Here is a 143,738-nt window from a genome sequence, read left to right as displayed (position 1 = left end):
AATGCATGTGCCTGGGTACGTTACACCATGTGGTTTTGCAGCTATCTAAAGGCTCAGCCGCAGCCTTAGTGCTCAGGTACTGTCAAAAGTCAAAATTCCTGCTTTCTTCCTCTAAGCAGAAGTGAATTATAGCTACTCTTCCTCCCATAGCTTTGACATAGAAAGTTCTGGAAATGGATGAATATGAATTTATAGCTCATTCATATGTAGAATTTTGGTAAATACATACCATATGCAATAATGATTTGCTGTGGGTGGTGTGCCAAGCACAATTCCTACAAGACTGTCTCAAACCACCAAGTGGGTAATTGGTGTAACAGATCCTCTTGGAGCACGCAGGTTTTGCACCTGGACAGTTTATGGTTTTGTGTCTTGGGGCCTTGCTCTATGTTAAGATGTCAGTGGATTGCTGAGTAATTGCATGAAAGGTGCCCTGGGTATGAGCAGTTGTGTGAGAAATACTAGTTTGATTTTTGCATGGCTTTGCAAAGTTTCCTGCAGACTCTTCAGCTGCAGCACAGGCTTCTGAAGTGTTCTGTTTATTTCATTTTTAAAAGGCGGTAGCTCCTTGTCTCTAGTACTGATCTAAAAGTTCAGCATCCCTGGCCAAAACAGTAGCCGAGGCATGTTATCCCTTTTACTTAGCCCCTTTCTCTTGCTTGGCCCATGGATCCAAGAGAGGGAGCCCACAGAAGAGGGCAGAGCAGGGCAGCAGTGGTTGGGGAGAGGAGAAGCGGGTGCAGGAGCTGCCCCATCTGCCCTGGAACTGCTGCTGCTGCAAGCTTCACCAGCCACAGAAACGGCAGGCCAGTGGGGAGGCCTGGGGAGGTGCTGTCACCTGGGAGTCCCTCTAACCTGCCTTATGCCGTAGGAGAACTTTTACTGAGGGCATTTCTTAAATGTCCTCAGTGCTTTGTGACTGGCTACCAAACGAAGAGGATAGGTGCTGCCTATGGAGCCCCTTAAAGACATTGGTGTTAAAGCATGCAATAAAAATACTCAAACAATCACCCAAGGAGGGAAAGGATGATTCTCTATTTGATTTTTTTAATTATTTTTTTTTAAGCGTGTGGGGGGCTTAATTTTTACCTTTTTGTGCGTGCCTTTACTCTGTGTATGGTATCTGTGCCCATCTGCTTCTCTCATTAAATCCGTGGTACAGCAAGCTCCGGGAGCCAGATATAGTGCCTAATTGCTTGCCATTTCTTCTCTCTGCTCCCCTGGCAGCTCCACCAGATTCTTTCTTCCAATAACTATAAACTCTGTGATTTTTCTTGATGAGGGAGAACAAGGCTTCAAGAAAATAAGAGTTAGAGCAGTTGCAGGAGGGGGAAGAGAACAATGGAGACAAAGAAATGAAATGATGATTAGTGGATGGCACAGGTCGTAGCGGTTAACAGGGGATGAAGAGGATGAGAGGGGACTAATGGGACCTATGAACAGAGTGGCTGCGGTGGGATTGGAAACTGGAATTATAGCTACACAATTAGCTTTTGATAATGGGTTATTTGACTGCTTTTTGTGGAAGTGCTGGTTGTTCTTAAGTCAGCTCAGGTCTGGAAGCAGTATTTTATCCATGGTATGGGAATCTGCTTGCACTACAATCGTCACAGAGAATATCGCTACCACCTGCTTCAATATTGCACTCTCGCTGATTTCTGTTAAATGCCTTCTTTACATATCCAGGATTATCTGTGGTTATGCTTTTTCTGTGTTTCACCACTTTCCATTAGGCTGGATAACAGGACGTGTATTGCATTTGTTCGCAAGTATATGCATCTTATCCATTCTGAGTTGCCACGTCGATTCTAGAGCGGGCATTTCTCTTAATTAGCACTAACCCTGTTGCAGGAAACTTTGTTTCCTGGTTACTGTGAGTTGACACATTATTTATATCAGAATTGGAAACTCTCCAAGGAGGTTTTAGGCAGTTCTTCATATGAAATGAATGAAGTGCAGATGCCAGAAGACAAGAGATTTTTATTTTCATGTCCCGAATCTTGGACCTCTGTCTCACATGCGGGCTCAGTTTTGGCCTCGGTCAGCACACCTCACATGCCTAGGAAATCCCCCAGGATCATCTAGAACTTGTCATGCGTATGATCTGTTTTTCAGGTGTCTGATACAGGCAATGGGGTGACAATAAGTACTGATTCATTTGCAGCTCTGGACAGGAAGAAGCTGTCACCTAGTACCATCCCATCAAGGGCCTAAAAGTCATCAGCTTTTATAACAGATACACGGTGTACAGGTTTGGGATCAGATTTACTACATCCGTTCTGTGTATGGTTTTATGAGAACAATGATATTGGTGCGGGCATAAATATGGACTAAGCTACTCTAGTAAAAACAGCTTTCCATATATGTACATTTACCAATTATAGATAAAAGTCACTGTGATACTACATAAGTTAGCACTGCTGAAGGAACACTAAAACTCCTACTTAAAAACATTAAAATCTGTCCTTTTTTAAGCCAGGCTGTTTTTTCACCTCAATTCATACAATTGACAAACACCATTCTTTCTCTATATACGTCTTGTTAGTAAAGGCACTATAGTCCAATCTTTATGTACTACAGTCCAATCCCTCGCCAAGAAAAAGAAGAGTCAGAGAGGAAAAAAGTGCTATTCCAAAGCCTGTGTAAAAACAGAGTTCTCAGTAGAGTTGCTTGTCCCTGATCAATTTCACATTCCTGTTATCCCTGTTTAATTCAACCAAAGGCAAAACATGAACTTCTAGCAAGACGTTTTCTTTGTTTCTTCAATACAACCCTAAATAAAAAAGGTAAAGTTATAGTGGGGATTACGGTAAATAAATGAACCAGAACGGTATAGGTATTCGTGTTTTAGGGAAAAATATACCCCACTCCTTGAGGTAAAGCTGGAATATTTCTTCTGGAAATTTTTCTTGCCTGTTAACCTGAAACTTTATTTTTACTCTCTGTGTTGGTCTAGGCACTGCTGCAGACCCTTACAATGAACCTCCTGAGCTAAGACTGGTACCAGCCCACAAGTACTGACCTGACCCTTTCCCAGTTAGTGAGGCAAGTAGCTTCTTCTCATGTAAAGGGCTGAACAAGCCTACTAGTGTCTCTGTCTTAAACATAGCTGTTAATTTGAAGGTGTTAACATGTACCACCTGGTCCTGTGAGGACAGGATTAGCCAAGGGTATCATTAACACTAATAACTTGTTGAATGAAAAGTAAAAATGAAAGCTGAGGAAGTCTGCAAGGGTGTAATTGCTCCAAAATTACCTTTCCAGTGTTTCTACCTTATGGAATGTCATATTTGCTAGGAAATGTGAAGAGCCAATGAACAGATGATATATTTTTTGACAAACTAGTGAAAAAAGTGTGGAGTTTATTTTCCTACTTTTGACATTGCACCTTGCACTTGTCTCAGCCCAAGCTGTAGGCCAGGGCCAGACTGTGTAGCTACAGAAACACGTTCTCCAGCTGACATGTGTCCACCTTGCTGTTTCTGCCACAATATCCCTGTCACTGTAGACCTCTGTAGATGAGTGACAAACACTCATCCCCATCAGTGCTGTCAGAGACGCTCCTTAAAAGTACGTCAAAACTTAATTCCTAGGTAAATAAGGACATCGAGAAATGGGTGGATGTCCCAGTGTAATCCTAATGCTCACCTTACAAACCATAGCAAAAGGTCTTGCGTGTTTTTATGCTGGGAAAATATGAAGGATAAGTATAGAAAATCACAGTTAAAGTCTTTTCGTGATGGCTTTCCTCGACACTGGTTGCCTTTTATGCCTGCAGGTGGAACAACTTTCAGGAAAGCGGCTTCAGCTCACCAGCACAAATGCCATACCAGTGATGTCAAAGGTACTGCATGTTCCTGCCATTGCCAAATTCCAGCTTCACTAATGGCACAGTTATGTATTGCATTCACCAGAAATATTTTTCCCACCCCTGAGCAAAGAGTTTATTAAATGAATGCTACAGCGAAACTTTATTCAGCAAGAATTTTACCCAGTTCTGGGGAGAAATATAGCAGTACTTGAGCAAACTGAACTATTTTTATTAAACTCTTTTTGAATTGGTGAAAATTCTCATACAAAACACTCTTGTCTTCATTGACAAAATCTGCACAGGCAAACCTAAACTAAAATAAAATATGTCGAGTCTCTGGGTCCACAAAAACCAGCTAGGTTTTCAAAAAAGCAAAAAAGTTGATGTTTGAGTTAGTATTTATTTATTTTACATGTGTGGACTATGCAATTTGTTTACTACTGCTTTCTAGTACATATGAAATTATTGAAACTTCTCTCTATATCTTGTTTTTACTTAGTTGCTAATGTATTTTGAATGACGGACATGATGGTGAGTTCAGCTGCTGCTAAATATGTTCATCTCCCCTTTCTGGGGTTAAGAGAAAAGGAAATTTAATTTTCTTTAAAAAAAAAGTTTAAAATGGTAGACGTGTTGTTATCTACTGTTTAAAGAATTAGGGCACTGTCAAGCACAGATTACTTCTGAAGAAACTGATGATTCTGTTTTTTCTGGCCTAAAAGTAGGGGTGCAGGGTGTTGTCCCTTGTTAGTGAGAACCAGAGGTGTCCAGAGCAATTGTAGGTTCTGCAGGAAGAAATTCATGTTCTGCTTCGTCGCTGGTATGATGTTATACATGCTATAGTCATTTTGCACGCGATGTAAGCACATGTATCTTTTGACTATGTTTATATCAAAATAAACGGGGATGACAAATGGTAACATCCACGCTGAGGAACAGCACAGGAAGGGCTCATGCTTTTCAGTCAGATTCTTTCTAGGTCATGAGTGACTTGAATGAAGATGTCAGTATCCTGCATGTGTTTTCCTATCTTGCCAGATGTCTTGAGGTGAGATAAGAGGATTCATGCAGCTGGCAAAAAACCCAGTTATCTGCATTGTGGTTTTTGCGTGTCAGCAAAAAAATATCAGGCATCCCTTGGCAAATCAAGTGCTACCAAAGAGTTTCACTTGGGTTAAACTTACGTATATTTAGTAAAGAATATAACGATATATTAGAAATAATATCATTTGTTTAACTTCTTTTAAACTTTCCCCCTTGATGAACTGAAAATATGACTGTGCTGCAACTATTGCCAAGATTATGATTCTCTTAAAAATCTTCTGAGAAGAACTGACAGCGACAACTAATACCCCCAGTAAAATGTTGTGGTTTGGCTTTGATTTGTGGTTAACTGTAGCTGGGGTGTCAGCTGGAGGTACAATTTGCAGAAGTACTTCCAAAATAATAATTCATTTTCAGTTGTATTTGGGCAGTTTGAACTGGGTTCAGATTTGGTTCAATTCTCTGTTTTAAAATAATACTTTTATCTTGTACTGTTTCTGCACTTCAAAGATTCTCTTGTTCTCTCCACCATAGTAGTTATGTGATTATAATTCTTTCATAAAGAATGGCTCTAGAAGGCCAATAAATAAATAATTCATGTTATAACCCCTAAAGATCTGTTTTCTGGATAGCTTGAAGACTGGATGTTAGCAGGGGGCTTGGGTTACATTTGGACACTTTTAAACTGACAGTCACACTTTCAACATGAATAATTGCTTTTGATCATAATAGCAGCCAGTCTGCAAGGACTAATAAATTCCACTGAGCTACCCAGAGATATAGCTTAGTCTCCTTGGAATCTATAATGCATTTTCAATCGGACTATTATGGCTGCGTGGTACCTGCATATTCCATTGAAAGCTTGAAAACCATTCAGTTATAACTCAGTAAAAATTGAGAGAGTCATATATCCTGCCTGCGTTTCTTAAACTTTTATTTTTGGCTTGTCATAATTCCCAGAGATTGGGGAGAAGGCCTCATTCTTTTCAACCTGCTTCTCTAATTATCGGCTTTCCGTTACTGAATTCTTCCTTATTGGTAAACTCTTTGTTCCCTTTCTTGACCTGTAACAGTTTGGGTGCTTATTGTTTTGAAAGTCTGTTTGGGGAAGTAACAGTCCAACCCCAGTGGTGGATGGCATATGGTGTTGTATCTGCATTAGTGAGTACTGTGTCCTGATTGCAGTGAATTTTTTAAAGGAGGATCAACGGACCTGGCATCCGTACTCTTTTCAGGGTTTTTCTCCTTAGGCAAGATCTAGTCTTGCCATCTAGACCATATGGCCTTTAGCAGCCAGAGTAGGTTTTAGCACAGATTTGTGTTTAGAGCACACACAGGGTGAGGGAGAACGTTTACGACAGGAGCATGTTCCTGGTCTGGACCAAAACGTTGACATAGGTGTTCTCTAGGTGAGCCTACCTGAGAGGAGAGCATGAACTAGACTGTTCCTCTGGCTTTCCTCCTTGCTTTTGAGAGAAGATGAAGTATACTTCTATTTTTTCTGCCCTTGTCATGGGACTGAAGACAAATTTGTGCCTTTTCTGTCTCCTGTCCATTGAGGATGGACTATGGCATTTCTCCCTCTTGTGTGGCTGTGGGTTTTTGATATTGGTTTTGGTTTTTTTCTCCCCAGTTACACAGCTTTTTATGCTTTCTCCTCTGTCGAGGTATGAAAGAAGGCTCTCCACTGAGCATTGCTGTTAGCAAGAGTTTCAAAATGGCAAGATGTCCCTCCTGTGTTTTTGAAGGGCACAGAATACTATATGAATGCTTGCCATACTGGCATGTCAGTAATTGCAAAATGTTTTCATGCTGTGATACTCTGAATAGTTTGTCTTCACTCATACTTCTATGGTTCTTCCATTATGTAGCCCATTTGTCTTTTCTGTGAGGCTTCCAGTAGGATCAATGCCACAAATAGTGGCCCAATGTAGTTCTGATGATCACTTATTTGCTTGAAATGGAATCAAAACTATGTATTATTTGTCATAGGACACTAAACAGTCATCAAGTCAGGATTTTATCAGTGGTGTGGGCCAAGTTTCAGCCGGCACGGGAAGAAGAAAATGTCCGTATATCATTCTCTTCAGGCTCTGAAAATAATGGTTTTCTTTAATGATCCTTAGCTGAATGGCACTCTAAAATTACTAAGTACTTTATCAGTATTACATAAGAGTGAATGCATCCGTTTGATAGGTGTTATTAAAATCAACTCTGTAGCTATATAAACTCGGACCAACTAAACGACTTGACTGTGGATAAATGTGGCCCCCCGGCAGGCAGAGCCGGCCAAAGCTGTGACCTCAAATTTCTTACTCCAACCGCTTACCCACAGAGCAGGGATTTGGTGTGTGTGCTTTAACAGTAGGTACTCTGGAAATACATCCCCTCCCTGGAAAAAAAGTTCTGAATTTGGGATGCAAAGTCCTGTCCTGCCTTTTCTTCTGAAACAAGACTGTTTTCAGCAAAAATAAATTAGAATAATCCTAGTCAGTTAGCCTGCTTCTGAAATTTATCTGTCCCACTGAATTTTGTTGTCTTTAAAGGGCTGACTAAAATCTGGACACATGAAGAGTGTTTCTCCTTTATTTCGTCGTCTTGCTTACCTTTGAGCTAGTTTCTGCCTTTTTCTAATGAGCTGCCTTGGCTGCTAAAGCTGCTGGCATCCCCTGGGGCCTGGGAGCAAGGCGGCTGTCTGAACCCTTCCCTTTACCCTGCTTTGCAACACGCATTTCAGGGGAATGGCTTCCACTGTTTATTGGAACTAGGATTAAGAGTGGCTGTGTTTTGAGTGACAGACACTACTGGGGAACTGTAAAAGCCTTCATTTCACTTATTCCTTTCTTTTCATACCACTCAGACAGCGTTGTAAAGTTGCACTTCTGTTAGGAGTGAGAAACAACAACCCTGCTGCAAAGCGGCGACTTTAAAGAACCTGGCTGCCACTTAGCACCTAGACATTCAGGCTGGGATAGGCTTAAAACCTTCTCCCCGCTCGCTGCCTGTGGGTTACTTGTGGAAAACAAAAATAACACTTTTCCTGTTCTTCCCAGCACCAGCTACGTCTGCTATAGTCACCTCGCTGCACAATGTTATCTAACGCTGACATCCCCTCAAGCTAAACTGATCACCAAGTGAAGGCAATGAAACCCCAGACTTTCAGGGGTGGCTTTGGATCTCTGCAGGAATATGGCTTTGTTTGGCCACGTGTGTGTTTGTGGCCTTTAAGTGTCTGCCCAGGCACTGAAGTTTCAAGCGTAACCTAGTAATTTATTACAAGCTTTGCGCTTTAAACATTTTATTTTTTTCACTTGATGTTCTGCTGTTACTGTCCAACTTCTGCTCTTGCAGCAATGTAGGTACAGGCTAAACTGGGATATTGGTATTTCTGGAGGATATTGTTTAGAATTAAAACAAAACAAAAACCAACAAAAACCCCTTGCTTGCGGCAAGTGCTTTGTTTGCAAACCATTTTTGCTACATCTTACCTGGAATAGCTCCAGCTCCCTTTTTTCCACTGGCTGGTCGTGACAGATTCCCAGAACTAATAAGCCACCCTTTCTTCTAACAAGACGAAGGCTCTGGTCTGCCATAATTGCTCCCAGCATCCTGGCTCTACCTGGAGTGCTTCCATCTCCTGGAAGGAGTCCAGCGTCTGCTCTGCAAGCCACAGCGCATAGCTTTGGTTGTTAAAAATACTACAGATTTACTTTCTCAAATCTACCTGTGTAAGAGTTCAAGACTTAGCAGTTCTTACTGGCATATAAAGCAGAGTTATTTGGTTTTGACTTTACACTTGATGCCCATTAATATTTTGATTAAGAAATTATATTTTACAATCACTTCTTTAATAACCCTAAGCTCTGTCTTTTTGTGTAATAACATTATAGGTATTTATAGCGTATTTCAATATAAGACAACACAGAATGTACTTTGCCTCTTGATCCCCTTTATTCTTCTACTTCTCTTTAGATGAGAGTTGCTTTGTGTATTTATTTACCCTGACAGATTTTGTATAAGCATTTCCAGATTTGTATTTGCAATTTTGTTTTGTTTTGATTTGTTTTTTTTAAGAGCGATAGCAACTTTGAAATCCCAGGCAAAAAGTGCTGTGTAGTCAAAAAGCTTGTTATAATTTTATAGCAGAGAAAAATTGCCAGCTTTTGTCTCAAACCAGGAGTTTGAAAGATGTGAATGTATAAGTTACAAAAGGTATGAGTTTTATTGCCTCCACAACCAACGTATCTCTGTGGGGCTGAAGAAGGTGCAGCAGTGTCTGGCTGCAGCCCTGAGGGGTCCCTGCTGACCTGGCTGCTCTCTTCTCCATCTCATCTCTGCTTATCCTCTGCACTTTTGGTAAACTCATTGGACTTCTGATAACGCTGTACATCCAAGCATGGGAAACACTTTCAGGCACTTTGTCTCAAAATTTCCTTCTCTGAAAGACAAGGGGTAGCTCTGAGAACATAATATATCACTACTAGTAGTTGCAGACTGGATGTGACCCAATAACCTGGCTCACAAGTTTAGAGACATTGTTGTGTTTTGCTTTGTGTTCTTCTTTTTTTTTTCAAATGGTACAGACCAAAATGAAACACAAAATTTAGTAAGTCAGAGCTTATATGCTGTTTCACTATAGCGTTGAATTTGTTTGATTTTTTTTTCATACTTGATCATTTTCATTTAATGTTGTCATCAGCACCTTCGTCGCGGTAGGAGACTTCTGTCCCCATGGCGTCGGCGCTCTGGCTGCCGGAGGACTGATCGCACAGGGCACTGCTGCCCTGTGAACCTCCCTGCCTGCACGGGCCACGCAGGACGCCTGGTATTTTTCTGTCAGTCATTCGCACGTATTTTCTGCTGAGGAGTCTTGGGAGGGAGAGAACGGAACTGAAATGCACTTTTCTGTCAATGCTCGGCATACTTGTATGAGCTCCTATACATCTGTGTACTCGGGAAAACACCCCACGGTTTATGTTGCCAACAAAGCCAGCTGTATATAATGAGTAGCCAATCCTTGTAATATACTGTTCCCAGTGTAAAAATTATTTGTAGGAAGGACTTGGCAAATAGTTTTTGAGAAATCAATGCATCTGCAAAAAACTATAACAAAACTTAACAAAAACTTAAGATTGGAGTAAATTACCAAGTTTTACTTTGGAAACCCTTTCCTTTGGAACACCTTCATTTCATGACTTCGTTGTGCTGCTTTCCAATATTTCATAAATGTACTAATAATATAATTCATAAAGAGAGGTTTGTTTATTTCGGTATTTGTTTTTTCATCTGTGGAAGAATAGATTTTGGGTTTATATTATTTCTCCCATATCAGGCATATGCATGTATGTCTCTGGTTACATGCGTGGGTGCTCACAGCTATTTATTTTCCTTGTTAGTATTTGTGAGACAGCTCTTCACAATGCCCTGTGAAAAAGCACATAAACAGTATTGTTGCCTATTCTGTTAACTTATTAGAGTAGTCAAACTGGGCAGGGAGGGAACAGATTTTCTTTAAAGAAACTACGCTGCTTTGAGCAGTTGATGCTTTTTAGCTCCATGTTGGACTATGCTGTGCTTAATAACTTTTCACTAGTTTCCCACTAAAATGTTCATGACTATTATAAAGGAATGATTTATTATAGACTACTAACTAGAATTTTTCAGGTATTGAATGCTATAAATCTTGGAATTGACTGAAGCTATATACTCTGACAAACTCTAAAAACTTAGAATGTATTTTCCTCTGCTTTGAAGCATACTGCTTTGAAGCAGTATGTTTTGAAATACCTGAACTTGCTGCCTCTTACTTCAGGTTATATCTAGCTTAAGGATAAAGTGAGAATCACTCGGACTTTATCCAGCAGCAATTATTATAAGTAGCAATTGCCAATTTCTTTGTTTTCAGCCTTAAGAAGTGGCTATTGGAATGGTGCCTCCCCGTTGTTTGCTTTGATCATTCGTTAATTAAGACCCAGTGATTCTGTTGCTTGCTCTACATGGATGGTAAGTTAGTTTCCTGGAAGGCTTTTGACTATTCCTTCTCAATTTTCACACAACACAAAATATGGTGTTACAGGCTGTGTTTTTTTTCATCTTTCAGTAACTTCTGATCAGGTCAGATTCTGTGGAAAAATTATTTACAAATATGACCAGGAAAAAACCCCCAGCTTCTAATTTTTAACAGAAAATAATATTTGACCACAGACAAATTTCTTTCTTCTTTGACTGTCTTGCCAAAAATCTAGTATGATGTGTCAGATATTGGACATTTAGCTCAAGTTAGATTGTCTTGCAGAATTTGTCCAAAACCCCTTGCTTTTACTGTTAAGTTGGGAATCTCTAGGGATACATAAGGGAATTCGTTATTTGTATGACTCTCTGCATGACCTAATTTTATTTCTTTTTTTTGCATGTCTTGCTCTACTGTCTTGAAAATAGACACTGCTTAAATCTCCTCAGTGCTACAAAAGCCTCCAACTTTACCTATAGATTTGAAACGCTGCTAAATTGCATAGCTGTTGAGATGAAGGGGCTTAGTTTAGTTTGGCCTCTTGAGCGTACATGTCAATGGAGGCTATGTATTGGTAGAATAGTAAACCATATATATTTATCCTTTGGCCAAGGACTGGCCACAATGCAGCTCATATAGGCAGCAACACAGCAGTTTTTTCCCAATCAGTAAACCACAGACCTTAGTCTTACTCCAATGTGAAGAGAAAAACATGTAATTCTAACAGTGTTTGGTACACAGCATCTGTACAGCCAAATGACTGTACCAAATGTATGCATGGGCACTTGTGTTTTGGAGATCTGACCCCTTGCTTTTCTTAAAACATCAATTCCTAACCTTCGGCATGGTAGTAAATAGCCAACGAATATCTACATTTAAATAGCCTGGCCAAAAATAACTGCATCTATTTCTGTACAACTGTTGAACACACACTGTAAAATATTTGCTAATGCAGTGTAATCCTCTTGTGATTACCTATTAGGACTTGCTGCTGTGTTCTTTCTTACTTTTTACTTTGCTGTAGAAATACCAATTCATTATGTTCATAAGAAAAACCAGTTATATGATGTGGAGAACTGAATTTTGGTGTCAGTGTTATGTACAATAAATGATTGACAGTGTTCCTATAGTGCCGCATTTAAAAAATCCCTTTGCTGCTCTGCAGCATGTTTAAAGCATTGTGTGTTAGTAAAGCCTGTTATTTTGAATGAGTTTCATATCAACACCAGAAAATATTTGACCTGACTTTGGTAGTTTTGCAGCAAAAGTTAGGCTTTTGAGAATGTTATCTTCTTTGCGCCTTGGAAAACTAATCTGCAGGGAAATGGTTATCTTTACCTATCTCAGAAGATTGTTATAACTGTAGATGTGTCACTGTCTGTAAAGAAATGTGAGATCTCGTAGGGAACACTCTCCAGAAGTCTGAGTTTTCAGAACTCATATTTTGGTCATTTTCCCATTTTCTAGTCAGTGCCCGAACTTCTCCCCTTCTTTGGGGAATTTGTTTTCACTGCTGCCCCTGCCAATCTTTTCTTTTTTCCCCCCAAAGAGCTTGATAAACTAAGAAATTTTAAGCCTTTTAGCTGCTGAAGTATCTTCTTGGAAATGAAACTTTGAAAAGTATGTTACTGCTTGGATTAAGAAGGGCTGCATTGTAGCCTAGAGAGCTCCCACAAATGCTGTGTTGAAGCATCTCATAATGAACAATGGGCACTGGGAAGGAAATTAACAGTGATCCATTGATTTCTTACTACACTTCTGAACTGTTTGTCTGTGTTCAGCTTCTAAATAGTGAATCAACACACAGTAAAGTCTTGATCTTGAAGAATAATTGCTGGTGTGTAGCAGCGCATCTTGTAGTTAGGGCAATAGATGAAACTTGGGAAGAGCTGTCTTCCTATTACTCATTCAGCCACTGAAATACTCCATGACCTTAGAAAAATCCCTTCACTTCTCTCTTTTCACTTCCTTTGTGCATTTTTTTTAATTAGATTGTCTGGCCTTTTTATCAAGGGACTATCCCTTATTCTCTGTTTTGCCGAGCTCAGCACAAGGCCTGGCTGGATTGTCTAGTCACACCTGTGTAGATCCGTCTACTGTGTCCATTACTGTAGTCCTGTAGGTTCTTTCCCAAGATCAGAAATGATCATATCATGTAGTTTGGTCTTGATAGGATATATAAGGTTCACCATTCTTCTTACCTTGAACTGTAACTATTTCACTCTCTTTGCTTTAGGATGAAGAGTAAAGTTAAGTGCCTATATTTATATTTATTCATATTGCTCCCTCTCTTGAGGCTGGACACAGGGGGTTCAAATAAGATTAGATGTTTGGGAAGACTAAGCATAAAACCCACCACTGAGAACGTTCCATTTTTAAATCAACTTCATATCTAGTGTGCCTAAAAGTCATGCAAAATGCTGTTATGTGTTATTTGGTACATTGATAACAGTCCAACTGGACAGGTTTGGGGTGAAATAGGGTGGCTTTGTGGTACTCTCCTTTGGATCAGAGTTGTCACTGGGCTCTAGCTATGATGTGTGAATTGCAAATACTTCTTTTTAAAAAAGAGCCAACTTAGCTGGGGCGTGTGTGGGGGGGTGTGTGTGTGTAGAGCACAAAAAAGTAAAAGGTGCTCCTTGCAAAAAAAAACCCAAAACCAAAAAAAGCCCCCAAAACAAACAAAAAACCCCCACAAACAAAAAACACCACCACCCAAAAAAACCCACCCCGAACAACAACAACAACAACAACAAAAAAACCTGAAAAGCCCTAAACTGATTAGTTTTCATCCCATTTCAAATTATTAAGAGCATGGAGTATAAATTTGCATCTAACCTGGAATGTGATTCTTGTGAAACAAATAAAAGAACTAAGGTCAGAAATAACGAACTGAAAAAACAATCAAAAGAAAAAAGGGAATTATATGTATTGTACACAGAAAATACCGACTGTTTGCCTTTCAGTAGTCAAATGTAGGTGTTCAGGATGTTGCCTTCACCCATATATTGCCATTCATTTCTCTCTTCAATTGCTTGGAAAAGAACTTTTAAACACATAAAGAGGTTTCATGATGGGATCCTGCATATTTCCAAGCTCAAATACCTTCTTCCCCTCCCCAGCCTCCTCAGTAATACATAGCTTTGTGCAGGCACAGAAGACCTGTTGATCAAGGATTTGATGGTGTGTTTTCTCATGAGTGTTTTCTGGTGTGTTTTATCGATGTGTGGGTTTATTCCCTTTCAGTGTACTCAGTATTTTTCTTGGGAAGGAATAGAAAAAAAAAAAATTCCCAGTTATATGACTCTGTCAGTTGTCTACAAAAAGACTTACCTAATTAGTTGACTGCTCAGCCCTGCAGACATGGCTGGAATATGGTTCAGTTCCCTTGGGCTTACATTTTAGCACTGGGTTTAACTGTTTCGTTGTGCGTGCTCATATTTCGTCCCTTCTACTGCCAGGAAGTAGCAACCTTATTAAAAATACACTTGATGTTACTGGGTACCTTAGTGGATAACAGGATTTTGTGTAGAAAAGTGAATCAAAAAATTTGCCTCAAAATGCTGTGAGGTGAACTCTTCACAGAATTCGAAGATGGCAGATACTATGGAAATGTTTATTCTGACCAACTCTAGTATACAAGCTATTGATTTTTGTCAAGGATTGTATAACCTTTCTAATATCTTTGGCTAAAATACCTTCATGATACGAAAAACACCCCTGCAACAAGTAGGGCATCAACTCCGGTGATTAATCATCCTCCACTTTAAAAGCAGCCTCAGCCACTAATTATCAGTTTGATTTTCTTTTCTTTTTTTCTTTACCCTCTCTCAGTTGTTTTTTTCTAATTACACAATGCTTTCTTTCTATGGAAGTTCTTTTGTCCTGTAATCACATTGCCTTTTCATTTTGTTAGATTAAATAGTTTGAGACCTTTATTACTAAGCAAAAAATTAATTCAAAAGCTTTTTTTATTTTAATTTCTTAAGCGTTTATTTTCTGCTACCCTGTTCTCCAGACTTCAGCCAGTCTTATTAAAAAGTGGATGTCAGCTGGACACGGTGTTCCAGTTCACCTCCCCAATACCATATATAAAGATAAATCCCCTTCCCACTAAAGATCAGCACATCTATTGTTGTGCACATAGACAAGAAATTGGATTGCCTGGAGCGCATGGAAGGATCATGCTGGTTCCAGATTCTTTTTAATTCTGATTTCCAGAATAGTGTCCTTTTGTCAGCCCAGCTGCATTCCCTGCTTTTGGGTATCAAAGCTTTCTATACCTTCTGGGACTTGCAGGAATGATTTAATTTTTTTTCAACAGGTAATTAAGTGGTTTGGGGAGACAGGGATTTTTATCATCTGCCTTCTCAAAAAAAAAATAATCTTAAAAGTAAAACTTGAAGTTAAAGTCTCTAGAATCTGAATCCTTTAACAACTTCTGTATTCTTCTCTTCCCTGGCTCTCTGTACCTGTCATGTCAAAGCTGAGGACAGACCTTCTCCACGTTACTGGTTTAAAGTCAGGTAATAATACGATGTGTTGCATACCACACTTGCAAGAAGTGCATGGAAAGATAGGAAGACGAATGACATACTTTAGTACATGCAGTTGTTAACTTTGACTTTGTTATGTTTATGTTAAATCAAGGCAACTCTTAAAGAATAAACTGATCAAACTAGCACATAGATGGGTAACCTTCCTCCACTCCTGGTTGAAGCCAACAGTTGGAAAGCAATAATGAAAGGCTTGCAGGGTAGAGGAGTGATACCCTACACCTTCTGGGAAGGTGCTATCAAACATGCTCTCACTTTTCAAGATGCCTCCCCCTCACCCTACCTACTCTATTCCTCTCTTCACGTTTGGTACATATTATGTTTCATGACAATTTAGCTTATGATCAATATGATTAGCTTGGTTCTTGCTCATATTTTGAGGTGGCTTCAGTTTCCATTCATGTCCAATAAGTCAACTCTTACAAACTTACATGTGAAAGAAGAAAATAGGCTATATTTTTCCAAGCCTCACTGTAGTGTTGTCTGTAGGTTCCCATTTGGAAGGTTCATCTATGCAATAATTATACTGCTAAAAACTATAAATGGAAAGAAGAACAAGACTGGAGATGCCAAGTGACTAATTTAGATATATTGTCTTAATCTCTTCAGGCTACAGGAAAGTGACAGAATAACGAAGACTGATTTTTTTGTTGTTGTTTTGTTTTTTTGTTTTAATCAGTTTACTTGCTCTAGAAATTCTGATTTATCAGCTGAAAAGGCAGAAAAATCTTCTCGAACAGTCAACAAAATAGAAATTGCTGGGTCATATTGCAGTGCTGGAATTTTGGCCTTTTTCATTGTACTCCCTTGATCTTGGTAAAAGAGAGATGTTTTAGTCAGAATAGCAGACTAGATACTACAAAGCTTTCCTTAATGAGAAATGAAGGTAAGTTATCAAGCTGCACTTAAGCTTTTTAAAGCATTTTTATTATTTTTGATATAATCTTTAATTCTTCTTACACACAGACTGCAACTATTTGAGGTATACAAAGAAAAATGTAAAGCAAAGCCTGTCTGGAAACATTCCCACTGCAACAGCATTCACTGCTGCTAGCTGCCGTAGGCGAGCTATGGAACTGTGTCCTGGGGTACTAGGCTGTGAGTTACTGGTGTCCATCCTAGCAGAGCTACTGGTGAGGTGGTTTGCGGGGAAGAGTCTCGGCAGGGACAGTAGTTCAAATTTCTCTGCGCTGTGTGAGTGCTTATTCATAGAAGCAGGGTTTTGTCTAGCTCTTCTAACTACTGTCTCTTAATAAATTATTGGAGGCAATTTGTTGATTTTGTTGAGTATTTAGCTGGTTGGGACAGGAATACTGGAAAACGTAATGCAAGGGGAAAAAATAACACCGCAGCTGTGCAAACAATGCAAAGATGTTCTTCATACCCTCTCCTCATTGATTTGCACGTACACACACACCCCCGGCCTCATGTGGTCAGAGAACACAGTCAGTTGTATATACTTGATGTGCAGAAAATAGATGCGCTTCTAATGTGGATTATTATGGGCATAACTTATTAATGGTCATTTAAAGAGCGCACTGAGACTCGTTCTGTTAAAGTCCCTAGGGCTTCAGCAGTAGTTTGAGGGTCCGAGAGGACTGTAAACTATGATCAGCATGACACATACCAGTAGGTGTATCTTCAACAGAGGAACTGCTACGGGGCTATTTTTAGTGTAGCTATCATATGTCTTAGGGTGGAAAATTGCAGAGCTCAGTTCCAAAAGATCCTACAAAGCCAGACAGGATGACCTCAAAAATATCAGTAGATTTTTAAGACTGTACCAAGCATGAATACATTCTCAGAAAGACGAAGGGCAGTTTTTGCTAGTCATGCAGGAGAGAGGGGACGTGCTTTCCCAAAATTGCGGTAAATCATAAATTCTTTACATTTGTTTCAGGGTTTGTTTCTTTTCCTCAAAGTTCATGGGACACAGTCTTAATACCTTCCTAATTTACACCTGCATCATGTAATCCCCTACCTATTTTAAGCCTTGGCTGTGCAGACTGAGCTGGTACATTACTGCCACGTAGAGTTCAGTGCCAGCTACTGTATGTTTTTTATAATAATTTATATAGTCAATGGTAATCAAGAGATCCTTACACAGGACTGCTTTCACTAATCATGCAAGTAAATGGATGCCATTCTTTCTTATTCTCTCATATGCAAATTCCAGCCAGTAAAACAGGATACTATTAGTCATGTGCAGCTAAGGCTAAAATAAAAACTCCAGTGGCAGGTATATAGGATAACTCCCACATTTATTTGAAATACAGATGTATATGCATATACAAATGCATAGACACATACTCCGTGTAACTACACCGAATTGCATACTCCTGAAGAAGCATATGCTGAAGATTGTAATGAGAGAAGTAACTATGCTGCAAAGCATGGCATGTGGCTCCACGTTCTTAATTTTAGTAGTATCTAATCTCTCTGTGGCAGTAACGCAGCAGCTCAGTTTCCACAGTCAGGTGTAACTTCAGTCAGTCCTGATTACATGAGAGTAGAAAAAAACTAAAGATATTTCTTTGAAATTCCTTCCTTAACCTCATATAAAAGCACATGTGAGAATGCTTGCTTGGAGTGAATAAAAATGACAATTTATTCGAGGACAGAGATTAATATTCTCTTGCTTCACCAGTACCATGTCATTGGTTATATTTTCTGGAAACTTTCTGGAATATACTGATGTTGGTTTTCTGAGGTTTTTCTACCTATCTTGGATATGGAAAAAAAAAAAAAAATCGGTTTTACTTTTGAAGTCATAGTCATAATAATCGAGTGGCTGCATAATTGTAATTCTGCATAGGAGTTTTAATAGCTAAGTCTTGTTGTTTTCATGCAATGATTGATACAAATTTTATTTTAATCCAGGAAATAACTGAACAAAGCCCAGATATTGGTGACTGGCAGCAAAACATTACCTGAAAGTGTCTGCAGTCTGATATGTGTGGATCACGCTTTCCTGAGTGAAATCTGGGACTTTTCCTGGAGTTTGCAGGAGGTAATCCATAAAGGGTGCTTGCAGGTAAGACTGTGGAGCATCTTAAGTCTAGTTCATATGTTACATTTTTTACTACTCGTAGTATTAAAAGGGGTTATAGGATTGTAACTGTTTGTTTTATTGTCTATCTGGGCCCTCTCTGAAAATCATGCATTTTGAACGATGGTAATGTGATCTCCCCATTTCCTGTTCAAAGTCTTCTACCGTGCTCCCCAGCTGGAATTTCTGGCTCTTTCCTGTTTCAGAGCGTTCTGTGTACGGTGACTGTCAGTATTTGTAAGTTTGCTGTTCCCTACCCTAAAGATGTTGTTGATAAAATGTTAGCGCTTTTCTGTTGCTTAATTTTCTTCCCTCTCCTTTGGCAGCTTTCCTTAGCTCTTGGCAGTTCCAGTTCTTTGTCCAAGCTGTCCAGCAGGAGATATTCTCATTCTGGGTACATTTCTCAGAAAGGACAACTTTTGTTGCCTCTCACAGAAGCCTCATAGAAATCCACACAATGTTTTCTTTTCAACTCACAGCCTATGTAGATCTGTAGGATCTAAAGGAGTCTTCCTGCCACCAAACTGTAGCAGAGGTGAAAGTCATCTCTTTCACCTTACCCTCAGCCTTTCATTACACATCATATTAAGCAGTTAATTATCAATTTATTGCAATTACACTGAGGACTGAGGTTTTCTTCTTTTTTCTTTCCTTTTTCTCCTGACAAAAGTGCTGTGTCCCAGTCCTGAACTGCAGACATCAGACGGCCTGTTGAATGGAAACCTCAATGTTTGTGGAATTATTACATGTATAAAGTGGCTTTTGTACTTAACCAGTAATAGGATCAGTAGCTATGTCAATTTAAATGATAATTTATTAAGGATAGGATTCGTAAGAGCTCACTTGACTTTGGGAGTGGAGTTAGAACCTTGCTCAAAATCCCACCTAAATCTCCTGTGACTTCTCTTTAGCTTGTCCTTATTTCATTGTGTTCAGCTGGTCATTTAGCAAAGCTTAAAATTACACACGCCAAATCAGGTCCCGAATTAGAGGTTTGGCTCGGGGGGTTTTTTTTTTGGGTTTAGGTGATTTTTTTTTTTAAAGTTAGTAGTGTTTACTGCTCCCTTGCAACTTTCAAGCTGTCTTACAAGCAGAAATGCATCGCAGTTATAGTAGCAGCTGCTCTTTTCTCTTGTTCTAAGCATGCATTCTCTGCCACTCTATTCCTATCCCTCTGCATATCCAGTTTCCGAGGGAGAGCTGTTAAAGGGTTATCTTGAGGGGAGATCTCCCCTACTTCACTGGGCCTTTCCTGACTAGAAATCCAAGTGGATTTTGAATGTAAACTTTCTTCAGAAACATCAGGAATTGTTTTGTGCAATATTCTGAAGGGAGTCCTCTTACCCACATAATTCAGCTTGGGTTTTGTGTGTTTTGGTCGTGTTAATCTGTTATTACCTATTAGACACTTGTATCTAATATGAATACTAGATTGCTTTAAAAATAGTGTCTTACTCCTTATATATCAATAAAGAAAGTACGTAATTCCTGTTAATAACTTGTATCTAGTAACCTGGCTGTGCTACTGAGGCCTTTCCGCGCCCCCTGCCCCAGATCCTGGAAAAAAGATTTTAATAATGAAGTTGCTCAACTCTTCTATTTCTGATCATATAGGTAGAAGTGAGAGTCTAATTTGACACAGATGGTAAGTAAACAGTTTCTTAAGCTTCCACTGCTAGGACTGTAGAGTTTCAATTGATAAGCTTCAAACAAATTTTAAAAGCCCAGAGTATAATAAATTTAGGGTTGAACTCAAGGTTAGAAGCAATAGATTGCAAATGTAAGGTATAGTGGGAGATAACACTGAACAAATGTTTATTCTGTTTTTTAATCTTGTGTACAGAGATGAACTACTGATTTTTAAAAACATGAACTGAAAGTACATCATGAGCCTACCGTAAAAGAAAACAGGAGCAGAATATTAGTAAAATATTCAGATAATACCAGATTGAAAGGAAACTGTAAATATTAGAATGGGCCAAGAAATAACTATGGAAAGAAGATGCTTGAGTGAGAAATGAATACATTTGATTTACCATGGATCATTGCAGCTTATATGCTGTCATTATTTTATGGAAGGATAGTTAGAAACTAAAAAATACAGGAGGGTGGCAATAATGTCATAGCTTAGATATGTTTATTCAATGTTCTGGCAATGAAATACAAATGATGCAAGTTTGGGGTTGTAGGTTAGAAGGTAGTGATCAAAACTGGTCATTGCATTGATATTCAGTAACTAGTTATTATATTTGGATAACATGGACAGGCTAGAAAATATATGCAGAGGAAAGATTAAGCACCCAATTAGGACTTCACATAGTACACAACTGGAGTCAAGAAAGTGGAATTTAGTTTTTTCAAACCCACAAAATGTTGAAGTCTCTCTGCAGAGAATTCAAGGTAAATGCCAGCAAATACAGGGTGTACACAAACATTGGTGAGTTAAGCGAGTAATTAAACGGTGGTATAATAGAGACTAACAGGTTGTAGACAGGAAAGGGAAACTTTTCTATACTCTGTGGGTGGTGAACTCAAAGACTGCAAAGGTGGAAGCAGTGGAACCACTTTTTCAGATACAACAGTAGTTTGGCTGGAGCATGAGTAAATGTACAGTTGGGATCAATATTGTTCTGGCATGGAATACAACTAGACGAATCAATGATATTTCTTCCCTGTTTCTAGCATTTATGATGTCACTCTTGTAAAAAGATTTTGTTATAGAAAAATAGATAAAAACCTCTCCTCTGACGCATTTCTTCAGTGTACTGCAGGGGTGGAAAGTCACCATGCTGAGCTGTCAAGAGTCCTGGAGAGTAAAACTTTCCTTTCCTGTGCATCATAGGCAATGGCAGGCCATGATGTGATGTGGGCTGGGATGGTAATTAGGTTTTATAGCATGTGTATCTGTGGTCTTTTTACAATCTATTGCCAGAATGTACTATTTTAAGAGGTGAGCATGTGCCTGTTGAGGCTTGATCTGAGCTCACCAGCTAGGGTCTTGCACGCTACCAAACAGCTGTTAGAACAGAGAATTCAGCTCCAGTCCTGTACTGAATTTCATGCAAGCAGCCCCTGCACCCTGCCTGTGGGTCTGCCTGCACAGAGCTCGCTGAGGGATTCAAGCAGGCATCAGATTGTGCCCTGTAGCTGTTTTTCATTGCTTGTGAAGTGAGATGGTCCATCTTTGAAGCTGGTTACAGGCTGGTGGCTTACCGATGAAATACTCTGTTGCCAGGATCTTTGGAAATGTCAGAAAGAAATTGTGATGTTTCTACATATTTTCTTAAATTCCTGCTTTGAATTAATTTCACAAATGTAGTGTTAAGAGAGCAATGTCCTGCAGGACGATGCGCTGTTTCTGGCTCCGCTTTGTCTATGTCCTCCTTTCCCGATGGCAGGAGCAGGCCAGCCAGGCTCCTCCAGTGCAGAGCTTCCTCCTGGGCGATGGTAACGCTGAAGAGCACCGGAGGGAGGAGGCAGCCGCCTCTGCCCCAGTCCCTGTACAGCTGGGACACCCCGCTGGCTGTGGGGGGCTGAAGGCTGCCTTCATCCCCTCCTGCTGTTCTGTCCTACGTTCTGCAGGTATTTTCTTGTAGGAAAGAGTTTTATAAATTATGCATAAAGATCCCAATTTGGGGGACTATCAGATTCTATCAGTTAGTCAAAAGTCCTGCTTTGTAATTCAGTTTCACATCCAGAGAACAGCTATATTTCAAGATCATGTCCCATGCCAAGACAAACCTGATGATTTCAGACAATTTCTTTGTTGTCTTTAAGCTGTTCCAAAGATGCTTTCTGAACAGACAGCAACAGAAATGTGCATAGGTAATGGAGCATCCTGGTTTGAACTGTGATTCCGGAAGTCTTGGAGACCTACGCCAAGTCTTCAGGTGTAATTTCAGTGATACTTGGCTGACATAAGCCATCTTAAAATTATAGCCCTCTCTGCACCAGTTTCATAGATCACCATCAGGCCTTTCAGATGGATGTCTAAATTGCATCTCCGCTTGAACTGATTTAAAAAAATCCCAAAATGATGTTTCTTGCTGGTCATTTCCTTTACACTTCTCTTTGTAATTTCCATGCTTTTGGTATTGCCCTCTCTTTAAAGAGATCCTTTTAAAATACAACATATTAACAGAAGACTCAAAGATGTTAGTTCCTTTGAAAACACTACTTTATCTGCAGTATAGCAAAGAAACAGACTTACAGTAAATCACTGGATATGTTCAACCTCTAAATAACTTTGAAATTTCAGAAAAATGTATGAGGTGAGAACCAGCCTGTCGTTTTGAGCATAGGTGAAGCAGTTTGTGGAAAAGGAATAGTGATAGCAGTTTTTAACAGCTGATTCAGGAACTGCTGCCTCAATACCTCTGGGCTGATTGGAAAGGATGTGTCTGTACTGAGTCTCTGGTAACTTCATATTACCAGACTTGACAAGTGCTAGTGGAGCTACTCTGACACAGTGAAACTTGCCTTGACTATGCAATGGACAAAAGACAAAACTAAAATGCTATATCCAATCATTTTACATTTAGGGGTTTGAAAACCCAGTTTAAATCCCAGGGTGGTCGCTCTTTGAATTCAGTTTGTTCCAGCTACAGGCCTGAGTTCAGTTCCTGAAGAACTAGATAGCGAGATGACAAATGTTTCAATCAAAAGTGGTTTCCTTTGGCTTTGTACTGTCTGACTCTGTTGCAATAGTGAAGTAGTAAATCAGCTCCAAAGGCTTACATATACAGCTTGTGTCTTCAAAAAAGCTTACTGTGCTGTCTTGTACAAAACAGGAAACGTGTAATGGTATGAACCCCAGAGGAGCCGATCCAGGGCAAACTCTCCTGACCTTGTGGAAAGCACATCCATCCCAACCTCGCAGTGAAATGGAAACATACAAGTTAACCACAGAAGTTAAGAAACATCCTTGTCTGCATTGTAATGCTTTAACGTGGAAAGTTTTTTACATGAGAAGCTGAGCCTGCAAGCTGATGCCACCATGCATCTCTCTTTGTGTTGTTTTTCCTCTTCTTAGAAGCAATATCGTACTCCAGTTTGTTTTCATTTTGCAAGCAAAGTGGTATTTTGGAGTGAATGACACACTTTCAGAATTACACACTATTAGATATTGTTGCTGTCCCCAAAGAGTAAGAAAAATGTAAATAGCAAGGAGGGAGAGGCATGATTCAAATTAACCTGAGCAGGCAAAAGCTAGATCATTAGTTAAAACTGAGAAGATATTTGATTGAGAACAGATATTTTGCTCCAGAAATGATCTCTTCTGGACCAGACCACTTCTCCACTACTCTGTGTAATTTTGCACCTGTCAGAATGTACACAAAGCATTCTTAAAACCAAGTGACATTTCACTCTTGACCTGCACACATGTAACAGTAGGATCCAAATCCTGTTCCTAGCAATATCTTAGGCCATGTTCCTTAAAATACAAGGCCAAGGTTTTATTTCATATCAAACTAGAATTAGGGGAGGAACACGCTATTTGAAACCCAGAAAGCTACATTCTAGCTTTCATGTAAGCTAATAGTTATAACTAATTCTCTTCAAAAGGCCTGGGAATTGATTTAAAGTTAGAAACCGCGTAAACTTTGGAAGCTTTATATATTCCAACTATAAAGCCTACTACATAGAGATGTGCTAAATATTTACAGACAGACTAGTATTAATATCTTCCTTTATAATTTTTTGGTTGTTTCAGTAGTGTGTGTCTTCACCTACTGATTGAAACAATATTACTTTAGCAGCCTTTCTGTTAAATACAATGATGAAGCTATTCAGTGCAACATAAACATTTAGCTCTCCAGTTTAGTCTGTAAACATTTAAAAGGCTGGAATGTTTATCTAAAATGGCCAGACATCCAAAACTTGCAAAGCTGATCTATTTGCAGTGTTAACAAGGAGTATAAAATGAAGAGTTTTACTCATCTGAAAGCAGAGAATAAAAAAACCCACCTTCATACTTGGCTTCTATCAACAATTAGGTTCAGTTTTGTTTCAGTTCTGAGTTTCCTTGGGACTGGTTAGCCCATCGTGAACTGATTTCAGAAGAGAATTGGTTGGGATTAGAACTGCTGCTGGAATCTCAGTGTAAACCCCGGTCCCAGTGAAAGGAGGGGAGGGCACTGATGCAGGTGATAACTGCTTTTCTTTTTTCTTTCTTTTTTTTTTTTTTTTTAAAGGCTGTGATATGTCAAGCTGGAGGGAAAAAAAAAAAAGCAGTGGGTTAGCAGCTGCTTTATGAGCGCGTAAGTCTTAACTGATGCAAAAATGGCAATTTCTGTGAGAGTGGAGGAGCTACTGTCACACAGATCTGACCGTAACCTTGTATTTTTGTTCATATGATACTGCTAGTAAGTGACCACACCTTTAGGCAAGTAAACATGATTACATGATTGCTCCTCGGTTCTTGGTTTTGTTACTTAATATTTCCACAGAACTCTGTTAGCCTGGCAATATATTGTAGTGGAAAAAATTTACTTTGGTGTGGTAAGTATAAATGTTATTTCTGTTTATTTTTTGTCTTCCTTTAATGCAGTAAGATGCTGAGTCCAAGCTAATCTGGAACATCATTTATATCATCATCAGATCAGCTGTTGAAATCCTCCCACCAAGTCAGAAGGGAACCGGCCACTTAACATAGTGTGTAAGCAGCAAAATCAGTAATATTCCAAACAATGGTTCCAATATACTAAATTAACATTTTCGTAGTTCAAAAGAAAATTTGGTTCATGTTGTGATGAAAGAGCAAGTGAAGTTGGGAAGGTCTTACTGTGTACAAGTTAATTTGGTTGTGATTAAAATTGCACAAAATTTTAAAGAAATTACAATGTAGAAGAAACATGACTATTATATTTTTTTTTCTAAACCGCAGCAGGGGTTAACTGAATAGCTGCTGTTTGACAAGCTCCGACTACAACATCAGGAAAGTACTCAAACGAGTTTTACAGTTAAACATTGATTTGTCAACAGAGAGCAACTATATAGTTATCTGACATAATTCTTCTCAATGTGTTTTAAAAGTAATTACTCTCATAGATGTTTCATAGCTGTACCCATAGATGTAATTGCTGTAATGACACAAACGGCCACTTGAATTCTCCAGTGCACTTCTAGTGATTGGATGGCTGATACTACCCCATGTTTTGATCTGCTAAATACCCTGAGGTGACTTTATTTTGCAAACCGTTTTCATTCTTGCTATTAGTGCAACGATAGTTGCACAGCAGGGACACAGTCATTATTTGAAACCTCCGTGAATAGTCACGTCGTCGATAAAGTTTTGGTAGACAGTAAAAGGACTCCCTCTATTGGCAAATCTATGTGTAACTGTAAGATAAAATAAGAATTATTGTGTGCATGTATCTTCCTGGGATACTTGAATTTTGTGAAATCTCAGCAATTTGATTAACGTAGTTGAGATTAAACGAACAAACAAAAACAACTAGCCACAATCTGCAACTGAACTGTAAACTTTGACACCTCCTTAATTCTGGTCTATTTACATATGAGCATCACATACAGTATTTTCTCTTAACATATTTTTCATTCCCTGCTGTAGGATTAAATTAAAATTGAAGGAAGCAGGAATGTCAGTGGCTCATATTTGTGGGTGTTAAGTATTTGTGGAGGTGATATAGCACAAGTATTTAAAGAAAAGACAAAAGGTCTTTCTCTGTTTCCAGGAGAGGGCTCTGACTCACCATGTAATGTATTTTAATAGACGGAAGGTCTGAATCTTACCTGTTAGCATTGAGCTCTCATTCCTCTGTGCTTTGAGCCACCTCAGGTAATAGATTTTGCTGATGGCAGATGCTTTGAAAAAAATACGAAGGTCGTTTGTTTGGGTTTCTTTTCATATTGCTACTAAATATGAAAATGCAAATCTAGTTCAGGATATCATGAGGCTCCCTCCCTTAAAACTTCAATCAAATAAGTTTTGCAGGGCTTAAAGTAAGGATGAGGGGGTGCAAAACAAACCAACCAAACAGAAAAAGCCTTTGAGGCCAACTGTAACCATGTAGGACTGGCTGAATTGGAGAGAGAAGGAGAGAGAGGAGAATTCCTTGGCAAGGGCAAATTACCGTCACACCTGAGCCTGTGTTTCGCAGATGTTCCCCTGGCTCCATGCGCAGAGCTGCAGCGAAAGGACACTGTTGGGATCCCGGGTGAAGCTGCAGAACAGATCTGTGGGATGCTGTACGGACGTGCTGCTCACTCGCCACCAGGAGACTCCCGCTCCCTGCAATTTAAAGGCAAGGAAAGAAGTATGTACGGATTCAAAGTATCAGCCAAGCACGCAATGTTTGTTGGAATAACTCTCTCACTTTAGATCTGAATTTACCTTCTTCCCTTTATACAATTACTACCTCATTGCTGTCAATACTGAGAACATAAAACTGGTTTTATTCAATTTCAGTTAAATATTGTGTCATCCCGCTCTCTCAGGATCTAGTCCGTGGTTAGGGTGCTTACCTGGGAGGCTGGGACACCTATGAAAGGCAGTCTTTCAGTGCTTGCTTTTCTTTATGGTTGCAGAATATTTTGAGGAATATTGGGTAAAAGACCATCTGTGCTAAAGACGGCTTGAATGACGCGGTTTTCCCTGAATGTGGGAAGGGCTCCTGAGTGAGTCAGGGCTGAGTCATGGGAAGATCATGCTACTTGTAGGTACGAGACGTAGTTTGTTATGTTCCCAGAGTTATGCCCAAAAGAAGTGTTTTGCCGCATTGGGATGCTGCTGCAGGGGTTTGAGGAGGTGCCAACCCGAATCATTACTGAGGTGAAGGAGTCCCTCAGAGCTTGCTGTGCACAGGTGACCCCAGCAGGCTTTGCATTCAATGGTTGGAAGGTATGACAAGTTACGAATTTAACTACAGTTTGAACTTCGTGTTTTGGTAGTCTTGGGATTTTTATTTTTATTAAGCCTTTCAATTTTGACTAATAATTACAAAGAATAATTGTATGCGTAGGATATTTATCCTTATTTAGTCCTCTTGGTTTTTATCCTCACCCTGAGGATAGAGAAGTGATATTTATTTCCAATTTTAGGGAAATCTGAAGCATGGGCAGGCTAAAGTCATCAACTAGGCCTATAGTGAGCCAAAATTACGCAGATCTTGATGTTCACTGAGTTGAAGTATTTTCAGCTCTAGGATTACTTTGACATACTTAATATATGAATAAGCTACAGGCACTCCTTTCCCCACAAAGTTACCACACAAATAAGAAAGAGGGGCGTATAGTAGATGAGGGAATAGAAGGATAGTTCAATATGGTGTATCCTAACACAGGATTTAAAAGTGAGGGGAGAGCAGAAGATACAGGAGAGGGTTCAGGTCTAGTGAATAGCACAGTAAAGGTGAAACGCTGTGGATGCATGGCCTGACAGGAGGAGCTGGAAGGTGGTCAGAACCAGGATCAAGGCTAAGCAGAGCTTTGTGAGTGAGTGACTCCAAATCCCATCTTCTTTTTCTATTGGCAGTGCAAAGCAATGGGAAATAAGGAGGAGGTAATCATAGAAACATTGCTGTAAGACAAGAGTATGGAATAGGAGGCAAGGGGATATAAGAATTGAGATATTTGTTTTCCAAAATTGTTTCCCAAATGGGTGCACCCGGTCTGAGTTAACGGTACTTTGGCATCACCAACAAATAGGCCTGGCAGAAGCCAGCCCTCCTCTGCAAACCTTGAGAAATTGTGCTAAGTCGTATCGTCTCAGGAACCTAAGGAATTTAAGTCATGTCTTGTCGGGAGCTAACAGTACCAGTCCAAGCCGGGACCAGAGGAAACTAAAACTGCTTCAGCTGCGCACCTGCACCTACACCAAAGGGGAGTTTGACTATGAGTTGATCACTTTACCCTACAAATATCTGTATCCCCTAGAGCCTGTTGAGCTCTCCTGCGCTGCAGTGGGCCGCATGGAGGTGATCTCCCCTTGAGCAGGGACGCCTCTCCAGGTCACTCCTCCAGGTCCAGAGATCTCTTATCTGGCATCTGATACCTACACTGAGGTAAGAGACGTTTTATGTTAGATCTAAAGCATATTGTATACAAGCTAACTTAATTATTTGAAGTGTAGTAAGTAGTAGAGTGTTTGACTGATGTTTAATTATCATTTAATAATTGTTTATTAGATGATGATTGAATGATGATTAAAACCTTTTGGAGTTACCTGCTGCCAGCTTAGTACAAACTCCCTGCCTTGTGCAGACTACAATGGAACGCAGGAAGTGCTAGAAAAACTGTTTTCACTCGTATTTGTTTTATATTTTCTCAGAAATTCTGCTGCAAGCCAAATATCCTTCAGTTGAAAATGCAAAGGTAACGTTTTGAAATGTGCTGTTGAAATACAGTATATGGTTGGGTAAGTCTTTTCAGCTTCCTGTGAATGTATCACAGAACCTTGCTTTTCTTCTGCCCAAGAGGAGGAAATCCTCTGCTCAACTTTTGACCGATTGGAAAACTCTCTGTGATACTGCTGAGTGTCAGATTGCCCGAGTTGCTTCACTCTCCATTTCCTGGAAGGGGGTGGAAGGTAGGTAGGTATCTATATGTCATATTAGGTTCCACCCAGAAACTTTGTGGGGCTGGGAAGTCATTTACAATGATGAAGCAAAGAGTTCAAAATTATACAACCCAAAGAAGATGATCTAAACAAACTGTGGAAAATCTGACCCGCAAAGGGCTGAACTGGTGACTTCTATGAGTGTGTGTTACAAGGTGTCAGCCCACCTAAGTAAGCTGAGTTATGTCCACCAAGCAGTAAAACACAGAGCCCATCCAATTGTAATGCTTTAAGAGTTTGATGAGTTTGTGTTAATACAAAATGGAAACTAAAGCACATCTGTTACTCCTTGATGAAACTGTTTATTTCAAGGCTCTATTCTGCTGCATGTGAAGGATTTACATACAAGTGCATGCTCAACACTGCATAACTTGTATAGCCTGGAGCATATAATTAGCTCTTATCTTAATTTGCATAAATTTAGTAACAGTGGAAGGTGTTCAGATAGACAGCCCCACAGATCAAAGCTCACAGTGTGATTGTTTTTGGAAAAATTCAAAATATGTGCACGAAAATTGTTTCAGCAAAAATCCTGTGTACTAAAGACCTACACAGGTCTAAGGTAGATGCCCTTTTATAACATAGTCTGTACAGTCCATTGCAAATTCTGGTTCAGTTTAGGAAATGGCTGTATTGCTCCATTCCTCAGCGTACATCAAGTCAAGCCATAGGCTGTATCACCTATATTCCAGATTAGGGACAATGCAGCATCATTACACATTGCCATCTCCGATTGCAACACGAATGCGCTGGAAAAATGAAGCTGGACTGCAGAAATCAGTTCAGCTAAGCTTGCCTTCGAGGAATGGATTTTAAGCAGTAAAATTTTCTCAGGAGTGTAACACAGATTGAGAGTAATGCTGCCTCTTAAATGTCATCAAGCTGGATACGCTAGGGGGTACAAAGCACCTGCAGAGAAACAAGCAGGGGAGAAGAATGCAAGTACATGATATTGTCTTGCAGGGACAACTGAAGGCCTAGTTATGAAGAAGGAAATCAGGTGCATAGAAGAGTTGCAAACTGCATCGTTTGGAAAGCACATGCAAAAAAAGGTAAGGATAAAACCTAAGCAGTGCTCAGGAGTTGTGACAAAACTGAGCTAGGAAAATTAATGCCTTTTGTTGGCTAAAAGAGAGTGAAAGCGTTTGGGAGACTGTCTTTCCAAAATCTCCGTCAACTAACAGGGCTGTAAAGAAGTGAACTATAACCCAGAATGACTGTGAGAGAACTCCCTTTCTCATAAGGGAGAGTTGGCAAAGGATGCATATCAGTTCCTCAAGGCTCAAAATCATCATATGCTGTATGTACGTGTATCTTCAGAGGATCTGAACCTGATGAAGTTCATGCAGGAAGCCTGTGGGGTAACCTGGGCTGCTCAGGTTCCAGGCTTAGCCCTCCCAAAAGCATACTGCAGGCTGGCTGGTAGTCTAGGTTCCTAGGCTGCCTGAAAGACAGTGTTATAATACTTGCAGAAGTCTTTTTTTTTTTTTTTTTTTTTTTTTTTTGTAGTTTCTGCTTGCTTTTAGTTTGTAAGCTCTCAGGTATTTTATCTTTGAATTTTCACCAATGGAATATTTTAGTGATGGAAATGAAATGCTGAAAAATGGATATGGAAAAAGGAAGAAGACAGCACCTGTGAAGTCAGGGGTGTGGATGTTGTATTGAATTAACACACCAGTTTCCATCACTCGGTTCTGGTTTGTGTATTGCTATGGCACAAATCCAATTGGAAAAGTATGATGTTGGAACTGAAGATTGGAAGAGCCACTAGGAAAATGCAGTGCTTGCAGGAAACGCTGCTGTGATTTTGTGGGTTCTCCCACAAAGGCTTCCCTGTTTGAATTGGTACTGAGTCAATACTGGCATAATGTCAAAAATGTTACGGGTATGACCATGCTTGAGATGATATGAAAGCCCTCACCTATCCCATGAAGGATTCCAGGCCTCATTTGCTGCTGTCTTATCCTGGCTGTGGCATTGCTGTCCGTACGCATTTGGTTTGAAAACCTAATACAGAATGACAGTTGTTAATATCAGTAAAAATAAACCCCTGTTCAAAGTGGTCTGGGGGTACAAGAGGTTTGGGGGTTTTATCCTGGCTAAATACCAGTTTAAATATTAAAACCCTAAAGACGGAAAAAAAAAATAGCTATTAAAACTTGCTGTAGTTTAAACTGGAGAAAATATCATTGTTTTGCCCTCTGTATCAGTAGCACAGCATGGATTCTGCGTTTACCTTAGGAACTGCATGCTAGAGTGGTTCCAGTCCCAGGCTGGGCTTATATCTCCTAAACTGATATGATTGAAAACCAGTCTTAAAAGTTAGGTATATAATATAACATACATATAATAAATATATGTAATATAGTATGCTATACTACATGTTTCTGCATGCTTTTCCTCTTGCAAACACTTAAGGAAAATGGCTGCAGTTCCGTGCTGCTCTAGAGAAGTAGTCAGTCAAATTGTGACATAATATTTACTTCACCATTTTAATGTACTTTTGAGATGAAATGTGTTACAAAGATACGGAGGAGAGTCCTAGTCAAAAATCTTAAGGTTCTTAGATCTACCCTCCTGGTAGGAATCCATGCTACAGCTAAGCCTATCTAACAAGGATGAAAGAAAGCCTGGCTGGAAGCGAAGGCTGGAGAGAGTGACCGTGTCCCCTTTTGGCAGCAACTATAGCATGAATGTCTCTGTGGGAGTATCAGATGTAACGCTGCTGAAGGTGAGCAGAAGTAGGCTTTATGTGGAGTTCCTGTTAACATCTCTTTTTATTTTAATAAACTCCGAGGGAAGCAATAATTTAAAGTGCAAATTACATCTAGCTCTGTAACTTAGAAATTCACATATCCTCCTTTTGAAAGTGCTTTCCATATTTTATGTAACTGTATATTTTTATACGTTTGGGGTGACAGAAATCGGCACTTTTCAGATTGCACTTTGTCACTTGTTTGCATCACCCACCTATGAGGTATTAAATAGAAGAAGGGAAGAAATAGTGGGTCAAGGAATTACATAAATCTTGCCGGAGCTAGATCTTAATCCTTGCATAAAATACAAGAGAATGACTTGTTAGTATTTAATGCCCTGAATATTCACTTGTGTGACTTATGTCTACATACCTACACGTATCAACAGAAAAAGGAACATAGTAATTTAAAAAAACAGTTGATCCATGTTTTGTTTGTTTTTTTTTTTAATCATGAGCCACTTTTTTATGAGGGACCTATCAAAAGCATGACTGATACTTCCTATTGCACGTGGGCGTCCTGTTCGATATTTCAGAAACTGTTATATCTGTGCCATGTAATTTCTTCATGCATGCGTCTAAAATATATGATCCACATTGAAACCATTATTATTTCTTCATGTACTTGTTCTCGTGATTCTCACTATTTCAGACTTTTACCAAGGAATGTTGTGAAATTCAGTAGGTTTAATGGTTTTTGTCAGGTTGAACAAAGCAGGGGACAATGTTGACTGCTCTACTCTTAACCAAGAAAATGTAAGGGCCTTGCTGGCATCTGCTTTCTTCTTCCAAGAATGAAGATGTCTCTCCCTGCAGGAGTGGAGACACAGCATCCCTCTCTCCAAGAGCATCAGGAATCCCTGTCTGCTGTGGAGGTGTGAGTGAAACAGAGCAGGTAAGAACCCCAACAGCCAGAGAACCTGGCGTTGAATGAACAGTGAAATCGTAGTCATAATATTCCTATTGCTGACAAAATTTCCTCCAGTGCTTATTTTTTGCCTCAGAGTCAGTCTGGGAACTCGGACTTCATCAAAGCGCCTATGGAAGTTCATTCTATTGCTTTGGGCTGCCTACATTTCCAAGCAGGCTATACTGTCTTGCTTATACTTAGATTGCTTTTCACAGGTTTTCATTTGTCTATTTTCATAACCAGAAAAACTATGTATAACTTGGGATTTTGATGCAACGGCTGAAATCCTTTAGTCAGAGGCACACACATGGGCAAATACTACAGGGGGTTGATTTCTTCTTTACTCACTTTCAGCAAAATCTCTTTTCCTGTTTTAAGGTCTGCAGTCTCCAAAATTCTACCCTTCTCTAACAAAATTATAAATATTCTCTCAGATACTTATGAAAATTTACAGCTTAAATCAAAACCAGTCTCTCTCATGAGAGACTTCATTTGTCTCAGGCTTTAATCCATCAGCTTCACCTGGCTGTCCTAAGCGTTCACCTTATTCCACTGAAAATGAAAGAAACTCACCTTAACCATTTACAAAGTGTTTCCAGTTAAAAAGTTATAATCTGGTGTTTCCAGTTAAAAAGTTATAATCTGTCACTTAATTATAAACATGTTTTTACAGAAAATTTTCCCTTAATGGTGGTGTTATGCCACTTGATGTATTTTGCTGATAAAACATGCTGCCATATGATATCTTTTTCTTTTGCTGACAAGAACGTTTGCTGCCCATAACAGCTTTTGCAGGAAGAGGGATTTGGTCCAGCCAAGGCTCCCGAAGGGCATGGGCTCGGAGGTTATCATTCCTGTGGAAAAATTTCCATAAGTGAAGTATGTTAAGCAAATGTCTCACTCCCTGACTGTCTGAAAATGGCAGCTGGTGAGGTTTCCATACAATGGTTTCCTTGTCAAAAAAAATATTCCATATGCTGCTGTAGCTAGCCCAGTTTTCTCTTTATGAATGCAGTGTCAAAGGTGTGGGACTTCTATGAATCCCTCTATTTATCCAGCCTCAGTGGCTAGAAGTGAGCCAAACCTGGACTTCAGTTAAATCCACAGAACATTGCAATTGACTTCAAAGTAAGCACAACCATGTCTGGAATAAATACGGGTCTGGTTGCAGCAGTACAAGCTTCCTCATACATTTCCAGCCTAAGCACGATACTCAAAGGGCTTTTCTACGTGAGAAAATAACAGTACTTAGGTTGCAAAAATACGTTATTTTCCAAATCCTTCTGGAAGAAGTAACCCTTTGTAGAGGTCACCGTGTCCTCATCGGATGGGAGTAGCAGCTCCTCTGAATGGCTTCTAACCTGTTTCGGTCAAAATTACTCTGGTTAACAAAACTGTCCTGTTAAAGCTAATGTGGCCCCTTTTAGCAGGCACAAGCCGGATAAGTTAGCTCTCAAGAGGAGCTCTACCAGTGTGCTGAGAGTACAGTGATCCCTGGACTTCTTGGCATGTGGGCACATCTTAATTTTTCCATCTGCCTGCATAGTGAACGTCGGACTACACTCTGCATCAAAACCTGTCTTGGTGTTCAGCTTTGCCTATTAACCAGAAATGTCTTTATGGGTGAGGCTTAAGATCAGCTGGGAATAAATTTGTAATTTATATTAAACCACAGGAAGCTGTTCTTAAATTGAAATATACGTGTTCACCTGCTTTGGACTACTTTAAGTTTAGCTGTCTCCCACAGGTGCAGCCTTACCCACTCTGGTGCCAGTTAAAATTTTGATGAGGGGGGAAAAAAAAAAAGGATTTATTTTATTTAGTTCCATCATAGATGTTGTATTTAAGTGATTGTCCATGATAGTATGTGGAAGAAAAAAAACAGCCCCTGCACTGAAAGGAGTTGGTGGGTGAACAGGGCATATGCTTTAAGACACATCCATCAAAATTTTTAGTTCTAAATGAAATTGCCTGTTACAAAGCCATAGGTGTGAGGGAAACAAGGGCTGAAAAGGAGGTTCTGAGACCCTGTTCACAAAAACAGGGTATTCCCCGCCCAAGTTGTATAATACTGTGATTCAGTCAGCAATGTTATTTTGATGAGTGTCTTGGCAAAAGAAATTTAACTGGAAAATGCTAGGCCTTTTTGGTTTTCATTTTTATTATTTTGTTTTCTCTCTCTAAATGCTTCCATGTGAGCAACTTCACTCATCTTTAAAGAATGCATGTGGTACAAAAAGATGTTCATTGAAGTGTTTAGCCCAGTACTGCTTGTACTAGAAAAGGTCAACGAGAAAAATCTCCTTCCTCTAACATTTTTGCAGAATTTTAGTGAAGGAAATGTACATTATATGCAGCAAAACGCGAGGGTTCTGTCCCACCTTGCCTGGAAAACATGTTTTCTGAATGTTTGATGAATTGCTGGTGAAAGCAATCAGTCTCTGGGTTTAAAAACCCTAAGTTACGCTCAACACTTATGACCTTGCCTGCGACGGTGACTCCCTTGGTGTGGTCCTGCTGCGCCCATGTCACCCGCTCCCTCGGGAGCTGATGTGTAGCGGGGCAAAGCCCAGCCCACTCATCTGACGGGTGGAGTCACCTTTTTTCCTGCTTGTTTTGGGTTTGTGTTTGGTTTTGGGGTTTGTTTGGGTTGTGTATTTTTTGTTGGTGTTTTTTTTTTTTTTTTTTTATGAAACGGACGTCTCGCTGGAAATCGCCCTTTTGTCCAAACCTGTTCTGTGGGACCCACCAACCTGTTTCCAGCCCGCAGCCGCCGAGGCTGCCCGGCCGCGGGCCTCCCCCGCCCGGCGCAGGCCGCAGGCCCCGGCCCCTCCCGGGGCGGCTCGCCGGGGAACGCCGCCCCCCTCACGGTGCCGGGGCTGGGCGCTCCCCGGCCGGCCGGCCCGCCCCGGGCCCCGCCGCACCCCTCACGTTTTCCATCAGCCGGGCGCTCCCCGGCCCCCCCTTCGCACCGCGGCGGGGCGGGCGGAAGGAGCCGCGGCCTCAGCGGCTCCTCCTCCTGCCGCTCCCCGCCAGCGACACCGAGCCGTCAGGAGGGGCGGCGGCCACAGCGGCTACGGGGGACCCGTGGTAAGAGCGACCGCCGCGGCGGGACGGGCCGGGGGGCGAGGGGCGAGTGCCGCGGGGCCGGGCCGGTGGGCCGGGCCGGTGTCCCTGGACTGACGGCGAGCTTGTGTCGCCTGGACGGGGCGGCAGGAGCCGTGGCGCCTCGGGGTGACAGCGGCCCGGGGCGACAGGCAGCGGCCCGGGGTCTGGGGGGTGTGTTTGGGGGGGGAGGTCGGAAAATACCCATTTTGCTGTCGTAGCTGCAGTTCGGTGCTGAGCCTGTGTCCGCAGTTTGTCTTGAACTTTTAATTTTGACGTGCCTGGTTATGAAGAGGAAGAAGCCTAAGATGGTAGTCTTGTCAGAGCCGTTACACAACGCTTTTTTTTAACCAAACATTCCTTTCTGCAAACTACTTGTAACGTACTTTACTTTTTCTTAGGCGTGCTTAAAGCGTCTTTAAACTCTTGCGATACTTTAGCTGTGTCGTAAGACAGAAAACAGCATAAAACTCTCAATACTCAGAAATGCGGGGTTCCTCCCTATCCCCATCCAGCTCCTGGATGCTGGGCCGTGGGCAGTATCTTCTTGGAGTAGTTTTCCCTTGTTTATCAGATCAGTGGTAGTTCCTGGAAGGCTCTTCCTGATAAGGAGGAGCCGTTGAGGGAAAAACCTTCTGAAGGGAGTGGCAGGAGCACGGAAAGCAGCTCGGCCAGAAATGGGGATGGATAGACCGAGGTGAAGGTGTGGAGGGAAAACAGGCTGATGAGAGGGAAAAATGCTGGTGCAGTGTGTTTTGATGAAGGAGCCAATTAGTATGTTTTTACGCATCGAAAAGCCTGGCTGCTGTCGGAGGTGGGGGCTCATTCCCTGACACCCCCAGCGTGCAGTGTTTTCTGTTGAGTGAGCGAGTTGGAGCACGTACAATAATGTCAGAAATGATACAAAACCAGTGCTAAGTGTATGGCTACTATGAAGCTTGAGTGTGTGAATGCTTTCCCCACAGCTTGGCTATTTCTATAATTTCCTGTTTTTGGTGCTGCTCTAAGAGTCATGCAGACCACTCTCCTCCCACTGATGCAGCAGATAACTAGTACTGGGCTTTGCTTCCAGTTTTGTCTGTGGCCCAGTCCCCGACGCGTTTCTGCTGAATTTTTTCTTCCTGAAAGTGCCTTTGTAGCTACTCCTGTGACTTCTTCCCCTCCCGCCCCCAAAGCACTCTATATAATATGGTATACCACATACAGTACAGATTCAGCAAGATTTTGAAGGGCTTAATGATTTTATGTCTGTGTCAGCAGTTACATTTCTCTTGCTTGACCTCAGTATGAGGTTAGGAACGAAAATTTGTCCGTGAATCTGGACTTAAAACTCCTGGAGTAGTCATGACCTTCACGTGTATGTTATGTTACTTATTTAGCTTGTTCTTTATAGTACCCAGAAGTTTTGAATCGTCAGACAGGAAATTCTGCGAAATATCAAAAGTCACTAAAAGATATAATCAAACCACAGTAGGATGGAGATACTTTGTGGAGGTATTTATGCAGTCAATACAGTATATTAAAGAAAAAACATTGTAAAGACTGTAGTGTTAGATAACAACTTAAAATACGTAATCCTGATATACTACAAAAAGTCAAGCCCAAGGTGCTGTTTCCTAGACCTCTAGCGAGTTTCAGAAGATGGAGCATCTAGGGGCTCTGTTCAATAACATTGCATTAATCAGAGCTAAGACAGACTATCTTAGTTCTGTGATAGCAATCTAGGCATAAAAAAAGGAAGCTGTAATTAAAGCAGAGATGTAATCAAAAAGAGCATGTGGTTTAATGGTGGCTACAGAAATAGCAGGGCTTTTGAACAAATCGAAAGTTTAATTTATTTTTAGCTAAGGCTCTGTGTAATCATCCACAGAAACTTCTCTGGCAGCTGCAAATGGCAGTTAGAGGCTTACCTTGAATTAAGTATACAACTAACAGTACCAATGTAGTTTCTTTTATTCCATGCATTTGTGTCTGCTACCTTAAAACGTATGTTTCTATTGGATATATTTTTAAATTGTGTTATATAAACTATCAGAAATAAGAACAGAGACTGGTCAGCTGTATGTTTTGTTTTGGGCTGCTTTTGAAGAAGGTAGGAAAAGCCTTTTTTAAAAAAGAAAAAGCAGAAGCTGTGGGTTTATGCTGCTGTGAGCAGCACTTTCACCCATTTGAAACTCGAGTTGTTGTCGTGCACCGAAGCTGAGGTGGTCTCTTTGCCTTTGCTGTTGCCAGTTTATTTGAAAGCAGGTGTGTTTGATATAAATGCCGAATTCCCTTCAGGCAGTTCCCCAAGCTGGGGAGAATGTAGTGCAGTACGGCAAGTGGTAGATAAGTAAGTCAAAGGGCAGCAGTAAGTATTTACAGTGTATTACTACTTTTGTTGCTCCATGTTTGTTCCAGATTTTATCAGAGCTCACTACAAAATGTTGATAGGAAGTTACATCCTGGCGGGGGCAAGCCTGGAGTCAGTTCTGGGTCACAGCGGGGACTTGCTGGTTGTCCTTCTAGAAGAATTTTGTTATGTGCTTGTGATGACCAGGCAGCCAGTCCTGCCTGTGCTTAAGCAGCTCATTTTTTTTGTGTGTGTGTGAAATTGTATCCGTACTGTTCAGCTCTCACAGATGCTGAGCGTGGACAAGTGCTCATCATTAAATTGTAAGAACTTAGACTGAATAGGGTTCGTGTTTTGTTGTTTTTGTTGTTTGGTTTTTTTTTTAAAACAAACACAACCCCTCACAGTGCCACTGTACAGGCTGCAGAGCATCACTGTGCTGTCCAGTTGGTAGCAATGATCTTTTTCCATGACATAAAAAGAAATGAGAAGAAGCCCTACCTACGCATTGCTTCCTTTTTTTTCTTATGCGTTGTCTATTTGAGAGAGAAGATACCAGTAATAGGGAAAATAGGCAAGGTCAAAAGCTTCCGCCCTCCTACTACAAAGCAGTTTGGGGTTTTTTCTTGAGGGCATTGGGAAAGCCTCACCATTAGGTCACTCTGTTCTAGCTTTAGCTCAGCTGTTGTGTTGAGGAAGCACTGGACTTCATAGTTTCCCTCCTTCTTTGGAGCCATTAATTAGTACTCATTTCATCATTAGGAGAGTTGGGCCTCAGATTTAGCCTTTTGGATCCCAACTTCTGGCAGGTTTAAGAACTGTCAACCAAATGACTCCCATATTAAAGATCCAAATGAGTTTTAAATCTTCACAAGGCCTCTGCGTGTGTTAAACCTTACTACAGCCGTTCAGTCAATATGCATGTGAAGTGATACTTGCTGTGATTAATATATGCATCTAATTCACATTCCCAAAAACCTCTTGCTTGGGGAAAAAAGCATGTTAGATTTCTAACTTTAGCCTAGAAAGTTGCTCTCAATTAGGTGTTTTAAGTTGCCTAAAGCAGACAGTGTGAGCATCCCTTTTATTGTTGCTAGAGAGAACAACTTTGACTTTGGAAAATTGTTCTCATTCTATAAACATTACACCTATCTATAGCCCGGGTAACTGGTAATTGGCTGCACTTGGCAGTGTTCTGAAAATACTCAGTTTTACATTAGCTAGGAGAATAAATGTATTTTACAAATATTAGGATTTAGGGGGAAAATATTTCTGTATCATAATAAGCTTTAAGGACTAAAGACTAGATTTGAAGGCCGTAGGCTTGCTTTTTTTAAACTTTGCTTGTTTATGGTTGTTGTGAAACACCTGGCCCTGTGATTTACTACACTAAATTGGTTCTTTCTTGAGTAAGTCCATTCCTGTAAAGAATTTATTGATCAGCTGAAAATGAGCATTGCGTTATAATCAGGAATAAACAGAGGATGTTCATTTGCTCATTGGCGAGTAATAATCTTCCTAGTGTTCCTGGACAGATGCGTGTGTAAGCCCATCATTGTCTAGGAAGCATGAAAGCCGTCACCTTTAAGAAAAAGTTGATGTATTTGCGCACTCATATTTACCCTCTTTTTCAGATGGGGGGGTGCCATGGCTGCCAGCCTGGTGCAGAGCACAGAGGGTTTGTGCGCAGCGTAGGGTACATCCATACAGCTTTTAACTAAGGTCCCGTAGGTGTGCCTTTCTCTGGGGAGTTGTCACTTGAACAGCTTGGCTTCTTCTGCAGCCTGAACAATCTAAATGTAGAGGACCCAGTGGAAAACTTCTGCCTGCATTCAGTTCCTGCTGTTCCCTGTCAGGGCTAGGGAAGGCTGGAGCACTCCACATTTGCAGCGGGGCTGCTCCCTGGCTCTGTGCTTCAGGCTCAGGCACAGCAGCTAATGAAACATTGGTGGTAGGAAATGAGCAATTAGGTATTTTTCTACTAACTGTTTTAGAGTACTGAACGTTATACTGTTGCTTTAGGTTCTGTAGGACTTGCCACACAGAGTGTACTTTGTGAAATGGAGTAATTAGTATTTACCTATTCTGACTTGCACTGATGATGTAGAAAGTTGTTCTTACATGGTAGAACTTAAAAAAAGATGAATATAAATCCCTGAGGCACCAGTCAGTTGAGAGCATAATTCAGACTATTTGTAGCATGATAGTTTTTTGCAACAAATTATTTTATATGACAAGTTGTGAGTTTGAAATAGAACAACTTCATTCTGTTATTTCTTCAAGCATCTCATAAACATATTTTGGTATTATTTCTTGCTTTTTGTGTTGTTAGGAAAGTATCCTTATCTGTGTTGTCATATATGTTTTGACTGTCTGTATTGTAAATATTCCAAAGAGAACATTGCAAGGGTGCGCTACAAAAGGAAACACTTGGATCAGAGCAGAGCAGGAAGCCAAGGTGAAGTTGGTCTCCTGGAATTAACTCATGTTTTTGCTACATGTGGATCTCAAGAGCCCGTGCAGCTATATGTAGGGACGTAGGGTTTAGTTTTTTATGATCTTTCTAATTGAATAACATCATGATTATTAATACAGAAATACTTTATTGGAAGATAATCTAGCATTTTTTGACCTGTGTAAAAGAGGTTTCCTGAGTTTTTGCTGGCATGAGCTCAGCTACATTAAGCCTCGTTGGAAGGGGAACCGATTCTACTAAATTAGTTTTTTCATAGTGGAAGGAAGGCCTGACAGGGAGTCACATACACAGAAGACTTAATGGAAAACCAAATTGCAGGGCTTTTTATCTGTCAGGATGAAGAATATTACACCTGGTGTAGGAGAGATCAACTTCTATGCTGCAGTATGTAAGTCAAAGATAAATCTTGCTCAGGCTGGTAAAATACCACTTAGCCAGTATGATGCTGACTTTGGCTTGTCCTTGGTCTTGCAAAAGCACAGTGGTGGATGCCTCAGTTCACCTCTGATGAGAATCCACAGCATGTTGTAAGGCGCTGAATTCTGCTCTGATGGTTTCATAATCAGGGATCAGTCTCAGAGCAGGTTCTGCTTTCTGCGCAGAGGAGTCCTGTAATTTATAGCTTTAGGCAGCCTTTTGTACTACATCCTGGTAGTTAACCTGGAGGAGGAGTAAAGGCCAAGGGTTTATCTTTACTTGGTGTACTGGGAAGCGAACATAATTAAATTATTTTGAACAAATATAGGTCATGATCTTTTCATCCTTTTTTGTTCTCAAATTATTGGACCTTGGCATAGGTGGATCCTGAACAGCAGCCACTAAATAAATTCCAGGAATGGGTGTGAATGCAGTTGGCTGAGCTTATTTCTATTGCACCTTGAAACACAAGGTTTCTAGCAGCCTTAAAATTGTATTCTTTTCTTTTGCCGCCATTGTGTAATTTGTATTATTGTTATAAATATTTCCAGTTGTAATCCTTTTCTGCTGTGCAGTGGCTTAGAGGGGAGTGTATTTTCAAGATGCCCATTGAAAAGTGTAACACAGATTTAATATCTTATGAAGAGGTCTGTTCACTCTTAGTTTTGCCAAAGCAGCAGTAAAATGCTCAATAGCCTGAGCGGTTCATGGCCTGCAATGTGAAGCGAGATAGCAATGTCCACCATGGGAGCAAAACCTCAGATCTTTACTTAGAGTTTTGAGGTGAGCCTCCAGGGTGAGCACTGGGAACAGGGAGAGGACCAGTAACAGTATTCGGTCTGTATTTTCTTCAGGGCACTCCCTCTTTCCGTGTGTGGTTGGTTTGTTTGGATTTTTTTCCTCCTCTTATGCAGTGCTGCTTTTATGGCTGTGCAAACACAGACCTTGCTGTTCCTGTATCCTCCCACACAGTATTTGTATAGCAGGGTGGACTTCAGCATCTCCCGTTCCCTGGCCTATGTCACCGCTTTCTTGTCAGCAGGCAAGTGCTGCTCATCACTGACAATTTCAGTAAGATGTCGTGGATGTAGCAGAAGAAATTTGGGAAGATGGGCTTAGAAGATGAAATGCAGACAACATTGTGGGGAAAGTCAACTTAGAGGGGTAAATATTTGCTAAGCTAGAGAAATGGCCAACAGAGACTCGATGAAGTACGGAAAAGGTGGTGATCAGGGAAGTTTTTGAACATGAGAAGTCGGTATGTTTGTGGGTCTAGTTTGCCTGGAATCAAACCAGTGTGGGAAAATTTCCCCTTGGAAAAGCCCTGGGTAAGTGCAGTGTTCGAAAGAAGCAAGTGGAACATTTTTATATATATAGTAACATTTTTTTTTCAGATTGCTAATGAAGTTAGCCATTATTTCTCAACCTTAGCTCTGATTGCCAAAGGCTCTTTTAACATTTTTTTTTCAATTTGAAAGGAAAGTTCTACATGGGATTAAAAGCAAGCAATCAAACCTGCTAAGAAAACCAATGCATATCCCAATGCTCCCCACCCTCTACCACAAAAAAAAAACCCAAACAAACCAAGCCTTTTTGCATTAAATTTGTACCTAAAGCTTTATTGAAAAGGCATCTTATCATTTTATGGGAGTGTCCTGTTGTTACTGTATTTACATGTGAAGCTAAAATTAAATAAATAAATAAATTATGGCTTCACACTAAGGGGACAAGATACTCATTTCAGTGCTGTAATAATTTGTATATAAAAAATGTATGTACTGACTAACAGGCATTATGCATGCTAAGAATCTGAGTTGTGGGGGTTTTTTTGTTTGTTTTTTGAGTGACTTGACTAAAAATTGTTCCTTTTTATTTTAGTACCATGACTATGCTTTATTATGTAAAGCCTATTACTGATGTAGTGAGGCTCTGAAGTGCTAGGCTGCCTTCTTTTGATTTATTTTTTCTATTTTTTTGTTTCCTGGCCTCTCTCCTCTCCCATGTGCCCATACCTATGCCCAGAGGCAGCAGTGGCTCCCCTGCCACTGCATACGTATGGCGTCCCAGCCCGGGGCTGGGGCCTGCCAGCTCCCTCCAGCAATCGAGCACGCCTGTGTGCAGGCTGTTAGGACCGTGGCAAAGCGCCAGGAGTGGGAAGCTGCCTGCTCTTTTTCCAGTGGAGGAGGAGAATACGTGTCTTGCTTTCAGCTCTAATCAGAAATGTTGAATTTTTGCTTTTTGGCCTCGTGAGCTTGGAGTCTTAACAGTCTTTGTAGGGGTAACAGCAGGCATTGCCTCCAGCAGTTATGATTCCCTTGGGATAGCCATATCTTGCAAGTGCTCTTTGGATGGGTTTTATAACCTGAATTTGCATCTACTTTGTTAAAGTGTTGTGCTTTATCAAGTTCTGTAAAGTTGCAGTGAAGTGTGGTGGCATTTTGAAGATGTTCAGGGTGGAACATTGTCTCTCTATAGCGTTTAAAAAGCCCCCACGCAGCTGCTGCCATACCTTTATGCTCTTTATTTAGCGTCAGTGAATATTCCAAAGTAAAAATCCATTGTTTGGGTGAACTGCAGGGATAATAATCATGAGAGACCTTTTTCCAAGATTTAGCTTCTAGCATTACAAGGGACACAGATAGGAACCAAATCTTAACATAGGATGTGCGTTGGGCACGCCTGGAAAAATAAACTTAATCTCCCTGATGACTGCTATGTGCAGAGTTTGTACTCCTTTGTGTATATTGCACAGTAGTTGTATGCTGGATTTGGTGCTGTAGGTCTTATGCACTGTGTTAGCATATGAAATGAAAAATTACTTAGAGCTTAGTCATGTAGGGAAGTGCTTGTATAATCAAAAGCTTGTTGTCATTTCAGCTGTAGCAGCCTTGATATTTAAGTGCTTCCAAAACTCCTAGGTGGCGTTGCAGTGAAAGATCTCTTTGGACACCAAGGCCAAAGGCACTGTGGAAAAAATGTTTATCAGGTTATGGAGAGCATCTTGTTAGCATCTCATATGGTGTAAAAATTTCTGTGAGCCTTTACCCTTCAGATGTAATCTGGTTATGAACAGTGTCACGTTAGCTAATCTATAGTCTGTTTTTACAATTGAATATGCAGAATTGGGCCATGATGGTTGTGGGTAGCTTTGACTTTCCTGGGCCTTTCTTGAGGTTTAAATGCAGCCATTTGTGATTGACAGTTTACCCATTTAAAGCCTGATTCTGTAAAATGTCAGCTGTGCGTCCTGCTTTGTCGCCTCATGTGTGGAGCTGGGTGAATTGTTACCTCTGCTACTCTCATCGAAAGAGGCAAGGGGGGTAATGGTGGGGTAATGGTTATACCCCTGGCTGACCCCTCCTCGCTCTTTTGTTTGTAGAAGGGATGGAGAATGAACAAATGGCACAAATGGAAGGGCAGTACTTAAATTTGCCTGCACAGAAACAGATTTTTTTTCCAGTTAAAGGCATCCCTTGTAGATTTACTGGTAAACAGGCTTTTTTCTAATGCTAAGAAACTGTGTTTGCTTATTTGTTGAGTCTGTTAGACACATTACACACTGGAATAGAGGTAAGGTAGGGTTATAACTTCTAGTCTGCTCCGTTCTTTGCAATTTCTGATCGTTCGTTTCTCTCTATTTAAATTTAGGTCAGTACATACAGCATGAATTCCAAACAGTTTTTAAATAAATTGAAGATTTCCTAATTGTATTTTCCTTTAAAAAAAAAAGAAAATGTTTTTCCATTCCACTGTTGCTATGCAAAAGAGCCCTGCAAATCAGAAAGGGAAGTTAACATGATTATGCAAAATGAAAACAAACCCACAAAACTAGCACATACACCCCCACCCAAAACAAACCCAAACCAAAACTCCACAGCTGAAATCCAAAACACAGCAAAACAAGCCAGGTGCAAAAGTTACACTTTAGGGGACACAGGGGAAAGAAAGGAAAGCAATACTGTTCACATGGCAGTTTAAAAATAGACTGGGAATTGTCACTAAAAATCACATTGAAAAAATTAAGACTGATGGTGGATGTTTTCTTCGTCTGGAACAAGCTCCTTGAGTTACTTTTACCATTCTTTTTGATAGTTGTTCCTTCTATAATAAGGCTTTCTGTATTCTGGAAAACAGTTTTCATTTTGTCCTTCATTTAGCTGTCCTTCCTGTTTGACCTCCACTTCTGTTTTGGACAGCTAATGACTTCGTGCACTTCTGTGCTGACAGAGGCACTATCAACTTTGAGAGATCCCATTTGTTCTAGTGATCTTATCCCTTCAGTAAACTCTTCATATTTTATGGCAGTGCTGTAGGCATGAAGCGTATCCCTTCCGCTTCTTACTCTGACCTTGCACTTTTGCAGACGTTTGCATTTAAATGCCTTCTAACACTTCTCGTACAATTATTCACTTGAAGACGTGGCTTCTCTGTCAGATGATTTTCTACTTCTGATTAGTAAGACTGTTCTGTATAGGTTACAAGCTTCTGGCGACTTTAATAGCGCAATAAAATAAGCATTTTCAAGTGATACATCCTTAACAACATAATAAACGAAGTGAGCAGTAAGTAGTAACCGAAACAAATAAGAAAAATAGTCTGAGGAGTGACTCTACAACTGCTTAGATATCTGAACATGTCTATCGGTCCAGCAAAAGGAAATGGGAAGAGGTTTCCCAGGGAAAAGCCTGTGCGTCTTGAGCAGTTTATGTTTAAATTTTGGTAACTGGCTACTGCAGACATGTTGCTTGTTAATTTTTTTGTGGTGTAATTAGTGAAGCGTTACAGAAAATAACTGTATCACACATACTTTTCAGATCTTTGCGATGAATTACCCTGGCTACCCCCCACCAGGTGGATATCCACCAGCAGCCCCAGGTAAGTTGTTTAGATGAAGTGAAAGTTAAATGGCAGTGGTGGTCCTATCTGGAGGTGAAAGGTGGCCCGGACAAAGAACAAGATCACAGAGGGTTTTCTTGACTCACTGAAGCTTTCTGTGCTCTCTTCTTAAGTCCTATTTTGTCTTGGTTGAAGATTCCAATTCATATAATATGGGTGCTCTACCATGTGCTCATATAAGGTCTGTTTTCATTCATCTCAAACGAAGCACACAGCACTAGGAGATGGTCATAATTTGACCAAAATCAATACGTGTCAAACAGTGTCCCGTCAGTACTGAGTCTCGAAGGCAGCTGGTGAGAAACATGAGTGCAGGGAAAAATCAGTCACACAATTTAAAACCATATCCCATAAAAATTAGGACTTTAATTATGACATTGTTCCTAATTCACTGTTCTTAGGCAGATGGTTGTATATGGAAGGGCTGTTAAAAAGGATATCAATTATAATAATATAAAGCTTATGAAATATGTAACTGCTGCTTGGTATCAGGATGAACTTTATAGTTGTTGGTAATGAACTTTACAGTTGTTAGTATTGTTGGTAGAAAGGACTGGAATCATGTGGGTATGGTGAAATGTGGAGTTAGTCAAGTTTAACTTGGGAAGGGGGAGCAGTGTACAGTGAGAAGCCAAACTAGCCTGGGAGGATAAATCCTACTTCTTAGCAGGATATTCTGGCTTAGTTATACTGCTGTGCGGGCAAGACTCTACTGCTGTGGGCAGCCAAGTTTTGTGACTTGGGTATCTGTGAATGTAGTGTGTCATTCTCTCTGCAAATTATCTCTCAAATTAGCAGCCTAAAAGGAATTAGTAAGGCCTTCTTACTGGAGTACCCAGACAACTTTCTAATTTAAGAGAAGCTACTCTCTAGTCAAAATAGGGTGTTTACAGTATTAACTCTTGAGTGTTAACCCTCAAATATGTTTAGAGTTGTTTTAAATGAGAACTTATAGATTCAACAATAACTAACGTCATTAGAAATAGCCAGTGAGGCTTCTCTTTATATCATAATTGCACTGCTACCCTGCACCTCTTCAATTGATTTTTCCTTCTCCCAAACCGCTAGCGTTGAACAGACATTACATTAGAAATGTAAGTAGTAAAGAATAAGTTTAAAAAGGTGTAGTTTCTCATTTGAACACAGCTGTGTTTGATTTCAGGTAGCAGTCCTTGGGGTGGTGCTGCTTATCCACCTTCAAATCCACCTCCAATTGGTCTAGAAAACGTGGCTGGCTATGCCAATCAGTTCAATCCCAACTACATGGCTGGAATGGTGAGTTTGCTTTCATTTAATGTGTTTTACTGTGACTTCCTTAAGTGCAAAAATGTCTTTCTGGCATTGCCACTGAGAAGTTTATCGCTTGAGTTCTGTGCCTTTATGTCTAGTCTGTTTTGGTGTTCACCATTCAATATCATCTATTGAAGAAAATGGTTAGGGCAAGCTATTCCTTATTTTAGGAAAGCAGACCACTAGTTATATGTTGATTTAAGAGCCTAACTTCAGAACTCATGGGCATAAAAGTAATATAATTTGGCTTTTGCTGTGCGGAGGAATAGGGGAACAGACTATTGACAGTGCATATCTACTGTTAATATATTCCCATTGGCAAACACAGGCCAGATTTTGCCTATTACCTGGATTTTGGCCAGTCTGAATAAGGAATGAGGCTATGCAATTTGAAGTATCAATGACTCATCCCTGAAAAGAATATGGGATCAGCTGTCTCTTATAAGCACTGATGTTTAACAGATGGCAGTAAGAACCTTTTACATCGATTGAAGAAAATGCAGACCTTTCTAATGTGACTTTTTTTTGTGCATAAAGTAGGAGTGAGTGACACTTCTGACAACTTAGTCTTCAGAAATCCATTATGCTGCATAACGAATGCACAGTTTGTAGGAAGACATTTGCATTATAGATGCCATTCTGAGGCATTGATTAAATGAAGTGATTTCACAGCCAGCAGTCAAAATGAGCAACAGACTATCTAGGGTGCACATAGCAATATCCACAGCAACTAGCTTCTAAGAACACTGCAATTATCAAATGTCAGTTCTTCTGGTCCCCCTGTAGAATAGGGTCCGAGCGTGGGAAGGTGATACTGCATGTGGAGTTCAGTATCTTTGTGGCAGTTTCTGATGATGTCTTTCCAAATATAGTCTCGGAACTCTTTGCTACTTGTAGACTACTAATGCGTCTAGTGCATCGTAAAGCAAACAGAGGTTGCTCATAGTAAATCCCTGCACTCAGATGATGCTGTGGTCGTGTAAGGCAGCCATGGACAGAGAAGGGATAAACATAGTTTTGTGTAGCTGGGATTAATTGGCATAAGTTCTTAGAATAAGAGATGTGTGGCTATTGGTGCTCTTGCTTCTGAGTGGTGTGTAATGCTGGATGCGGTGGCAGGTGTGTGTCTGTTGGTTCTGCTGCTTGATGTATGGCAGCTGATGATTACGGTAAAGCAAGAGTCAACTGAATACAGGTTTTTTTTCCATCTTGCTTGCTAGTAAGACATGATTATTGCAAAGTTCTTTGGTGGATGCAGAACTACTGATCTGTTTCGGTGGGGAGGGAGGTTGTATTCTATTAAGCACATTACTGAAACTCAACCATTTGTAAACCTTCCCATCTCTTGCTTTATTGACTGTCATTGCAGGCATCCAACCTGGCAGGGACCTTTGGAGGGGCAAATGTACCACAAGGCCCATATCCTTCAACGCCTGGGGGTTATCCTCCAGTCCCTCCGGGTGGCTTTGGGCAACCTCCATCAGGACAACAGCCCTCTTATGGAGGGTATCCTCCACCTGGAGGAAATCCACCATCAGGAATGCCAGCTTACCCAGGATACCCAGGCGGCCCTGTGCCAGGCCAGCCCACGCCACTGCCTGGTCAGCAGCCTATGAACTACCCAGGACAACCACCAGCAACTTACCCAGGGCAGCAGCCCATGCCAAATTATCCACCAGGCCCAGCTGTGAATCCGTCTATGCCCTCTTTCCCAGGAACTACAGGGCCTACGGTCTCTCCAGTAACAGTAAGAGCATTCAGTGCGTTTGTTTTGAGATGTGATGGTGTATGTGTTTCTCTACATTTTCTTTGTTTTTATAAGTGTAAACCTGGCCTAAAATTCAAAAGAAAGTCATGAGAAGAACTTTGACTAAAGAGAGAGATGGATCCTTTCCAAATGTGAGCAATATAGGCTCATATGACTTGAAACAAATGCTGTTTTACCACATTATCTGAGAAGAAATATTTGATGTGAATTCAAATTTAATGAAATTTGCCTTTCCCAACTCAACGAAGTATTGCCCGTTATATATACAGTTTCATCAAACCTTAATTAACTGGACAGAAGATTTAATAGCAGTGAACCTTCTTGGCTTTGCATTTTCTCGTGATTTGGGTGTAGAAACGAACAAATTGTTTAAGGTAGTGGTTTTTTGAGTTTTCTCTGTTACTTTTCTAACAAAAAGAAAAATGGTGACAGTGGTCATCTTTCCTAAGTAGTAGAACACAGTCTTTTACTGATTAACACTAATATGCAAATCAACTTGGTCTGATTTTAGCATGGATACCGAGGCACGATCACTGATGCACCAGGATTTGACCCTCTGAAGGATGCAGAAGTCTTAAGGAAGGCCATGAAGGGATTCGGTGAGCAGTCTATGGATTTACATTTCAATTAAAAGTAGAATTGCAGCTTTGATTCAGCAATGCCGTTCTCCCTTGTTACCTGTGTACTGAGTGGGCCAGTTCACACGTGGTTGTCCTTTGTTATCAGAAGAATTATTTGGGAGTGCATGTACGCGTTAACAACATTATGAGTTTGGTATTTGATTTTGGGTTTTTTTTCATATTCTTACTGTATTTGTGATTGACAGTAGAGGTTGAAGTTCTGTGGTCATACACAAGAGGAGATAGCATAGATGAATTAAAGGCATACATGGCCTTCAGTTGGTTTTAGAACAGATAGGATCAAATGGAAACAGAAAGCTGAGTCCTCACATGACGTGCATGCTCATTCTGTGGTGTCTGTGTGCGTGTACAGGAACCGATGAGCAGGCTATTATCGATTGTCTCGGAAGTCGTTCAAACAAGCAACGGCAGCAGATCATCCTGTCCTTCAAAACAGCTTATGGAAAGGTAAATACCTCATGAGAACAGAAGGACTAAGAGCCTACATCCCTTCACTGGAAGTCAGAAGACTTAGTGTTTGGGAAAAAAAGATTGGAAGTTGCTTAAGGGGAAGATGGTTCACAAATCATAGCCTGTTTAGGGTTCTGCTTTTACCCACTCTTGATTTCTTCATGCAGTGTTTCAGATGAAACATACAAAGCAGTTTCTCTGCTAAACGGTTACTTTGATGCTTTGGCCTGTGGACATTAATTACCTAGATATGCATGTCACGCTGTACTGGTTCTAGCGTTGTTAAGCGGAATAGCTTTACTTCTGAAGTACTTATGGATAAAGAATTCTAATTAAACTCCACACACAATTTTGTTGCTTACATTTGTCAATTTTGGTCTTTTATGCGTTTTTTCCTTGTTTTTATTTTTCATTAGGATTTGATCAAGGATCTCAAGTCTGAGCTATCAGGTAACTTTGAGAGGACAATCTTAGCAATGATGAAGACACCTGTCATGTTTGATGCTTATGAAATCAAGGAAGCTATAAAGGTTTGTGTAGGAGATAGAAATTTATAAGATAGAGGAAATTTTGAGCTGATAAAATTTTTGGTAGTCATTTAGAAGCTTGAACTTACATTCCTTCCTCTCCGTCCAGATAGTCAGCCTGCTGTTTGACTGATATGTACCCTGTTTCTTGGAGGTATAGGATAGTAAAACTGAGAAATGTTATTCCCATAGGTTAAAGGTAAAGACTGTTTAATAGGTTTGTGTTGTAACAAAAAATATATTTATAAATAAATACACAAAAAAGGCAGAAACTGAGCTCTAACGGTCTCTGCAGTTCATTTATTACGTAGTCTTGAGTAAGCCACTGAGGCGTCTCTCTTCTAAGCTAGCTACTGCATGGGGCACCTTTCTTTCTGTATTTTTGCTTTGAGCTGTGATGAAGCTGATTATAAAACGCTCAACTTAGAGTTTCTTTACGCTCAGTGCTCAAGAATAGTCCAGAAAACTAGGTTCATAAAGATTTTGGGCAGGGTGTACCTCCTTTTTATCTTTCCCTCCACCTCAAAAGTGTATTTTCCTAGCCCATGCTGAACCTTTTCTAAAATATTATGGAAGTATTGTGTACTTTCTCTTTAAAGCAATCAGACTTTTTTTATAAATATTTAGGGTTCTAAAATAAAAACAGGTCAAACATTTGTATTTCAGGACAATGTTTAAGTGAAGGTGAAATAAATATTTCTGTTATTGAGTCAGTATGTATATTTACATGTTCTTTGGCCATAATTTTAAAGTAGCTAGGAGAATGAAATAGTATTAGCTGTATTGTAATTGCAATTGCTATCTATTAGTGGAAGTTACCTATTAGAATTAACAAATTCGTCTTTAATGGTAGAGAAAATTGATTCTTAAAATGCCCAAAATGTGGTGTGAAGGATTACATTTTAAAATAAAATTTTGTCTTGATAATTATTTTAATTATCTGTTCAATTTGTGTCTTTAATACATGTCTGTGTCTTGGAAATATGTTGTAAATAGCATTTAAACTACTTGCTTTGACGTCTCCTATAACCAGTGTATATTCTGAATTGTGTTTTATTGTATAATTTTACTACATTTCTTTTATACTAAGTTGTAGAAGTAAGATGAGAATCTGAAGAGTGTGTTTTCTCTTTATGCTTTGTTTTAGGGCGTTGGCACAGATGAAAATTGTCTCATTGAAATCTTAGCTTCTCGGAGCAATGAGCATATTCAGGAACTCAACAGGGTTTATAAAGCAGGTTAGAATTGTTACATCAAAATTTACTTCCTTTCCTTCCTTACTCACTGACTGACAATATGAATTTATGAAATGAACAGGGGTGTATGATGATTCATGACTGTGTCCCTCTTCCAGAATTTAAGAAAACTCTGGAGGAAGCAATAAAAAGTGACACATCTGGACACTTTCAGAGGCTTTTAATTTCACTTGCTCAGGTACTTGCGTGACAGGATGTTGGAGTTTGGGTTTCGTGTGTTTGTAGGGTTTGGTTTTTGTTTGTTGTTTTGGGGTTGGTTTTTTTGTTTTGTCTTTTTTTTTGTTTGTTTGGTTGTTTTTTTTTGTTTTTTTTGTTTTGTTTTTTTTTTTAAAAAAAAGGCCTACCAGTAACACTTTTGTATATTCAAATTCTTTCAGGGAAACAGAGACGAAAGTACAACTGTTGACATGTCTCTTGTCCAAAAAGATGTGCAGGTCAGTAGAAATTCTTCATCGTTTCTAAGTATAGTCATCTTAATACACTTACATTTGACTGTGTGGTTTCTGCTTACTCTTAGTTTTGTACACCTTGTGACTTCTTCTGATGTAGTGCCTGTGTTTTAGTGGATGGTAGTGATCTGAAAAGTGCTGATAGAGCATTACAGCATTACAGCTCCATGGCAAAGATCAAGCTCTTAGGGATAGAGTCCATAGTTGTTTTTTTTAACCTCTCATTCTGTCAGCTTTTCCAAATGTTGGGTGACTCCGTTGTGCTGTTTATTAAGGGAATGGCCCAAAGAGATTTTAGGTGATGTATGTGTGGATTAAATTTTAATCTGTTGAACATCTGCAACAGCCTTTGCCTGTTATTTAAAGAACTCTGGATTTTTGCAACAAATAAGGCACTTGGACCTAGTAACTCTTGCCCCGTTACTTTTTTTGTGTTCTGTTTCACCACATAGCAAACAGAAAACTCTGGACCGTTTCAGGACACTATTGTCACATAAATAGTAATGAAATCAGCTTTTTACATAGAATACCTTAGCCAAAACACAGGAACGTGCCAGAACATACCTAGAGGTGTAGAAAAGAAGCTAAATGTAAGCCCTGTTAGGAACAACAGTTTCTGGGTACTTTTTAAACGATTTTCCCTGCTTTAGTAATCTGGAACTCTTGTGTTTGAGCACTTACGCATCAATAAGCTAGGAAGACTGCAAGCATAGCCTATATAGGAATGTTAGAACTAGTTGCTATTTATTGCTTGCTCCCATTTTCCAGCAGTGTATAGACTAAGAAATAAGTATAAAAGGAGAGGCTGTAAGGAAGCAGATCTGTAACTCAGCTTTTCAGCCTGACTGCTTTTCTGAGTAACAAAGTTTGAATTCCCTTTTGTGTTTAGGAGCTATATGCAGCTGGAGAGAACCGTCTAGGAACCGATGAATCCAAATTCAATGCCATTCTGTGCACAAGAAGCAGGGCCCACCTCAGAGCAGGTAATGGTGTCCTCTACATAAACAATAACTTGATTCTGTTGTATGTAGTGATAAAGATGTTCAGCATCGCTCTGTGCCTGAATTTCCCTCATCTGTAAAATGAAAGTGAATGAAAACCCTCAGTGAAAACCAGGGTGAATTCTGCTGAGGGAAAGGGTACACAAGAGCCGTGCATTATGATCCATCTCTCCTAAACATCAGAGCAGGTAGAGGTCATACTTGTTCAAAGGTTTCACTAATAAAAGAAAAAACTAGAATTGTTTCAATTTTGCATGCTCATGTGTGCACAAGACACTTGCAATCCTTACCTTCCTCTTTTACTTGTTAGTGATTAGGTGTTGCATCAGTCTATAGCGGTGTAAATGTTTTAGTAACTAAAAAGGACTTTTGCAATGTGCTACATATTGAGGCACTTACATGGAGAGGAAAGGGATGGGGGTGTGTGTATGTGAGATCCTCAATGTTTTGTTCTTAATTTTATTGACATCCAAAGCTTTCCTAGGTGAATTTTCACTATTTCCCTTACAGTGGTTTCTTGGTCTAGCCCTTTGAAAATGAAGACAGAACTAGACAAGCTAGAAGGAACATGGTGATGTGTAAATGGAACAGTATGGTTGATAACATAGTATTAGTCTTTGAGATGTTAAAATTTGTGTGAGTAGATGGTAGTATCAAGTTGAGAAGTGTGATTGAAATGAAGCCATCCAGCATACACCAGTGTCACCTTTTTTTGTGAGGCTGACTCCTGAAGTCTTTCTCTTGCATTAACAGTCTTCAGCGAGTATCAGAGGATGTGTAACCGGGACATTGAAAAAAGCATTTGTCGTGAAATGTCTGGAGACCTGGAAAAGGGCATGCTGGCAGTAGGTATGTGTCGTCTTAGCAAGTTCATTCCTGGTATTCCACTACAACTGGCTGGGATGGTGGCATCTGTGACTTCAGCTAAGGGTGTTCTTCTTCGTAATAATTCCAGTTTTCTGCTTTTTGTGTTGAGCTTTCTGTGAAGTCACTTGTGATTAGTAAAGCAGGGCACTCAATTCACCTCAGAATGACAGATGAAGCTTTTGCTTCAGGCAGCTGCAGAATTTAAATTTCACATGTTAAAGTGAGGAGAGAATTATTAACTGTACCTGGCATTGTTTTAAGAATTGATGAGAACTTGTACCAACCGCTGAGTCAGTGAGAATGGAATATTTGGGACAGATTTGGAAGTTAAGCACAATATAAGCATTAACTCTCTAATTAGTTACCTCTACCTCTTCTTAGTAGAAAGAAAACTTAAATTTGATTGCAAAGGGGTTATTTTTTATCACATATCCTGTTGTGACAGCTTTGTTAAATCTTTGTTTTTAAGTGCCTCCAGTACTTCTGAAGAGTAAACCCTTAGCTTAAGTCTTACCTTGGTATAGTTACCTCAAGTCTACTGTTGTCCCTTGGGATGTAGTCATTAGTTTCCATGGGGCTGGGACAAGGCCTCAAGTGCTTGTGCAGTAGTTTTATTTGGAATGTTTTATTCTACATAAAATTGTGGACCTCTTTCTCTGGCTCGTCTTTTGTGTCTCGTCTCTTAGACAAGACTGCTGCTTTACATCTCTGTTTCTTTTTCTGTGTATTACTGTGAATTTACTGTGGTATCTAGAGCTACTGCTTTAAAAATGGTGTTCTTTGGTTTTGCATATGGTAGTGACTGAAAAGTGATGTAACAAAAAAAAAAAAACAAACCCTCCTACCGAAATAAATAGGAAAAACGTACTTTGCATCACTTGGAAACAAGATGGGAGAGGACGTTTGGCTCAGCTGAGACAGATTTTTTTCATGGAAGTTTCTAAGAAAATCTTGCAAAATGGAAATCAATTTTAAAAGCCTCATTTTTTCACTGCATATGTGAACTATGTAACTATTGTTCTTACTCTGCTTGGCCAAGCTGACACTATAGTGGACGTTTTATGACCCAAACTGGGTCCAGCTCTGTTGATGTGATACATTTGCAGACCTTTTCCAGGATTCAGAATTTGTCACCTCAAAACGTATTGTTAGAAAACCAAATCTAGGGAAAATAAATATTTCCCCGTGTTTGTAGGAAAAGATTGCCATGGTAAAAAAACTGTAATGTCTGAGTTTGGAAGTCCTTTGACCTCGTGGAGCTTTGCAGTCACTTGACAGTCTCCATGTATATACAGATTCAGAACTGGGACTGTAGCTTGCAAATGAGTCAACAGCCTTTTGAGCAAGAATTGTCTTAGAATCATAGAATGTGTTGGGTTGGATGGGACCTTTAAAGGTCATATAGTCCAACCCCCCTGCAGTAAGCAGGGACATCTTTAACTAGATCAGATTGCTCAGAGCATCATCAAGCCTGGCTTTGCTCAATATTCACTGAATAACTTCTTTATTGAATAGATTTTGGTTTGGGTGTTTTTTATTTATATGTATATCTGTGTATATACACACACATATATATCAGTCAATGCTGTTAGCATCATTTGTTCTGTGAACCTTATTTTCAGGAAAAAGAGGTTTTCTAATTGAAAATATTTAATTTTGCTTTCTTTAAAGCTTTCTGGATTGTACAACTGGTAACTCATAATAACATCTTCAAACATCTCAAAGTGCAAGTGTGTTGTTTTAGCTAAATACAGTGATAAAGAAACATGCATTTCATTTGTCATTTGTTTTTGAATTGTATTATATTATCATTGACAATTGTGTGTGGTGAACTGCTAGCTCTCATCTACATTTTCCTATTCAGAAAAGTACTTTTTCCTATATAAAATGCGTGTTGCTGTGAAATACATATTTAGGTTTAGCCCTTTTGTTCTGTATTGATTTTATGTGATTGCTTTTGATACCTTCTTGTGCTGTAAAATATAACTCAGGTGTGGTTTGTTTTCTGTGTAGTTTGCCGCAGATTGCATGATTGTTTACTTGTAACCAACATAGGGTCAATATATAGATCTTAATTCTGATGAATGATGGAGGATTCTTCCATTATCCTGATAAACAGGACTGATTTGATTTAGATTTTGCTCTTTCAGATTTCTAACGAACTGTGCTAAATAAGTACATAATCCATGATTACTAAATAAGCATGTCAAGAATTTTTCAGGAGTCCTGGTGCACTTTGTGTCTTAAGAAAAAAAAAAAAAAAGTGTAACTGACTTTAAAATAAGGGTGAGGTTTCTATCATAGGCAGCTTCCCAACTTGAATTTGTCATACCTTGCAGATGCATGGCCTAAAAATTCCTAAATTAGGAAAAAGCCAGGAGCACCGCTATTTATGTCTTCCTTCAAGCCTTCTGCCCCCTCCCCTCTTTTCCCTTCATAAGCAAGAATCTGGTCGTTAAGACTCTACACATTCATTATGGCTGCTTCACACTAGATGTTTTGTAGCGACTGAAAAGTTTGTTTTGAGCCCTGAAGTGTAGTAGGTTCTTTAACTTTATTGCAGCTACTGTTTGGATTAAAAATCATTTCAGTGACTAACTGAAGGAGTGGGAGAATGAGCTGCATTGTATCAACTGTATGTTTATGTAAAATTAAAGCATGTGACTATCCAGGGTAAGCCTAAAAAATGACTGAGTTCTGATAGAGAACAAATACCTGATTTCTGTAATACTGTTTCTTTTTGCAGTTAAGTGCCTCAAGAACACACCGGCTTTTTTTGCAGAGAGATTGCAGAAAGCTATGAAGGTAGGTGCCTGTGACAAGATACATATAGCTTGTTTTTTAAAAAATGCTGGTACAGCTCATTGGAATGAATTGTTCAGCTGATGGTATTACATTTTTCAGTGGGCAGTTGACTAACAAGATGCAATCATTATTATGACAGGCTGGAAAAATCAAGCTAATTTGATCCACTTAAAGGGATGCATGCAACCATACCTTAAACAAAGGAAGCTTTCACTTGATAGAACACAAATATGCTTAAGACTCATTGAAATTGATGTCTTTAAAGCTGAAATAAATAGGCCATTAATCTCACCAGACTTCCCTGACCCTTGTCCCCCTTGCAACCCCCTTTTTTTTTTCCTAACTATTTTTATGTAGAGAAATGACTGTTAGTGTCCTGACAGTAAATTTAATTTGTTAAAGCATGATAGGCCAAATTCTGTTCAGGCTTATTGAGGTCAACAGGGTTATGCTGGTAAACGGTTGGCTGTTTGTGGGGTGATGTTTTGTTTTATTTTATTTTTTTTTACTAGTGCTGTATCATCCAGCATTTTCGCATGTTATTAATATGTTATATTGTTGTTTTATTTGTTTCAGGGAGCGGGAACAAAAGACAGAACTCTGATTCGAATCATGGTATCACGCAGCGAGGTTGACCTGCTGGACATACGTGCAGAATATAAGCGGATGTATGGCAAATCCCTCTACGCAGATATCACTGTAAGACTTGGAGATTTTATCTTCCCTGCCGTGACATCCTTTCTGCTAGATCCTTACACTGAATAGCTATTAACTGCGCTGAGTCTGGCTGGTTGTGTTTGGTTTTGCTGCATTTGTCGGGAGAGTGGAGGCTGAAGTGCCAGAGAATAGACAGCGCTTGCTTTTGCACGGGGGCTAGATGGACTAGAGAGGGAAGGAAGCCAACAGGCAAGGAAGGAAAGGGAAATTGGTCCGGAGGGATTTCTGAGACCTGGTTTTAAGTCTGATCTCTGCCCCAGTCTCTGTATATGATCTTGTAGAAACCACTTAGTCTTCCAACTGAGTAGTGATAGTGCTCTACCTCATGTGTGTGTTGAAAGAGTTCAAAGCTCTTAATGTGCTTTTAAAAGATTGCCATCTCTTTCTCCTGAAAGTACAAAATTTTGGAAATAGACTAAGCTTCAGATTCTTTAGCAGTTGATCCACCCTGCTATTGCTATTGACAGCTATAGCAACAGTCGAGAGGATGCCTGGCCAATGGGGAGGGTAGTAAGAGCTGGAGGAGAGTGAGTGGTGCCACTTTCATTCACCTTGTAATGAAGGTACCAGATCTGTTAAGCCCTTACTTATGCCTTCTGCTGTTGACACTGAGGGACTGCAACTTGGAGGTGTTTGTAAGGAATCCTGCAAAGATAGTGTGCGCCAAAAAGTCTTAATGTGAGTCTTCTGCTAGCAACTATATCATCTTTCTGCCCATGCACCACAGAGGCTCACCTCGCAGAAGCTTGTTCCAAACATGTAACTATGGAGTGAAGGTGTGCTTCTGCTACAGTAGTAACATGACCTGTAACCACCAATGTCTGAGTAAAAAAGCAGTGAGACATTGGTGGAAAAGCTCTGTGTATTTTTCTTTTTTTTCCCCCTTCTCTTTGATCTGGCATTAAAATAATTTTACTGTTCAGAAACAGGAGCAGGCCATAACCATTTAATGGGCTGAACTTATTCGAAACTTGGTTTCAGTAAATATGGAGCATGCATGTGCATCTACTTACTTCTGCAAAAGTGGAGCTGAAAACATCCTTGGAAAGAAAGTTCTTAATTCTTCTCTCTTCTTTTTTTTTTGTAAGTGGACAGCAGTTCTTTCCTTTCAGCACATATATCAACAGGGATGTTTTGTATTTTGTGGATTGTGCTTTACACCTGCACAGGATTTATCCTGATATTTGATATATGCAGTCATACCTGAAGATGAAGGATGAGATAAATGTGCTAGCTGAAACTTCTGTGAAAAGGATTGGCAAGTCTCATCAACCAGAAGTAGTTCATGAGCAGCTCCCAGGGGAACAATTTTTACTCATAAGGGCACCAGGCAAAACACAGTTAGCAGGGCCTTTCGTGATTAACTGTTGCTGTTTATGAAATATTTCAGTCTTTTCAATGCATGTTTGTGTGTGCATCCATACTAACTTTCACTGCCCACAACGTTAAAGCGATATTCTTTAATTGTGGGGGGAAAAAAAACTTAGGTCTTTCGATACCAGGGCATTGTTTTTAATGTTTGAACATAACAATCAGTAAACATTCACTCGCTGCCTCTGGAAAAATGCCCACATTGACTGCAAGAAAAAGGACTTCTGTATTAATTTTTTCCATATTTTCATACCTTTTGCTGGAAGATGGCTTTTCAGTGAGTTTTTTATTGAACTATTCCCAGGTAAGTTGTTGAACGGGTATACTAAATTCAGTTTGTTAAATAAATGTATTCTCTATGGACACTTTCAGTTCCAGTTATGGAAGGAGAAGGTTTTACTGTGTACTTCTATTAAAGTGATTTATAATTAAAAGGCTTTTTAATTTATTTAATTTTTTTTTTAAAGAGGTTAACACCTGCTTTCTTTCGGGCCTGGCTTTATCTCTTTTGGTTGTTAATGTCGTGTTTAGGATGCTTGCACTTCTTTTTCCTCTATTTCAAGGCACAAATCTTCAACTTTTCTTTTTTGGGGTTTCTTTCCAGGGTGATACTTCAGGAGACTACCGGAAAATCCTACTCAAGTTGTGTGGTGGAAACGACTAAATGAAGCATTGAGCTTTTCTTAAAAAAGCTGCTATTTTCGTTTTTTTATTTTAAAGCATCTTTTTTTTTTTCTCCAACAGTAAATATGTAATGACAATGACCTGTTTCTCCTAAAGCAATTAAATTTTTAAAGAGAATATTGCATATATCTTCCCTTTAGTTCAAAAATAATAGTTAACAAATGCCAAAAAAAAAATATTTAGCTTATGTGCCATCTGCTCAGGATTCTGTGTAGTACTCTCAGCAGTCCATGAATGACAGGTCATTACTTCTTTTCTGCTTATATTATGCTGAAATAATGTGTTTGCTTTATGGAACAAAAATCAAAGTTCTGTGATTTTAAGGTTTTATTTTGTATAAACGTTACGTTCCATTGTAGTGCAAGTTTTATACATGTTGTATGCAGAGTTGGTTTTGTGCTAGCCTACTCCCTGAGAGTGGGAGAGTGGAGACAACGGCCTTGAGTTTTTGTGTCTAGTTAAGACTGTTTTAAAGAAGTTTTGTCAAGTTCTGTTTTATTTCCTTGATTGTTTCTGAGGAAGATGTGTTCCACATTTCATTCTCACTAGGGCGACTGTCACAAGGCAGTGGTAACGTTGACATTAGTAAAGATTGTGTGGTTAATGTTTTAAGGTTTTGGATTGTGCCTTAAATATATGTATGTAAGAAGAGATTATGAAATTAAAGCTGTCTATCTTCAAACTCTTTGCAGACTATGCTTTTTTGGTGTTCATGTTGATTTATGCATGAGTGATGACTTGGTTTATGTAGCTTAGTTTTTCCATAGAAGTTCCCTGCTTGATTCCAAGAATTATTCAGAAATGGTCGTGTTGACAAGAGTCTGGGACTCGTGTGCTGTTGATGAGCAGTTGTCCGTACATGATGTATGGAATCTGTAGTTATTCCTCAGTAATTTCATTTTGCATGTTGTAATTTCTCTGACTCTTGGAACTCTGAACTTTTATTCTTTGCTAGCATGGATGACATCTCTTCAGCTTGTCATTCTCAAAATAGAAACACGTAAAGGAAAAAACAGTAAAGGGGGGAAGAAGTTTGGAGCTAGGTCAGTGAAAATAGACTGCTTGTTAATCAAGAATGTGCAAACTCCTTCTCTTATCTTATTTCACATACACACACAGGCACACACATGCACACCCTCTCGCCATTCTGAGGTAGGTCAGTCAAGTCCTTTTTCCTAGAAGAAGTTGTGGTGGCGTTTATCATGGAAGAAAGTGGAGGTGTCATGGCGGTGGATGTTGGAATTAATTCTGGGTTGCACTGTCACTATGGCAAGGAAGAACAGTGTAAAGATACCAGAATAAGGTGGCTGTGTGTCCAAATGACTAATTCTGACTAGTCCCAATTCTGACTAGGACATGCAGATAGGACTCCTGTTTCAGTCAATGGCAGCAATGTGACTATGTCCGAATTCAGACTACTCCATACGCTCATTTTTGTCTGACAATCTAAGCATGTCTTGAGAGGAAATTGCAGCTGAAAGTGTATCTTCATTGATTTACACCGATAGCAAGGGTTCACTTCTTTGCCAGGGAAAGAGTAAGCTTTTGAATTAAGGGAAGTTGGTTAACTGTGCTTTAATCCCAGACCCCACCTGGTCTTTTCTTGCTGCGAATGCTGTGTTTGAAGTGTAATTTTGACTAAGTAGGGCTGCTGAAAGATTTAAAATAGAAAGCTTTGAAATAGTGTCTAAAAGCAAATACCTTTTTATTAGAAAGTACAGGAGCACAGAAGGCAAACTACAGCTGAGGATTGTTCATTCCTGCCCAAATTCTGGAAACACAAGCTTATTAAAGGAAGAAAAGTGCAACTGCTTATGACAACCATGCTGTTACATTCAGCTGTCTTCGCAGTACTCAGCTGGTATCTGTATAGAGAAGAGTGATATAATTATTTTTGGATCAGGATCAATCTTTGTAGATAAACATCATTTAAAAAATTAATCTTGCTGCTTTAAAGCAGAGACTTGTCACTTTGATTCACCAAATCACAGAAGGAAGTTCCTTGAGCTCTGCAATTTTTGGACCATTTGTCAGCTGTTGCAAGCTCTGAGTAGTACTTACTATAGATGTGCTGCAAATATGCTGAGGTTGACTTAGGATTTCCATTTTGAAGTCACTGTAGCACTTTAATAGAATACTTTTCTTTTTAAAATAGATTATCGTTGCAGGGGAGTAACTTAATCGTTACCTATAAACCGCCTCTTATAGAAAATCGGAACTTTTAATGAATAACAAAGTTGGTGAGGACTTAATTAGTCATGGTGACCAGATCCATACAGCCAACTGCAAGAACTGAAAACCAGCATAAACTCCACTGCTGCCTACCTCGAGCCCACCTTCTATCGTGTAAGTGCACTGTAGTATGCATGTGTGTATGTAAACGAACAAGCGAAAAACCGAATACTGACAAAACTCACTTCATAAACATGTCTGTGAATGCTCATACCTTTCCACAAGAGGTTTATTTTCCACCAGGAGTGTCTCTCACCTTGTTAAATGCACTGTTAATACTTGGGCAGAGAATGAAGGGGGCAGAGCACTGTAAGAAGCTGTGTAGAACAGGTGGTTTCATCCAAGTAATTTCTGTTGTCATTTAATTTATTCCAAAAACATTTACTCAACATAACTCAACAAACATACTCAAATCAACTTGAGTTACGTTTATAAACATAACTCAAAACTTACACTGTTTTCTGTGAGGGGCTTACATGTCAAAATTGGATTTAAGATATTAAAATGATGATACTTCCAATAACTTTTTTTGGTGTTTTGTTGTCCTTTGTTTCATTTGTCACATGTGAAACTAAAGAATCACAGGATCTTAAAACTGAAAGAGACCTTGAGGTTGCTTAGTCCATCCTGCAGTTGTAAGGTGTGATGCTTGTCTAACATTTTCAGTCCTGGGGAAACTGCAGTCATATAATTTCAGTGTTTCACTGTCCTTGTAAAAAAGCTTTGCATTGTGTTTTGCTTGAGTCTTTCTTGCTGCATTATTTCTTGTTTTATTCATTTTTGCAATGGGGAAGAAAACACAGCTTTCATCTTTGTGGCAGCCTTACTCATTCTGGTAGGCTACTTCAATATTCTTTAAGCTAAACATCCCCAATTTAACAACCTTTTTGTGTAGCTCATCTGTCAGGCTCCTTGGCTGGGGATTTGTTTGTTTGGTGGGGTTTTTTTCCCTTTTCTCCCTCCTCCTCTCTTTAGTGGTTGTTGAAACCTGGTGTTCAAAACTGGACTCAGTGTTTCAGCTGAGGCCTGAGCTGCATTGGGTTGAATGAAGGGATTACTTCACATCTTGGGGGGAGAAAAGATGGCATATTTGGTAATAGCATATGCAACACTGTTTTAAACTTAGGTTATATCCCACTTGATACTTACCATCAAAAATGTCTATAAGTGGGGTTCCTGGAGCGATGGGGATATTTGATGTTGTCTCACTGATGATGTTGAGGAGTGACTTGACTTCTGATTCTAGATGCTCCACTGTTTTTATTACCTTCTAATGAAAACAAGGGAGAAAAATTGAGAAAGGGAGTAGTCAAAGGGTCAATTGGAAGGAATTGTAATGAATGTTTTAGCAGAAGTGCGAATCTGATGTCCCGAAATGCTAACAGCTGATTTATAGTGCGCAGTGCAGTTTAAATATTTCTTGCGTTATGCTGGCCTCTAGTGGCAGGAAGTATTAAAACTTTGTTTCACAAGAGTTAAATTCCAGAATCTCTGTATAAAGAATCATAATTTGACTTCTTGGAGGGAGCTTTGCATTAATTTGTTTTTAATTCTGTCTCATTTCTGAGCCGCTAATATATCCAAGAAAAGAACCTTCACAGAAGATCAGAGGAGCTGATGGGGTGGAAAGAGGAGGTCTGGAACTAGAGCAGGAGAGAGGTGCCATTTGAGAACCAACAGCATGCAGTTTGGCAGCTGGAAATAGTTAGCGCTGGACACGTATCTTGTGAGTGGAGTGGTTAAGACACCATGAAAAAAATTAAAACTTTGCAGCTTTCCTAGAATCCCAGTCATAGACTTAATTCATTTAACTCTTGAGTGTCTGCAGGAGTGAGCAGGAACTGCTTCTCAGTCTTGGATTCACCTGCAGAATTCACATCTAGCCGTGAGCAGATGTGAAACTTTACAGATATCAGTTCTGAGATTGTTATATCAAAGGCACAGTTGTAATCATTTTAGAAAAGGCTGATATGTAATATTCAGTGATTGGTTAATCAGTTGTTTGGAATTTGTCAAGATTATATGTTTCTGGTAATAATGGCTTTATGGGATAGTTACAAACCATGACACCTGAAAAAAAAATAGTCAGACCTTGAATAGAATAACATCAAGAAGGGACAGTGTCTAGAAACTCGTTCTTCTTTCTTTTCTTTGGCCAAAAGGATGGGGCAGAGGTCTGGAAAGGTCCAGGAACCGGTGCAATAGTTCTTACCTCTTCAATAATATCTAAGCGTTCATGGATCGTATCATGTTCGTTACACCAGCTTCCTATTCCCAAACTTCCAGGTAACACACTGACGGGGTCTGCAGCAGCTGGAAAAACAGCCACAGTTAATTAGCAGGAGCTTTTTAATAGCAGTCCTTACCTTTCTGACTTCTGAGGTGGCATTCTGCATGCTAAACAGCATTGTTTATGAAACCAAATGTAGGAGTCACAGGTAGAAATTGAACCTCTCTCCCAATAACTACAGCTGTACCCCAGTGCTGGGAGTGTCTCTTTCCCTGTACACACTGTCAAGGTTGGTTGGAACAAGGTGTTTTCTCTTGCCAGGGGGATTTTTTTGTTTTGTTTTGTTTGTGTGTGTTTTACACAATCCATTTTTTCCTACCTCTGTAGGGTAAGTTTATAGACTGTAACCCCATCTCTACAAATATAACATTTAAGCATTGGGAAGATCTGCCTTTATACATCAGTTCCTCTTAGACTTTCTTCAAAAGCAGCTGGTATGGTAAAGCTTTGAAGAGCAGCTACGTTTGTCCAGTTATGCCCATAATGGATACAAGCTGGAGACTCCACAGAAACTCCTCCGTAACAGTCTGATTTTGCAAGGGGAAGGCAAACAATAAAGTGTGTACAGCTGATGCCATTTGCTGACCAAGTCACTTGTATATGGTGCTATACACCAAGTTGCTTATCTCTGTCAGTTATCTGTATTTACCTCTCGGTACTCATGAACTCTTGCTCTTTGAACGTTTCATTCTGCTGGCTCTACTCCATAGAAGGTCAGTACCTGTGGGTGTCCATGCTTTAACAGAGTCAATTCCCTTTTCATAACTTCTGTGCAATGTTCAGTAACATTTAGATTTTAATATGTGTGCATAGAACGGTAGTGGAGTATTTTAAACGCCATTAAAGTGACAACATATCTTGCTCCATGGTGGTAAAGTTAGGTCGTGTTCTTGTTTGAGGCCTGAAGAAGCTATGATAATGAGAAACCAGCAATAAATCATTCTGTTGTTGTTTGTAACAGAGACAAAGAGGAAACTTTGAGCTTGTGTTATATTGAACAGTAAGAAACACAATAAGAGCAACTGCTTCTGTCTTCGGTGCCATTGTGCGAGAGCGATCATTTGGAACTGCTGCAATGCTTCATCGCAAGTCTGTGCCCAGATCTCTGGAGTGTAGGTATCGGGAGATGGCAAACGTGTCAGTAAGGATTGCAGCCATTGCAGTTTGATGGGATGAGAGATGTACTCTGACTTGGAATGGTGTCCTTGAAGTTGGAGGGCGGGCAGAATGAGTAGATTAAAATGTGTTGTGATGTACTAGGCGTGGCATTATTTAGAAATCGGTTTGGCAGTGCTTAAGAGAGAATTTTTGGTTGTTTATTTATAGTAAGATTTTGATTTGAGGTTGGGTTTTTTTTTTGGTGTATTGGCCAGGAGGTGGTGCTGTTAGGACAGAATCCCAAAGAATTAATCTGCCTATTTGCAGAAGACTACTGAAATTTGACAGGTACTTAAATGCTAGCTGCTTTGCAGTTGCCCTTTTTTTTCCCCCTTTGCTGCTGCTGTTGGTGTTTCGGGAGTGTTTTTACCTTGTAACTTAGTGGTCAAGTGAACCACACTACTTCTTAAAATTTTTGCTTGTTTACCTGTTTTTTTCCATCATGGCTGGAACAATATGGAGATACTGAAATTCTATGTCAGAAAGGAGGTTACAATGCAGTGGCTAGTCTTTCTCTGCAACCCTTGTATTTCCTAATAATAGGATAAAAGCAAGGTAAGCTCCTTTTATTGTCAGAGATTAATAAAATTTCCACCTTTCCAACATTCCCAGCTCTAGCTCTCAGCATCAAGCCTGATGGCCCGATTCAGCTGTATGCTGAACTGCAGCCCACTGTGTTGGAGAGAGGACCAAGGGCAAGCAGAAGGCATGGTGATGAGGTAACTGCAGATCAGTTGTTGACTGCTGAGAACATTCCCAGATCTAACTACAAAAGAACTGTGAAAAAGAGGCAGCAGAAATCATTAGGTGGACTAAGAGCAAATGGAATAATTTAAGAATCCCCCAGGAGGTTATTTTTCACTGTATTAACCTAGTTGTAGATGGCTGGATCTCAAGGTTGGATGGAAAGTTTGGGTGAAGGCCAGCACCAGTTGTATGCTGTTGTTAAAGGAGCTTTTGGCGGGCTGTAAGTTACATGCCAGGCTTGTTTAGTTTTGTCCATTCCCTAGAAATGAAAAATGCAAGAGAGTTAATGTTGGCTAACTCAAGTTAGTGTTGGCCACTCCTCTTTCTCTGATCATGCATCTTCTATCATACTGGTCCATTAAAGAAAGACCAGAGGTCTGCTGTGGGAGAAGCAGAAGTAGCTGTCTGTCCTGCCCCAATCAGACTCTGACCCAAACACTCTCTGGCCTTTCCAAACTGCCTAACAGCGTGGTGGGCAGGGGCTCCTTTCACCTTTTTCTTGATACAGGACGTTAAATCCGCAAAGTGACTTCTTGAAGCAGAAATTATATAAGGTCTTACCCAAAATGCCACTGTAATGATTCCTTGAGCTTAGCCCTTCCGTGTGAAAGAGGATTCTGTTCAGCGCAAACCTCAGCATTGTGCTGGCTGCTACTCTAGGCAGGTGTAGGTAGATGGGGAGGTTAGATGTGATGGATGACCCTGCCATTTGTTCAAAGCAGGTTGTGCTGTGATAGGTATGTATAGCCAACGTAAGGTTGTTGCATCCCACTGTGAGGTTAGCAAAACATTGCACAGCTTTGTCTGTCTAGAAAACTAGGTAAAGGGGTTGCTGTGAAATGCAGGACTCGGTAGTGCTTGCTTCCTTGGGGTGGTTGGTTCCTCTCTTCTGACACAGAGACAGACAGCATTCTGGCACGCAGGGCACATTGCTACATTATAAACTGTAATGGGCTGACCAAAGGAGGAGGAAGTGTCTCATCCTAGGACTGTAAGATGTTACCCAGAACCACAGGACTAGTGCAGTGCCTAAAAAAAATTTGACAAATAGTCCAAACCGAAGTGCCTCAGGAAGCACCTGATAGCTGTTGTTAGCGAGTGGTAAGAGTTGGTAGAAACCAAAGCGTGTCTAGTTCTTAGACCTCACAGTGTGGAGTTGGCCAAGGGCTGGCCCAGCAGAAACCCTCTCAGCCAGGGCCGGCGTGTCTGTGTCTGGTTATTGACTTCAACACCAAAGCAGAGGTGCTCTTCTACTTGTGATTGCCCCTTCACCACTACACCAGAACAGGGCACTTCAGGTGGGCAGTTGCTGCTGCTGGCTGGGCAGCCTGTGCTTTGGCCAAGTAGTTTTCTTCTGTTTTCTGAGCCTTGGCTTGAGGCTTTGGCTGCTAACACTCCTGATTGTTATTTTGTTGTCTGGCCTTAGCTTTTAACCCAACGGCCTTTATCTCTGGGATGGGCTGTTCAGAGGACACATCCGGTCCCTTGTAAATATGACAGGTATCTGGGTCACTATGGTCAGACAATTCAGCTGAAGCAATAATTTCCATCTGCTCGAAGAGAATCACATGTTGCTTATGAGCAACATGTATCTGCATTGCATTCTCTGTATTGCAGTTGGTGAAAGAAAATGACACAGTCTGCCTTTGGCACTGACCTTCTCCAGCAGCATCTCTACCTCACGTAATAATAGCAGTCACCATGTAAAGGGAGTGAAGAGTGGAAGGCTGTAAGCCATGTAAGCAAAAGACTAATGGCCTTCTAGGATACTTCCATGTACTTGCTCTTTTGTTGCTGAAGAAACATTTTAAAAATGTAAATTAGAATTTTTACTTGCCTATGTGTCAAAGCACATGCATAAATGCAGAAAACTTTGATAGTAAATTTTAAAGCTGGCAGCTTTTAGAATTAAACTGTTCTTTGTATGCTGTATAAATTACATATTTAAAATGTGTGGGTATTAGCAACTTCTGACAGCTTAATCAAGTGCATAGGAGGCATACTCAATGTCTTGAATACTGCATTTGAAACTTAGTAGATTACTTCATGCAGATATTTGTTTCCATGTTTCAATATGGCAGAGAGAACATTACCTTTCAGTTAATTTCCCATTTGCGAATTGCCACCTGATGCTTCCTGCCACTGAGATGCTTAGTTCAATTCTTGCAGTCCATTCTATTTGATATACAGCTGGTTATTTTCCATCAAGAATCAGAACTCTCTGGTCCAAGATAGGAAAACGACCTGTGCCTTCCTCTGATGAAGTCCTCTATGTTCCATTGATGGTGCCCATAAAGCTGGGTAGTTCTGACTGCCCTGTGCTGTGATACAGTCAGACACCAGCAGATGGTGCAGGAAAATGGAGAATCTCTGAGTTGGTCGCTAATAAGGTACGCTTAATAGAAGAATATGATGCTTAATGTTTGAAAGAAGTAGCATGATGGAAAGTGAAGATCTATGTGTCACGGTCAGCCTGACTGTACAAAACTTGATCTTATAGTAGGGGATAGAAAGAGCAATGAAGTAAGAATTAAAACAACATTAGCAAACAAGTTAAGAGCAAAGGCCTTAGTTTTAGAGTACCTCTGCCTTCTGTACGTTTGAGAAATTCCCCCAAGCCCCCAAGACGTTACTTCTGCAGACCCCCTGAAGAAGTCCCCTTCTGGGACCATCAGGATTATGTCTGTCCAGATGCTGTTAAATTGTTCATTTTGATCATCCAGGTAGTTCCTAGTGTTAAGCATTGGAATAAACCTGAGCAACTGTCTCTTCACTGTCATTTGCTGCTGTTACTAAGACTGACAGAACTGAAGTACACAATCACACAGATCTGGTAGGTCTTTAGACGTATCCTTTCTAAAGATGCATTGCTGTTCAAACTCAAGTTACAGGCTTGATACAGAAATTACTGGGTTGGGTTCTTTGGTCTGTGTTATGGAAACGGTCAAGCTGAGTGACCATAATGTTCCCTAGTGGTCTTAAAGTCTATAAAATTCCTTTTGCGTCATTTTATGACCGATGTGGTTTTGAAAGTTAACTGAGAGTTCATGTTGTGCTCAGTAGAGAGGGAGGGGTAAAACAAAGGAGGCCACAAACAAAATGAAAGACAAGTGAGATTGAAACAGTAACCGGATGGCAAATAAGGAAGTCTGAAATCATGTGATAGATCAAGAGGAATAAAGGAGAACATGTATAACTCTTCAAGAAAACATACTATGCTGCGTGTTCTTGTTTGCACTGCCTTAGGTTTAGCAGTATCATTTTATTCCTGGAGCATATAGCATAAGGCGGCCCGATAGCTTTTAATGAGAAAATGAAGGGGGTAGTAATGGATTTATGTTCCAATAGGAAAAAAGTCATGAACTTGAGTACCAAGTTCAAATGGTGAACCCCCTGACCAGCTTGGGAAGAATGCAACAGGCTTCTGAAGGGACTCGCTGATCCTTGCTTGAATTATTCCTTGTCTAAATATAAGGTTTGGAATCCACTTTAACTTTGAAGTGTTAGCTCAAGAAAATACAGGGTTTACAAAACTGGTTGGTGAAGTTAACTTGCAGCTGAATACAGGAAAGGTTCAACTGCTTTGAACCTGAACTGATACTATCAGTATTAGTGTTTTCAGACCTAAGACCATGTTAAGCCAAGACTGTTCGTCATATTTAATTTTGGGGGCTTGTCTTAAAGGCATCAAACTTGGTTTCCAGTTATGCCAACCCTTAATTACGTTGGCATCCTTAGATATGGAAGTACTGGATAAACTTTCTGTACTGCTACCGGTTTCATTATCACCAGTGTGATATTATATATAACTTAATTCCTATTAAATTTTATTGTTAGGACGCCAAAGATAATTGATTTGGATAGAACGTGTTGTATTGGAAATGTTTTTTAATGCGCAGATTGTCTTCAAGTTCTTAAATGCTCAGGAGCATATCTTTAACCGAACACAGAGCATCTTCTAGGTTCTAATCCATAAAACACTGCCTAATGCTTAGCTGTGATTTAGGCACCTCTGAACCTCTTTCTAGAGTTTAGAGTTTCTAGTTGCTTAAAGATAAGGGGATTCTTGCCTTTAATGATTGCAACAAAGACTGCAGGAATAGTAATAAATATGTACAATTTCTTAGCTTTTTATATACTGTCACGGCTTACTGTGCTTTACGCTGGAGGCAACTGCAGGGGTTTGCTTTTATGTGTATATATATATATACACAAATGTAAATATATATATGTACACATACCTTTATTAGGCTCTAGCTGTTATAGCAGAACACCCCTGCAAATTCCATACAAGGCAAATCTGGAACAAGCAGCCAGCGAATATCCTCTAGCGCTCGCTGCTGCAATGGAAAATGACTGCAAGGAAATCGGACTGATAAGAGGTGGGAACTACGTAATTTGCAGGTAAGTTACTCTAATTCATGCTGTATGTTATGATGGGACACTGATGCTTTGGGCTGCAAACAGAAGTTTCGCTTTATATTCACACAGAAACAAATACCTACTATGTTTGTTTTGGAAAGTAAGGCAAAGTGTTAGGAGGATTATAGCTAGTAGTTTTATAGTAGATATTTGTGGGTGGAGAGTAGAATGAACTGTTTTAGGAAGAAGAGGAGCCATGTCATAGCATATGTAAAAAGTGTAAGTTTGCACAGAACGAGTGAGTTTAAGGCTGGTTTGAGAACAGAGGTGAGATACATGAGTATTTGATGCCACCATCAATTTGAAGATGACCACTGGTATCTGGAGATAAATAGGTTTTCAGTTTTATGAGGACATGGCTTTTGGTCTGCAGTAAGCTTTGTTTCCGTTTTATCTGATGCTTTGGGCTTATGTGTCAGCGGGATGCTGTAGTATAGTGCGCAAGTTTTATAGGTTTACCCTAAGTAAGGTGCTAAAGCTTTATTTATGTTCCATTTACAGATAAAAAGGACCAAATGTTCAAGCAGAGCGTAATCATACAAATCCTCTGCCCTCGTTCAGTGTTTTGTTACTGATGCGTGAAATTACTATTTGATTTTGCGGGCAGACATGGTGCTGAGGGACATAGGGTGGTGCTGGTTTTGGCAGCGTTAGGCTGATGGTTGGACTCGACGATCTTGAAGGTCCCTTCCAACCATAATGATCCTATGATTTAGTAACAGGAGCTATGGTCATGGGGAGTGGGTGGAGGTGAGTTTGTGACTTATTAGTCATCTCTGTGATTGTGTAGCTTGCAAATGAATAAGTTATGATAGTAGAAAGAAATATGACAGTACAATAAAAGAAGATCCTTGTAGTTTTGTTCTAGTACTTAAAAAAAAGTCTAAAAGCTGGCTTGAAGATATGAACTGTCTGCCACAGGAAAATATATGTACTGCAACAGCTCAGGAAGTAGAGTGTGATACATATATATATATATAGAGAGAGATAGATAGTTACACACATACGTCAGTATGTACGTGTGTGTGTGTGTGTATATATATATATACACACATACATACATACATACTAGATCCCAACATTCATGGCCAAGACTCACAACTGCTTCAACCAGAGCAGATCAGCTGGATTTATAAATACATCTGCATCCTGCAGATGAACAGCAGGAGTCCTATATTTCTAGACCCCAGACTTCTTTGGAATTTGATATTAACCTTTGCTTTACACATGGAGGTTACAAAGTCCACAGAATTTATTAAATTCTCTTTAAGTAAATATAACAAAACATAGGGGTTTACAGAGGTATAAATCTGTAAAAAGGCTCATTTCTGTACAGAACCCCTATCTTCAGATGCCTCATGGTCTTAAGAAATATGCCTTAAGAAACATCTAGGTAAGCTTTGTGAGAAACTTTTTCTCCTTCCTGGTTGGAGCTCAGAGATGAGTGTTTGCAAAGGCCATAATCCTTGCATTGAAGACAATAATGCCAGTAGGTTTCTATAAGGACAGAAAATACCTATGACATGGGGTATAGGTTAAACCACAACTGGTTTATTAGTAGAGAAATATGAGCCCAACTCTGGTTTAAGATGGGACCCCTCTCATCATTTTTATTGCGGATTTAATCCTACAATGCAGTAGTTCAATCTCCTGGAGGCAAATGCTGTTCTGTGAGAATGCAAGTGGTCAATTTTGGGCAAAAGTAGGCTGTTCTGAAGGGATTTTTCCTCTCCAGTTTCTAGGCAATGGTCTAGCTCTAACTGCTGCATATCTCCTTTTATAATAGCCCCTTTTGCTCCAAAACCTTCCCAGCTTTGATATTTCATGTGAGTATCAGAGGATCCAAAATATTCTGAGAAGTTGTAATAGGTTAGCTGAATGTTGGTTTACTTTTACTTACAGTTAAAACCAAATGAAGCTTCTGCTGCTTAAAAACAAGTCATGCCACAGTGTGGAGTATTGAGCAGCCGTGCCTGCGGTTGAGCTCTCCTGCTGCTCTCTCCCTCATAGCATCCCCAGCGTTTGGTTTGCAGAGCTAAGTGGAGCATGTCAGTGGGGCCAGCCTGCTTGCCCGATTGCCAGCTACTTGTTTACCTGAGGAGTCCAGGTCACCCTTCTGCCATGCATAAACGTGCAGCAAGGACTTTGCTGTTGGGGTGCTGCACTCCTTAGAACAATTTGCCCGCAGGTTTTTGAAAGAATGGAGACACGTTTCAATGGGGCAGGTGTTGAATGTTCCAGTGCCCCAGGCTACGTTGTGTGCTACATTTGAGCAGCACCCCACAAACTAACCCAGCAACAACAGCAAAGAACTAGAAACTGCGGCCATTAGGCAGGAGCACGTGGTTGCCTCCAGAAGGGCTCCCGCGCCAGCCTCTCCTGAGCTCTTTGGAGGCTGAGCTCCGTGAGCATGGGATTGTTCGTGCTAATGACTGAATTAAAACCTAAGTTCAACTTTGGCCAACTCTGAACCATTTTTAAGAGGAACATATGGAGGGTGAGGGAGAGAATCTGTAATGAAATCAAATGATAGATTCCCCAACTAACAGGTAGCAGAGGGAAAGCAGGGATGACCTTTTCAAGCCTACTAGCCAGCCATGGTACTCCCCTGGCTGTGATGGACACAGCTTTCCCATCTCACATAAAATACTCCACTCCATAAAATACACAGTGAAAATGATTCCTTGATCGAGTATTAGCACCTGGCGTGAGACTGAGTAGTTATTATGCAAGTACTATTCTATTTGGCTGGATTTTATCTGAGTTTGCTAATGATTTCAGCTTAAACAAAACCATACTTTTGGGGGAATAAGCAAAAACATTCTTCCAGCCTTTTTTTTTTTCCTTTAATTTCACAATTTTTTTGTGAAGCTCATAAAACTCACAAGAGGATATTGAGTACTTATGGAGTGAAAACAAGTTAGAGTGCCCTTGCTAGCATATTGGTATTTCAGTTCATCACTGATAAACATTACAAAGCCAGTTGTGTGGGAAGGAGACAGGGCAAGGAAGGGTGACTAGGAGTTGGGGGCAGAAGGGACTAACAGTTTTTCAGGAAATGTTTTGATTGTAATGGAAACTTACTATTCTGCCATGATATACAAACATTGTGTGTTGTCAAGATGTAAGAGCAGAGGGAAAATAAAGCTGGGCCTCAGCTAGCGGAAAACACGTAATACAAACAGGCTGGGAAGCCAGGTTTGTGGTTACAGGGGGACTATAAACCCTTGAACTAGCCAAACTGAATAGCTTTCAGTCACGCTGTCAGATACAATGTGATTACAGTTTAGTCTAGCACTAATCTGCTGTTAATGAAAGTTAAATTCGGGTGTCAGTTTATCAGATGCGGTGTGTTTATACTTCATACTCCCAAGGCACTTGGAGAAGGCATTACATGCCCCAAAATCTTAGGAATAAATAATCCAAAGCAGAAGAGAAAAAAAATACGGTGTTGTTACACGCATATCTCAAAAGAAGGGTTTAAATAAAGGAAAATCTTTCTGTATTCAACTTGAACTTTGATCTCATTTCTGAGTGGATTAGTATGTATGTTATTAAGGCTGCCAGAATAGTAATTATGGAAATGCAGGGCACTTGCTACAGCACCTGAATGCTGTTCTAAATTTCTGCAAATACACTGGTAGTATGTCCTGTGAGAAGTGAAAAATCTTTACTGAAGCAATATACCTCCAGGATGGACTCCAATAGCACAAAAATGGAGTTTTATTAAAAACAATATTCCCACAGAATTTTGACGCATACCTATGTCACCTTCATATAAAACCTATAGAGTAAGCAATTCTTTACCTCCTCTTCCTACCCCATGCAAAGGCTCTGACCATGCTCCAGTTAAGCTACAGTTTCTGCTTTGCAAGCTCAGAATCACTTACCTAGAAGATCTCGTTCCTGCAGGACTAAAATGAACACCAGTGCCCAGAGGAAAAGCATGGTTGCAGCCTCTCCAAGCTCTGCCGTAGTCCTGGTGCAGAGCCCCGCAGCCTCCCTCCCCAGCTTCGCATCGACTCCTCCGGCCGGCCGTTCGTGCTGAGGTTTAGCCAGAGTTGGGAGGAAATATGCCCAGGCTGAGCCAAGATTCTTGAGCTGTTCTCTTCTGTTTTCCCTCCTTTTAAAAAACACCCTTCCAGCTCCATGCAAAGTCCAGTTACCCAGCCAAGCTGGCTGTGGTCCAAGCTCCCCAAAGGTTTGGGGTTTTTTTTAAACCCTTGTATTTATTTACGCAGTCTGCAACTGGAATGTGCTGAAGAGCTCTGAATCCTGTAAAAACGGCAAGTGGGGCAAGAAAAGGAAGAGAGAGAGGAGAAGGAAGGGGTGCTGGATGTTTCTTTCCCTGTAGGGTTTTCATCTAGGGCGGGGAAAGCAGGAACACTGGAAAACACAGTATCTTTAGATGTAGTGATCTTACAGGGCTTTTTCTTTAAGATTGCAGAAAAATCTTTTTTTGGGCAGGTTGAAGTCCCACGGGACACAGCGTGTCAGCATTTTGGGAGGTGGCAATTATGCCTAGTCTTTGGACCATATCGTAGGAGCTTCTGAGGAGCTGTCTGAGCTCTTTTTTGGTTTGGAAGGTGTTTGAAATAGGTTGTTAGATTTGGTAACATCACACGCAAAAATAGCACGGCTAATGGTATTCTGGCAATGTGTGTCATTTATTTTTTTTAGCAGGATCTTAATTAAATGTTTACTATTTGTCTTGAGGGTTTATGGGTGCTGACCAGATAAGTGTCAGTCTTTGACCCCACTAGGCTGGTGTTCAGAGATTTAAAGTATCTCCTTCCTGGTGTTGTTCCTCATATTCGTTTAAGTCGAGTTACCTTTTTTCAACTATTGCTAGTAAAAGGTGAAAGGCCTTTAAGGTGTCCTACTTAATCCTAAGAGACATTGTCAAGGATAAAAAACACCATTCTAATTATTGAAAATAAAAACCTGCAGTCTAGAACAGATTTCCTTAACCTTTACCACCTTTCTAGCAGTCAGAAAATCAAGTTATTTGAATAAGATACCTGAAAGGGAGCCTGTAGAGATGCTATCATAGAGTTCAAAGTCTAATCATCCTCAGTGCCTTCTGAGCCAAGTTAGATTGTAAGCTCAATTACAAGGCAAAATATCCTCAGTAATATAGATTCTGTGACTGGCACTTAGCTGGTAACTTGTTCAAGGCACCAAGCGGACCAGGGCACTGAACAACCTCAGTGTGCATTGACCCCTCAGGGCTGGTGCTAGTAAGCTCACATTTTTACGAAATGAAAATTAAATTGGCTATGAGAATTAGAGTGGCAGTGGTTTTCTGGGTGTTTTGGCTTAAATCACCAGGTAGCAACACTGACATTTTTTTGAATTCTTGTTTTGAGAATAAATCTGGTCATTCCTGCTGAAAAATTACATAAGTTTTAATTTTGTTATAAACGAGTCTTTAGAGAGGAACTGCGACATGTGACAGTGAGTTCACTCTGTTGTATTCTGTGTTTGAATAGGAGTTGCTGATGTGGTAGGCTGTGAGTTTTGAGGTGGAGAGAGGAGACTGAAGAATATTTTATGAATGGTTGGTTGCTCTTTCCTGAATGTGTTTGTCCTTTATCTTTGTCCTTTCTTAAGCAGAATCACCCGATGCATTCTCTGTATTTCAAAGGGAACCTGTTCATGGATGCCTGTCTGCATGCTCTCTGCTGTCCTCTACACCATACTATTAAAAAGCAACGAACATTAATTGAATCAGTTTTCCCTTCAACACGCTATGAAAAAATAATGCAATTTCCATTCCAGACCACCTCTGCTGTGGTCATTCACCCCCCCCCCTTTACAGCATATTGCTGTATTGCTCCTGGATTGCTTTCAGTCCCTCCAAGGCTTCTTATTTTTACATATTATGTTCTGTTTGACTATAGTGAGGAGCTGCTCTGATGGCCATGGAGAACTAAACAAAACAGTGAGGGCTTTCTCTAGTATCATACTCCAGGTGTGGTTTCTGTAGTGAGCGAGAAGCAGGGAAACGCAGCCAGAAGAAATACTTCTGCCAAGTGGGATTCTGGTTTTCCGTAGGACTACCTGCCCTGAGAATTTTGATGATCTTGGTTAATTACCTAAGCTGACTTTTGTTATTCATAAATACTTAGAGTGAAGCTACAGATGAAGACAAGTAGCAACAAGAAGTACAAAAAAATCCAGGGTGTGTGACAGAAATCATCAAATTGCCAAGTAGGTTTTTCAATGCAAGACAGGAGATTTGAAAGCAGCGGAAAGAATATGATACAAACCTATTTGTTTTCTGAAAAGTTAGTCAGTAACTGATTACCATCAGAGAAAGCATTCTTCAGCATATTCATCTTGGAAATGTCCATATATGAGAATATAATGAGATCATATGAATGTAGGTTTGCACAAAATCCAGCTGTTGAGATGTTCCCAAGATACCAGCAGCCAAAAAAAGCATACCAGTGAACAGGGATGTGAATTTTTGCCAGCATGCAATCTGGTGAAAGGGAGAGCAAACACAAGGATTAAGTCTATTTTGGGAGTGGTTTATTTTGTACAGTCTTTCTGTATCTCATTCTTGGACTAGTCAAATGCTTAGCAAAAGCAATAAACAAGTACACAGCGATCCCACTGAGTGCACAGGGAGAAGGAACAGAATAAACAAAGGGCATGTGTCGGCAGAGGACATATGTGCCATGTGAAAAAGATCATATTGTTATTGGGCGTGAAATCCCACAGCACGGGCTGTCAGAAGATATAGCTGAGCATACACTTGCCAAAAAATGGAGTGCACTGTACTGCAGTCCCTGGGGACTTTAAGTGAGACAGAGAGGAAATTAAGTGTAGATTACTTCAGGGAACAAAGTTATGGTAGAAAACCCATCCTTGTAGGGAGAGGAGAACGCCTTAGGCTGAGGAGAAGGAAATGAAAGAGAATAATCTCTATCCTGGATTTAACACTGGTGGATGATGAAATCAGTGCAGTGTTTGTGTGTCCTGCCCACCTGCCCCTGGGAGAAGATTTGTGTCTATTAGGGACTGTGGAGGTTCCAGATTCCTTGGTCTCTTGTCACAAGCTTAATATCTGCTAGCTGCTCAGGATCAGAAGTTCTTGCTACTTGGAGGCTGTTGACACCTTTTGTAAAATGAGGCTTGGTTCTTGATCCTTTTAGAAGAGGGCAATTATTTTCACTCTCTTAATTTACTCGGTTGCTGGGCTGGAATAGCAGTTGGATAGATATGGAAGCAGAATTTTGTTACGTGGAGAGGTTGATTTCCACAGAGCAGATATGTAGCTTGTGGACTGCTTCTAAGGGAAGCAGAAGCTTGATGAAGGGCCTCTTGCACTGGTGATTTCACCAGAATGAAGTAGGCATTGCCATTTAAGGCTTTTGGTAGTAGTGACTCTTAGTGCTGCATCCCTAACAGTCTCCATTGAGCCTCCACATCTCTGTGGTTCGTGGGGCAGCCTCAGTTGGTGTTACGAGTCTTGTGGGCCGCAGCCTTCAATGTGTGAACACCTTCAGGTGCTGTGCCAGTGCAATCCCCTCTTGTTATATATCAACTTGCACTAGTGTTTATTATCTTGATTTGCAAAGGATATCAAAAAGTGTGAAGTTCTCCTGCTGTTTTCATAAAGGCATAATTTAGCATTGTTAAAAAAATATATATCACATGGTTGATGATGTGAGGTACTGTCAAGATCATCTCTGTCTCCCATTGTACCCTCCCCAGAGAAGTTAAACGTATGTGTCATGGAGCAGACAACTCTCATCCAGTCTTCTTCAAAACAATACACTTTGTACTACGCCTAAAGCCAACAGTGAGTCAGCTACAGGAATTGACTCCCTTGTGTCATCTTAGTGCCAACACACTATGCTGGATTCTGTTTGCCAGCATTAGGTAAGCATCCGATGGCTTCAGCTTCCTGAGCAATCACCTGCGAGGAAACTGAATCAGAAAGTCGAAGAGAAAGGTTGGCCACATGGAATATTAGTGAATGATGTCGTTTGTTTTGTGTTTTTAGCCAGTTGTTAGATCCTTTCATTGATGGATTTCATGTGTTTTATGAAGCCTGGCCATGCCTCAGAAACTCCTATGAAATATGGTATGCAGTGTGCCTGCCCATTTTAGAGAAAGGAAAACTTTGTCCTAAGAAAGCTGGATTAACTATGTTCCCAGCTAAATTAGTGACTCGTGAATAGACTCTTGACTCCCAGTCTCGTGTTGCACACATGGTGGTCTGATAATATGTGCTATATTTTCTATTACAGAAGGCTGCGTCCCTTTGCTGTCGTAACTTTACGTCCACCCATTTGAGTCACATAAAAATGTGAAGTAAATCTGTGAGTCCATGGCAGATAATATTCTAGAAAATAATACTCATGGGGGAAGTACTTGATTATTCCCAAATTAGAATTAATCAGCTAGTGACTTTAGCAGATCAATATTGCAAACCACACCAATATAATGAGATAATTACTTGAAACTGGACCAACATTTTCATTATGTGAAGGAGCAGCTAATATCTAAGAAGCTATTCATCTGTTGAGTAGCACCTTGCTGAACATGAGTCATGAAAACAGCAGTAAAGCAGAGGTCTGTGTTACTTAACGTCTGTGTTACTTAACATCTGTGTACCTTTCTCCATTAGACAATGCATCAGCCATGTATATAAAACCTTTGAATATAGGTAATATTTACCATATGAGGGACTTGTGAAGTGAGGATATCTAATGAAACAGAGAAACAGCTGGAAATAAATCCCCTTTTGGATTACTAGTCAGCCTATTCTCCTTTCCTCTTAATTACCACAAGGTCACAGGCAGATGCAAGGGAAAGAATGACTTGCCAGAGAGAGAAGCCAAGCTAATCACTCCACTGCCATTCCTCTGAAAATTTACAATACATGTATTATTTTACAGCCGATGTAGTAAAAATCCCAGGTTAAGACTCCTCCTAAAATATGTGTGTCAGAGGAAATATAATACTGCAGCAGGAAGGTAGTAGTTCCTTTGTTATTACAGCTCCCTCACATCTTTAGCTGCAATTTTTCTTCAAGCATGCTTCCGACACATGCTTCTAGGCAGAGGCTGAACAAGAATGTGTAGGAATTTTTTCATCCTGCTGTCTGCGTAGTTAATCACATGGTGGATCCTGTCCAGCAAGATTCCCCAACAGTACAGCTAGCTATTACTGTATGGTACTGGCTTCTCACCTCTTTAATTCCAGCTGCAAAACTGCATTAAAAGACAACTTAAATACTTTCATAATGCCACTATTTAATAGGAGAATTTGTGGTAGTTGCCATCGGGAAATTGTGTAATCATGAATGGGAAGAGAAGTTCCCATGAAACAATTCCTATTAAAAGTTGATCCAAGGCAAGAAAAACCTTGTAAGTCTATGAACAAATTAATAGATTAACAAGATTAGCATGCACCACAAGCTCTGGAGGCAGGGCATTAACGCAGATTGTTAGAAAACAGATGTGGCCTCTGGATTCTTGTCCTCCACCCCTTATTTTGAATTTTTTTCCAATGAGATCCGTGAAGTGTGATCAGTTCCATGTGTTTTTAGGGGGAGGTTGATGGTGGTTACACCTGCTATTAGCTTGCTGCATCTGCATGGATATTCTAGTTAGTGTTAAGGATACTCAAGTAAGAGCAAGAATTATCACCTGAAACAAAGTCCTTGCAGGAAATAAGGATAGCATGGGTGCTGTTTCTAACGCCAGATTTTAGGACATCCTACCTTGCTTTAAGAGACCAGTTGGCTCCAAGTGTATGAAAACATCTGCTACAATACTCTGTCCAGATGTAGTAAAATGCTTTAAATTATCTGTCCCAATTTTTCTTTAATTCAGACCCACCGCTGGGTCTCATTGTAAGAATAATAGAAATATTATTTCTTAATTCAGATATTCATCTATGTAATTTTGTGTTTTTCTGTAAGTGCCTTCTGTTTTTTCCTTCTTGGATAATCTTTTCACCATCTACACAATAATGAAGGGATCATCTTCTGTTTCACATAGGTGACTAGTTAAGGTCTTTTCTAATTAACATTGAGAAAGAGGAAATAGAAGATTAGAGGATAAAAATGTGGAATGGGAATGGAGGGCTAATGGCGTGTCTTCAAGGAATAAGAAGCATCAGAAGAGAGGATAGAGAAGTCATATGAATCAATGGTATGCTGTAAATAAATCTCAGGTAATCTCTTCTCTTTAAACTATCATTCAGAAAGGGAATTAGAAACTGATAAGACAAGAGCCTGTAGTTTGAATTTAGAAGAAGAAATTACACCAGAAAGTGTTCTGCTGGCGTGACCAGATGGATGTTAGATACTAAGACCAGGAAACAACCACTGTGAGGGACTTGATTGCACATCCTTGGTGGAGTTGGTGGAGACAGAGTGTAGGAACAGGCAGAGGAGGCGAGGTGGTGAGGAACAGCCGGGCGGGAGGGCAGGGAAGGAGCGCAGGGAGCAGGCTGGCTGACAGGGGAAAACATCCCCTGGCACGAGGGAGCTGCCTCAAGAGCGGCTGGTGAGGTGATCCATTTCCGTCTGTGTGGCCACCAGGTTACCCCAGGGGCCGCTCCGTCTCCCACCCCGCCTTCGCTCAGGGGGCTCCTTCCCACAATGGGACTGGGGAGAGCTGAGAGACGGAGCTGGGTACAGCCCAGGTAGCTGATCTCCAGCACAGAGTGAACTGCAACTGAGAGGTCAGTGTTTTAATTAGACGCAGCGGGTGGGAGGGAAGAGGATTTAGATCAATGAGAGTCTAGTCCAAAGGAACAGACCCCAAACTGTTACGTACTTGACCTTGAGCTTGCCGAGGCTGGCGGGGAAGCAGAGTTCACATAAGTGCTGATGCTGAGAGGGGTATGGCTGGTGTATGGCACCCTGGCGAAGTGTTTATTTATTTCAGCAGAAACTACACTGCTGTTGCATACCTAAGCAGTGACATCTCAAACATCTTTAAAGGCTTTTTGAGCCTCAGAAAGTATCCTGTAATAGTTAATCTATAGACTGCAGCCAATCAGAATCCCTTTGAGTAAGTCTGTAAAAAGCTATCTGTGTTTCAGCTCTCGTCCGCTTCTCATTTGAATGTTTGGTGATTTTTGTCAGTGAAAATAAAGGTAATGATTATAGTAGTACTTTGAAATTATATGGTGCCACTGTGATGTTCCAATGCCATCTGAAATAGCGGAGGGTGAAGCTGTCGTTCACAGCTGCTGTGCTCTGTGCAGACAAACTAATTCATCTCTTCAGGGATTCACTGAATGGGCTTCAGCCGGTGCACCTTTCCTCTAATGTGAACACACCTGCATGACAAAAGCTTTAGACCCAGAAGCACAAAAAGTCTACAGTCAGTGATAAGGTATCTCATGTTACCCAAAGATATCTAGATACAGTATTTTCTAATTAATATCATCTTCTGAGGTGTACTTGAATAGATTATTGGATGCTTTCATGCATCTGTAATGCTAATTTATTGCCTCTGCACATATTAAAAACGTTATCCCACAACTTGAAGTTGAGATAAGCAGTATATAGAGTCCTAGAATAATCTGGGTTGGAAGGAACCAACCAAGCTCGATTCAACAAGGCCAAGTGCAGACTCCTGTACCTGGGCCAGGGCAACGCCTGGTATCAGTAGGGGCTGGGAGATGAAGGGGTTGAGTGCAGCCCTGCTGAGAAGGACTTGGGGGTGTTGGTGGATGAAAAACTGGACATAAGCCAGCAATGTGCACTTGCAGCCCAGAAAACCAACCACATCCTGGCCTGCATCAAAAACAGCATGGCCAGCAGGGCAAGGGAGGTGATTCTGCCCCTCTGCTCCACCCTGGTGAGTTCCCACAAGGAGTACTGTGTCCAGCTCTGGAGTCCCCAACATAAGAAGGACATGGACCTGTTGGAGAGGGTCCAGAGGAGGGCCACAAAAATGATCAGAGGGCTGGAGCACCTCTCCTGTGAGGGCAGGCTGAGAGAGTTGGGGTTGTTCAGCCTGGAGAAAGAAGGCTCTGGGGAGACCTTATAGCGGCCTTTCAGTACTTAAAGGGGGCCTACAGGAAAGCTGGGGACAAACCGTATAGCAGGGCCTATTGCAGTAGGACAAGGCGTAAGGATTATAAACTAAAAGAGGGTACATTTAGACTAGATAAAAGCAAGAAATATTTTACAATGAGGGTGGTGAAACACTGGCACAGGTTGTCCAGAGAGGTGGTAGATGCCCCATCCCTGGAAACATTGAAGGTCAGGTTGGATGGGGCTCTGAGCAACCTGATCTAGTGGGAGGCGTGCTTGCCCATGGCAGGGGTGTTGGACTAGATGACCTTTAAAGATCCTTTCCAACCCAAACTATTCTATCATTCTAAACATCCCAAATAGTGATGCAAAACGTTTTGCTGGTTCTTATCAATTATTCAGCCTTAATAGTAAAGGGTGTATGCTTTTTCATAACAACAAAGCACGACTTCGTGCTGGAGTTCACAGTTTTTGCTCAACTGTTGAAATGTGTTTGTTTAGCATCTTAGAATTAGACCTCTGGTGGATAAATACTATTTTGGGGAGATAATTTTTGGATCTTTAATGTCAAGGTTTGCTCTTTGTCTTGAGAAATATCTCATCCCTTCTGCAAAACGTTTACCTGACAAGCTGATAGAGTCTGTCCCACATAGTAACTTTAGATGAAGCACACTCAGTGTTCCCTCTAGCCTCTTGTGCCAGCAGGTATGTTCTTTGAGTTGATGCCTGTCCTTTCTCTCAGCCACTACAACATATGGTTTGAGGAAGCTAAATCTCTTTCTGCTGATTTTAATCTACCTTATCTGTCTGTCCATAGTTCCCTAATGATAACAAAGAGCAACAAGACATTTCACTACCACGGGTCACCTGCTATCTGACATAGAAATGCTGGGGGCTGAAACTCTGGGCTGCTTTATAAATATTGATTTATACAGGATCTGAGGTGGAACTGAACTTACTATGCTAAATTGGAAGGAAATATGAAGCTTTTGGGTGTCTATTCCTTCTTTTTTTTTTCTTTCTTTTTTTTAAAATTGGCAATTATTTTTGAAGTGTCTGTATTTATTTATCCATACTGATTATTATAGTGGTTTACCACCACATTTGCATCGATACATTGCATAATCCTAAATTATTGTTTTGTTTTTTTGTGTTGCTGCTCTCTGAACAGCTTTTATTGCTTTTTCTTGGCTTCACTGCAGACTGTCTCCACCCTCTTGCCTTCTGCAACTGATCAAATTTTGCAACGAATTCTCTGCTTTGAAAAGACTATTGCTTCCCACCCATGCTGTTCTCACTGAGGTTGGAAACATTATTAATTTTATTTAGTGTGGGGAAAAACTTGGCTATCCCTTCAAAACCATATTTTGAGTCTGTAATTCAGTCAAGTCCTTATTTATGATGGTAATAGCTGTTTCTCCTAGTCCTGTCCAAACTGAGTTCTCTCTGGTTACAAGAGAATGAAGCACTGTTTTCCGTTTTCAAGGCAAAATAGTCCTATTTTATTTTTCAGTTTGGAGAAATAGCAGCATAACCTTGTTTAGAAGGTTTTCTAGGAAAAGAAGCAGCTGTTATCTTCCACATTATGCTATCTTTTAATGGCTTCTCTGCCAGGAAGGAAGGCAGGCAGTTGTATACAACTTGATGAGTGTAAAGCTGCTATTCTGAGACTTGGATTTTCCACTTCTTTCCATCCTGAATCAGTGCTCATGTGTAATGTCAAGGAATTTCAATTCTGTCCCTTATTTAAAGTGTGGGTTTGATGTTTTTTTGGGGTTTTTTTTGTTTTTTTTTTTCCCCTTTGGACTCCAAATTACCTAAGTACAAGATAATAATATTGTATGATGATATGGATAAAAGCACTTCTCAAGAATTGCCATTTCAGATGTATACGGTGCCCTTGATAGAGGCTGGTTTTGCTGAGGTCACAGTTAGGTGTGCCAAAAGCCATACAGACATGAATGATGATTTCCTTGCACAAACACAAAAAGCATGAGTGGTAGCAGTATGGAAGATGTAAATGAAACCTTCAGAAAGCTATACGGCATTAAAGCGCTGGCTTTCTTCCTTTGGGACACACTAAATAATATCTGGGAGGAGGTAAGAAACTCTGGATCTGAAAAGAAAGGTGAGCTGGGGAAGACCTGTAACTGAACATCATCACTGACAGTTTCATGGCAATCGGGTTGGGATTCACTTGACCATAGCAGCAAAGTAATTACATCTTACATCTTACCTATCTCCCCCCTCCCTCACCCGCCATGTAAAAGGAAAAAGTCAAAGATGAAAGGTAGTTTTTCCTTCCTTCAGTGGTTGTGGTATTTTTTCGAAGCACTGTGAACAGGTTTTGAAATGGCTGTATTAAATTATTCCAGGTCATAGTTTAAGAGAAGTAGGAAAATGGTTATTTGGAGAGTTTGGTTAGAATCTGTAATATTCTGAAATCTCTGTGCCAGGCTTATTTGGAAGTTAGATAACTGGTCTCCAAATAGGCTGTAGCTCAGATCAAATCAATGCAAAAGACACATAAAAGTCAACCTCGGTCTATCCCAGGACAGCTACATTGTTGTTGATGTGTTAATTCTGTGGTTAGTCTTATGGCCTATATTTTTAAATCTTCAAGCAGTTAGTGGACTGATCCCTAGATACTTAGGTAACTTGGTCATTTTCCATATGTTTTGGTCTGCTGGTAGTCACTTGCTTGATCCTGATCAAGATGAACAAATATAACGAAAATGACACATTTCAGTCTATTAGCTAAGAGGCTTTTGGCTTTTCAAAGCTTTTTTCAAAGCCAAGAGTGAGTTTATATGTGAAAGATTTGCAGGATGTTAAAAGGTGAAACGCTGGAGAAGGTGTTTGCCAATTAGGTGCAAAACCAGAGAAACAAGGGCACACAGGGAATTTCAAGTGCAGCAGACAACAATCCCTTGCAGGCAGTTGATTCAGAGGCACTCAGTCTGAAAAAGGAATTGGCAGAAGACTGAATCAGAGAAATCACTAATGGGACGAAGCCCCTTTATAGCCCACAAGTTCGAATGCATAGCTGGTCTACCATGACGTGAAATCAGGAAGGAGCTGTAAGCTCCATCATACAGTTTTTTGTAATAGCTGTTAAACTATGGGTTAATCTAGTTCAAGCGTATTAAATCTTGAATCAAAAAGCATAAAATATGTACTTAAGTTCATCCCCAGCATAAGTCTTTGGATGTGAGACTGCCCTTAAAAAAATGTAATTTGTGGGGGTATTGGCTTCTGTTGGTGAGTTCTGGTTCTTGGACAGCAGCAGCAGATATGCCAACTCCTGCTACTAATTGCATTAGTAAAGGCAAAGGAAATAAATAGGAATTTCCTGGAGAAGGACATTAGGAAGAAGTAGGAGATCAGATTAACTTCCTAGATGAAGGTGTCTGAGTTATTTAGAGGATTCAAGTAACAACAGAAAGAGATACCTTAGTCAGAGAAGACGCACAGATACTAAAAAACAGTGCCTGTGAAAGGTGACAAAAACCAAGTGCTCTAGAAAGAGAAAGCAGGAGTGCTGTACAGCCACCCTCTCTGTGTCCACAGATAGTGAAGGTGGAGACGTGAAGTAGTGGACAAAGCATAAGAAGCTTGTAAGGACAATGAAGTTTGACAGGCAAGAATGAAAGGAAGACATGTCTAATAATAGTGTGTGTTTAATCGTTTATCTCTCATTAAGGAAATAAGCAGCTCAGAAAATGGTCATAGTTAACTTACAGCAATTAACAGTGATTCAGTACCTTCTAAGACACTGCACAGTCAGCGTTTCCTGCACACGCTTAGGTAGGGCTTTGAATGAATGTTTGACGTGGGCCTGAATCTATAGCAGAAATTTCCAAATATCCTTTTTCCCTGGTGGGCAGCTTGTTTGGGAGTGTTCTAGAAGCACACCAATTCAGTGATTCATGAACTTCTGTCCTGAAAGAGCTTGGTGAATTTGTTTCCAACTGCTCGGCCAAATGGTCCCAAAAAATCCTTTTACTGGGTTTGTGTGCTCTACAAGTGTGGATCGCAGATCAGGGCCTCAATTTGTGGGAAGCTAAATTCACGTCAAGGCTTAAGCACGTTGGTCTGAACTCCCAGACACCTGAAAGCTAGGCATTGCAATTGTCATTACTTTTAAGTTCCCTGTCCTGCCCACCATTGTGCTTCAGATGTGTTATGAGCAAAGTAATAAGTCCACTCGCCTTCTCTCTGCGCTTCAAGGCACCGGTGAAGTTGGCCTGAACTTCACTCTGGCTTAGAGCCACAAGTGCTGGCAGCAGCCAACTGCCTTTTTGCCTCTTCACTTGTGTCAGCAGCCAGCTGCCAGTTTGTGGCCGTGTGTAGCATGTGCCACTTCTACAACCTGCTCATCCAGCACCTGGAAAGGGAAGGATAAAGGGGGGTTGGGTGGCAGAGACAGGAAAAAATAGTGAATCTGGAGCTTCATCTGTACTGATGAAGTTGGGGGAGCATGGACCTGTCTGCCACACCAGCGTAGGGAAGGCTCCACCAGCACAGCTCAGAGTTTCCTAGAGATCCCAGAAGACTATTTGATCATTTATTTTGACTCTCCCATATAAAGCAGATTATAATATTTCTCACAGTACTCTGTGGGGAGGGTTAGGTCACAGCTTGGGTTAGATTTTAAAGTGTGCCTGTTCTCTGTCTTGAAGGTTAAGATTTTGTACACTGTCAGCAGAAAGCAGAGGGTACCAAGGGACCACTAATACCTGGAAAGGGTCACCTGGTCAGTCCCTGAGCAGCCTGGAGCCTGCGCTCCATCAGGGCTGTATTCTAGAGGAGAGGAACCACAGAAGGACCCCCTGCGCCCATCCCCACTGCACAGCATTCCTGCATCTGGAAATCTGGCACCACCTTTGCTAACACACTCTCAGGGCAATGAGGAACAGATTTAGATGGGGTTTTTTATATCTGTTACTGCAGTCTTTTCCCTAGACGATCTTTTCTATCTGTATGGTCTGGATATCTCTGTTTTTCTGCTACGAGGACTTGTGCCAAAAGAAGACCCGAATGAAGTAATTGGTCTCCTCTGCGCCTCAGTCACGAAGACCCGTGTCCCTTGGTGCTGTCTTAAAGGATCCCTGCAGGTCACTCAACCAGCACAAAAAAGGCATCCCTTTCCTGCTGCCTCTGCCCACCCAAGTGCATGCCGTTAAATCACGGGCCCTACAGCAGGTCGAGATCATGCTCCACAGCTAAGCAGTAAGTAACTAAAGCTTCAAGTGTCCTGCTAACAGAGCGTCACCCAAGCATAATCCGGGCCCTGACTCAAATTGACAAGGACAGGTTGGCCTCTGAAATAATCTCTTTAAATAGCAGCAGCCATCTCTCTCGGAGGCAATTCCCTCCCCCAGCCAGCGCTGGAGAGCTGCTTTCAGCACGTCGCCCACTATTTCCCACCCAGGCATTGCAGGGCTGGCATTTCTCACAGGCAAGTGTGTCCCCTGCCCGCAGCCTCCCAGCTTTGCTTTGCACCAGGAATTACAATGAATTTTGCAGCACAGTTTCTCTACTCCAGGGTGTTAAAAAACAGAAGTCCCAGGGAACACTCCAGAGAAGATGAAGACTACGATCCTTTCTGGCAAAGGTTGGAGAATATTGCTGTCTGACTTAGAGCTAGAGTGCTCCTTTCTCCCCCGCAGGGGTCATGGTCAGCCCTCGGGGTCGGCCCAGGGCCAGGCCTACGGACATGACAACCCCTGGACCCCTCCTGCCTCCTTACAGTGTCGTAGTTGGAGTTTTGCTTCACCTCGTTGTTTATTTAGTCGCTGTGCTGTATAGGTAATGCTTTCTTTTTCCTTTCCTTACTTTCTGAAAAAAAAAAAAAAAAAAAAATTGTTTGTAATTTTTCAACATCCCCCAGGGTTCTGTGGTTATGAGTTACATCTTGGAGTCGTCCACTAGAAGCAATGGAGATTTGAATACTTTAAGCCTCTGGAGGTCAGCTTTTTTATTTCTTCATGAGTATGGTATTAGAAATAACCCTAAGCATGCCAGTGGACTGCTGAAAATTTATCTTGGGATAGCCTGTATCAAATCCTGTTATTACAGGTGTTCTGTGGTTGTCTTTGTTATGGTGCTTACGGTTGTCTTGAATTCCTGTTTTAAGGCTTGGATGGTGCAGGCAGAATTTAGGAGACATCTAGTGCCTTGGCGTAGCACCAGCTGGGGGGTGTGCACCCATACAGATGGTTGTGTTTGCACAACCTCACTCTTAACCTACTCCATAGTTGTTTTCTCCTCCAATTTTATTATCTGGACACCGCCAGCAAGAGCTGGAGTTGCCAGATGTAGTATAAACAAAGGGCAATTCTCGTTTCCTGCATCCTGCCAATAGTCACAAATGTTGGTAATATTCAAGACATAAATAGTTTCAGTGGGCTCAATGCTGTTAGTAAACCCTCATGGAACACCAAAGGGGAAGACAAGATCCCGGTTCTGCATTGAGAAATGGCTTGCCCAAAGTCAAACGTGATGTGATGTGTTCTGCAGTGAACTGACAATCTTAAACCATTCCTTTCATCACAGGAGCGCTCTTTCCTCTAGCTTGGGTTATGCTATTCATTCTTTATTACAAGTGAATTATGGACATATCTTAATCACCAGAGAATTTCTAAATGCAGAATACATTTGAACTAAAGAGGAAGAAAGTTTAGGTACTTGAAGAGTTTTAACCACCAAACTGTGTGCTGTGTTTGATAGTGATCATTTGACATTCCCAGCTGTGAATGTCCTGTAAGAAGTGCTTAGAGAGGTGGGTCTGTTTGAGGAACGCTTGGAAGCTGTTGAAACAGAGGTAATGAAGAGGGGTGACCTTCCGAGTTCTTCTTGCTTTCAGATTACTTTTTCTCATGTTATCTATTTAGCAGCGGACACCTAGTTGTTATTCCCAGCAGTAAGCAGTGACATTTCAGTAGTGTGTCTGGAACGCTGGCAACGGATTATGACCACAGATGAAGTCAGATATAGTACTAGGCTCAGGCTCTGGTAAATCTGACTTACAAGAAGTAAGGAGATATTTTATCAGAAGTGGTAACGCAGCTTGGTTGTTCCCTGCATAAGCCTGAGCTTTCTTTGCACTTGCTGCTGGCGTAACATCACAGGGTTTTGTATGTGGTAAGTAGAGTTAAAAATGCCTGCTCGGTCTCTGGGCTGGGTTGTTATGTACCTGTCTGTGCTGGATGGTCACAGTGCACACAGCCCCTATCATGTGTGCCATACAGGCTAGTAACTAAGCCCTGATCTCTTTGTCTTTAAGACACTCTGATAAGTAGCCCTGCTACGAACTTCCTGCAGGAGTCTTAGGCAAGTCACTCGATCTGTCTGTGCCCCAGTTTCTATCAATGAAGTGGAGCTAATATCTACTGAACGTGTCTTTCTGTTTAGGGGAAGATGTTGGCGATTCCAATGTGATTTAGGAACCATCACTTTACGTAGGGTTTGAGTATCTAAATGTCAGAGATGCATTTTAAATTTCCATCCTGTAACTGCCACTAATTGGAGTGATACAGTCTCAAACGGGTGTTTCTAAGTGCTAGTGTTATACTAAATAACGATAATTCAAGAAAGTAATGTTTGAGTGCCGTATTGTCTTTGATATGTTTTAACTGTACTGCCAAAGAGAGATCGAGTGTGTTCTTTCCCCGTGCCTGGGGGAGTTTACTTGTCACCCTGTAGTCCTGTGGAGGACACTCAGACACTACACAGTGCAGTAACCTGGAATTACTAGCAGTGAAGAGGACATCGGTTACGATGCTTCTTGCCATCTGTGTCTCAGCAAGCCTCAATTTTTCTATCATTTCTCTTTCATACAGACCCGCTTGCAGAGGCTGCTGAGGTGCTTTTAAGAATTGCTGCTAATGCAGCATTTGGATGTGCTTGGAGAGAGGGGCAAAAAAATGTAGAAGAGGAGTTGGGATGGAACAGGAATGTTTAGAAGCTATGGGAAAGGGGATTGCAAGAAACGGGAAAGGTACCAGAGGGGTGTGGAGGGCTCGGGCATCTGGAAGGATCAGAGGAGATGGCACTGGGGACATGGAATAAGAAGGATTAATGGAGCTGGGGAGGTTCTGGGTAAAAGAGGGATTTGGATGAGGGAAAGGGCCCTCTCTGTCATATCCTGGGATTACCTCTTTCTCACTCCTGTGAAGGGGATCCCAGCCCTACTCACATCTCGGTCATAAACCAAGCAGACCTGCAGTAGGCTGCTCCCCCAGTCTGACCCCCCAGTACATGACCCATCTCTGCTCAACACTTCGAGGAATGAGGTCTTAAAAGTGTCACTTTTTGCTGTAATACCTGTTCTGGACTTGCAGGCATAAGATCTGAGACCATTTATCCAGAAAGCAGATGACAAGTATGTCTAAAACTGTATCTTACTCATGTCTGTTGCTTGGTGTGCTCCGGGAAGGTGTTCAGGGAGCCTGAGGATGACAGCAGCATATAAGTATGAGCTTAAGAAACTCATACCCGAAAACATTAAAAAAAATAAAAATAAAAAAATCCATATAGAGAGAACATGTGCGTATGTGTGTGCATGTGCTGATGAGTTAGTGAGAGGCTAGCCCCAGTGCATGGGGATGGTTTGAAGTGGTATAATGGTATTTGCACTGGTCAGTCCAAGTCAGGCAGTGGAGGGTGAAATTCTTGTCGTAGCATAGACCTAGAAGGATGCTAAAGTACTCTACAGAACTTGTACCATTCTGTCAGTCCCTCTTCGTGGTGAGTATGTATCACTGTGAACGCAGAGGATAAAAACCTGCTGTAGGAATGACAAAGAAATGCTGAGTTTTCGGTCTTATGCTAAAATTTCTTTGTTTCCTTTTGTGGCACTTGAATTTCTGCCTGCGAAGCAGCACAGTAACACGGCAATGTATGTCCATAATTCTGACTTCATTTCTGCCTCAAGATGCATTGTTGTGACTCCTTTTGTAAGAGGTGTAAAAGCTGCCAAATGGGCCAAATGCTGGCATTGGGTACGTCTGCAAATCCAAATGGCAAAACTGGGTCAGGCCAAAGAGCAGTCTGCCCCTGTGTCTTCTCTGTAGTGGTGGCCAGTAACAGGAGCTTGGAGAAAAATAAAAGCCACCTAAGATGCTTTCTCTCATATGCTTTTGTGGAGCCTGCCAAGTAAGTGCTGAGGGACTCCCTGAATCACAGATCGCTTCTTGAATGATGTGTTTATTGGTCGCTACTAAACCTTCTTCCACATAGTTGCACAATATTTTTTTAGGAATCCATTTATACCATTGTCCTTCATAGCATCCTGTGGCAGTGAGTTCTGCGAGCTAATTGTTTTCTGTAAGAAGGGAACTTTTAAGTTTTCTGTCTCATACTTTCATATGATCTCCCCCTAATGTTTATACTGGGAGAAACAGGGACTAATCCTTCCCAGTTTGCTATTTCCTGGACATCCGTGACTTTATGGATTTTTTTGTTCCTTCAGTTGTAGAAGCTAAAGAGATCCAGTAGATCAGTTCAATCTGTTTAGTCCATTTTGTGGATACTGAGGAGGGCAATCTGCCTGTGCTTCATCTGACAGGGACATGTAATTATCCTATCGTTGCAGGATAACTGCGTGGGCATTTCTTTCTCCTTGTAATGAAGGCAACAGTTGTGGTCTGTAGGTGTAGTGTGTGCTACTACAGTATTTTATCTTCCCAAAATTATTTTTCTTGTTTTTATTAATTTCTTAGTTTATTAATATTACTATTTTTCCAAACTCATTTTCCCCAGTGCTATTTAACTTGGTGAAAATTATCAGTATAAACAAATCGGAAACAGAAAAATTATTCATTACAAGTTGGTTTTTATCACTCCAGAAGTACATTTCAGCACACGCTGTCTTTGCATTGGCTTTGAGACTTTAAACTACGTAAAGTCTTAACAAATGATATTTTTTCCAGTTCCTTAATTATTTGTGGAATGTCTGCATACAGATCTTCTCTTTTATTTTTTGCAGTTATGCTGAGCAGCTGTTCTTGAAAAAGTAGGTTTATAAACTGTATTTTCATGTTTGCTTTTACTAATCACGTTAAAGGTAAAATGTTGTGATTTATAACCATGTAACAAAGCTTGCCTGCTGGATATATGTTTTATTGCTGTAAACCAACAGACTTTTAAATGAAAACTTTCCTAGACAAAATCCAAAAATGGAAAAGCGATCTGTTTGAAAGGAGCAATGTTTTATAATGCTGGGGTTTGTATTTATATTGGCTCAGATTTTCATCTGGTGGGCACGATCGCTAGAACAGGGGCCATACTTTGGTAGTGTGCATGAGAAGTCACGGGCTGTCTTTTTGTGAGCACTTGCATGCTTTGCTGCCTGCTTTGACTGTTCCTGAAAACAAAATTCATACTGAGGGGATCTACGCCAAGCATTCGAACTGTGTTTGAGGAGAGAAATGCGTCTGACCCAACCGGGTTATTAGTTGCCTCTTTGTGATGGATTGTCGAACCTAAACCCACTGTTTACCTTGGGAGTCTGAGAGCTCTCAGTGGGTGTGTGGCACACCCAGGCAGGTTCAATAGGGAAAAATGTCATTCACTAATGTAAATGAAAAATATGTACATGGAAGGAGAATTTTCTTCTTCATGACCATTTTCTCCAGTGGTCATGAGGTCATGAGGTGTTGTCTCCATCATGGTCCTGCGCAGATATTCACTGTTCGTGAGAGCGGTGCTGCGGATCAAGGGCTGAGAATCTCCTTTGTTCTGACAAAAAAATTAAATCCAAGAGTGAGGCCAAAAATCAATATCCCATTTTGGTCTTTCTATTTGCAGATAAAAATATTTGATGGCACTAGTGTGGTGAGGCATTACCCTGTAGCTTGTACTTTCTAGCAGAATCCTAGTTCATCAATGGACTTTTTGTGGTCATCTTTGGCTGGTTTTTATTCTGGACTTTTTGTAGTTGATTGCAACAGATGCAGGGAAAAAGTGTGAATTTATCTCCTATCTCAAATGCCAGTCAGTAAAAAAAAATCGACCTAGAAAAATCACACATTTTTGATCTACCTATATATTTTACCCCACATATACCCTTTTAACCAATTGCCAGTGTAAGAAATATCATTCATTGCTAATGCTTGCTAAACATTTTAGATAACATGTTTAGAGATAAGATGTAGATGTTCTTTTCTTTTTGGAGTGGTTATGGGCTATTATGATATGAAAAATGGGAGTTTTTTGGGGGGGGAGGTAGGGAATGAACTCTTTGTAGTGATGGGGCGTCTTAGATGATGATAACTGTTGTTGGTGCCAGGGGCTGTGCTGTAACAAATGCATGGGGAGACAGTCTGATCTGATTCTCATCTTTGCGTTAAGCTAACTAATATGCGTGGGAACTAACAGTGGAAGCTTAACATTTTTATGAAGTGTTCCAACCCTCTACCCCCAAAGGAGCAGAAATGCAGAAAAGTATGGAATATAGCTACTTGATAAGCTATTTAATTTGAAGGCGGCAGAATGCCTGCTGTTTGTGTGTATTAGCTTTAAGATACAGTATTAGGAAAATATTTTAAATCACAAGTTTCAACATAAATATGTTGAAATATGTTATTTCTTTATCTTAGAAAATTAGTATTCATCTCATTAATTTCGGAGAGACAAGACCTTGCTACAAAAATTGTCCTTTTTTGTCTCCTGTGAAGACATAAAAAATGATTGATGCTGCTCGTATATTACTTGATTGAAATAACAAAACCTTTTATGTTGCCCATATTGTTATGTGAAGTCCTCTGTGGAACAATTGGAAGTGTAATAGGAAGCAGAGCTACTGGCACAGATTATTGGGACTACAAAGCAAATGGATGACAGTGCCAAAAGTGAGGCAATTGCTCAAAAAGCAGCTCTTTCTAAATATTTAATTCTTTTTGGAAATGATTACAATGCATATTCCAGTGCTGATCACTGCTGTAAAATTAGGGCAACATTTGCTTTAGCCAGCCCTGCTGATGAATAACTGCATAACTTAAATCCAAATTATTTAGATTGTGGAAATGGTAAATATTTTTTTTGCTGGAGATGACGCTGAAATCTGACATAATTTAATCTATATATTTTTTAGAAAACCCATTCTTCCAAGTAGATTAATATTGAGTCCTTCATGTAGAGGGGCTTATACCATCTGCGCAATCGTAGCCACAGACCAGGGGTGGTGCTAGCTCTTTTCCAAATGACTGGTCTTCTGCTTAATGCTCCTTTTTGCCCACATTACTCTCCAAATTCCAAGAATTCCTAGAAGTTTTGCTTTTATTTGTTAGTAGGGCTGCACAAACCGACACTACACTATATTATCCCTTGTGAACTCTGGAACACTCTGGACCGTAGAATAAGGCAAATTTTTGCAGCAGTGTTGTCTCTCCAAAGTTCCTTGGGGAAGGAGGTTTGTGTGACATCACGGTGTCATCTTACCTGCCAGTGTTTTTATCTCTGAAGTGTTAACCTGCAGATCAGGAGACCTAGTTCTTTAGCTCTGTAGTAGGATATAATTGTTATCCCTTATCAAATAATTTTCTTCCCATCATGAGGTGGTTGACAACCATCAAGAGTATGCTCTGCAAGTATGCAAGAGCAGAGAAGCAGACCTCTTGTGTACAATGCAATGACATTTGTTACTGCTATTAATAGTATTAGGGAATGCTCTGCAGCAGCCATTTGCCTTTTTTGAAAAACACAGAGTTGCATACAGAAAACAGAATTCCAGTTATTCCAAAATTTCTGTAAGCACAGAGCTGGGATCATCGCTGATTGAGACTGAGTACTGAGGAAGGTTTGGCTGCCCAGACAACGTGGATTATATCTTCCCTATTTTCTTGGGTATGACAGTTTCCCAGTTTGTCCACGTGCCAGGTTATCTGTGACTTTTCTAAAAATTGGCTGGTTACAGTAGCTTTCATTCCACCAACAAGATAAGGAAATATGACAGTAATAATTCAGTCTGCCTACTTGAGCCTTGCAAAGAGCAACCGAGATGTGCATCCTTCTTAAATGCTAAATGGCAAGCCTTTAATTATCCGAGCTATCCTAACAAGCTTCTTTAATCTGTTTTTAGGGACGACAATAAAATAAAGAAACAAGATGCCCCAGCACTTTGTGATCTTCACTGTTGTAAGGATGGGCCGATAAGAAATGGCCTCATTGGGCAGAAGTCACCCTCTATCAACCCTGAGAGACTGAAAGATTTTGGTGAGGAGGATTACCTGAACGGGGATGTGAAGACCTGGGAAATGAAGATAGTGAGCCGTAATGAGGAGTTACTTAGGGATGCCCTGTCCCGCATCCCTCAGTCAAGCAGTAGGACCAGCCTGTCAAGCTGTAACAAGCTGATTCGATTTGAAGATATCAGTGCAGCAGCTTTCAAAATCCAGTGCGGTGTTCAGAAAACCCCCTGCATGGTAGGCTCTTTATATGACTTTGCATTCTCTCGGTATTTCTTTTATTTTCTTTATAAAAGTTGATCAGAAATGAATGAAGAGTATGCGTGAGTTGCAGCAGATAGATCTGTGTCAGATGACTCATGTTCATATTGGTTGCTGTTAACTGTCAATGAGCATTTTCTTCTTACCTGTTTAACCTAAATCCTCAAAGATTGCGTGACTTGTAAACAAAGGATAAACCACATTAGGTATAGACTTAATGCACTGTGGTATTACGCTCACGGTGAAAAACTCTTGCTACAATGAACTTAAGGTGGAGACAGCGGGCTGTCAGTGTTTGGGCAAGCAGTCTTGTGGGAGGGTCTGGTTTGGAACCAGCCCTCATATTTGGAGAGTTTGAAGGTACAGATTTTCATTCCTGGCCTGGCCAACCTGGCAAAGCCAGTTATGTTCTGTAACCGGGTCATTCTGCCATGTGCATCTTTGTCAACAAAATGAGGATATTAAGATATACACATCATACAAACATACGCACCCATCGATCAGTCTGGGTATGAAAAAGACTGAGACAGTCCCATAAATATATACGCATTTGCTAAAGCGTAAGAGCAGTACAGTGTCAAGCTATTTAATTCATAGTGTACTTCTCTTCATGGAAGGCTACTGTAGGCACTCTGTGGCTAATCTCCTCTTTTCCCTCCAGTGGGTGAAAAAGACGGTCTTTGCTAAATGGCAATTCATAGTAGCAGCCCCAAATCACTCTCCTGATGAATCCCTCCCTGTTGCTGAGCCAGGGCACCCCGGCAGCCTCACTGGCTGTGGGTTGTCTTTGTGGCCTGCACAGGGAAAGGACCTTGGTGTCAGAGCAACTGCTTGGCATTAACAGTCCCTGGAGCATAGTGGTTGGCTCTGCAAGGCACAGCAGTTCTCCTGGTTCCCAGATGGTGCCTGCTGATCCAGAGACATCATAATTACTTCTGGTGGGGACTTTTTTTTTAGCTTAGAGTTCACAAAATAAGGATAGTTGGGTGGTTTGTTGGTTGGTTTTTTTTTTGTAGCATACTACTGAAGAAGTATGTCTCGTGACAAAGGGCATGATACAAAACCATTTGGGGCTGTAAAGTGGCACAAAAAACTTGCAGAGTGGTGTTGGCTGGAGTGCACTGAGTCAAACTGGATGCATTTTGCATTCATATATTGCCTGTTCGGAGTGAGTCGGGAGCAAATCATCCCAACAGCTGTACCTGGATTTCCTTTCGGGGTGGAAAAATCGGCTTGCTCGGGAAGGCAGCAGGGGAGTGAGCAAACACACATGGTCGGGGTGCCAGGGCAACCGAGGGAGCGTACCAAACTCTGCACATTGCATCATTTGTCACCAAAACTCTCAGACTGTCATGCCTGAGAGCTCAGTCAGTGCTCTAGACAGAAGTGTCAATCTTCTTCTTTTGCGGAGAGACTGTCCCAGGAAGAGAAGATTGGCATTAGTATTGTGGCTAGTGAGCACTGGACTTCTCTGTAATTGACAAATCTGGTCATATTTGTTAGACGGGTTTAATCTTACTGTACAAAGGTAGGTCCATGGGCAGGGAGAGGGAGAGTGTCAGGGCTTAATTTGGAAAGCAGAACTAGCCGTACCCTTTGACTGCCTGGATCATCCCTTCCCTGCAGCTCATGGTATTGTGCACTTCTGCCAAACTAGTGAAGTCTATCTCACATCCCCTGAGCCGTGTCCTTGCTCTCAACACATCCTAATGCAGGAAAAGGCAAGACTGCACCACTGAGCCCATCTTCTGCTCCTGCAGGCATCCCTGTAACACGAAGCTTTTCATAAACCGATCGTGGTCCCGCTCACAAGTAGTTCAGCTCTCTTTGGCCAGTTCCCACCGTTTATTTTCAGGCAGCTTTGCCCCTCAACTTAAATAGTTCTTTTCTCTTGGGTGTCCCTGGCAGATTTATGCAATGTGGTTGTATCCCCTTTCTGCATTTACTGTGCCAAGCTAAACAGGCTAACTTTCTTTAGTCTGTTTTTTATAAACTATGCTTTTGTGATGATCAGAATAGTGGAAAACCTATATCCCCACTTATTTTAGTGTGAAAATAGCCCATGACCACTCCTATTCAAAGCAATGTTCCCGCGGAAGTCATTGGTATATGCTTCATGCACAGATTTAAAAGGGAAGTATTGAAAGCACCGCATGGTGTCAAGAAAAACACAGATAACCTTTATTTTAACTCATTGCTGAGAGGTAAGAGCCCCTTTCAGGGACATTTGTTTGGATTTAAAAAACAAGCATGACTATAACCCATTCAGTTAATTGAGTAGAGAAATGCTTTCCAGGGTGATTCCTAATCTGCAGGTAAAATCATGGATGGAGCATCCTGGATCCTTATGCAGGAGTTTGCCTGGAGCTGAGATACGGCATCATGAATGATTGTAACAGACTTTATAGAGGTAATGAGTATAGGAAAACAAGGAATTAGCATTGAATTGGACATTTGGTTTTGTTACTGATGGAGGAACTTTAAGGGTTGTTTTGGGTTAGCTTTGTGGGTGCCAAATGGAGGCTGTGCTGTGTGTTGTACGTTAGACACGGTGCCTGTAGTCCTTAGATAAGAACATGGTGACAAAAGGGAAAACTTACAGGCTGGTTCAATGAGTCTTATGAGGTTACCCACCAGGTCAGCACAGCCAAAAATAGCACTGACACCTACTTTGTTAGAAGTAGTTGCTATATTTAGGCTGCGCCGAAAAAGGCCTCAGTTAAAGGAAGCAGAAAAGGATAACCTAAAGAGTTAAAATATTGACTATCAAAATAAAAGAAAAATAACAATAATCTGAAGTACACCACCTTTGTGGTAAAGAGTGACTTAATGACACATATTTTTTAAATGTAGGAGACTTAACAACTTTATAAAGTCACAGGATTCATCTCCTTAAATCCTTTTTCTCATTGTTCACTCTAGAATCCAAGATTCTCTGCAAAACCAAAAATTATAAAATTAGTATTGTATGTGAAGAACCAGTAAAGTAGTATTTCTTATCTAGTGTTCTTTTTCTGTTTTGCATAGGCATTCTCCACAGATTAGGCTGTTTAGGATAGAAACTATTATCCTATTAGTGTACTAAGCACTTTCCATTCTTTCAATTCCGCAGCCAGATTTGCAAACCAGCAGCAAGCGGTAGCTCCTATTGCAGGATTTCCAGAAGCAAAATAGACAATCTGGCCCCACCTATGGGTGAGGAACTTAATATATGCTTGTAAATCCACTAAAAAGCCTTAAAATATTCATCTGAAATATTTAGTTTAAGTGTATACCTTAAAGAAAGTATCTGTTTCAGATTTATTTACTTTATATAAATTCACTTTGAAAGTCCCACAGTCTGAAAAATATGTCGGTACATATTACTATGTACACTATACATGATATGCATGACGTTGCCAGATACTTTTTGAGATAAATATTTGAAATATATTGTCACGCTGTCTTTTAATCTATTTCTCTTTGTGATTTGTAATAAATGAGAGCTTGATCCCCTAAATCCGCTGGTCCTCATTTGCTTTGGCAGGCAATGGAGGAAATAGAGCCAATTACGAAATAGAGACACAGGAAGATGAGGGAACTGGAACCCAAACACTTATTGCAGCTCTGTTTCATAAGTTATCTTGTTTAAAACTCTTGTTTTAGATAATAAAGTAATAGGGAATTAAAATGATGATGCATGCTGTATCTTACTATAAAAAAATGATTAAGGTTTGCCATTAAAAAAAAAATAATAAAAAAGTCATTCACTTGAATCCTGCGTCACATGCACCGTGCTTGCTAATTCCTCTCATCTCAGGGATCCTTTCTGTTCCGAACACTGAGCATTTTCAAACAGCTGCTGCTTACACGTGCACTCCTGGGAAATACTTTTTTTATTGTTATTTCCATCATTCTTCAAATAAGAAATGTCTTTACTAATGTCGTACTGGCCTTAGGATGCAAAATGAGCAATACTCAGTGGCGATTCAGTGGCAGAAACCATAGCAGAGTCATAACGGGACTTGAGGAGCAATTTTCTAACTGCTTTTGTATCTATTAGGAGATGACATTATTTTTGGGGTATTCAGTACCCAGTTCTGGTAAGTGCTGAAATATCAGACTGTAGGGTGGTTTTTCAAATAATTGAAAATACTTATTTCAATATCTGTATTTGAACAGTAAGAGCAAAATGAGTGCTCTTTTCAGAATTCCTAGTGGCATGGAATACATATTTCACTGCTCTGTGTTTGAAAATTACTTCCATAAACCAGAGTAACCTGGTAGGTAACAACACACTGTCACATATTTCTAAAGAAACAGATTATGGCATTTACTTTTTGGAGCTCATACATGGTAGATGAATGTATGCCTCACCAGGGAGCTGAACGGGTGTGGAAGATTTTTCTTAATTTTTAGATACGTCCCCATAATAATATTTCTATACTCCAGTATTCTAGGCTATCCAAGCAGTATGGAATGGACATCTACCTAAAGAAAGAGTTCCTCCAGTACACAGGATCTGTGAAGGAACGAGGTGTACTTTACCTTCTGACATCATTACCTCAGGTATAACAAAATTTCAACATTCAAAAAGAAATAGATTAGTTCTGCTTCACGGAAATGGAGCAGAATTAAAGATAATTTTACCCGTAATGTCCATGGAATCGCAGTGTTTCTTGTCTTTTCATCCATTGTGCTGAACAACGTATATAAACAAAGTATATGAATGTGAAATACTTTACCACTTTATTTACACTTGGCCTATCTGCTGGTGAAATCCTTATAAATATTTGAAAGAAAAGCTTGCAAAATGTAAGCATCAGCATTTTCCTGTGACATTTAGATGAAAGTGTTTTTATGTGCACTACGGTTCTGGCATGTTGAAACCACCAAATTTGAAGTGATGATGAAATTGAGTTACAATGGGTGATGAGAAGGACCTAGATCACCAGCTGATTTTGTAATGAATTTCAGAATCATTACATGAATAGCTTGTTTATCATTTATCGTAGGAGGTTACTGAGTCTCTGCAGCAATAGTAATTATCATCGGCATGATACAGCAGGCCAGAAACAGTGGTTATTCCTGCACTTTTGTAATAATATGAATAAATCTTTCTATTAAAGGGAAACCTGAAATGAAATAATTTCACATAGGCAGGGGAGAGGGACCAGATATTGGCTCTGAGGGGCCAGATGTCGGGTCTCCTGGGATCGGCTGGAATTTTGCATCTAATTCCAATGGAACAAGAATTGAAACCAGAGGAGTGCAAGAACAGGGATTGGTCTTGTGCTGTCTTAGCTCTGCATCTAAGTCCTGAGATCACACCAAACGTGCATATATTGTATCCTAATATGATCAGCTAGCAGAGGAAAAGAAGGAATTCAGACCATTAGAATGATGTAGGATCACATGGGACAACTTTGTGATACTATATAACATGCAATAAGCAACCCTATTTTTCAGGATCAGCAAAGAAAAGGGGTGATCGTGGCTTCGGACAGTAACTTTTCCATGGCTGTTGCTTACCACGCCTCAGAGCTCCGTATTCCAGTGTTTGTCATCATGTCAACCAGCACATCCCCGGCCAGAGTGAAAATGTGCCGTGAGTATGGTGCCATGGTTATATCCTATGGCACTACAGCTAAGGATTCGCAGACGCATGCAAGAAGGCTGGCGCAGGAGAATGGATACCTCTACCTCGAAGAGTAAGTGGGAAGTGAGGCTGATTAGAAAGATTAAATTAGGTACCTGTGCAGCTCTGCAAAAACAATTAGTTTCATTAAAATTTGATCACAGGTCGTCAGAATGTTCCCATTACCTGGGGTATGGACAGTTACATATTCCCGGGCACAAATCATGAATCTTTCTGTGAGAGCTGAGGATGGAAACCAAAATGAAACACTCTTCCTCCAGATTAGGCAAACTTCCTGATTAGGAATTATATGGGCTAGTATGATAACGGGATATATGTTAACTGTCTATGAACCTTGTCACAAAGCCTTAACGCTAGCATTCATTTTTGGTCTCTCCGTTTGGAGTAAGGTGGGTAAAAGCTAATCTTTAATGCAAAGGCTTCAGTGGCATAGTGTCAAGCAAGAGGAGGTTAATGCTGTAAAATTTTCACATATCTGATGTGACTGACAAAATTGTGATTGTGCCTTGAAAAAAGACTATTGAGAGGCTACTTCACATATATATTTAAAGTAGCTAAGAATGAGTATAAATTTGTTTGAACTATTTGAGGTCATTGAACAAGCCTGATCTAATAAAAACATGATTAGAATAAGGTAAGACAGGCAAAAATATTGAGAAATGATCCTTTTTTCCTTTTTTCCTTTTCTCTCTTCAGTCTCTTCTTATGCTTTTCCCTTCCTTTTTTTTTTTCCTTACTTTTTTTTGAGGAAGATTACCAAAAGTGCAGAGGTGTGAATCATTAGCATGAGGTAGCCAGCAGTGCCTCTGATACCCTGAGCTGGAATGTTATTCTCCCTCCCCATCACTCCTCTGTGCAGGCCTTATCCACCACTTGGTTGTTGAATGGTGCCCACTGCAGTGAGTGCCTGTTCCCCTTTGGCTCCTAGGCTCTACTGCATTAAACATAGTAATAATGAGTAACATTGCTTGGAAAGAGGATCCCAGGATGAGCAGAATGGAGAAAGCCCTCACTTCTTTCCCAGTTGGTTGATTGGGAAGGCAATATTAAAAACTGTACTCAGCTCTGCTGACAGCAAGTGACCTATAGGGCTGGTTGCCGTGCCTTGTCTGTCACCACAGGCACAACCTTTTCCCAGACTGAGACTTTCAAAGAAACCCAAGAGAATGAGGTGCCTGAGATCACACTGAATTTTAAACCCATTTAGGCTCTCTTTGAAAACCACAGCTTTCCATAACCTTGTGATTTCCAAATTTCTGTCAGCCATTTTTGAATCGATGTGTTAACTCCCAGCTGGCTTGCATCAGCTATGACCTTTGCACTTAAGAACTAAGTCATTTTACTGTAATTTTATGTTTAATCTTCCCCTCCTCCCCAGATAATTATTTATGTTACTTAAGGTAGGTATTCTCCAAGTTCATGAAGCTTCAGGGACAACGCATGGAAGGACTTCAGCACCTAGCATTGAGGAACTCTAAATGTACACCTTACCATTAATAACATCAAAGCACTCTAATTTATTTCAGGTTTCAGATTACAAGAAACAGAGTTATTCAATCTGTTGCTAGGTTTAATTAAAAACTCACAGATGTAGTTTTTCACACTCTGGAGTAAAAAAAAAAAAATAGAAAAAAACCCACTACAATTGTGGGCCTTTTCATAATGGGATGATTGAAACCTATTTTGCTGGGAGAGCTTTCCCAGAGAGATGTATGCATATATGGATAGCCAGTCGTCTTCAGTGTGTGTCTGACGCAGGTTCATCATCTCTTGCCAAAACTGTCTGTAAAACACCAGCTGATCTCCTGCCCTTTAGAATGTAACTTCTGAAATGTCATTTTATTTCAGTTTAATTCTAGCTCGCATAAAACCTCTGTCAATTTGGTCTCTGGATCTCCTTAACCAACATTTCATTCTTTCCTTCCTGAAGTAGACATTACGTGACTGTCTTTCGTTTTACCTGCACGGGTTATGTCCTGCAGTTGGGTGTGTCAATGTCAGTTCTTCCCATTTCTTGTGTGCAATTAAAATACCATGTTATGAAAATGATCACGCAAGGGTTCAATTAGAGGAAGAAAACTCTTTAACCAAATGCAACTTCCTGTGAAATTCCAGGAAGGAAATGTGATTTTTCAAGATGGAATTCAGTCATGAAGTCTATGTGATTGCTGCTTAGGTAACATGGGATTTTTTTAATAACTATAGATGTCCAGGACCTCATTATAAATGCAATGTGAAGGTTGCCAGTAAGTAACACAATACCTCTGGGATTATGTGAGAAAGATTGATTTGTGAATCAGAGAGGTAAGAGTGCCACAGATTGAATTACATGCCTGCCTGCCTGCCTTCCTTGAGAGCCCATTTTTTTCTTGTCTAACTCCATATTGAAATACTGATCAGACCTGAACTTCGTCCATTTGTGGTATGGTTGGTCTGCTACTCTAGGAAGGACAGCCGATAGCTTTCGAGCCTTTTATTTGGAGAACAGGGGAACGAGCCTGCTAGCTGCTGTGTCAAAATGTCATTGGGGAGCTGAAGCCTGACAGCCCATCTTTGGTTGCTGATGTATCGCACGTTTCAGAATGGACGAATTTCTAGCTCTGGCTCAAAGATGCTTATTTAAATCCACAGTTTTTAGATTTAGCTGCCCTTTTCCTTGATTTTCCTCCAATGGCATATGATAATGAGAGATGTATTTGCTTTCAGAAAGCAAAAGTAATCAGTCACAGTGCAAATAAAATAACCCATTTTATTATAAAAAGCTGAAGGCTAATCAGTGAACTAATGTTCTAACTAGACGTTAGCAAGGAAGACATGATTATCTGAAACATTTATGCAAACTGCTAATAAATCTCTATGCCCAGAGCAGTCTCCTTGGATAGAATTTTCAGTTGTTAGAGAAGTTCTACTCGCAAATTGGATATCCCAGGTCTTCATTCATTCTTGCAGGTCCCTGTGATTGCCCGGGTAACCATGGCAGGGATAACTCTGCAAATTCAGTTCTGAAACTTGTTTGCAGACAAGGCTCCAGAAGAATTGTTCAGGGGACCGGTGATATGTTTTGTCACATATAAGAAGGAGGAGAGAGCTCCTTCAGTATCTTGATAAAGACAATAAATTCAAGGGTTCAGTTATCCACCCCACTATGATTTCTTGCCTTCATCTTTAGCTGAGCTACAGGAGTGAAAGTTCATTACTCCCATATTTTCTCGTGTAGCTATATAGATGCTCGCCCTGAGGAATTTGCTGTGTTTTGCTGTATATGTGAGGTAACCTCTCAAGAAGGCCTTGGCCTCCACCTTGCAGGAGTTCTGTGCTGCTGTGCTGAGCCTCTCTGTGCGTGTCTAACAGTAATAAAAGCACAGCTTCCTCGTACCCAAACATCCTGGCTCGAGTAAATCAAGTGAAGTCATTGGATCTATAATTCTGTCTGCTTAGCCATTTGCCAGAAAAGACAGAACAAACAGGCATAGAGAGTTATCATATTTTTTGTTCATATATCATTCTACATTTACATCTTTCTATTTAAAATACAAAACAGCTTTTAGAAATAGATCCAAGTTGATCATGTAACTGTACAGTGGACTTCTCTTCAGTCTTTTGACTCTGTTTGTCCCTATTCTTCTCGTTATATTACCTTTGCCTGAAAGTGTTTTACCAGCGAGTATTTTGGCACAACTGAATGTTTCTCTTACCCTTCCAGAGTACTGTGAAGGTATCAGGGTATCAGATATTGGCCCTGCGTTGTGGAAAGACTTAATTCTGTAGCAATCTGTTTGGTATTTTTGAGGTTGAACTCAGTGCTTAAATGTCATGAAAATCCACATTTATCACAAACACTAAATTCCACTGTTAAATAAAGAGAAGGAGATCTCCTTTCGAGACTGCTTTTAGTTTGGACTGCAACATTTAAAATTTATGAAGGAAGCGATGGCAATGGAAACATGACTTCTGTCTTGCCAGCTCCATAAACACCTGATACTGGTAACAACAGAGATACGTGCTCTTCAGCACGAAGGCTACTTGAGGGGTTTGTTAATGGCACAAGTTTTCTAAAGTAGGTAACAGCACACGATGGTCTGTCTGATGGCAGCGTCTCCTGTTGTATCACCTCCTCCCCTCATTGTGCTGGTGCTTTACTCTCACATATATCTTTTTTCTGCTGAACAATGTCTTTAAAGTGGTAGATTGAACTATTATTGTGTTGACAATGGTGAGCCCCGCTGACCTGTGCCCTTCCTTCCCGCAGGGAGGACAGTGCTGTCTACCTGTCGGGGCTGGGAACCGTGGGGCTGGAGGTCTACGAGCAGGTGCCAAAGCTGGACGCAGTGATTTTCCCTGCAGGAGGCCACTGTGGCTTGCTGGCAGGGTCGGCTGCTGCACTAAAACACCTCAACCCACATATTTCTGTAATTGTAAGTTTCCTTTCACCTATAAAGTGTTGTGTTTTGGCAGCTTTCACCACAGGTGTTTTCAAAAGGCAGTGGTATCTAGTGATACACCGGCAGAGACTGCATATGCTGGGGACAGGGACTGTCTGATCCTGTGGGCTTTACCTAGGAGAAGAGCCTCTGAGAGACTGGGAAGCCTCCTCTCCCTTGGCTGCTTGGCTGAATTTAAGAAAAAAACATGGGAAGACTCTTCCAAAGTAAATGAAATCCAGTTCTGTGTTTTGAAATAATTTCTTACAGGAAAAGTTTGACCCTAGATAAGCGACAGGATAAGTTTAGTGATAGCACAGTTATTATGCCGTTTGAAATTATCTGTTAATTAGAAGAGGAAACTTTGGGTAGCTTTTTTGGTGTCCACTTTGGTGGTGACTTCTGTTATAACTGGATCAATAAACAAGTGACAACATTTGTCTTCCCCAGGGGGTTGAATCTGAGAATTTCCCTGTATTGCAACAGTCCTTAAAGGCTGGCCACCCAACTGAAGACCAGGCTTGCAGCAATCATCACTTTTATGGAGGTAAGAAAATGCACTATTCTTTTGGAGGTAAAATAAAGGTTGCAATTGATTTCTCCAACCCTATGATTTTCTCGCTAATTCAGGTCAAACATATTTTAAAGGAAATCTCTGAAGAGTCAGAATTCAATTCAAGCTGTAGGAGCAACTTCTGCCACATTTCCCCCACACACACCCCCCAGGGTGCAATTCTATTTCCAGTGCACTTGAAATGTTCAGGTCAATACTTAGAAATATGAGAGCATTTATCTGACAATTGTGCTCACATAAAGCAGTGTCTTAACCAGTGAAGTCAATGGTAAAACTCTCATGTAAAATATTAATTTGTGAAAAGGCAGGAAAATGCAGTGCTTAAATATTTAGACTCACAAAACTGTTTTCGGAACAGCAGCGTTTACAAATGATACAGTTGTTTCCACAGCTCAGCTGTTAAGCAATTTAAGAATATCTTGTTTACCTGATGTTCAAATCTCTGGAAGCTTTGGATTAAATGGGAGGTTTACAAACAAACAACTCTCTTTCTCTGGACTCCTTTGCTAACTGTCCTGCTGTAACTGACAAATCCAGTGCCACGCTTGGTTCTTCTCTCATTCAACCTTCATTGAAGAGCGAAAAATGCTGGGCTGCAGTGTCACTCTTCCAGTGCAAATAAGCCAGTGAAGAATCATAACTTTCTTAAAGGGATCCAAAATGTCAAAATCTTCCTGGTCTTTTGTTACCAAATGCATTTTTGTCATATAAAAAAAATCAAACAACTTAAGATCATATAACAGCACTCATGTTGCACACATTAAGGGCACAAAACAGTCAAGACTCAAAAATATTGAACTTGTCTAAAGCAGACAGCTTCATATTTTTGTCTTTTGAAATCTGCAGATGTGAGCGGACTTTGCTTTGGCAGCAATTCTTTGCAGCTGACTGGAAAACTTGTGGATAAAGTTGTTGCTGTGAGGTAGGTGAAAAAAAAGAGTGAAATGGATAATACTGGGTGAACATTGTTGTATGTGAAAAATGTGCTGTACCACCAGGGTATGGTGGCTTTTCATATACAGTGGAGAGCAGGTTGGCAGGAGTTGCCATCATGCACACCCTGTGAGAGCATGGTGGTGGTGGGCTGCCTTTCCTTCCAAGAGGGGCACTGGAGACACTGAACCCAATCCCACATATCATAGAATCGTCGAGTATCCCAAGTTGGAAAACACCCATGAAGGATCATGGAGTCCAACTCCGTGCTCCTCACAAGAGTACCTAAAACTAAATCATATGACTAGAAGCGTCGTCCAGACCAACCCCTTTGGCCAAAACTTCTCCTGCTGCTAGTACCTGGATGTGCTCTGGGTGTAAAACTTGTCCTTGTTGAGTTCTACAATACCTGAAGGCAGCCTTTGACAAAACTCTTCTAAACCTTCGCAGAAAGCCCAAGTTGGTAGAACATGCCATCCTGTCTTTCAGTGAATAACAAAACTAAGATGTACATTCACCCCCAGCAGCACAGCTTTCTATAACACCACCTTGGGGTCGTATGTACCTGGGAGGATGGAAGGAATTCAGTTATACACAAATGCATTGTCTTCTGATTTTGGTAGCTTGTTTTGTTTTGTTTTGACACAACTCTTTTGCCTTCAGGGAGGAGGACATCCTCATTTCAATGCTGAGATTGCTGGAGTATGAGCGAGCCACGGTTGATGCAGAAGGGGCCATTGGACTTGCAGCATTGGTTGCGGGGAAGCTGCCTGAATTGAAGGGTAAAAGGTACGTCAGCTATTGCAAACGGGGAACTCTGGCAAAAACATGGGCTTGGGTGCCTTGGTCCCAGGAAACGGGGAGAAGCTACGTGTTTTATGACTGACGATGCAGTTCCTGCCCCTGAACTGGCAACAGGCTTATCTGTGGCATCTACTTCAGGCTGAAGAGACTGCTCACAAGTCAAAAGATCATGTTGAACAAGACAAAATGTCAGCCAGGAAACGTGACAAATCTTGTTGTTTCCCTATATTTTCAAATGGTTGGCAGAAAGGCAGTTACACACAACTCCGGGAGGCACGGTCACATGTGCCGGGAGAGCATCCTGCTCGCGTCAGCCTGTTGCCTTCTCTCATCCCACTTGTGGAAATCAGCCCTGTCTGTGGTGGGATGGGAGCTAGGCTGTCTTCTGCAGTCACTCAGTGACACCTGCCTCCCAGCACCGAGAACTCCTCCTCAGAGACTCAGTGGGATTACCCTTGTGCTTAGTGTTAAAGGTGTGGGTAAGTGCCTTCTTGCATCTGGGCTTGAGCACGCGGTACTTAAGTGGATTGAGCCTTGGCTCAGGACGTAGTCCAGAATGTATTTAAACATACATACACTCAAGACAAAATAAATTTTCCAATGCACAGCATTGTAGGATAAAATACTGCTGAGGCAATTCTTCAGAAGAGGCTGACAGAGTACATATAGAGCAGCAACAAATTTCAGTTCAGGACAGATAAAAAGGAAAATGCAAAGGTTTGGGTTTAAAGAGGTCAGGTTTGACTCTGCAGAGAGAGATTATCACGGGCTAACCATGTGGCTCTTCACTTGCTCTTCAGACATTTCTGCACTCATGTTGCAATGTTGAGATGGATTTAATTAATGGTTACAGAAAGCCTTGAACTTATGTGTTATCTAACCATTAAGAGGCTGACACTCAGAAATTCCAGGGAAAAATGATGACACACTTTTAAAATTTGAAACAGATCTAGAATTCTCCAGATAGTTATCCCTAACAAAATTAAAATCTCCAGGAAATGCAAAATGAAAACAAAGTTTCAGACCAACAAATGCAACCAGCTTCTAGGCTCCCACTGCCTGCCCACAATTGATGCTGAGAGCCAGGAGCCCCTCTGACACTTAACACATATTTCTTCGAGGGCAGTCCTCGCAGATGTGAAGCTGATATTGAATACAGTGTCTGTGATTTATGGTTCCTTTGCAGAGAAAAGTGCTAATCAAAAATCCTGTTTTTCTCTCTCAGAGTGGCAATTGTTATATGCAGTGGAAACTTGGAGTTACATTTGCTGCAACAGTGCATAGCTCGGGCCCTGACCCTCGATAACAGAGTGTGCAGATTTTCCCTTGTGCTTTCTGACTGCCCAGGAGACATTTCAAAGCTCCTGGAGATTTTGGCTCGGGAAGAAGCAAGGTAAGTCAGGCTAATAGTAGGGAAATATAGTCACAGAATAGCACAAAGATTATCAAAGATTTGAACATGTTTCAAAACGTTCTCTGAAGGCAAGTCTGTAACTAACTAATTAATCAAACGAGTTTTTATTGTTATATTTCATAAAAAAAATGTATTTCCTTCATCTTTATTCCAAAGTGAAAGCACCTTTGCAGCACAGAATAAGTGTCTAATACAGAAAGCAGCAAAGGTAGCTACTGTCTGAACACTTACAGTAACTGCTTTACAATGACAATGGATTCTTACGATCTCTAATTTATCCCTTATTTGATCTAGAGTTTTGGATATCAGACAGGAACGCACGTTTGTGACATCTGAGCTCTTCACTGTCGAGGTAAGATGAGATGCAATTTCACTAGTAGTACTGGCCTCCCTTAATTTATTCTGTTTTCCTATACCTCTATATGACTATGTTGAAGAAGTCCAATAGAGTGTGCACGGTGAATCGGGGAGCTGTGTGATAGATAATTTCTTCTGTGTTATACAGCAGCTTGCCTCACCAAACGCTTGTCAGGCATGTAAATAATACAGGACCTGTTTTACCTGCTGTTGCGACACTGTGGGTGAAATACGCCAGCTGTCACTATTGCAAACCTTCCTTACGTGTGTGGTGGTGTGCCGGAGGTGGTGAGCAAGCTGCAGCATCCGTCCAGAACTTGAAGAGCCAGCTGTGTAGGCTGGCTGTAATTATCCGAGATCAATTTGCCTTAGAGCAATGTAGAGAACACCCCTACTCTCAAGGAAATCCTCATTTTTAACCAGGGACTCAGTTTTGCACCTTATCCACAGAGAGCACAGAGCAAAATCGTTATTCCTTTGTTGAGCATTTGATACAGTGACAGTGAGGAGGCGTTATCAGTTAAAGGCATCTCAAAAGGATCATTTGTCTCATGGCATATCGCTCATTTCAACTGGTTTGGCAAAGGTGTGGTTCCACTGATTTCATGCTACTGCTGTCTGAGTCCAACCTGGCTTTGTGAAATCACAGGTGGAAGTCAAATTAGGGATCTTTGCTGAACAGGCTCATAACTGGAATTCAGTAATGCTATTGAGTAAGCAAGTTATTCCATTTTGGCATTTAAATCTAATTTGCCACCTGCATATAAAAACCTGTTCAGTATTTTCCCTTGCGGATATAAAGAATAGGTTAGATTAAAGATGGCTTTAGCAAAGGACAACAATGAAGTTCACAAATGTCTTTCAGAACACAATATTATCAGTTTTCACAAGTGTCTAGGGTTAAAACTATATTGTTCCTCAGTGTACCGTAACAATAAGCTGATAACTTGAATATAACGTGCCACTACACGGGGTAGAAAAGTATCTCTGATTCAGTGACTAATTTAACTCTGAAAAAAATTTTTACTGAAGGCTAGATTTAACAAACTCTGTAACTCTTCTAAAGTTTTCAATGTGATTTTTATGAAGTAAGGCTTGTAATGTTTATTAATGCTACTAAGTAAATTAAACAAAATCCACTCTCTTAGTTTTTGGTTGAGAGTGTTAGAACAATTTTCCACTGCTCTTGCAACCTCTTCCAATGGGGCAATTTTATCGGAATCTGTAGTAAATACAGTCCCTGAATGAAGTGCCGTGGGCTATTGTCTGTACTTTAAACACACTGTATTTTCACTGACTGTCCACTTGAAGAATCCGACACTGTTGTACCACAAGAGGATTGAAGGGAGGAATTTGCACCCATGAATAATTTAATTGGATGTTGGATTTGCATGATGGCTTTTAATCAGCCTGGGAGAGGCTATCGGATAATTAGATGTGAAGTACAAAGTAGCGATCCAGATTTATAGACCTCTGTGACTTTGGAGGCAGCTCTATCTGGTAACACCTAGTGAACCGTGAAGCTTTTCTTTGAAAACTAAAACAAGGGTACCCAAAAAGGGTAGAACATTGAATTTATCTTTAAGCGTCAAAATGAATTTGCTCGAGACGGATATAGAGAAATGTACATAACTTCATCGTAAAGCTAATACACGTGGGGGAGGTTTTGCTTTTTGCTTTGTTGCTGATAAGGGCCAAAGCCCTGTGTCAGCAAAGAATTTTAAGCATTTGCTACTACAGCAGACCTGCGAAGAACTTTGCATCATTTTCATCAGTGTAAATCACAGCACATTAAATTAAGCATGCACTTTAAATCTGGATCAAGAACCAAAATTATCGTGTGTTGAATGGGTGGTAATAATCATAGAACAGTTTGCATCGGAAGGGACCTTAGAAGGTCATCTAGTCCAACCCCCTGCAATGAGCAGGGACATCTTCAACTAGATCATGACCTTGAATGTTTCCAGGGATGGGGCATCTACCATGTCTCTGGACAACCTGTGCCAGTGTTTCTCCACCCCCATCGTAAAAAAATTCTTCCTTCTATCTAGTCTAAAGCTTCCCTCTTTTAGTTTAAAGCCATTACCCCTTGTCCTATCGCAATAGGCCCTGCTGAAACGTTTGTCCCCATCTTTCCTGTAGGCCCCCTTTAAGTACTGCAAGGCCACATCAAGGTCTCCCGAGAGCCTTCTCTTCTCCAGGCTGAACAACACCAACTCTCCCAATAATAAGAAAGGCATTACAGCTGTATCCACTCCACTCTAATACATACTTTTGACTGTGGATATAGATGATGTTTGACAGAACAGAGCAGTAAGTAAGTGTAGCGACTTATTTGAAGCATTAAATCAGTCCTGTCAAGATTGTCATCTCGGTATTTAATCATCCTTTTAGATTTACCCCTTCATTTCCAAAGGAGAGAAACTTGGCTTCTAGTCACTGCTTATCAGGAAGATAGAGATATATTTCTTTCCCCCTCTGGTGAAATGCCTTGCTGGGTTAGTGTTTATTCATCTGGTGCACACTTGGAACACTCTGTGGGAAGATCCTTGCTGATAGTCTGATTGCATGGAGTAGTACAGACTTTCTAAAAGGAAGATTTATGTCCAAATTACACTTCTGGAAAAATAACCTTTGGAACATTTTACTGGCAAAAATAAGAGATCTTTTTAAATTAAAAAAAAAAATAAAAAAAGGATTATGGCTACATTAGATTCAGATGATTCTTAATGAATTGCCTTGAGCAGTGGGATCAGCTGGTCACGTTAAACCTCCAGTTTAGATTTTCTTTCCTTGTGGCTCATACTGGATTTCTGTTTTGCAGAGGACTACACCCTAATTCACTCTTATCTGAGCAGTTCAGAAATGGCTTCCAAAGTCCCACTATTGAAACAGATAACTCTTAGCAAATCATACAAATAACCATTCTAGTAGGCTTCACATTTTACAGCTATTGAAGCAGGTTAGATGACCATGAAAATCTAGACAGAAATAAAGATCAGAGCTAAGGAAAAAATCATTTGGTATCACCAGCTAACTGGATACTGAGATCTAAAGGATTAGCCAGTTTGTGGGAGGAAGCTGCAATTTGCTTCTGTGAACTTGCCCTATCCTTTATCAGACTCTATGTGGGACAATTTATCACTTAAATTGCTTCCATCTGTAAATGTCTTTATAACTATTTAAATCCCTTTAATTTCATAATATTATTGACTCAGAGAGATGTCAATGAGCAAAATCAATAAGCAACTTAATAAGGTAGAACTATCTTTGCTATGAAGCCATGCAAGACTCTGCTGTAGAACAGCAACTTGCCTGCCTAGTGGGTGTCTCATGTTTGGACTCAAGCAACTCAGCTGAAAAAAAAATGTCTTTGAACTCATCAGGTTTCTAGAAAAGTCTTCTCCTCACCGCTGAAACTCCAGCATAATCAGACCGGAACAGGGTCCCGGAACAGATCAGCGAGGGCCTGCAAGGTCTTGAGGTTCTCCAGCAGCTTTGCAGAGAAGCAGCTGCAGTGGCAGTTTTCCCGCTGACCTCGGTCTTGTTTGATGTTATGGGGTCGTCTGGTCTGTTCACTTCCAGCCTCTCGGGAGCTTAACTCTGCTGTGGTTTTACATAGCTTGAAAGACACCAATTGTGACAAGAACTTCGCATTACTTCCCCCTCTGACTGTGCAACAAAAATACTAATTCATAAATCAACTGTTGCTTTTTCTTTACGATAAGATTACACACTGTCCCAGCAGTGCTGGGTATCCTGGCTCACTCTGTGTGGTGTATACCTGCTTTTTCCATACAGTTTATTCACCTCAGGCCAGAACTCATTAATTTATTTTAGTCTGCTCTGGTCAATTTGAGTAAATTCTTTTGGACCGACTTGTATTTTGTAAAAGGCCAGAGGAGAATATTTTGGATTAGAGTCCCCAGTTGCCAACATATTCCATATTATTGTCCTGTGAAGGGAATATAGGGGAGCACGCAGCTGCCTGGTTACGAGAAGGATGGTATCATTCCTAAAGCACTTCCTGCATGATGTGGGCAGGGCACTGTTTCCATGCTTCTGTTCCCCAGCTGCAAAATGGAGATGTTTGGAGTGGGAAGTTCAACAATACATTTCTTCTGAGGCTCTCCAAAATAATTTGGTTGTTTTCTTTAATGCCATTCGTCCCACAGCAGACTCAGCTGGTACAGAACAGCCTGCCCCGGTTGTAGAAATAAGAACCTGACTGCGGGGAGGCTAAGAGTAGACCTGTTGGATTATTATCTGACTTAGGTAATGCAGCGGTAACTTGTTCGTGCTTGTGTTCACCGACCTGAATACAAGAGTATGCCAAAAGATAAGGGCTCAGGTTGCACAACCAAGTGCCATCTGTGGCAGCTGTTGCGCTCTTTCTCAAGTATTGCATTGCGCTGACCTTGGGGACTATCTGGCACCTGATCCCCAAACCATAAACTGAAGTGCTGTGACCAAATAATCTGTAATGTGCAGTAAACTACACTCTGTGTTTACTGCATAATTCAGAAAATTGCCCAGTTGTTGATTATTTTTTTTCTAATAGAAATGGAAAGTTTTGCTTTAGTTGTAGGACTGAAACCAGTGTATTTAAATAAAGCTTTCGTTTCTAACTCCAGTGATCTTCATGCAAACAAACCTGTACTGTTGCTGAGCATGGTATATTGTGAATATTAAGTTCTGAGAATCCTCCAAGACCAACAGCTGAGAAGGTGAATATGGTTTCTAGGATTAAAGAAGTGGGATACAAAGGTTCAATGGACTTGTCAGAGACAAAGGGAATTGCACTACCTGGTTATGATCTATCTTTACATGGAGCCTGGAAAAGCACAAAAGACTGAAATCTTTTGGTTGAGCAATGCTACTGCCATTTCCTCAGCTCTCTAGCCCTGGCTCAGCATGCCCACCCAGTATCTTCACTGGCACACACAGCATACAGACATGAGGCATCAGGGAGCTGAGAGTCACAGCAAACTAACTTTTAATATACAGGGAAATACGATCTAAAAGGCTAAGTGCCCACATGTGACACTTGCAGTTAAAGGGGAGCAGAGGTGCCCACCCCATTGCCCAAATTATTCAGCCCAGAACTTTGCAAATTTCCTCCTTTTGTGAAGTTATGAACTTTCCTTTCTTTGAAATGGAATTAATTCCTATGAATATTTTAATTTATGCATCTGGATTTTGGTGTTGCATAGGGTAATAACTTGTGATCGATTTTTTTCCTTTATCTCTTTTTCCAGTTTTTGTCCTGCTCCCTCAATTATTTCTAGTTATTAAATAAAACCCACAAGACATCAATAGTCAGTGAAGACTGCTCTGTCTTCCATTATTTACAGGAATGCTATTAAAAAAACCCAACAGGCTAACTAAACCCTAGGCAGAACTCTAAAAGCAGTAAAAGATTCATCTGGCTGGTTATTTTAACAGTCTTACAGGACCAGATAATTATTTTATAATTATAATTTTTTAATCCAGCAAGGATATAATATGCAGGAGAGAAATGCATTAAGATGTGCTTGGGTTTTGCTGTTGTTGGTTTTTTGTGGGTTTTTTTGATACATGGAAAAGGAAGGTCTGCTCTGCAAACATGGTCCTGCAGTCAGTGAGAGCTCTGCTGAATCAAAAAGCCTATGCCTAATACCAAGGTCTTATGGGTTTGGAATAAATTTAAAGGTTTTTGTAGTTGTCGTGGGTTATCTTATCCAGAGTGTAAGAAACATCAGGCAATAGGTTTTGTCATTTGTTCTTAAATAAGACCAGTTTGGAGTCCTAACTCTTAGTTCATCAGTAGGTATGCCACCTCCTGTAGGTTAGTAGTACCTAGGAGACCCTTCATCCTAGATAAATACAATCCTCACGCACCTCCCCATGAATAGGAGGATTGCCCCATTGGAGACTCATGTAAATCAGACTTCCCAGGTGAACCAAAGGGAGAGAGGAGTTCTGTGACGGTAAAACTGCAGTGTAAATTGGCTTAAACTGAGCAAGAAAGCAAATTCTTGCCTTCCTCGCTGTTTAGATCTGTAGCTGCTCTGAAATGTGGAGTGAGAGACTCCCTGTTCGCTCCTGCTGTGAGCAAATGTTCTCTTCCTCTATTTGACAAGTGTAAAAAAAAAAAAAAAATAAAAAAAAATCAGGTAAATTTCTGGAGTTATTTGTTATTTCTGCTGTTGTTATTACTTTTACAATACAGTGCAGCATACTAATGGATATATCATGTGTTGAATGCTGTGCGTGCGCAGAACAAAAAGACAGTATTTATCTGAACTGTTTACAAGCTCTCTGGCTCCAATCTATCCAAGTCTACCTGGCTTCAATCATTCGCAGAAAGAAAAGGGCAGAGGGGAGGACAGTCAGCTCAGTAAATCAAAATGCTTTCCCATGCATGCTCCCAGGGCAGAGGAACGACGTGCTGCCAAACATCCAAAGCTGAACCTGGCAAGTCCGGGCTGGTTCCAAGCGCAGCAATTGATTTGCTTAGGACAAAGCAGGCAGGATTGCAGTGGATGGGGAAAAAGGTGGTTTTTATTAATTACAGACTCCGTGGGAGATGAGTGCGTGCTCTTGAAGATATGACTGCAAAGCTTTAGGGATTTTATATGAGCCAGGGAACGGATAATGGCTGTCTGGTACTTTGGTGCCTAGATATCCTTTAGATACTTTTCCTAATCTTTGTGTTCTCTCCTCTTCCCTCATTATTAATGGTTTTCGGTGACTGTCCTTCTCTTGAAGCTAAATCCCACTTTTTCAGAGGAGAAAAAAATTAGCATCTAATTTGTGTTACAAAGAACCAAATGAGAACAGAACTATGCTCCAGATAAGAGGTGAAGAACTAGGAAAACAGATCAGAAATGTGGCTTATTTCATGATGGATATCTAAGAAGCTATAGCCAGTTTTATAATGAAGTGAGCTCATGGCTGTTTACAGAATCACAAAATCACAGAATGTGTTGGGTTGGAAGGGACCTTTAAAGGTCATCTAGTCCAACCCCTCTGCAGTAAGCAGGGACATCTTTAACTGGATCAGAATAACCTGGATTTAGTGTTTTATCTTCTCATCCAACAGTTTTGCTAAAGGTTTATTGTTACTTTAAGCTCATTCCAGGAAACTATGAATTCACGTAGTTCGTATTTAGAAATGTCCTCGTAAACATATTTGCATAGAGACAATTTTATTTTTTGCCTTGTTGCTTTCTGTAAAGGCTGCGGCTCTGGTAGGAACATTTTACCGAGGCATCTGTCTCTAGTAGTCCACCTTAAGGTTACCATGACCAGTTTTTTCTCTGTTCTCTGTAGATTTGCCTATTACAATAAACTGTCTGTTGTTGCGTCGTGACTCATCTTGGATCCTTTCCTCGCTAGATTTCTGTGTTTCAGTGAGGTCTTTTTTCCACGTGGCACTTTCAACATTAGTGATAATTCCAGCAGGGTCAGTGGCGTCAGAACTTAGTGGTCTAAAATTGTAAAGTATAATTTTCCTTCTGCACCTTCACATTGCTGCCTTACCTTCAGTAGCACCCAGATTTTCAAATGATGCAGTAGAGATACAAGTATGTAGAAGAGAAGGATTAAAGAAGAATTGAAAAAATGACATTGAAGTTATTGTCTTCAGTGACTGTGTGTGAAGGCAAGCAAAGAATAAAAAGAAAATTATCAAGATTAGGTTTGCCTGGGTTTACTTTGATTTAGCAACAGAGCAACCCTAACAGATAACTAGAAGTGATGCAATGAGCAAACAAAAGAATCAGAATAAAACAAGGTGTGTGAGTAGACGAAACCAGCCAAAATACTGCAGAGATTATAAAGGACTGGGGGACAACTCCATGAGAGGGGAAGAGGAGGAGAATATAAAAAGCTGTGGGGGGTTGACCCTGGCTGGACCTCAGCTCTGACTCCTCAGCTAGACAGGGGGAGAGAAAATATAATGAAAGGCTCATGGGTTGAGATAAGGACAAGATCACTCAGCAATTACTGTCACGGGCAAAACAGACTCGACTTGGGGAAAAAAGATTAATTTCATTTATTACAAGTCAAATCAGAGTAGGACAAAGAGAAATAAAACCAGATCCCACCTTCCCCCCACCCTTCCGTTCTTCCCAGGCTCGGTTTCACTCCCCATTTCTCCACCTGCCCCCACTCCGAGCAGCACAGGGGGACAGGGAATGGGAGTTGTGGTCAGTTCATGACACGTTGTCTCTGCTGCTCCTTCCTCCTCAGGGGGAGGGCTCCTCACACTCTTTCCTTGCTCCAGTGTGCGGGTCTGTCCCACAGGAGACAGCTCTCCATTAACTTCTCCAACGTGAGTCCTTCCCATGGGCTGCAGTTCTTCACAAACTGCTCCGGCGTGGGTCTCTTCCATGGGGTGCAGTCCTTCAGGAACAGACTGCTCCAGCGTGGGTCCCCCATGGGGTCATAAGTCCTGCCAGCAAACCTCCTCCAGTGTGGGCTCCTCTCTCCATGGGTCCAGAGGTCCTGCCAGGAGCCTGCTCCAGCGCAGGGTCTCCATGGGTTCACAACCTCCTTCGGGCATCCATCTGCTCCAGTGTGGGGTCCTCCACAGGCTGCAGGTGGATATCTGCTCCACCGTGAACCTCTGTGGGCTGCAGGGGAATCTCTGCTCCAGCGCTTGGAGCACCTCCTCCCCTCCTTCTTCGCTGACCTGGGTGTTGGCAGGGTTGTTGCTTTCACATATTCTTACTCCTCTGTCTGGGTGCAATTGCTGGGTTGCTTCCCCTCCCTCCCCCCCTTCTTAAATATGTTACCCCCAAAGTGCTACCACCATTGCTGATGGTCTAAGCCTTGGCCAGTGGTGGGTCTGTCTTGGAGCTGGCTGGCATTGGCTCTGGCAGACATAGCAGAAGCTTCTAGCAGTTTCTCGCAGAAGCCACCCCTGTAAGCCCCCCTGCTACCAAAACCTTGCCATGCAAACCAATACAAAAGCTTGAAGGATGGAACAAACACTGCCCAGAAACATGGGAAATGGGGTGAGGTGACAGCCGCACCACGTACATACCCCAAGGAACGGAAAAGAGAAGCTGTTAATGGATGGATGACTTCAGGGAGGCCAACAACAGACAAGTACTTGCCCACGAGCCAGCAAAGGATCAGCCTATCTTCTTCAAACTTTGAAGGCAATAAAGTTGGGCTGTTGGAAGGTTTTTAGACCATGCAGAAGGGCTGGAAGAGCCCCAGATGTCTGCAATGTCAGTTTTACCTACATAGAGAGGGGACGTGTGGTCCAGAGTTTTCACGTTGAACTGATCATTTTGCTTTTACGAGCGTATTTTAGGATTGAGTTGGAAATGCCTTTGTCTGAGATCGCTGCCATGCCTTCAGGAATGTTCCTAATTCTTTTCCCAGGTCACTTGCACCGTGGAGACCAGAGACAAGATCCATGCGGCCCAGCTGAGGAACGCGCTCTTGGAACGCTACCCCACAGCTGCCTGGACCGAGCGGTGATGGGCACAGCACAAGGGAAAGGGCCGAGGTCCTCTCACAAGTATTTCACAGAGCCCTAATCTTGAGGCATTCAGAACAAATATTGGTTTTCAAAGCTGAACAGTTAGCGAATAGTTTCAAGATACTTATTTCCTGCTCAAAAAGTAGTGAATGTCCTTCGGAATAAAGTTAAACTCCAAACTTTAGCTTAGCTAAGGGAAACTTCTAGTCTCTGCTGGTGTTGGAATTCAATAATTCATTGTCAGCTGGCTGTCTGGATTTTGGCTAGTATGTAGGATCCAATGGCATTCAATAAATAAACACAGAGAAGGCATATAGACCTCTCAGAGGTCTTTTGATTTTGATGCCCTAGTTAAAGTAATGCAGCTTCTTCTGCTGGACTTTGCCATACTACTAACAGACTAATTTTTCATTTCCAAGCCAGAAGCAGTTCTCCATTTGCTGAATCTGCTTCAAGAGATATATAAACGTGTGTGGGTGTGGGTCTGAGCACACTTCTGTTCTGATCTTTGTTATCATGTGTGGGAAAAATTATGCTGATAAAATGCAATTTAAACACAAAAAAAACCCTTGGAAGATAAAAGCCAATATTGTACTTCCCCCCCACCCCACTCCCCCCAAGGGAAAATGATGCTATTTATAAAGTAAAGTTCCAAAAGATGTTGTGGCAATTAAAAAAAAAAAAAAAAACAAACATATTCTGAATATAATTAGACCTCATATGCAGAATACAAATGTAACTCTTCCCTCAGTATAAAAAGTAGCATATAAAATGGCTCGTGTTTCTTTATAAAAAGGGGTCTCTCCACCCGTCCGAATTTTGTAATTAGCGTTCCACTGATCATCTTAGTCTGCCTGAAACAGACTCTATCCATCTCACCTGACAGATTAAGTTCACTGTTAAGAGTGAAATATATTTAAAGACCACACGTTAATAGCCAAAGGCAGTGCTGGGAGAAGAGGAAGCCTAAGTCTTAGGCACGTGGCTAATGCAATTAAGAAAGAACACATTGACCTAAATACCATTTTCATCACTACAGGCAGAGACCAACTGATACAGTAACAGAGTGGGATGGCAAAAAATGTAAGAGAAATTCAGGCCCACTTCTGACTGTGCATACAACAGTTGCCTTTCCACTTGGGCAAAGTTCAATTTAAGGCCAGCTGCAACAGAGCCAATATATGCCATTCCACTTGGCTAAATTTAATCAGGCTTGATCCGAATTTTGGGTGTAGGTATTTTAATGAGAGGTCTTAATCCTGCCTCTAGCATATCAAGTTAATAATCAAGTATGTAAAACAAATATGATACATTCTGCAGTGCCCCAGCAGAGCCCAAATGAAAACACAGCAGGGTCAGAGTGAGCATCTCCAGGGGCTGCGTGGGACCAAATCATTCCAGTTCCCACGTGCAGAGCTGGGTGAGGTGTTGCTAGGTGTCCATGAAAACCAACTTCTACTATAGCTTTTTGGGGAGAAAGATGCTGCAAGCCCATAGTGATGCTCCTTTGTTGTCAAATTGCGATTTATAAATTGAGCTTCCATCTTTAGTCCTCCCCTGCAGTTCGGAATGTGCTTGCTAGTACATTTCCTTTCCTGGTTCTTCAGTGGGAAACTTGTCTCTAAAGCACAACCAAGAAGTCACGTGTGGAAGGACAGATGGCCTGGGGTAGGTGAAAGCTTTCTCTGCCCTCTCTTAACCCTAGTCCGTCAGTAGGCTGGGAAGGGCATCATCCGGAGCGTTAGAGCAAGGTCCCTATGGACTGAAAAGAATTAACCGCATATCAAATCTTACGCAGATCTCATCTATTTTGTATCTACTACTTATGGATATCCAGCTGTATCTATAATTTGTGCCTGCAAGGTGGGACAAAGAGGGCAGCATTCTGGCTATCTCTGCAGTATTTTTTTCTGGGAAAGAGTCTGTTGATTCCTCCTTCTTGTGGCTGATGAAGGAGCAGGAGTAGAGAAGAGACTCTCACAAATAGTGGACAAATAATAGAAGTTCACTGATTTGGTCTATTTTTGGAAGGACAGTGTTGGTTTGCACGTGGAACCAAAAACTATTGATGCCCCAATGGTTAGTTTCTTTCCCTTCTTGCCATCCGGAACGATGGACACAGGCCCTGGTCTCCAGAATGCATCCTGTAAATCACAGCCTGTCAGACACAACTCCTTTCTTCATGGTCAGAAGAGTTGAAGAAATCCGTACAGAAATATGTGATGACAGACTACATATTGTGTACGTGCTACTTCCATTGAAACATGCAAGGGATCACATCATGAAGAGCAGATTTGGGGACATAAAATCACTATAAATAAGGGTCTAATTATCCTCTCATTTCTCTTGGCAAAAGTCTCACGAAATTTTGAGGATGTCTCAGAAGAAAATGGGACTTTATAACCAAAGTTCTCAGTAGTGGCCAACAGCTTCTGCTGTCCGAGTCCTTGGGTTATCACCCTGCATTACCCTGGACTTTATTTTTTTAGAAGCTCAGAGCATTAACAGCTTCTTTTCTAATCAGTGGGAACTGCGTTTAGCAAGTCTTCACAAAACTGGGGCAAGAGAGGTAGCAGACAGGGCAACCAAAATTCAATGCACTCAAAAACACTCTATGATTTTTGAAAATGTGTTTTAAGGAAAAAAAAAAGGAAAGCGATGTCTAGAAGTTACTTAAAATGTCAAACATGATATATGCAGTTTAATTCTATTTTTATTTTGTTAAGTATAAACATAAATTGTAAATCACTCTTCGGTGGTGAACACTTTACATATGAATATAATGATACCAGAGTTGACTTCCATTCTATATTGCTTTTATGCAAGTCCACTGGCTTTAAAGACAGGATGAAATACTTTGAAAGGAAAAGAAAAATCAAAATTAAACATTTGAATGAATGTATGCAATTGTAAAGAATACTGAAAACTCTGTGCTGCTAACCTTTTTGCATTACAAAATATAATAGGACTAGGGCATTTCAAAGATCTAATAATGTGTTTTTAAATGTTTCATTTAAAGATGTATTTTTATATAGAGTGTTCTTATGTACCTTGAAAAAAAATAACTTTAATGATCATGTAAAAATTTCACAAACTCTTAAATCAGCAAAATGTAAATCTAAGCATTGTATTTATTCAAAAAATAATTAAAATTATGCTATGCCGCCTCAGCAATGAAAGATTTGTCATTCTCTCACATGGTACTGATAGCAGCCTTGCATTATAAATTCAGAGTTTGTTTTTTTTTCTTTCTCTGTCGTTGACGTCAACACGAAATCCATGTCATCCGGGCTGCCGGGGAGGTGAGCCCAGCGGGGCAGGACTGCTGCTCTGCCCTGCGGAGTGGGACGGGAGCCTGCCAGACTGCAGACTGCTGGCCAGCGTGGCCGGGTAAGTGTCTCTCCTTTCTGGCTTGGAAAGAGACTTTCCCGTGCTGGGCCAGGTGGGAATACCACCTTGCCTGTACCTGGCTGCGTTCCTGGGCAGTGTGTAGAGTCTGGGTGCAGAGGTATCCTAGGCTGGGCTTGTGTGGGTCTATTAAGTTTGTGTTATATCTGGTGAATCGCATCTCAGAGGTGCACACCAGAAATATTGTGAAATTGGGTAAACCAGTCCTTAAATTTCAGGGTGCAGCAGACTCCACCAGCTAAAATCCATATTCATGTCTCCAGTGGAAGAGGATGCCTTGTCCCACACATTCCCACCAGAGCTAAGCTACTCAGCTTCGGGAGCAGCCCTATGAACCCAAGGTTTGTCAGGGACACGGCACAACTTTTTCCAAGGACTGATGCAAACAAGGCATATCTTTAATTGAAACAAAACCACTTCCCACATTGATGCCTGAATTTCTTCAGCCAGGTGCCATTAGCTGTGGACTAACATCTAAAGCTCTGCCAGTATGTGTTTGCCTAGCATCAGAAGTTCATCTCCCCGTGCAGGTGGCGTGTCCTTACAAGTAGCACCTCACCATTAAGCCTACTTCTTTGGGAAGATTTAGAAACGTGTGTTCCTTCTTCCCAGCCCAAAATGCAGTAAGTGTGTTTGACATGCTGTATCAAAGTTTTGCTAGATCCAGACCTACACGTGTGCTTTAGTGATGGGAAAAGGAACCGGCAAGACTCCAGGGTTGGACAATAATTCCTGTCAGTCATTTATTTGATGGCTTTGGTACTGCTGACACCTTCTTTGCTGTTTGTTTAATTGTGAGTAGTCTGCCATTTGTAGGATGTTGAAGTTTGCAGAGTTTCTGTCTATTACAGACCTTTGCTTCCATGTACTCCCAAATTTTTGCTATATCCCAATGGAGGGGGAATCCCGCTGAATGCCGTGCCCTCCTGAGCTGATGAATTTCCCATTGTTCAAAAGCACTTTATTTATTTATTTTATATAAAGCTGCTGCGCAAATTGGTGGCTGTGCTTGGAAAACACTGTAATAAAACGTGAATGCTTGGAAGTAATACAATAACATTCATACACAACAACAGCGACCCTGAACCCATATAGCTTATTTCTCTGAAGAAAGGAAGAGTCCTCAGAGACTTCCAAGGAAGAAAGGAAGCGTCCTTAAGGGACAGAGCCAGATCAGCCACACCTGAGTGCATCCACAGAGAGGATATGAGGGGCTCGCCCTGCCCTGAGGGGAAGGTTGGTGAGGGGGCTCAGCTCTGCTGTTGCCTGAAAGATCTAAATGCAGGTACTCTTACTTGTCTTTATTTATTTATGCATCTATGAACTTTTAAATCTTTTGTGCTTCTGAAATTTGTGGAGAAGGGTGTCATTTGCATGTGGTTTTTCTTTTGATAAGGAGTCTGGAGTGTCTTTAGAAGGACAATTTAACTTGTGTGGTTTCTAGACTCAGTAAATTGGTCTCCCTGTCTGTTCCCTCAAGGGGCACCAAAGGGGCTTTTCTTTAAGAGAACGGTCTCGAAGAATGCTGGTACTTGATACGGTGGTGTTCTTTGTACCTCTCTCCCCTTCCCAGTCACACACGTGCTGTAGCTCTGCTTGGAGTGGCAGGGCCTGGGTAAGGTCTAGTACGGTACATGGATTGCGCTACTTGTGTGTCCTCTGAAGAGTGAAAGTAAAGGAAACGTTGAGGGAGTTTTTGTTTCTTGTGCTTTCCACAAACCACGGCAACTTCTTGAGCCGTTCACGCAGGCTTTGCGTACAGGCACCAGTCCGAATAAACGTGTTGCTGGCAAGATAAACTGAGTGTATAGGCTGTTGGCCATATGCCAAAAGTTTTAATTAAGTCCTCAAATGAGTGGAGTCATTAAAAAAACCCTCTATAAATGTCTCTTTACTTTGTATTTGGAGATCACCTGCTGGGGGGTAGGGCAATAAAAGCGTACAGGTTTGTAATTAACAAGCAAACAAGTAAAGGATTTTTTCAAACTGCGTAGCCTCGTAAATAGTGAAGTGGGACTGACAGCCTCATTAACCAGGGCTCCTATACAACAGCAATGTAATTACAAAATGTGAACTGTTGTTTTCCTCTCTTTATTCAAACATGAGGTATAAATACAGAAGGAACATATAATTCAGATTCTCTCATTCCTGGAAACATTACTGCATTAGTTACTTTTTTCTTTGCAACAGTTGTTTGCCTGGAAGCCTTCAACTCAGTGAGGTAACACTTGCTTTCCATAACACGGTCCTCTAAAATCTACTCTATTTCTGTAGAAGGTCTGTGATTTCTGCCACCCCACCCCACCCCAGAGATCGTGCCAGGGTGCCCACAAGCAGCAGACTGTAGGACTTTGAAGACCTTGCTTATAGAGGTCAAACTTACCGCAGACTCTACCCCAACGGCCAATGAGGCCATTCCCCCGGCGTCAACTGGGCCCTGTTGCCATTCAGGGGAGCAGCTGCCCAGCCCCAGGACAAATTAAACGTTGTTAATGAACCAACGCTTGGGTATTTATTTCCAAAGCCTGGCCCAGTTGACTCCTGTTGCTGCATTTAGAAAGATCTAGGTCAGAATGGAAGAAAGGCAAAGCAAGACAATATCTTGTGGTTCTGAGAGGGTTTTTTCATAACTCCCTTGCAAAAATGAGCGACTGCCCTTAAGGCTTTAGAAATAGTCCTTGGAAACAGATGGGAGATGTCTCATTGCTTCTCTTTGCGCTCAGCAAAACTTCTAAGCTAATGCTGCATTTCCTAACACAGCTTCTTGTCAACACAGCTCCACTTGAGCAGTGATTTGCCAAACACGCTGATCTGGAGATGATTCAACTTTAAGTATATTACTCTTATTTCCATATATTATGATTTAAAGGTGAAATAGATCAGCGTAGTTTCCAAGTGTTTTCTCCTGCAAAAAATTTACCAAGTAATCACAGCACAAAAGCACTGTTTTAAGCAATGTGATTATTTGCAACTTGTATGAAGTGATTCCTTTTGATCACCAATGCAGGTCAAATACATAATGCCTTATTTTGGTACACGCTGAGAAAAAGCAGGCACCTTTGTTTAAAATTTTTTCAGCGTCTATTTTACATTATTAGCATAAAGCATACCTCGTTTTGCACATAGGCTTTCGTAGCAAGGGTGGGTTTTTTCTTATGGTTTCAATTTGAAATGGATGGTTAAACAGCACTTGTTCCTCTTCAGTACTGTCAGCAGCCTGGTTGGCAGAAATATCAACCTGAAAACCTTTCTCAGCTTTCTTTGTGATTTACCTTCTTACTTAGCGGAGTTTAATAGCAAAAGCCCTTCTCTAGATTTCGTTTGACCTTCCTTTTGGTGGGAAGTAACGTTTTAAACAGTGAAATATTAACATTTGCAAGCGTCCTCTTTCGGCAGGCGGGGCGGGTTGGGTGTTGGTGTGATGGTTGGACACTCAGGAACTTAAGGGTTCAGCTCTGTCGCCTTCCCTTTATGTTGTGGAAGAGGTACTTTGATTGCAGCGGAAAGAATTGCTCTACGTGATTAAGAGTAATCCTTTATTGTCGCTATTAGGATAGCCTGGAGAAATGCTTATGCCTGGTGTAACCAGTGCTTTTTCCAAAGAGCCTGTTACCAGCCATGAATTTATGTCTCTTCATGGGCTTACTGAGTTGCTGCCTTGGATTCACGCTTAAGGTGTGTTTATCTTGCTGTATGCAATGTTAGGGATGCTATGAACAAATATTCAGAAACATTATCTCAAAATTATTTTGAATCTTGGCATTCTGCGGGTTTGTTTCTTTTCCTCAAGGCTATTTTGTACTAAAAGCTGGTCAGCATTGCTTATCCCACACTTCTTGGATTTTGAGTTTGGGATTGCAAGGGCTTCAAAAACATTAAAAGACAGGCAGCAGTGCCTCTTGCAGCTCTGGGACAGCGGCTGAGAGAAAATACTTGTTAAAAAAAATTTAAAAATATGAATATATATATAGGTGGAAAAACCGAACTACTGCCAGTTCTACCTTTTTTTTTTTTTCTATTTATAGCTTCCTTGGGCTGCATTGAGGAAGCTCTTACCATCGCCTCTCTGAAGGGAAGCCCTTCCAATTAAGTTGAGTCTAAGAGCAAGCTGTCAACTTCCCAGAGCTGTGATTTACCTATAGCTACTGCAGAGCCCTGGCTGAAGGGCTGGGACGGTGAGCATCACCTGTGCTTGGTTGCAGGAAGGGAAGGTAGCGTAGTGGTTCTGACCTTTTTCACAGCTTCACTGACGGAAAGCGAATAGTGGGAAATGAGAACCAGAAAAAATGCATATTAAGAGGTCTTTTACCACCTCTCCAAAGTGCTTAACTAGCCTTGGTGTTACTGTCACACCTTCTCCTCTGTACAGAGCACTACCAGGAAAATGTTGAGCCAAAGTTATTCCTTCTATCCCTTCACATTTTTAAGTTAATGCTTACTAAGCATTCCATTAGAATTCATCTTGAAACGCAAGGTATTACACCCATATGTGATTAGTGCCATGGAGAAATTTTTTTTTTTTTGAGACAAGTCACATCTATACCTTGTCCCATTAGAAATTCTAGATGTCTGTGGGACTTGCTCTGGAACTTATACAGCCAGCTGATCCTATATGTGCCAAGTGTGAATACTGATAGCAGTGTAAAGATGATGTCTGTATACTTTGTACAGACATTTACTTTCAGGATAAATTAAAAAGCAAACCAACTTTTTCACTTTTTTATATCTTTATTACAGGGTCACAGACTAAGATAAAAGGTTACACAGTAAAACATAGCTCAGGCTCTTGACACTTCTGTTGGATTTCTCGCCATTAAATGAGTTTCTACTTCTCCACAAAATGTTATCAGTTTGTCATTTAAAAAAGAAATAAAAATAAAACCACTGTTTCAAACCCTTCAGTTCTTCATGCTTTCCGTACCAACTGAAAAGCAAAAACTTTATGTACCCAGTCTTGGTATACATACAAAACTTATGTACCAGAAGTCTTGAATAAGACTTCTCCATCAGAAGTGTTACAGTCTGTAGGTACTGTAGGTTCCTGCCTCGTGGAGGTCTTCGTTAGAGGAAGAGCAACCTTTTCTTGTCCTTTCTTCCAGAACAGTAGCACCAAAGGCGGCATGGTAAAACCTGCCCCCATGCTATAGCTAGTATTTTAAATAGGTATTACTTTTAAAAGTGCTAAAACAAGAAAGACTAAATTCTTGTTCAAATAATCAAAAGTAAAAGACAATATGATAAAAGGCTCACTACACATAGTATAGGAAGTACCCTGAGGGGTGCTTAAGATGGTCTCTCAAACATAGACTTCAGGACATCTGATGTATGTTTAATCACTACATCTAATTTCATTCACAAATATAAATTTTTCAGCTAGATTTTGGAATGCTAATTGATTTTTTTCCTTTTTCTTGGATTTTCTTGGATTCTTGGATAATAAATTACTTTCAGAAAAGCTGCCCTCAAAGCTATAGGATTACTACTTTATGCTGTACTAACTCAAAGATTAAAATCTTCATTCAAAAGATGAGGTCACGCTGCATGAAATTTAAGGCACACGTATTTAACCAAGTTAAAGCGCTTCACGTATCTAAGCTCATCACTGTACCTCAACCTGAACTGAGACTTGGTCTTTTTAATGTGCCTGCAGCAATAAAGTGGTCTGTCCTTTGTGGAAGAAAATAAGCTGACAAAAGAAAGTACAAAGACCAGGCTCTAACAACAACAACAAGCCTGACCTGTAGAGAAAATATAGGTAAACTTAAGTCCTATCACCGAACAGGTGCAAGTTGCCTTGTGGCTGTAAGTAACTCTCCCTGTTGCAGCAGAAAATTCCTCCCCATGTAAAGGTAACCTATCAACCACGACCACCAGCTGTCAGGGACTTTTCAATGACAATCAGACTATACAGTCCGTGCCAAAAACTGGCTTCTGGCATAATAAATGGGATGACACTTTGGCAGTGCCAAGACTGATGAGCTGAATTTCTACTGAACTATCCACAGAGCCCCGTGAGTTATAATTGTCTTGTTTAGTAAAAGGAGAGTTACTTGGGTAGAAGGGCACTGCATCATGTAGCAGGAATGTAATTTAGCTAATTATAGCACCCGGACATGTAAGTGAGGATATTTTCTGAAAAATGAGGGTGAAGAATGTGAGAAGTGGCTTCTTTCACTGTCTTCTAGTACTGCTTCTTGGCTGAAGGTTTGTAAGACACCAGAAGACCAAAGGAAGCATACCCAAATAAAAGTGTCTGAATGAACCAATGAAACTGAACTGCCGGGTCAGTGATTCCTTTAGATCTGTAACATTAAAAAAGCATAAAATGTGTCAAAAATCGTATGGTCTTGCAGACTATACTATGATACTTACAAAGTAAGGTTAGATATTTCTACTTATTCTTAATATATCAGACTTGATTAGAACATTTGATCTCAGCATCATTAATTTCAATCCTCTGAGACTCATTTTCTGTACTAACTAAACATACGTATTCTTGTGACTTTAAGCTCTCTACGGGACAAAGGTTCTTTCAGAGATTTCATGCATGCAATTTCCTCAATAATATATAAATTGCAATCTCAGCCCATGTTATTTGAAATTACTTATCCTAGAAGTTCAGGTACAAAGAACCAAGAAATCAGAGTAGCTTAATACTAATCTTAATATGCAATCCTGTATGTAACTTCTTGTTGACTACAGTCACTGAAGGTAGACTATATGCTAGCAGGGCAATGAGGCCTGATGATTACTGTGCAATGAAGGGGGCAGGAGCACTGCTACCTGAATTTGTATCAGGGGCTGAAGACACCTGACTACAAAGCACAGACCTTCCTGTGTCAGTTAGTTTTAACATAGCATATGTGATTTTTTTCTGTATATTACAGAAACTATCTTTTTTTTTTCCTCCACTTCATTGTTGTTAGGTACTACTTAATTTTCAGAGAAAAGAACAAGTACAAGCATTGTAGCAAACCCAAGTGATTTCACATTTCCAGTTCACAACTATGTCAAGCCTAACTGTGCTCCAACTCATTAGTTTACGAGGGAGCTCCCCCTATTGACCTTTGCTAGAACAGTTCAGCTGTTAATTGTTCTGTATCATCTACACGTACAAAATGATTGTGTAGCAAGTGTTGATTAACACAACATTTCTTAATGTTTATTCTTAAATTGACTGACCAGCTGTGAAAAACTTCTTTTTGTAATCCCAGCTGCAGTGTTTCCAAATGAGTGCAGAAACTAGCAAAGTAGACCTTAAGAAATTTACCTGCTTATATAAAGCAAGCTTCCTTGAGGAGACCATGTGCAGAAATACAGGCCAACAGCCAATGACAGTACTACCACTGATGAACAAATTTGTATCTGCTTCCTCGCTAGTTCTTCCTCATGCCTCCTTTGTGATAGTTGTAAGTAGACATCATTTTCATCACTAAAAAGTATATGGTGTTTGGTGCTCATAGCAAAGTAGTGGTTTACTGAAGTATGCCTGAAGTTATGATGGGCAGGCAATCTATGCTCTCTTTCTTAGGGGTTTTAACACTACTGTGTAAAACGTCATTACTTAACTTCATTATAATACACTCATTTGGTACATTCACTGGTAATCAAGTTCCCCCGTACTTAAAAATCACCTTAAGCCTGTGTACTTCTCTATCTACAGAATCAGATCAGTTTTAACTTCAAAGTTACATAATTTAAAACTGCAGCCTGGTAAAAAATTTGTTACTGAGTCCCATTCTGAAGGCAGAAAACGTTCATCCATATTCTATTATCTTGAGAACGACCTTGAATAGCTTTCCATGGAACAAAATCCCTTTGCCTCCACGGGGTGTTATCTGAGAGGCCTGTGACACAGCTGTGAACTGAACTAAATGAAAGTGGAAAACCATCATTTTTACAATGGCAAACAGACTGGCCATTATCTCTGTAGAGCATGAGAACCAATAGCGACATTATTCTGAATTATTACAAACGAAATTCAAATTAATAGATGGACTATATGTTTGGACAAAATACCTTTCCAAATAATTTGTTATCCTAACATAGAACTAAGCTGGCTTTACTTTTGTAGTCTGATTAGTCAAAGTATTTTATCCCACAAACCTGCAGATACAAGTACGTCTTAAATAGCCCCAAATGGAAGTATCCAATTGTGTTCTCACAATATAGATACAATCACTTAAGCAGGTAATTAGCAATCTTAAAGTTGCAATGAGGTAAGATCTGATGAAGTTCTAACACCTGAAGTTATCAGATTACTTCTACACTATCTATTGTTCCCTCTGCTTCCTGAAGTGCAATGTTACCCAGTGAAGAGCGAGTTCAGAGACAGACAGATGGACAAGCTCTGGCAAACCTTGCTGCTCCCAGTTCTGCAAGTTGCCACCCCTTGCTTTTGCCACCCTGTACAACAGTAACCACTAGCAGAATTTGCAGTAACCTCTTGTGGAAGGTAGCAAACTATCACTGCAGCAAGAATTTTATGTGTCCTCTGAAATAATATTGCCACTGAGAACCACCCAAATCAGTCTGTAGCTTATGTCATTTGGATCACAAATCCTTTTCAGATAATCTGTGTTGGGGTGAGGGGAGGGAACAACTTACTGGCATAACTTAACACCGTAGAAGGCTTCTACTACATGAATCAACCAGGATACCCAGAACCTAATAAAAAGAAAACATGTTTTATTTTGTTGAAAATTAGGCAGAAGACACTTGTATCAGAGATGCATTGTGTAGAGAATCTAAAACTAGAAGCACAGAAGTAACATATCACTTTAACATAAGAAGTGAGGCTTGCTTCCTATCTTAGGGGAAAAAAAGGGAGAAGAAAAAAAAACCACACCAAAACCAAACATGCATAGTCTTAAAAGAAACTAAAGTCCACTGAAAAAGATAGAGGAACTGTAACTCATGCAGTATACCTGGACCTGCCATCTCAAGTACCCACTGCACATTTCCAAAACTTTCAGCACTTAGATTAAGCCAAAAAAGCCAAATGCTTTGTGAAAGCAGTACGAATTAATCCTAGTTAAGTGTCCAGAATCTACCCTTTTACTCACACAAGTATTTTTAGTCGTCCTAATGAGTTACTGAAGTTTTTATAAGTTTAGTTCTACGAAAGCAATTGTGTGTACAGATTCAGAATATATAATATTACTTGATTAGTCAAACTTGGTCTACAAATTTTCAGGTAGAAGGTTTTTTAAAAATAAAAAAAGCTACACAGGGTATTCAGTTAGGATCAATTTCAATTCAATACCTTGCTGAAGCAAAATATGCACTGAGCAGAGATGAAGGCTTATCTTCTACTTGATGCATTGTGAAATAAATGAGAGTCTTGCTGTCTCTCTGTCTTTACAGGCAGCCAGCAAGTGAGAGATCTGGTTACAGGGAAGTGTTTTCCAGCTCTTTTGTTAAAATAACAAAACTATGTTGTGTAACCCAGCAAAACTTAGCACTATGCAGTTTTTTCAGCAGGTTATTTCTCATGTGGACAGGATCAGGGTGAGTTAGTAGCAGGGTAGAAAATGTTCTTTAACTGAAGCTGGAAAAAGAAGATTCCCAAAGAGAATTGTGCTACTTAAGTAGCAATTTGACAAAAGAACCACTTTTTAGGAAGTGTTACAAATCTAAGTTTACATATGGACTGACAAGTGTCTCCAGAAGTAATATCTTAGGTTTTTTTCTTTTCTCACTGTAATAACACAGATGCCAAATTCTAAGTTGAATTTTTAAGCTTTCATACTGGTTGTAGCCTGTCTAGTCTTCTGTGTACTTATTACCCCACACCCTTAGTTGTAATGAGCTTGAAAGGAGAGCCCTTTAAATGTAATTAACAACTGGGTTACAGGAAAGCTTGTTAACACAGACTAAGTAGAAGAGTCAGAGAGAGGCAACAGGAGAGATGCAGTATAATTACACAGTCGAATATAACTTACCCATAGCATACCCATTTGTGGTGGTTTTTCACTAAATAATTAAGGAAGGTACCAAATATTCCCAAATAATTATAAGGTATAGTTGAAGGCCAAAGCGTTACCCACTTTAAAAAAAGAATAAATAAAAAAATTAGTTAGCTTAGTTCATGGTAGAGTTATTATTAACATAACCTTTAGATTAGCTTTCTTGTCGCTCCCCACCCCCCGATGTCTGTCGAGCATGGTTTAGGGCTCATCTATACATAGTATTTAAACTCTTTCATTCAATTAACCTTGTCTAAGACCCATATTTTTCAACAAGAAGACCACTAGCCTTCTAAAGCACGCTTACTTGAGAAGATTCAAACCTATGAAACTTCTTTTCCTTGACATACAAGATACCAAGGCGGTAAGTTTAAGGTTGCCACCTGTGTACCAAGAGTGCACCTGCACATTAAGTGGCATTTACGTTGTAAGCTCATTACCTATTACACACAGTAGCAGCAAAAAATACATTGTCTCTGTCCTGAAGAAGTTAATCTGGTGCAACTGACCTGAAGAATGCAAACAATGACTAGACTGAGGAGGAAGAATAACTACTCATCTATAACTAGGGGATCAGTCTTTCTTCCTTTGGTCCTTAAAAAAGAAAATGACAGATTTTGTCCTCTTTTGAACGGGGCACAGAAGATCACTGAGCACAAAGCCCAACACCAAAGATACGTGTGGTGTTCAGGTATCCTTCCTGTCACCGAGTTGTCTGCAGTGCTTTTCACTGTCTACCTTTATTTTAAGAAGCTGTGGAGGAGAAGCGGGGAGCCAGTGAGCTGTGCACGCCAGAGTCCATCGGGGATGCAGGGCAAACACTGAGCTGGGACAAAGCTCACACTGGCTTATCTTTCCTCTGGTATCAACGCTGCAGTTTCTAACCGTGTAAATTGGGCTGTGCCGAGCTTGTGGCAAGATGGTGGATTTAACCAGGGAATCTGCTTAAAGCTCATTCTGGTTCTTGAAACAGTCCAAAAGCTGTTTTGTGAGCAGTTTGGCCTGCCTTGACCGCCGCTTTTTCAGTGGTGGTTCTTATGTGTAGCCAATCCGTGCAAATAGAAGAAAAACTACAACACGTGAAAGTCAATGGATGACCTTCATAAACTTGTCCGATATATCAAAACTGTCATTAATCCCCCCACCCCAGTAATCTGACCTATTTTTGCTGAAGTCTATTTTTAGAAATCAAGACTACACAGTGACTGAACTTGTCTGTTTTCACACAACGCTACCAGTTAATACCTGAAGCCATCACCTGTAAATGCACCTTACTTATTGCTATAACCGACAGCTGTCCTAGAGCGAGTTTTACTGATGCACCGCATGCTTCCAATTTTGTGCCTGTTGAGGGATGCGGGGCCACCGCCTTGGCTTCACTTTGCAACCCAATTCAAGTATTTAATTTGGGTTTTTTTCCCCCCCCTCAGAACTTCCTTCACGGATGCGTTCGGCCCCCTCACGGGCCGGCCTGCCCAAAGCCGCGCCGTCGGTTTCCTCCCCCCCGCGGTGTATTTCGGAACGCGGCCTGTATTTCATCACAGAAGCACGGCAAAACAGTATTTCAGCACAGAAATACAGCAAAACCGTATTTTGCCGGGGCACAGCAAACCCACGGGCGTCCCTATGGGCGCCGGCCCCGAGGGCGGCGGGGGGCCGCCGCAGGCCCGCACCTCCCCGGCCGGGCCGCGCTCGCCCCCCTCCCCGCCGCTCCTTACGCCGAGGAGGATCATGCCGAAGGTGATGGCGATCATCCAGATGAGCCGGGAGCGCTGGAAGTGGCAGCTGCCATCGCGAAGCCGCTCCGCGCCCGTCGCCGCCGTCATCCTGCCGCCGCTCTGCGGGCCGGGCTCGGCCGCCGCCGCTAAGGCCGCCGCGGGGGGGGCGGAGCCGGTGACTCGGCGGGGCGGGCGGGCGGGGGTGCGTGTGGCGCCCTCGAGGGCGGCCGCCGCCTGCAGCGCCTCGTCACTTCCTTCCGGTGGGCCCGCGGGGGGCCGCCGCTCCCCGCCGCGGTATGCGGGCGGGGGGAGGCCCGTGCGGGTCTCCGGTGGCGCCACCCCCGCCTGGTCTGGCCGCGGATGGCGCCGCGGGCGCGCTCTGGTGGCACAAGGGCTCAGCGGCGGCAGAGTGAGGGAAAGCAAGGCGTCGGGGCGACCCCCGAGGGGTGGCAGCGGCTGCCGGGGAGAGGGGCACAGGCCGGCTGCGGAGTGTAGGGCGGCGGCGGCGGCGCTCGCTGCTGGGCGGTGGGTGACATTCTGTTGGAGAGGGCCCAGAGGAGGGACACGGAGGTGGTGAGAGGGCTGGAGCACCTCTGCCTGAGGACAGGCTGGGAGGGCTGGGGTTGTTCAGCCTGGAGAAGACAAGGCTCCGGGGAGACCTTATAGCGGCCTACCAGTACCTAAAGGGGGCCTACGGGAAAGACAGAGGGAATTTTTACAAGGGCATGTAGAGATAGGATGAGGGGTAATGGCTTCAAACTGGAAGAGGGTAGGTTTAGGTTAGGTATCAGGAAGAAAATCTTTACTGTGAGGGTGGGGAGACACTGGCACAGGTTGCCCAGAGAAGCTGTGGATGCCCCATCCCTGGAAGTGTTCAAGGCCAGGCTGGATGGGGCTTTGAGCAACCTGGTCTAGTGGGAGGTGTCCCTGCCTAGGGCAGGGGGGTTGGAACTAAATGATCTTCTAAGTTCCCTTCTAACCTAAACCATTCCATGATTCCTATCACTGAGCAGTTCAGTCTTTGTGAGGACAGGGAATCCAAAGCGCTGAGGAGCCCTGAGAAGGCTTCCTGGAGGTCTCAGCTGAGCTGGGGAAGCCCAAGCCTACACACATCATGCCCTTAAATCACTCACAACTTCAGGCAAAACTGAGAGGCACTAGAAGGGTCTAAGTTAATTTCTCTTGTGTTGATGAGTTTTAACTGGTTATAAAGCACGTTGAGGTCTATGCTTTCTTTTAAATAAATTATTTGAACTACTCCTAGTAAAAAATTCCTGTAAGTATGCACATGTGCAGTGCTATAATAGGTATGTGTATATATATATGAGAGACTCCTTGAATACTACGTAACACCTTCCCTCTTGAAAACTACCAATTCAAAGTGTATTAAATCCAGTGTTTTGTACTCTATGCCATATTGGGACTTTGGACTCAGTGATGAGGTTGCCCAAAGAAGTCAGCAGGGCCTTGGGGAAGGTGCCCAGAGACAGAAATGTTGAGGGGAGGTGTCTCATGTTTTCCTTAGAGCTTTGCTACCTGTTTGCTTGACAGTGACTTTGACAGGGTGGGGGATAAACAGTGATAAATGTTGCCTGTTCTCTCTCCTTGCCTGAAGGCTAAATACGGCTGCTCTTTTAACTATCTGTTAACGACGTGCCTGTAAAGCTGTTTTCTTCAACAACTAATGCAGCAAGTCCTGACATTTTCCCGGCATGAGCACTGTGTTTCGGAGAAGGGTCGCTATGGAAGGGATTGACTTTACATGTGTTTGGGTTAGTTTTGTTCTGTCCTGAGACTGTTTCCCTGCCCTGTAGTTCATTCCCAGCTATTCCTGCCCAGAGCACTGTGCTTTTTTTGCTGAGGTGTTGTGTGGAGATTACAGGAGAGTTTGGTAAGAAATTCCTGCGGTGGTTAAACCGTTGCTGGGAGGCCGTCTATAAAAACCACTGGGGTTGACTGCATGGAATTCCATCCGCATGATACACTCGCCTGGGTTGCTTTGCTGATGCAGGGGAGAAGTGTGTGTGGCTCCACCTGCAACGTCTCGGTATCTGGCAGAAATTTCTAAAATTCAACCTATTTTTTGTAGCCCATAGTTAATTCTTTGCTCTTTAGAACATTCTACGCAAATTGTTTCTGCCTGTACATCCACGTCCGAAGGTTGTGCTGAGATCCTGAGATGGCCCGAGCTTTGCGATAGAAGTGCCTCGGACTGCCCCACACAAGGAGCTCTGCCCACACACCAAGAAGCACTTCTGAGGGCACAATTAAAGCAGCTTTATTAGAAGGTAAACAAAACGCAACTGATGTAAAGGGATGGCTGTGCTGCTGCGCGGAGTTGACTGGAGAGGGCAGTCAAGTACACAGGAAAGAACCGGGCTGTCGCCAACCGGGCGCTGCTGCAGCAGGAGGGTGTTGGGAGGAGAAAGGTGTTGCTATCTCGGCCGTGGGGTGTGTGATCCGCAGCTGGGGACGGGGAGCCTAACCCTTCCCCTTCCTACTGCCCCTTGGAGGGGCACAGGCAGCTCTGCTGCCCACGATCTGTGACTGGAACAGGGTGCCCAGAGTAGATGTATAGATGCCCCATCCCTGGAAACATTCAAGGTCATGTTGGACGGGGCTCTGAGCAACCTGTTCTAGTTGAAGATGTCCCTGCTCATTGCAGGGGGAAGAACTAGATGACCTTTAAAGGTCCCTTCCAATGCAAACTACTCTATGATTCTATGACATTTGCTTTATTATACTGGCTTTGGTGGCCAAAAGCAGCCAGGTGAGGTCAGAGACGATGTCATCCTTTCTGCCACACTCCAGTGAAGACTGCCCACACTGTGTCACCTTGGGCAGAGGAGGGGTAGCTGGCTTACTCTTCTTTCTCTTTCACCAACAATAATTGATTTACCTTTTTATTAACATTAAATGATATTCTTCCTGGCCTGGATAGCCCATGGTCACAAAACCAGCTAGCCCAGCATGTGGCCCACCAGAAGGGGCCAGGCTTCATGTGTGACAGCAGCCCCCACTCTCTGCCAGCTTGTTGACATGGGTAGGGTGACACCAGCCCTGGGCATCTCCACAGCCTCAGACAAAATGAAGACAACTCAGACCCTTTGTGGGGATGGACTTTCAGCAGTTCCATTTCTAATCGAGGGCAATGCCTTTGACCTGAGTTTTTAAAAAAGGCTGTTTCTCTTGACAGAGAGAGGAGTCTTTGGGGTATTTAAGGAGCTGAATATAGTTCCAGTTGTCATAATTTAAAGCCAAAAGTCCTGTAGCAGCATATTTTCTGGCCAGCACAGGCCATTAAATATTACCTTATTTCTCTGAATTGAGCTCAGTAACTTGCACTTACTTAAAGCATACTTTTCAAGGAGCATTTGATCTTACTTTGAAGACATCAAAAGACAGAGAATCCACTGCTTTCAGTGATTAGTCTTTCTTGTGTTTCTTAGGTGTTGTATGTACCTAACAACAAACTTTGAGGGAGTAATTTTCCAGAGTCTAGCTGAAAAGCTTGCTCTAACATATTTTGGAAAATGTTTGCATTTGTGCCTTCATGCTTTGGACCAATAGGTTAGCTACCTTTGTGTTTTCAATACTGGACATGTTATTTGTCAGTGAATTGTATTTATTGACAAGTATAATCTAAATTAGAAACTACAAATCCCAAACAGTGTTATGTGAATTATTGAAAAAACACAGAACCAATTTACTTTGCCAAGTTTACAGGAAATAAAACTATTTCTGCATGCTGTACTTTAACTTCTGAGATTTCTACGTTTTTTCCTTTGCTTTTCTCTTAATCAGTGCTAGAAAGTGACTGAATGAAGACCTGGTGTGCTGTTATGAGTTGGGGGCTCTCAATAGCACACTACACGCCAAAATATGACCAAGGCTGAGTGCAGACAGCCAGCTCAGGCAGCTCTGGCCATGCTCACTAGAAGCCTGCTTTAGATTTATAGTTTGGAACATGAATCCCTGTTGTGGTGGAATTAACACAGCTCCATGGTCTTTCTCAGGCCTTTCCTGTGCTAGAGAACGTGCAGGTATTTGTAGCTAGCAATCGGCTCCGCTGCCATCACAATGACAGGGCTCTGTAAGCATTTGAAGAAGATGAGCTCATCTAGCTTTACCCTGCTTCAGGCTGCACAGATTGCTAAACCGAGTCTGGTTGTGTAGTAGTCAAGGCCGTGGAAAAAGAGAGGGAAAGCGTAATCTTCAAACCAAGTTGGAAAGAAAAAAAAAAAAAGCATGTTCCCTCATAATTGCATACAAACATTTTTTCTTTCACTTGCATCACTTGGTTTAGATTTCAAATTAGGTTGGTAATTAAAGCCACAAGTACTTCTTAAGAATCTAACACCGAAAGAGATGTTTGTTATGAGATCAACAGGTAAGGTTATTAACCATACAGTAACATGAAAATGGGACGTATGATCCTCTCTGACATTTCAAAGATAACTACATTAGTTGTTTGTTTTTTTTAAAATTTCACTGAAGTGTCCGAAGGGTGCTGAGGTCTCCATGGTGACTGGGTATGTAAACTGAGGTGGGTTAGTTCAGCTGAAAACAATAAAAAGGACCTGTGCATTCTTCCTGCCTAATCCCCGAGACATAGCTGGCTCGTTTCACACACTGAAGTCATTATACCAGCCTCTTAGATTTTTCAAATACTAAAGTTTCTGTTGTACCTAGTAGTGGAGAAAACTCGTTCCCCCCTTCAGTTTAGAAACATTTGCTATCTCTAACTTAGAGATATTGACTATCTCACTTTCATCGGGAAGTACAAAGGGTATTTGCCAGGTAGTCTGCCTCTTTTGTTTGGTGTTCTTGGTAGATGCCGGAGACTAGATAGAGACATCTTAGCTCTTCTGTGTCTTTTAAAATTCTTTTTTTTTTTTTTTTTTAAAAAGGGGGGGTGGGGAGGGTTAGTCTAATTCAGACCAGCCTTTATGGTGTGAGTCATGCTACTGGAGTCGGTGATGTGACTTGTGTAAACAGCAACTTTCTGTATAAGTAAGGTTTAAGGGATTGGGCTTCTTTTAGGAAGTTACTTGGAAATGAGCTGCAACCAACTTTAAACTGGATTTGAAGCTGGTATAAAAGAGATGAGATGCATTCAGTGAAAGTTACCTAAGGAGATGGAATTATCAATAAAACATTTTTTAATCAGGGTGAAATGGCACAATGCTGTAATGAAACTACTGCAAGGAATGTCCAGTTCCCGTTTCTCTGACTGTTTCTCTGTCGTTCTTAATGTGGAGTTAAAAATTACTTCACTTTAATCTTTTAGTTCTAAGAATAGAGAAGCTAAGGAAAAGTACAGTCTTTAAAAATATTTTGTGTTGCAGGCTGACAAGCAGTACAGTTTTGAGGTTCTTGGTCGAGACTTTCAGCAGATCCTCATACTTATAAAAAAATTGAAAGAGTAATGAGGTGTGCATAAGAAGAAAAATGGGGTATAGTAATTCTGCTTGTTGTAATGAATATCCTTTGTGACTTGGAAATAAATAAACCTTTGTACATATGTATGCTCTGTCCTTCTCATAGGTAAATGAATTCCTTGGATGTTTGATAAAACTAATTGTCTTCTATCACCTTTTTAACACAATTTGGAGAATAATTCAAGTCTTGTGAATTATCAGCTATAAAGGTCCCGGCTAAACATTTTATTCTTTGAAAAGATTTAAGTTTAATTTCTTGTTGATTTTACTACACATTCGGTTTGTGCATTTTAGAGATGAATTTATGTCAGAGTTCTATATGCTTATCCTAACACTGTCACTGTGGCTTTTTTTCTGTCATTAAAAAGGAACAGAAAGGTGAAGCAGACTTTTTTATCTTGATGTACCTCAGCCAACATTGCATTAATAAGCCCTTCTAAATAGACAGCCAAGGCTCACCAGGTTGAAGCCCAGGTCGCAACAGAGAGCTTCAGTTTTGATCACAGTTGTGCATTTTTACAGTTCTGTATTTGTTTTTACTGATGTCTGCTGGAAGTCAATAACTTCAGTCCTTCTCAAAATATTTTGTGAACGTCTCTGATAGCTTTCTGTTATTGTGTGAGGTAGCTTTAAAAAATGAAACTAACAAGTAACATCCATTTGAAATCTCAGTTTATAAAGGTTGGATTTATGCTACAAGTATTTGGTGGAATTTTTAAAATTGGATATATGCTACAGGTGTTTGACAGGATTTTTTTTAAAGGTATGTGCGCAAAAAAATATTCTATGTCATTGAGGGAGGCTATTTAATAATACCGAACGTATCTTGCAAGGATAAATTACATGTGAACAGACAGCCTTGTTCATGTTGGAAAAACCTGACTTATTTAGACTATTCAAAACTGTATTGCATACAGACAAGGGGCCGTGCCTCTGCATACCAGCATCCTACAGGATTATAGACTGAGTGGTTAGAACAGGCCGAAGGAGTAAGTCTTGAGCAAACCATCAGCATTTCGATGCCTTGTTCTGTCCCTTAACCGCTTGATGACAGTGCATGTGTATTTTAATGCAGTATTTGGTATCTGATATCACTTCTTGTTTCCCTCTGAAGGAATTCCTCTTTATTTCTGCTTCCTGTTTTGAGAGACACTGCCATAGGTTGCCGTGTTCTTCAGATGCATGGTAGTAAACACAGGAGTGCAGTGTTGGGAAAAAGGAAAGCTTTCCAATTAGTTCATGTTCTTGAGGGTCTATTGGGACCAGCTAATGCTGGTCATGTTTCTCAGTTAATGAACAAGTCATGTCAATTGACACAGTTTTCTAGCTCTGACTGTTTTTTTTTTCCTACGTGTCTGGAATAGGAATATTGTGATGGAAAAGCTACCTGCAGTACAAAAAAATCCAGCACAGATCTAGCAAGGAAATGGGGTCACTAGCAGATGGGTGGGAAGCACATTTCATTACAGCCACATGGGTGGGGATGTTATTCGGGAGATGACAAGGAATAGGACTGACAAGGGAGGTTAGAGTGATAGTTCTTTGAACAGGGAGGAGAAGACTCCAGACAACTTGTCTCCAGTCCCAGCTGCCTAGCCTTAAGGCCAAATTCACTCATCTTTAGGCGACTAGTTATCGTAATCAAGTTCAGCAGACTATGATGTTGCGATTTGTCCTATTTCTATAGTATCACGTGGGTGTGTTTGTATTCTGCCAGCACAAGAAAAAGATATAGTCCTTGTCCTAAAATATCTGCAGTTCAGAGGTCTGATCCTCTCAGGTGCTAAGAGTCCACAAGCATTTCTGGAGCTGATCAGTCACAGGGCATCTGCCAGTGACACAGACAGCATGGGTGAGGACGATGACAAGAGACTTTCTTACAAAGGAAAGGAGACGGGGAAGGAGACAGCATGGAGTATGAGGGAAAAGATTACCATGAAGTAATGCAGACTGTGAACCCAACCGTACTGGGTATAAAACACTGCTACTTTTAAATGCAATTGTATTTATCGCGGCGGTGCTGGAGCGAGCGAGGGCTTGCCAGACTGAACTGCACTCAGTCATCCTCTGGAGGCCCAGGCTGGATTTCAGGAAGATATTTTATACATGTTTTTTTGATGTTTCTTGAGGTGGGATTTTAGTGAACACAGGTTTGCTACCGCATGTGTTCCTGCGTGGCTTTTCTACTCAGCATTCCAAGGGGTCAAGAACACTGATGATCTATGTGTTAGGCTTATTAAAAGCAAAAAATCCTACTCCAGCCCATTCGTACGCTGGTGCAGACTGCTCTGCTGATTTGCCCTTCCCTATGGTCATCCTAACTCTTTACAGGCTCAGGCTCAGCTTGTCCAAACCCTAGATCAGTGTTCTCTGGGGCTGCCTGAGGCGGATCTGTCCCACAGAAGAGAGATGTCCCTACACCAGAGCAGGAGACATTGTATTGCCTGAGAGTGGGAACACTAATCGCTACCTTCCCAGCAAGTCTATGCTATCCTACATCCATCTCCCATGGGTTTTTTTCTACTGCCCAGAAGAAAAATGAATGGTGTTGGGCACCAGTTTTACCCGGGGACTTATTTCCTTTAAAAATTAAGGCAGTATTCTCTTTTGAGAGGGATGACAATGTCTTTCAAGATTGTCACAGGACTCAAAAACTCGCCAGTAGGCAGCATAATGACAGTACAAGTAAGGAACCATTTTCAGGTTCAGACAGTAGCTTACCATTACAACTCAGAAATGAGATCCTGGAGTTTGATAGATAGTTCTATGAGAATGCAAGTCAAAAAAGCAAAGCAGATGCTAGGAGCTATTAGGAAAGCAATGGAGAAAAAGACATTATCATCATCATACTTAAACCACCGTAATTCCTCTACATCTTAAATTCTGAGAGTCATTCTAGTCTTCCTATCTCAGGAAGGATACAGTAGAACCAGAAAAAGTTCTGAAAAGGGTGACATGGATGGACAAAGGCATGGAGCAGTTACCATAAGTAACGTGGGATTCTTCAGTCTGGAAGAGAAGTGGCTGAAGGGGAAAAGTGATGGGGTTTGATGAAAAAATGGGCAGTGTGAACCGCTGGAACCAGCGAAGGTCATTCCACATTCTTGTGTGCAAGGCAGAGAGCGCCAAATGATTCTTGCAGGCAACCTGTTAAGAAGACGTAAAAGCAAGGGTTGTTTCATATAACACATGGTTAAGTTATGTGTTTGTCATGAGTCAGGAGGTGCTTTGGAAGCTAAAATTTTACCTAGGTTCAGAGAAAGACTGAGTAAATTAACAAAATAGAAACATATTGTGTTTTCTGTATACTTGGAAATTCATCCATGTCAGGATGTCTCTGGGCTGAAAATGACTGAGGTCAACATCATCATTACTAGGGGAAAGTACCAGTATGTCACTGACTGAGCTGGTTATAGATACCCACCTTCCCTAGACAGGTATACATTTCTGGCCATTGCTGAAGAGTTAAATATTGGGATAGACAGATATTTCGTCTTAGCTA

General features: G+C 40.9%; 4 protein-coding genes and 1 long non-coding RNA gene across 8 annotated transcripts; 3 read left to right on the top strand and 2 right to left on the bottom strand.

Moving 5' to 3' along the window:
* The first annotated feature begins 24,987 nt into the window (after positions 1–24,987).
* LOC128910958 (uncharacterized) lies at positions 24,988–29,020 on the top strand. The gene is made up of 5 exons (XR_008466951.1): positions 24,988–25,128; positions 26,594–26,749; positions 28,368–28,495; positions 28,762–28,805; positions 28,884–29,020. It is a non-coding gene; the product is annotated as an uncharacterized LOC128910958 (long non-coding RNA).
* Positions 29,021–35,631: 6,611 nt separating this feature from the next.
* Positions 35,632–60,448, top strand: ANXA11 (annexin A11). Its single transcript, XM_054205069.1, has 15 exons — positions 35,632–35,804; positions 45,859–45,919; positions 47,103–47,215; positions 48,600–48,977; positions 49,510–49,597; positions 49,992–50,086; positions 50,506–50,619; positions 51,764–51,854; positions 51,971–52,050; positions 52,250–52,306; positions 53,211–53,304; positions 54,076–54,171; positions 56,936–56,994; positions 57,571–57,693; positions 59,687–60,448. The coding sequence occupies exons 2-15, from the start codon at positions 45,868–45,870 to the stop codon at positions 59,744–59,746; spliced, it is 1,500 nt and encodes a 499-aa protein (XP_054061044.1). The 5' UTR covers positions 35,632–35,804; positions 45,859–45,867; the 3' UTR covers positions 59,747–60,448.
* Positions 60,449–61,447: 999 nt separating this feature from the next.
* PLAC9 (placenta associated 9) lies at positions 61,448–65,229 on the bottom strand. The gene is made up of 4 exons (XM_054205449.1): positions 65,151–65,229; positions 64,211–64,311; positions 63,148–63,268; positions 61,448–61,631 (listed from the first exon to the last, which is right to left on the bottom strand). The coding sequence occupies exons 1-4, from the start codon at positions 65,227–65,229 to the stop codon at positions 61,621–61,623; spliced, it is 312 nt and encodes a 103-aa protein (XP_054061424.1). The 3' UTR covers positions 61,448–61,620.
* Positions 65,230–88,035: 22,806 nt separating this feature from the next.
* Positions 88,036–122,766, top strand: LOC128911421 (L-threonine dehydratase catabolic TdcB-like). 4 transcript variants are annotated; one of them, XM_054206310.1, is made up of 13 exons: positions 88,110–88,442; positions 88,525–88,601; positions 92,623–92,649; positions 95,716–96,058; positions 100,514–100,630; positions 101,531–101,772; positions 105,970–106,135; positions 106,592–106,688; positions 107,562–107,637; positions 108,312–108,437; positions 109,678–109,845; positions 110,161–110,218; positions 119,602–122,766. In XM_054206310.1, exons 2-13 carry the CDS (start codon positions 88,537–88,539, stop codon positions 119,698–119,700), a joined length of 1,584 nt encoding a protein of 527 aa, XP_054062285.1. In that variant the 5' UTR covers positions 88,110–88,442; positions 88,525–88,536; the 3' UTR covers positions 119,701–122,766. The 4 variants fall into 4 exon arrangements, with proteins under 4 accessions (XP_054062283.1, XP_054062284.1, XP_054062285.1 ...); XM_054206308.1 differs by lacking the exon at positions 88,525–88,601 and having other exon boundaries at positions 88,036–88,248; XM_054206307.1 differs by lacking the exon at positions 88,525–88,601.
* A 5,051-nt stretch (positions 122,767–127,817) lies between these two features.
* On the bottom strand, positions 127,818–134,974 carry TMEM254 (transmembrane protein 254). The gene is made up of 4 exons (XM_054206311.1): positions 134,796–134,974; positions 133,054–133,157; positions 131,717–131,776; positions 127,818–129,411 (listed from the first exon to the last, which is right to left on the bottom strand). Exons 1-4 carry the CDS (start codon positions 134,901–134,903, stop codon positions 129,291–129,293), a joined length of 393 nt encoding a protein of 130 aa, XP_054062286.1. The 5' UTR covers positions 134,904–134,974; the 3' UTR covers positions 127,818–129,290.
* Between the last annotated feature and the right edge of the window lie 8,764 nt (positions 134,975–143,738).

The sequence above is a fragment of the Rissa tridactyla genome, chromosome 6, assembly GCF_028500815.1.
Source record: "Rissa tridactyla isolate bRisTri1 chromosome 6, bRisTri1.patW.cur.20221130, whole genome shotgun sequence".
In the NCBI taxonomy this organism is placed as follows: Eukaryota; Metazoa; Chordata; class Aves; order Charadriiformes; family Laridae; genus Rissa; species Rissa tridactyla.
This window is presented reverse-complemented; position numbering and strand designations above follow the sequence as displayed.

Coding starts and splice junctions, on each gene's coding strand:
- ANXA11 (XM_054205069.1), top strand. CDS start 45,868: ATGAATTACCCTGGCTACCCCCCACCAGGTGGATATCCACCAGCAGCC. Junction 52,307..53,210: donor TTGTCCAAAAAGATGTGCAG/GTCAGTAGAAAT, acceptor TTTTGTGTTTAG/GAGCTATATGCAGCTGGAGA. Junction 56,995..57,570: donor GATTGCAGAAAGCTATGAAG/GTAGGTGCCTGT, acceptor TATTTGTTTCAG/GGAGCGGGAACAAAAGACAG.
- TMEM254 (XM_054206311.1), bottom strand. CDS start 134,903: ATGACGGCGGCGACGGGCGCGGAGCGGCTTCGCGATGGCAGCTGCCAC. Junction 133,158..134,795: donor TCGGCATGATCCTCCTCGGC/GTAAGGAGCGGC, acceptor CTTTTTTTAAAG/TGGGTAACGCTTTGGCCTTC. Junction 131,777..133,053: donor CACAAATGGGTATGCTATGG/GTAAGTTATATT, acceptor TCTTTTTATTAG/GTTCTGGGTATCCTGGTTGA.
- PLAC9 (XM_054205449.1), bottom strand. CDS start 65,229: ATGATTTATTGCTGGTTTCTCATTATCATAGCTTCTTCAGGCCTCAAA. Junction 64,312..65,150: donor CCTAACTTTACCACCATGGA/GCAAGATATGTT, acceptor CTGTTTTTCCAG/CTGCTGCAGACCCCGTCAGT. Junction 63,269..64,210: donor GCTTAGATATTATTGAAGAG/GTAAGAACTATT, acceptor TGTTTTCATTAG/AAGGTAATAAAAACAGTGGA.
- LOC128911421 (XM_054206307.1), top strand. CDS start 88,309: ATGGTCAGCCCTCGGGGTCGGCCCAGGGCCAGGCCTACGGACATGACA. Junction 101,773..105,969: donor GGATACCTCTACCTCGAAGA/GTAAGTGGGAAG, acceptor TCCTTCCCGCAG/GGAGGACAGTGCTGTCTACC. Junction 108,438..109,677: donor CCTGAATTGAAGGGTAAAAG/GTACGTCAGCTA, acceptor TTTCTCTCTCAG/AGTGGCAATTGTTATATGCA.